The 116,106-nt window shown below is 37.3% G+C and overlaps 1 protein-coding gene and 1 pseudogene across 3 annotated transcripts; both read left to right on the forward strand.

Moving 5' to 3' along the window:
- Window positions 1–6,662: 6,662 nt before the first annotated feature.
- Window positions 6,663–17,845, forward strand: LOC112322591 (U6 snRNA-associated Sm-like protein LSm3 pseudogene; annotated as a pseudogene).
- A 14,096-nt stretch (window positions 17,846–31,941) lies between these two features.
- On the forward strand, window positions 31,942–103,361 carry YES1 (YES proto-oncogene 1, Src family tyrosine kinase). 3 transcript variants are annotated; one of them, XM_053912770.2, is made up of 13 exons: window positions 31,942–32,181; window positions 66,245–66,345; window positions 76,017–76,289; window positions 79,462–79,561; window positions 85,699–85,797; window positions 87,055–87,158; window positions 87,260–87,409; window positions 88,817–88,972; window positions 89,149–89,328; window positions 95,351–95,427; window positions 96,212–96,365; window positions 99,188–99,319; window positions 100,365–103,361. In XM_053912770.2, the coding sequence occupies exons 2-13, from the start codon at window positions 66,276–66,278 to the stop codon at window positions 100,571–100,573; spliced, it is 1,704 nt and encodes a 567-aa protein (XP_053768745.1). In that variant the 5' UTR covers window positions 31,942–32,181; window positions 66,245–66,275; the 3' UTR covers window positions 100,574–103,361. The 3 variants fall into 3 exon arrangements, with proteins under 3 accessions (XP_053768745.1, XP_053768746.1, XP_053768747.1); XM_053912771.2 differs by lacking the exon at window positions 66,245–66,345 and adding an exon at window positions 73,076–73,215; XM_053912772.1 differs by lacking the exon at window positions 66,245–66,345.
- Window positions 103,362–116,106: the final 12,745 nt, after the last annotated feature.

Genomic DNA, 116,106 nt, shown 5'->3' on the forward strand with positions numbered 1-116,106 from the left:
TACTCCCAACAGTGGAATCGCTGGGTCAAAAGGCAGTTCTATTTTTAATTTTTTAAGGAAATTTCATACAGTTTTCCACAGTGGCTACACCAGTCTGCATTCCCACCAACTGTACACTAGGGTTCCCTTTTCTCCACATCTTCGCCAACACTTGTTGTTTATTGATTTACTATGATGGCCATTCTGACAGGTGAGAGGTGATATCTCATTGTGGTTTTAATTTGCATCTCTCTGATAGCTAGTTGAGCATCTTTTCATTTGTTTGTGGGCCATCTTGATGTCCTCTTTGGAGACATGTCTATTCAGGTCCTTTGCTCATTTTTTTTTAAAGATCATCAGTGTGTGGTTGCTTCTCACATACCCTCTACTGGGGACCTGCCCCACAACTCAGGCATGTGCCCTGACTGGGAATTGAACTGGCGACCCTTTGGTTCACAGGCCGGCACTCAGTCCACTGAGCCACACCAGCCAGGGCCTTTGCCCATTTTTTACTTGGATTGTTTGTTTTCCTGGTGTTGAGTCATATGAGTTCTTTATATAGTTTGGAAATCAAACTCTTGTCCAATGTATCATTGGCAAATGTTCTCCCATATGATTGGTTCCCTTTCCATTTTGATAATGGTTTCTTTAGCCATGCAGAAACTTCTAGGTTTGTATAGTCCCATTGGTTTATATTTTCCTTTATTTCCTTTGCCCTGGGACAATGATCAGCAAATATATTGCTACATGGGATATCTGAAATTTTCCTGCCTATGTTTTCCTCCAGGACTTGTATAGTGTCACAACTTCTATTTAAGTCTTTTATCCACTTTGAGTTTATTCTGGTATATAGTGTAAGTTGGTGGTCTAGTTTCATTTTTTTTTTTTTCATCTCCCAGTCCAGTTCTCTCAACACCTTTTATTAAAGAGGCTATTTTTGCTCCATTTTATGTTTCTGTCCCCTTTGTCAAATATTAACTGACTGTATTGACATAGGTTTATTTCTTGACTCTCTATGCTGTTCCATTTATCTATGTGTCTGTTCTTATACCAATACCAGACTGTTTTGATTACAGTGGCCTTGTAGTATAGTTTGATATCAGGTGTTGTGATCCCTTCAACTTTGTTCTTCTTTCTTAAGATTGCTGAGGCTATTTGGGGTCATTTTGGTTCCATATAAATTTTTGAAATATTTGTTCTAGATCCGTGAAATATGCCATTGGTATTTTAATTGGAATTGCATTGAATCTGTAGATGGCTTTGGGTATTATGAACATTTTAATGATGTTAAATCTTCCAATTTGTGAACACAATATACACTTCCATTTATTTGTATCTTCATCAATTTCTTCTTCAGTGCTCTATAGTTTTCCGAGTACAGGTCTTTTACCTCTTCGGTTAAATTTATTCCTAGGTACTTTATTTCTCTTGTGGCTATATTAAATGGGATTTTTTCCTGATTTCTGTTTCTGATATTCCATTGTTAGTGTACAAAATGCCATCAATTTCTGAATAATGACTTTGTATCCTACTGGTTTGCCAAATTCACTTTTTAGGTTGAGTAGTTTTTTGGTGAAGATTATAGGATTTTCTATGTATGCTATCATGTCCTCTGCTAATAATGACATTTTTCCTTTCTCCCTTCCAATCTGGATGCCTTTTATTTCTTTTTCTTGCCTGATGGTTGTCGCTAGAACTTCCAGTTCTATGTTGAATACAAGTGGTGAAAGTGGACATCCTTGTCTTGTTCCTGAATTTAAAGGGAAAGCTTTTAGTTTTTACCCATTGAGCATAATATTGGCTGCAGGTTTCTCGTATATGGCTTTGATTATGTTGAGGTATGTTCCTTCTATTCCCACTTTGCTGAGTTACACATGCATATTTTTTGACAGTAGAAGAAACCTTTTACAGATAACTTACAAGCTATCTTCCATGTGGTATAATGTTGACTGTTCTCAATTAATGTCTCAATTTGATCACTATCAACTTCAACTCTGGAGCATCGTACAGCGAGAAATACCCAGCATGAAACTTCACAAACCACTTTTGACACATTCTATCAGTCACAGCACCTTTTCCATACACTGCACAAGTCTTTTTTGTGTGTTTCAGTTATGCTTTTATCGTTCTTTAAATAATAAAGCATAATACACTGGAAATGTTTGCATATTTTCTTCCATCTTCAATATTAAAATGACTACCAAAAATTTAACTATTTTGATAAATTTTTAAGTGCACACAGATATGACAGCTGTCACAACACAACCTAACAAAATTGTTTCAAATGAAGTTAAAGATAATTAAACAGTACTGTAGTCATCTTACAGAAAAAAAAAATGATCTTTTTGGCCAACCCAATACATATGCTGACATTTCTCTTTTTTCCTCCAGTTTTACTGAGATATAATTGACATATGAAATTAAAATTTTGTTGAGGGTAAGTCTCATATTAGGTTTTCTTTCCACAAATAAGAAAAAAAGACTTTGAACAAGTTGGGATTGAGGGACCTGTGGAAAACAGATTTAGATGTGCCCAGGGGACAGTGATTTATGTGGAGTGACAGTGCACAAAGTGACTTCACATGTGTGAGCACAAAAATAGTCACTGACTCCCAGATGGGAATGATACTCCCTGGGGAAAGGAAGAGAACTGTGGACAGTGCCTTCAGGCATGTTAAACTTCAAGAAGCGTTGTAAAGAAGAAGGACTGCACAGCAGAAGAGCTTGACCTCTGAAGACAGATGACCCTGGGTGTGAATCTGTTACTCAAGAGAGTTACTAACCTCTATGAGTTTTCAGTTCCTCGTATAAAATGAAGATTAAAAGCACCTACCTTAGAAGGTTGTTCTAAAGATTAAATGAGATAACACGTGCAAATTATTACTGTGTCTGGCACTTTGAAGATACTCAATCAATTTCACACACACACACATGCGTCCCTAAAAAGGAAACTAAAAAGGAATTTCTAAAGCAGACATAGAAAAGTCTGGGAGAGTGGTGTCAACTAAGCCAATTGAGGAGACATTTAAAAGATGAAAGTAACCCTGACAGGTGTGGCTCAGCTGGTGGAGCGTCATTCACAAAGCTAAAGGTCACCAGTCTGACTCCCTGGCAGGGCACATGCCTGGGTTGCAGGTTCAGTTCCATGTCAAGGCACGTTTGAGAGGCAACCAATCAACATTTCTCTCTCACATCGATGTCTCTGTCCCTCCCTTTCTCCCTCCCTTCCCCTCTCTCTAAATATAAATAAATAAAATCTTTTTTTTTTTAAGATGAAGGTAGCCCTGACTGGTATGACTCAGTTGGTTGGGTGTAATGCTGCCTAGTCAGGGTACATGCCTGGGTTGCGGGTTCAGCTCTTGGTCTGGGTGCGTCTGAAAGGCAACCAATCTATGTTTCTGTCTCTTTAACATCAATGTTTCTCTCCTCTTTCTTCCTCCCTTCCCCTCTCTCTAAAATCAACAAGCATGTCCTTGGTTGAGGATAAAAATAAAAAAAGATAAATAAAAGATGAACGTAGTCTGTGGTGTTAAATGCCACAAAGAGGTTTTTGTGGGGTTGTTCTTTTATAAGCTAAATTTTACATTTTGACATCTAGCGCAGTAATTAAGATTTGACTTTCTGACCTTCATTAATGTGATGTCATTAGAGATATCAAATTAGCCCTTTGAGACATGTAATTAGTAGAGAGACTGAGCTCTGTGTTGTTCGGGAAAGGAAATCACAACATGAGGGTCTGGTTGTTCCAGCATCATTACACCGAGTAAGTATGAGAGGCCTGAAAAGTGTCCATTGAATCTGGCAGTGGTGACTCTGGAGGAGCACTTTCAGTGGCATGGTTGATGTGGGAGCCTTATTGCTATCATTTGAGAATTATGAGATTTGGGAATGGAGATACAGAACACACCTCCTCTGTTAGAGGGTTGGCTCGGACCAAAAGAGGACACCCAAAACAGTAACTAAAGTGGGGCATGGGATCAAGTTTGCTTCTTTGTTTAAAGAGGCAAAACACACATGACTATATGCTTAGGAGGAAAAGTTGGAAATAAGAAAAGAATGATAGTTGGTGTATAAGGGAAGAGGTTGTAGGATCCAGAACACAAGTGGAGGGTGCACCCCTTTTGCTGTGAAATGAGAAAGAAATATGAATGAGTATAAATGCCACAAACTTTTAAGAATGGGGGTAGAGAGTTTAAATTTCTCATGATGTACTGTACTATATTTGCCCTGAGCAGTTACAGCTGAGATTGAAGGGTGAGACGTTCAAGGGAAGGAGTATGAGATTGACCTATAGAATTAGAAAAGTGGGTGATCAGTTTGATATCAGCCAAAATAAATTTTGAAGGCTATAGCTTTAAATCCACAAATCTCATCATAGAGTAAATAAAATGACTAAGTATAAAAGAGGAGCTCTTCTGAGCAATTTTTGAAACTAGCTCTTTGGAGGGTAAAATTTTAGTCTGAAGCTTTGCTGGGGAGAAAAAAGACAAGTGAGGTTTAACCTACAGAGTGAGTATATACGGGGCGGGGGGCAAAATAAACAGAATTATCTTCTGGAGGTCTAGACTCTAGTAATACAGGCCTCCCCCACTAGGTGAGTGTTCCAGGAACCCATCTGTATTAGTGTACCAGCTGGTGCTGTTTTGAAAGGTTGTGTTCGGCTTCAGTGAATTTTTTTTTAAGACTTTCAGAGCTTTTGCCCATTTCATGATGGGTAATTTACGAGTGCACTTACCCACACCACACGAGTGTTCAGCAGTTTTTGACCAAAAACAGCCTGATCCCTGCTCCCCACCCTCCCTATTTGCCCCATCTCACCCCTAGCAACTTGTTTTGTTTCCCAAGATGAAAAAAGTCCTTAAAGGGAAACATTTTTCCAATGTGGAATAGGTGAAACAAAAAACAGCAAAGCTCTAAAAGGCATCAAACACTGTTTTAAGCAGTGGAAAAACATCTCGATGGGTGTATTGCATCAAATGGAGAGTATTGTACTTTGAAGATGACTGACGTTTAAACATGTAACGATAAATACACCATTTTTATGTTTAAATAAATTCCATTTTGGGGGGTCCCCCTTGTGTGGTCCAAAACTAATCATGGATCTCATTCCTCAAGGGCTTGGGGATTAGCACAATGACAGAAAAACTCCCTCTGACTGCTGCTCTATTATCATTTCACGGTATTTGCTCCCCAACAGCTTTGTTGCAGACACCCTCTCTGCTCATAGGTAGGAACTGCCTAGTCCAAGGCCACCCCCAGAAGCTTTTGTTCCAATAACCTTCTGAATTGTACCTGGATCTCCAGTATTACTAATCAGTTCGTTTAAAAAATACTTTAGGGACAAAGAAGCTGTTGTACCTCATTATGGAGTGACCCTGACTTTATTTGAGCTCGAAAGTGCAGTGACATAAACAGCACACACACAGAGCAGTTTTACCACTGCACTGGGAAACTCGTGCGATAGGCCTGAATATGAGGATGGAGTCGTTTTCAAGGTCACTGTTTCAATAAAGAAAAATTGAACTGAAGTAAGCAGATTTGCTAATGTTATCAGCCTTCTCTCTCCAACAAGCTGAGCATATCATAAATTATTCACGTGTTGATGAGTTATTCTGGTTGCCATAATGAGATGCTGGCTACTGCTCCATGTCTAGCTCATCCTCAATTTATTTTAACAAAAGAGCACTCTTACCCTGAGTAGGGCGGCCTGTCCCTGGAGAGAGATTTTTCTGTACATAAATTAAAGTCCGCCTAGAAAGTTGCCTTGACTCCCCGGGTTTTCAGTCTCCTCGAGCCTGTTGACAGCATTATCCGTTTTACCACAGGGTGGCGTATGCAAACCTCCAAAATTGCAGCGCGGCGGAGTCCCAGAGCTCGGCACCCGGAAAGAGGGGGTGTTAGCAGAAACCATCATCTAGTGCAGCCCACTCGTTTCACAAATGAGAAAACTGAGACTGAAGGAAAGTAAGCAAACCACAGGGCTGCTTTGGCTAGCACAGGGTCAAAGTCCGTATCTCCACCTTGTCGATCCCAAATTCATTCCACCAAAAGGCAGTGGTTTACAAACCAAAATAAACAAGCATGCAAACAACAGAAACGCCCTTTTTTTCCAGTGAAATTTTACAAAGAAACACATACTTCTTCCACCCCTCCACACCCTGTCCCTCCAACCCTTCCTTGTGTAGACACACTATAATGGAGTCTCTGGTGGAAAGAATTGTCCCTGAGGCATCTTTGCGGAATCACCAGGCTCCTCAGAGTTTGAAACCTGTTGATGGGGTGGAATCAACTTTGAAGCAGGAGGTGTAAAAAGTGATTGCCCTACTGAATTTTTCTCTCAACCCATAACTTTCTTTCCACTGCATTTCCACCTTTTTCACAGCCACAAACCTCTTGGACCTTCACCTTGCTGATTCCCTGCCTTTGCCTCTTGCTGCTGCTGAATTCCACCAAGGAATTCAGTGACTGATCTGAAACCCCTTTACAGCTCCACTTGGCATCTTTTTCCATTCCCCTCAGAGGTGCCCAGGCATCAAGCCCCATCTTCGCCTCCGTGGCTGTTAACAAACCTGAGTCCTTACTGTGTGCCAGGTGCTGGCTGAAGAACATTACTGTACTGTCATTTTAACTGTTACAACAGCCCTACAGAACAGAAAATAGTATTTAAAGATCCCCACTGACAGATGAAAAATCTGAAGCAAAAGATCGCAGAGCCAGAATCTGAGCCTCTCAATCTGGCCCCAGAGCTTGCATTCTTAATTCCTGAAGCTGTGGCCTCCCATGAGTGTGCTGGTAACTTTGCTTGGAAAATTGCAACTAGCAAGCATCCAGTCTCTCCATTTGCATTCCTTCTATTTCATAATTTATCTGCATCTCCACTCATCCTTGAATCCTTCCCCTTTCTATCCATAATTTTGACCCCGATTTCTGCAGTGTCCCAGAAGATCGCTCATCAATTATTCTTCCTTATCTTTCTACTGAAACAGCTCCACTGAAGCTTCTGATAAAAACTTGTTTGTCAAGCCTAGTGGCTGCTCCAGAGTGCTCTATGTCCTAACCCTCTCCTGAGGCACCTTTTCCCAGCTGGCCATTCCCCTGACCCTCAGCCTTGCCTCCATTACCTTGGGACACGATCCTCCTCTGTTCTTCTCCTTCCACGGCAGGTGTTTGCTCTTGGTTTTTTCAATGCAGAAGTTTGACCCCTACCTCAGACCGCATGACTCAGAATCTCTCATTCTGGGGCTCAGACATTTGTACTTTTTCAAAGCTCCTCCAGTGATTTGGCTGCACAGCCCGGGTAAGAACCGCTGCTCTCAATAAGCCAGACATGACAGGGAAATAGGCACAATCCACTTACATGCGGTATCCAAACAGTCACATTCAGGGAGATGAAAGTACAGCAGAGGTTACCAGGGACCACGCAGGCTCCATGCCATCACTATTTCCTTCATCAGAATTGTCTTTTCCTGCCTTCCTGCCTGACAAATCCCTACTCCTGCCTCGAGCTCAGCTCAGGGCTGGTGCTGGGCTAAGTGGGCCTTGCATTCTCTCTCTCTCCCTTGACAATCTCATTTGTTCCACAGCTGCAGCTCTTCCACACATATTATTCAGTTCCAACCCACCTCCAGCCCTGGCAGTGCTCCTGACTTCTGACTCAAGTTCACATTTCCCACCACTGTCTCCCACGAGATATCCTCTTTCCTCCAGCACCTCAAAGCCAGCATGTCCAAAACCTGAGTGATTTTTTTCCTTCTTTCTACCCTGCTTTTTCTCCTGTGTTTTCTACTTCAAAAACTAGCCTCATCATGTATTATGTGTATCAAGTACTTAGAACCTAGTACCTATCATTATTATGTGAAGGTTAATAACATTATTAGCGATAAAAATATACTAGAAATATGAAAAAAACTTTTAGGAACGTAAAACTGATGATGAAGTGCCTACCACTGCACAGCATCTCCATATTTGAAATAACTTATTTAAAAAATCAGTCTTTTAGGATATCAAGGTTGAAAAGGGAAATCTTAGTAATGTAACTGGAAGCCAAATACTGTAATTGATTATTCCCAGAGCATCACTAGGCACAATGAAGAAAACTTCCTTTGAAAAATGGAGCTTTGCCAGATGTAATGAAAAGTAAGCATAGTAAGCTACATCAGATCTATAGACCAAGAGGACACAGACTATATGGGTTGAACACTTGATGTCTCTCTAATCAAGATGTGCTATAAATCATAGAGGAGTGGGAGTTAGTGTTTAATGGATACTGAGTTTTATTTCAGGCAGGATTAAAAGAAGTTTCAGAGATGGACAATGGTGATGATTGCACAACGATGTGAATGTGTTTAATGCCACTGAACTACAGAGTTAAAAATGGTTAAGGTGGGCCCTGGCTGGCTGGCTCAGCTGGATGGAACACCGTCCCGTACTCCAAAAGGTTGCAGGTTTAACCCTCTGTCAGGGCACATACCTAGGTCACGGGTTTGATCCCCAGTCAGAGCATATACAGGAAACACACAATTGATGTTTCTCTATCACACAATGTTTGTCTCTCTCCCTTCCTCTGTCTAAAATCAACAAACACATCCTCAGGTGAGGATTTTTAAGAAATGGTTAAGGTGGCAAATTTTATGTTATGTATATTTTACCATAATGAAAAAAATCACAATAAGATCCACTAAGCTCAATAATTAAAAAACAACTATAGTTTCCTTAAGTATATACAGGGTGGGGCAGAAATAGGTTTCCACTTGTAAAACAGTCTATTCTTATATTATTATTTATTAATTCTTGTATTATTTTCCATATGAATAATTGTAAACCTACTTTTGACCCACCCTGTATTTCTCTACTAATATATATAATTTATAAACTTTCATAAATATATGTAATATACTTCTCAAGGATAGAATATCAGTAAGGAGAACAGTTTGGGGAATAGCTTTCAAATATATCCAAATTAAGTTAGAAAGAAATATTTAAAAATAAAATTACAACACATCTAAGGAATAGATGCAGAGGAGGAAGATAGTTTTCTTAAATAACAGGGACATAAGAGATACTTTATTTTAACACAAAAGTCAATCAGAACAGAAATTCTGATATAAATATCTATCCCTACACTTCTGCTATTATACAAACAAGATATTTAATTTTGAGTGTCACATGGAAAAATGAAGAATTATGAATATTAAATTTGGGGCTCTTTTAGACTGACTACCTTCCTACAGGAAAACTTCAAATCAAAAATATTTCCCAAAATAATAAATTTAGAATATCTAATATGTTCTTCCCCGGCTGCTCTTGTAGAAGCTTTAGCAGAGGCCGTTAGTGTTCCCAGAACATCCGTGTGCTTCTCCACGTTCTCATGCTTAGTTCTAGCCGGTAGGAAGCAACAGGGTTGTGACATGTGTCACTTCCTGGCTGAAGCAGTTAAAAGCCAGTGTGCCTTATCCATCTCTCTATTTCCCTGTCCTGTGACTTTGGCAGGTGAGAAGGTGATAAGAGATCACAAGATACAGGAAGTCTAGAGCCCCAAGAGGTTGCTTGTACAGAGATCCAATCAGCCTGCACTGGACCTTCTGAGAAATAGTTTTGTTTCTTAAGCCACTGAGATTAGGGGGCTTATTTGTTACTATAACAAAACCACATGCTTAAACTTACATACAGTGGTTAGCCTTCAGATGATAAAGTGGGTGCATAATTAGTTTCCCTACTCATTAGAAGTCAGTTTTTAACTCCAAAGTAGCCTTCATTAAATGCTATGAACACTAGAGGGCACAATTGCGCCGTGAGAAACCTTGGCCTACGTTGTAAATGAAGCAAGGTATGGAATCTGTAAGTCTATTAGCGCCATTTCATCATTTGAGATCATTAAATTCAAAGAGAATTTATAACACTTTATTTAACACAAAGACAGTAAATTCCAAAAACACATAAAGCATGTGTGTACATTAACAAATTTGAATACCTACATCCGAAAACTAGCAGGAGTTTTCTTGAGGTAACTGTTTTCTATCTGTATTTTTTTTTTCTTTCTTTCTTCATATAGGCCTGTCTACTAGCAATGACTGTTAGGCCACGCAATCCATGCATATTCTAATCTGATCACTTGGGAAAGCTGAAGTTTCTAAGGTCTCATTATACAAGGTGACCAGATGTTCCAAACATCAAGCTGTGACAGGAAGCTCCCCACCCACTGCAAATGTCATGCTGAGTTTTGAGTAGACTTCCTTTTCCCGTTTCCTTTTTCCCCTCTCTCTAATTTTTTTTCTTCAAAGTCTATTCAAAAGCTGCTGCCAAAACTGTCTTCCTCTATTGTTGTTCTGATGACATCATTCCCTTCCCCAGCTCACCCTTGTCTCATGGTCAAAGTTTGCGTTCATTTCCTTGGACTGCCTCTGTGCCTGCCTCTCTATTATTTCTACTGCATACCACACTCCTTTAAAAAAATCTTTTTGAGTGAATTTAAGACAATATAGTAAATAGCGTAATATCAACAGGAAAATGTATTATACTACCATAGAAAATGGTGGTTGAGAAAAGCTCTCATCTAGAGTATATGATATTACTTAGTGAACCAAACTCGAGTATAAAATTAGTTACTGTGATTATAATCTCCCAGTATTGATGTGTTACATACAAGGTCCATTTTGCATTCCTATTAATATAAAAATTGGAGATTTTTAACATAGAATAAATACTGCCCAATAATCACATGTATTGAAAGAAAATCACTTCTTAACAAACCTGCCAAGATTTTTTACCTTGGAGTTTTGAATTTAGTCCATTTAGATTTGGTGCATTAGAACGTACACTAAGTTAGAAGTTTCCAGCTTAGTCATTCATTTGATACTGGGCACTGGGCATACTAGTTTGAATCTCTCATTCCTCAGTTTGCTCACTTGTAAAGTGGGGATAGTGACATCTACTTACCCACTCTTTAAGACTGTTGTAAGCATCATACGTGATAGCATGTTCAAGTAATTTGAACATTATAAAGTGTTATTCAATGTAAGGCATTATTATCATTTATGCCACTGAGATTTAAAGATTCAATACAAAAAAATTGATTATTGATTGGATTAACCAGAAGTTTACATCATTTAGTTGTTTAGGGGAACTGTTTAGGTTTACAGGCTTACAAGGCAACAAAATTAACAAATATTAAGTTAATGAAATTATCTGCCTCTGTTATTACAACTTCTCCAAATGTTGCATTTCAAGTCAAGTTAATATTTGTGCAAAAGAAACCAGTTATTCTCAAATTTTTTATTTTTAAGAATAAAAAATATTTTTTAATATTTTTAATATATTTAGGGTTATAGAATTCAAATACCCTACATTATATTTTTTCCTGAATCAATAATATTAAGTATTCTTAAATGTTTATCATGTGCTTACTACGTATCAGGCATTAAACTAAGAATTAAAAGGTAGAAATATAAATAAAATAAAAGGCATCTGCCTTGGAAGAGTATTATTATTTTACTTGAGTGTTTAAAATTAAAAATATAACTTGGTATTTTAAATGAATATTTATTTGACCGAATCAAAGAAATAGTAATGGCATGCCACATTTATTAAATTTTTATCAACATTTCTTATTAGATATGATAACCTAAAAATAACCCAAAGTGAGAGGCAACAGGCATTTATTTGAGATCAAAAAAACATGAAGAAGAAGAAGAGGTAGAGGAAAAAGGAGAGAAATAAGGAGGAGGAGGAAGAGAAGGAGAAGCTGAGGAAGAAGAGGAAAGGGGAGGGGACAAGCTCTTTAAGAAGCACATTCAGGCAAGAACCCACAAGTGTTCTGATCAGGAAACCAAGGCAAGGGGTGTTCATGAGAAAGGGAAGGGGAACGATGACATCAGTAGAAGGAAGGCATTCCTGTGGGTACAGATAAGCTGACATAATGGCATTAATCCTAAACAGTGTTTTTTAATTTTTAGTCCCATTGTCATCAGTCCAGTAGTCATAATACCTGCTTTCCTGTTATCCTTGCAAACAGTTCGTTGGGACACGGTGCTGCTTTAGGCCCAGTCTAGAGGTTTGAGGCATAAGATGTGCACATCAGTTCTTCTGGGATAGCAGCTCAGACTCCATAGTGGCTTTATTTATTTTCTTACTTATTTATAAATAGTAGTCAATTTTTATTCCCAATTTATACATCAAGAAACTGACACTAAGAGAAGTAACCTGTCAGATTCATACACCTGGTAACTGGCATTTGAACTGGAGCAGAGGTGTTCTTCACCACCATGCTGTAGTATCTCAACAAAAGGAACTTGTACAAATACATGTTTAGAATTATATAGAGCATGATGTTTTCATGGAGTACATTTGGTCACATTAGTTGTGAGTGGTAAAGGTTTGTGGTGGTTAATTTTATGTGTCAATTTACCTGGGCCATGGATGCCAAGATATTGGTCAAACATTATTATGGGTGAGTCTGTGAGTGTTTCCTGGTGAGATTAACATTTAAATGACTAGACTGAGTAAAGCAGATTACCCTCCCTAACGTTAGGTGGGCGCTATCCACTCAGTTGAAGACCTGAATAGAACATAAAACTTGACCCTCCCCCAAGTAAAGAAGAATTCCTCCTGCCTGACTGCGAACAAGCTGGGAGTTTGGCTTTCTTCTCTGAACTAGAACTGAAACATCAGCTCTCCCTGGTTTTCAGGCCTTCAGACTCATCCTGGAACTACACCATTGGCTGTTTTGTCTCTGGTTCACTGACTCACCCTGTGGATCTTGGGACCTGTTAGCCTCCACATCTACATGAGCCAATTCCTTATAATCTCCCCTCACCGCCCCCCCCCAACCACCACCACACACACACATCCTATTGATTCCATTTCTCTGGAGAACCCTAATAAATACAAACTTCTTAAGGCCCACCCAAAGGATAAGGAGAATGGAGAAATAATGATTCTGTAATGTTTTATACTTCATATCTGAATAGGGTAAAAACAATGAGTTATTCCAGTCATAACTAACACTAGTTGTTTGATCTTGAGTAATTCACTTAACGAACAAATGAGACTCATTTATTCATTCAGCAAATATTTATAGAGTGCCTTTTCTGTGCCAGGCAGGAAAGTACTGATGCAGGTATTCCAGAGGTCTGGGGACCCAAAGGTCCATGACCCACAGTGGGTTCTTAGCTTTGCCCAGGAAATAATTTAAAATTGAGCCAGCAGAGAGTTTAAAGTGAAAGGCAGTTTATTAGTGAAGCAGTGAAACAGAAAGTAGCTACTCTAGAGAGCAGCCCCTCCCTAGTGGGATTTACTTCTTTACTGAGTTTCATTTAATTGAGGAGTAAAGCATTCAATAAGGGGGAGGAGTATTCAGGAATTTTCCGAGAAGCAAGTGGAGACTCCTTGGAAGAGCGCTGTTAGCGGCGTTGTGTCCTTACATGGGCTTTCTGTTTCCAATCACAGCAGCATGGGCCACGTCCTTTACTATGCTATTGTGCAGTAAGGAGTGTATCATGAGGGTAGGGGTGACCACAAGGTGAAATTAGATCAAGATGGTCTCCTGCAAATTCTAAGCCATAATGTGTTTTGGGTTACTATCTCCTTGCTAGTCCCTGTAGCCTTTATTGGTTACAGTCATTTGGCCACGTACCCTATCTCAGTACTCTGTGAGGCACTGAAAATACCAGAGCAGATGAGATAAAGGCCCCCACCCATAAAAGTTCAGCAGAATGAGAGCTAGAGGCATTTGATAGAAAAACTTGTGTTTTCAAAAGTTATAAATGTTGAATTATCAGGCACCTTTATCTCCTGCTCTACCCCAGCACAAACCCTCTACTTCTGGCCTTGTTTAGCACTCCATTATCAGGGACATTTTGGACCCCGAAACTGCCTAAGCCATCACTTTCTCTTTGGGGAACGCTTTTATGAAATTGTCTTTCCCAGTTAAGTCCCGCAAACTGTAACTGGGTACTGGGCAGCATGGGGTCCAGCTGTGTACACACATAACACAAAGATTTGTGCGGGAGGAAATCGATTTCTATTAATAAGGTTTCCAATTTCAGGGGAGGTGTTGCTGGGAGCATTCCTGCTCCGAACCCTTTTGTTCTGCAAGACACAGAACCTTCCTTGCTCCCAAAATGATTGCAAATCAAAGCCACACCCAGAAGTTCCCCATTATTGCTTATCTATCCTTTTGGAGCTTAAACTAGCCATGCAATCAAGTTTCCATCCTTCCTGGAGTGGGTAATTGTGGGTTTCAGAGTCACCATCATATCTCGCCCCCCTCTCTTCCCCTCTCTATCCCTCTCCCTCTCTTCCCCTCTCTCCACACTCTCTCCCCCCTCTTCCCCTCTCTCTCTCCCCTTCTCTCTCTTTCAGGGTCAGGAGTGCACTGCCATGTCACTCCTGATGGTCCTGCAAGGAAATATCCATCCGTGAGGAACTTCCCACCTCCTACCTCCCCACCCCCCCAGGGGATGCTCTCAGTCTCTGAGTGCTGCTGTCAGGGTGAGGGAGAGGAAGTAATCCAGGACCCATGTGCCTTGCTGCACTGGGTCATAGTGTTCCAAAGGCTAGAAGGCAGGGAGGCACGAACTCCAGTGTGGGACCCTCCCCTGGGCAGCTGACTTCCAACCTTGTGGGGCCTAAGCCCCAGGTGGGCCTGGCATGAGTGCTCCCATTGTGTCCAGTGAAGCAAGAGTTCAAGGAGCCAAGAGAGCCAGAGCCCCCAAGCCAAAAGAGTGAGCTTCTGCCTGCCTTCTGTTTAAAAATCCTCTTCCATAATTTCATACACTCCAGAAGCCTTGTGAGTGTCCAGCTCTTCAACCGGTGAGGGCCACTGTCAGCCGCATTTGCCTTTGCCCCTCTTCTGGCCACCATGCTGCAAAAGGGGGCAAAGTTGCCACTCACGCAGGCTCTGTACAAGCTCCCTGCTGCCCAGCCACGAGCTGTCTGGCTGCCCCAGGCAATTTCCATCCTTTGCTGGGAGGACAAGCTGCTTCCGATCTTCAATTCCACCTCAGGGTTTTCTCCCTGCCCCACGCCTTCTCCAGTGATTTGGCCTGACCACTCCATTACATAACTTTTCAAAGTTCTTTTCAACTGCTTCAACCTACTAAGATCTCCCTCTCATCTAAATTTCTAAAGATTTTATTTTCTAAGCTTTTTATTAGCATGTATCAAAGATGAGTTCTTATTTATGTTTAAGTATAATCTTCTAGCTGTTAAGCTTCTAAAAGTAGGATATATTCTTTTATTTCTTTGTCTCACTCAGTACCGTAAGCATTACTTTAGTAACAATATGATTTACTACTGTTGACTCAGTAAGAAAAACTGGAAAATCACTTCATTTTGCTGAGAGAAAATGAATCAAGAGGATTCCTTAGAATTAAATAACAAAGTTATATTGAAGGGTCTTAAGATTTGCAAATCTGTTAACACTACCAGGTAACACCCAGAGTGTTCAAAGGAAAAAGTAGAGACTTCTTATAGTAAAAAGTACATTCTTCAGAAGAATCAGTCCTGCATTCTTAGACTCTGGAATGGTCTGAGATGGTGCTCTGCATACATGAACATTCTTTCCCAAGTTCTTCAGAGGGCTATCTGTAGGATTTATAAATATCTCCAAGCGTTAATGCACAACTGGAAAGTTCAAAATATTTAGTCCTCAGGCTACTTAAGGTAAAATGAAATCTATTCTTCATGTTCCAGCCCATTCTAATCTAAGTAATTTTGTTAGCTCAGGTATTGCACCTCCATTTTGTTTCTTCATTCTTTCCTCAGTTTCATTGTTTTGATTTTTCATGACCTGCACAATGAAGAAAATACTGCATAATGGACATTCTGTATAAAATATTTTTGGTTCCTAAGTGGTAAACTAAGACCAAATAAGTTGCAAATATAATGGTTATAATGTTACAATGAGAGAGACAGGCATTTTTTGTTTATAATGTCATTATAAGGAAATTAATCAACATCCATTATAAGCACTTTCTGTTCATGAAAAGTATGCAGAGGTATTCCATTATGTAATGTGGAAGAAGAGGCCACACACTAAATCTGCCAAATGTAGAAAAGGCCTGCGTGATGAGCCTTACAAACTCGGAGACTGAAAGTAACCACATAATATGGTCTAAACAAAATTCCTAACTAAAAGTGAGTTGGGCAGATGGCTTATATCCGGAGGCCTGTCGTTTCCTTGACAAAGGTAATCATTACCAGAAGTGAGACTGTCTATTATCTTTTTGCATCTAAGATAACACACCTTTGAAATGTCAGAGTAATCGCCTTTCCCAGACCCCTCAGGGCACAACCAGAGTAAAAGACCACAAAACCTCTCCTTGCTATCTTTTCCGCCCCCCATACCATTCTATGTGCAGTTCCTGTCAATTATTAACTAACCTGCACCCGCCAATGTAAAATAAGTGTGTGTGTGACTCCATTTGACTTTTATCCAATCCCAGAAATGTATCTACTTTGCTTTCTCCTGCCGCCTTAATCTACCACCAATGGATTTTATATAACCCTCTTTACGCCTCCTCCTTTGATTGTACAGTGTAAAATAATCTGCAAAACTGTTATTCCCCAGAGCATTTTCTCAATCCACTGAGATTTTGCTTCTCAGCAACTGTCGACAGTTTGGCTCAAATAAAATTATGAAAATTCCTCTACAGGTTGGGACATTTCTTATAATCTATAGTCAATAATTAAATTCTAACATTGGAAAAATGCCTAAGCCATATACAGTTTGCAGTTGAAATTTATTTCTATGTGGTTGAGGAACTGAGCTATCTAAAAAGAAGGCAGGGCTGGGAGTACCTTTTTAATTTGCGGAGGCAGAGGAGGACAGTAATTATGAATGAGACTCAGATTAAAATCTCGATGCCACCTGCTATAACTGCACAAACTTGGACACATTAGTCTTGTTAAGTCTCAATTTTCTCATCTTGAAAATTCGTAAGTTAGAACTTTATTCTTTATCTTTTTATTTGGTATAACTTGAAAAAGATACTCATCATAAAAGAGTATTTCTGATTTTCAGGAGATTCTCCCTTCATTAATACCTAAATCTATAGGCTTGTTGTGAGAGATTAAATGAGTTATGATGATGTAAAGTACTGGTAATTTGCCTGGCATGTAGTAATAGTGAAGCAAATGGTACCTTAGAAATTAAATGGCCAGAAAGCTTATATGTGGCCAGTCACACTAAGTTCATCACACTGGTTCTGCACTATTCTCACTTGGCTAAAATCTCTGTTAAATGTGCTCTTCATGTGCCTTTAAGAAGTTTATAATCTGATTTTTCCAAAATAGGTTTTATACTTTAGAAATTTCATGTTACTTTTTGCTTCATACAAATGCTTTTTCTTGCTATCACTTACATTTTTGTGGAGATCATTATCTTAAGCGTTGCCCTAAGAATAGGATTATAGTTGTTTAAAAAACAAAACATCAACCATGAGTCTCTATTCCTCTTTAAATTCCACAATGAATTTGCAAAATTCTATCTAAATAGCTACATTGTTCTTGGCCCATTAGGTATTATCAGCAGGATTTAAATTTAACAATTCAAAGCACAGGATTTGAAACAGGCACACTACTTGGACCAGGAACAAACGGCCAACCACAGAAGAGTCCCTGGATCTCATCAGGATCAGCCTGGATGAGCGAATTTATGTGAAAATGAGAAATGACAGAGAGCTTCGAGGCAGATTGCATGCTTATGATCAATATTTAAATATGATATTTGGAGACGTGGAAGAAACTGTAACTATTATAAAAACTGATAAAGAAACATATGAAGACATAATCAACAGAACAATATTCTGACAATCTTTGTTCGGGGAGATGGTATTTACTAATTACCCCTCCATTGAGAGTTGGTTGAAACAAATAATTTATTTTCTATTGGATGACTGTATGATTGTGTCTTTATATACAGAAGGTATTCAACAGAGAACCCTGTGTAAATTCTGATATTAAGAAATGACCAAGGATTCTTCCACTCCTGAAATGGGCTGATTTGCAGATAGCTCACAAATTCTTAAGCTAATTGGCATTTTTTTTCTCCAACCCTTCCAATAAATGTGATCACCAAGACAAAAAAAATAATTTAATAAATTCATAGTACAGCATTAAAAAGCAAATGTGAAATATTTGTATGTGACTTAAATATAGAGAAAATAGTCAAGATTTGAACTGAATCAAAGGAAAAATAAAAACCAGTCCCTGTGGTTAAACTATATCTTCTAAATGTTGTGTAATAGTAAAATATAGATACCAGAACAGATGGAGTTAAAGAATGGAAATGTCTGGGTAGATATATTTCATTTATTTCAAATAATCGCCACACTGGAAAACATACTAAATACATGTTGCCTGTGTACAGGGGTGCATTTGAAGAAAAAGTAACACTTTACAGCCATACAGTGGGAAAAATTACAGTCTTGGCTCAAAGAAACTAGGGCTTAACTCAAGCTGGATCTCTTAATACCAAATTATTTTAATTGAGTTTTAGTGTACTCATAGTAAAAAAATATTTTTAAAGATGGGGGATAACTTCAGAGATTTTGGTGAAGAGGAATTTAAGTTAATTAGCATATAAGCCAGGTCAAGTACCCAGCAAAGAACAAACACTCAAAATTATATATGTATGTGTGTGTGTATATATATATATATTTTTTTTTTAACTGCCAAGAGATTGGAAGTTCCATGAGAAGCAGGGACCACGTCAAAACAATTTCTGTGTTTGTCGAATTAGTAGAACCGTCAGTATGTGTGTATGCCACAGAACACAGCTATCATCAAAAGAAAAAAGATAGGAAGACAGAGATTTTGGCATTTTTTGTTGTGCTTTTAATTGCATTGACTTTAACCATTCCTCTAAATTCTGTTTCTTATTATCTCATGCATCTTAGTGTCATTTGTCTTCATTGGAAGCTAATTAGAACAATTCTGATATGATGAAAAACAATAGACATTTCTGTAGCCAAATGCAAATGAACTGAAGTTGAAGAAACCTTTACATTAATAGAATGGAACAAAGGAATTATAGGAGTTTCTTTTTTTTCCCTAGGTAAGATTCTTTATTGCAGACTTTTCTTTCTTTCTTTTCTTTCTTTCTTTTTTTTTTTTTTTAAATGAACAGCTTCTGTTACTGGGCCATAACCTTGAGATCTACAGAGGGCACTGGGAGAAAAGCTCCTGGTCTGAACTGATGTGTTTAGTCTATCCCCCACCCTATTTAATGCTTTTGCAAATGTGGTTTATTTACTATCAAGGAAATTCTTATTTTTTTAACCAATATTCACCATCAAAGTACATGATTTCATAATATTACAACTGGAGAAGGGCTATGAGATTGTAGGTTGACTTAAAACTTTTTAAAATGTATGGCCAGAATTCTAGAGAGAATGAAATAGTGGTTAAGAGTGATGGCTCAATCTCTGACTGGGTGGCTCAGCTGATTGTGGAGTGTTGTCCCATGCACCAGATGGTTGCACGTTTGATTCCTGGAGGAGGCGTGTGTGGGAGAAAATCAATCCATGTTTTTCTCTCACATTGATGTTCCCTCTCTTTCTCCTTCTCCCTTCCTCTCTCTCTAAAATCAATGAATATATCCTTGGGTAAGGATTTAAAAAAAAAAGTGATGCTTCTAAAATTAAACTATTTGTGTTTAATTTTCAGCTCCATCGCTTCTAGCTATATGTTTTGTCTTAGTTATTAACTTCCCTTTCCCTCATTTTCTTTGCCTATAAAATGGGAAGGATTATAATAGTTGTACCGTTTCAGAGTTTTTGGTGAGGAATAAGTTAATATGTAAAGAGTTCAGAACAGCCTCTGACAAAGAGTAAATGTTCAGAGACTGTTACCTGCAACAATTACAAAATCAAATGGAGATTTTGCTACTGCCAAACTGAATAGTGTAAATTGACAAAATTTTATACAAGGAGGAACATTACAGATCAGGTAATACAGTGAGTTTCAAACTTTTCTATTGTAACACACAAAAAAATATATTTCATATCGTGACTCAGATGTACACATATATGAGGAAAACAAAAGTTTGGCAAAATGATACTTATTATATGCAGTATGCTCTAATAGTTCTTTGTTCCATTTTTTTAAAAGATGTGGGTTGCCATCCACTAAATTAATTTTGCTACTCACTAGGGAATTGCAACCCACAGTGTAAAAACATTGGTCTAATAAAATCCCCTCACTTTACAGTGGAGAAAACTGAAGTCTTGAGAACTGGGAAACTTACTTAAAAGTACATAGCTAAAAAACATGGTACACCACATTAATAGAATGAAGGATAAAAATTATATAATCCTCTCAATAGATGCAGAAAAGCATTTGTCAAAATTCAATACCCTTTCATGATAAAAGCTCTCAGCAAGTTGAGTATACAAGGAACATACCTCAAAATAATAAAAGCTATGTATGACAAACCACAGCTAGCATCATAATCAATGGTGTAAAACTGAAAGCTTTTCCTCTAAAATCAGGAACAAGACAAGAGTGCCTACTTTCAAAATTCATATTCAACATAGTACTGAAAGTCCCAGTCAGAGCAATTAGGCGAGAAAAGGAAATAAAAGGCATCCATGTCAGAAAAAAGTAGAATTGTCTCTGTTTGCAGATGACATGATCTTTTACATAGAAAACCATAAAGACTATGAAAAAAACTGTTAGAACTAATATATAAATTCAATTAAGTTGCAGGATACAAAAATCAACATAAAATTTACTTGCATTTCTACACTAACAACAAAATATCTGAAAGAGATACAAAGAAAACAATCCCCTTTACAATAGCATAAAAACAATAAAATACTAAGGAATAACTTTAACCAAGGGGATAAAACTTCTATACATTGAAAATGATAAGGCATGGATTAAAGAAATTGAAAATGAAAATAAATGGGAAAATATTTTATGTTCATAGATCAGAAGAATTAATATCGTTAAAATGTTTATACTATTCAATGCCTCTATAGATTCAATGCAATCATTATCAACATTTCAATGGCATTTTTCATAGAAATAGAAAAAATAATCATAAAATTTATATGGAACCACATAGCCAAAACAATCTTGAGAAAGGACAAAACTGGAGGCATCATACTTCCTGATTTCAAACTATATTGCAAAGCTACAATAATCAAAAAAGTATGGTATTGGCATAAAAACAGACATAAAGACAAGTGGATAGAATAGAGAGTTCAGAAATAAACTCATGCAAATAAAGTCTACTAATATTTGGGCCAAGAATACTCAATGGGGAAAAGATAGTCTTTTCAATCAATAGTGTTGGGAAAATTGAACATTTACATGTAAGAGAATGAACTTGGACTCCTATCTTACACCACTCAAAAGTTAACTTGAAATGGATTAAAGACTTAAATGTAAGACCTAAAACCATAAAACTCATAGAAGAAAGCATAGGGAAAAACCTCCTTGACACTGGTGTTCGCAATGATTTCTGAATACGACACATAGGAAAGGCAACAGAAGCAAAAATTTAAAAATGGGACTAAATCAAACTAAAAAGCTTTTGCACAATAAAACAAACAAAATGAACCTATGGAATAGGAGAAAATATTTGCAAACCATGTATTGTATAAGGGATTAATATTCAAAATATAAAAAAAGAACTCATAGAACTCAATAGCAAAATAATAACTATAATTATAATAATTTGATTTTAAAATGGGCAGAGGAAACAAAAATGTATATTTCCAAAGAAGACATATAGGTACCTGAAAAGAGGCACAACGTCACTAATCATCAGAGATATGAAAATCAAAACCCCAATGAGATACTACCTCACATCTATTAGAATAAATAGGATGAAGAAGACAAGAGACAACAATGTTGGCAAGGATGTGAAGAAAAGGGAACTCTTCCGCACTGTTAGTGGGAATGTAAACTGGTATAGCCATTACAGGAAACAGTATTGGAGGTTCATCAAAAAAATTAAAAATAGAGCTATCAGGTATGGCTGGTAAGCTCAGTTGGTTGGAGCGTCGTCCCAAAATGCCAAGGTTGATGATTCAATCCCCGGTCAAAGCACATACAAGAATCAACCAATGAATGCATGAATAAGTGGAACAACAAATCTCTCTCCCCCTTCCCCAAATCTCTCTAAAAATAAATCAATAAATAAAACACAGAGCTATCACACAATCCAGCAATCTCACTGGACATATATCTGAGGGAAATGAAATCACTCTCTTTAAGAGGTATCTGTACTGAGAATAAGTAGCATAGATGATAGGTGGAAAATAGACAGGGAGAGGGTAAAAATAGTGTAGGAAATGTAGAAGCCAAAGAACTTAGAAGTATGACCCATGGACATGAACTATGGGGGGGGAATGTGGGAGGGAGGGGGGTGGGCAGGATGGAGTGGAGTGTGGGGGGAAATGGGACAACTGTAATAGCATAATCAATAAATATATTTAAAAAAAAAAGAGGTATCTGTACCTTCATATTCATTGTGTCATTATTAACAATAGCCAAAACATTGAAACACACTAAGTGTCTACTGATAGATGGATGGATAAAGAAAATGTGATGTGCATACATCTACATAAAATTATTCAGCCGTAACAAGAAGGAAATCCTGTCACTTGAGACAACATGGATGGATCTCGAGGGCATTATGCTAAGTGAAATAAGTCAGGGAAAGAAAAATATTGTATGATTTCATTCATTATGTGGAATCTAAAAAAAAAAAAAAAAAGCCAAACTCGGTAACTGCCAGGGGCTGGAGGGTGGGAAAAAATAAGGAAATGTTGGCTGAAGGGTACAAAGTTCCAGTTATAGGATGAATATGTTCTGAGGATCTAATATTCAGCACAGTTAATGATACTGTACTAGTTACCTGAAAGTAGCCAAAAGAGATCTTAAATGTTCTTACTACACACACAAAAAAAATTATAATTATGTGAGGTGATGGGTATGCTAACTAACTTTATTGTGGTAATCATTTCACAATATATACATGTATCAATCCATCACCTTAACTTCCACAATGTTGCATGGCAATTATATCTCAAAGAAGATAGAAAGAAAAGGATACATAGCTACTTAAGTGGATGAAATTGTGGAACCAGAATTTTCTTTCAATTGAGATATAATTTACCTACCAAAAAATTCAACCTTTAACGTGTATAATTCAGTGGTTTTTAGTATACTTACAAAGTCATACAACCATACCACTAATTACAGAATCCTTTCATCACCCCCAAAAGAAATCCAATATCCACTAGTAGAAGGATCAGAACTAATATTAACTATCAAGCCAAAGATCTTTCCCCTGTCATAGTTTTACATGGACTTTCAATCTGATTATCCTAAGGTAAATTAAGTTTACTAAGTGTTTCTATGTCTAAATGATCAAATTTATCAAGTACTTGCTAGAACTTTGCATAATTCTGTGCCATTAACCATCTCAAGAATTTATACAAATTTCTATATTCTTTGTTTTTGTTTTTTAATGTCTACCAGATTCTTGAGAGCACATGGCAAACACTTAGGTACAGATCTTAGGTTCTTTCAATAGACTCAGGAAATACTTTGTTCTTTGGATGTATAGCTCATCATCTCAGAGGAAATGAGACTGGTAATTTTTACAGAGAATATGTGAGACTTTAGAGAAGAGTTTAAAGAAGTGATTTATTTTGGAGCCTTTACAAAAGGAAATATTTTTCTTCTATTTCAGGGTTTTCAAATAAAATCCACAACTAGACAATAGGTCCTTAAGACATCTAAGGAGAACCTAAATATTTTCCTGAACAGAAGTTCAGATAAATTTTAAAAGTTCATCACCATAACATAAACCAAATTTTCCAGTCTGTGGTTTTCAACACATCCATTCCTTGGTTTCTAGCTTTGTTTTGATTTTAACTTGTTGGAATTAATTTCACATAAAATGAACCTTAGTGGCAATTTTTTATTTTATGCCAAAATTACCAAGTCTCCAGAAGAAAAATCTCTAAGGTTATTCACATTTGGATTATTTAAATAATATCCTCTAAAATGTCAGTATGTATACACTAGGTTCTTCAGTGAATAGTTGTTGAAACATGGTTTCAAGTATTCATAAGAATATGTCTATGCAAATTAATGACCAGAACTCAGGGTTCAAGTCACTTGAAATGGTTGTAGACTAGTTAAACAATGAAATAAATGAAAATGATAGTAGTAATGACAATAAAACTGAAAGTTAAGTTTTTTTTCAAAGTGGCTAGTTCTGAGCCCTGGCAAGGAGCTCAGTTGGTTGGAGCGTTGTCCCACACACCAAAAAGTTGCAGGTTCGATTGCCAGTCAAGGCACATGCCCAGGTTGCAGGTTAGATCCCTGGTCAGGGTGTGTACTGGAGGCAACTGATCAATGTTTCTCTCTCACATAGATATGTCTCTCTTCCTCTCTCTCTCTTGCTTCTTCTCTAAAATTAATGGACATATCTTCGGGAGAGATTTGGGGGGAAAAGTGTCCACTTCTGTTAAGCAAAACAAAACAACAAAAAATAAATAAATTAGGTATAAACTGTAAAAATTGATTATATATTACTATCTAATTAAAATGTCCAAAAGAAAACTATACACAGGATGGGGCAAAAGTAGGTTTACTGTTGTTCATATGGGAAATAATACAATAATTAATAAATAATTTAATTCGAGAATAAAGTCTGTGTTTCACATACTCACAACTGTACACCTATGTTTGCCTAACCCTGCATTTTAACATTAATTTGGTAGGATATTAATTCCTTTACCTCTAAAAAAAATCCCAATAAAATTTTTGAAAATCTATTAATGTTTACATTCTTTGGATTTCAATAGAGTATCCTGCCATTAATTTCCAGCTTTTTAGTTAATAAAGTCATAAGATCCCTTTTAATACAATATAAACTAAAACATATAGAATTTATCAGGACATAGTCCACAGATGTTTTATGAATGAACACATAAGCTGATTTTAAAAATATTGAACAACCATCACATGACCCCCAGTGCAGCCAGCGAGTCACAGCAGCTCAGCTTTTGGTCTAGGATTACCCAGTTTGAAATTTAATCTTCTGGAGGAGCTCATGGTCTTTTAAGCGTTCACCACTATCAACACAGGAGTTAAAGAACTGAATCCTAGAAGTTGAGTCTCTGACAAATATTGCTAAGAATGGATTTAGACCTCAGAACCTCATTTCTTTTTGAAACACGCAGGAATGACTGTGGTTCAGAAAAATATGGACTTTAAACCTAGCCAAAGATCTGCTCTCTGAAAAGAATGGGGGTGTCTCTGGGTTCCAGAACACTCAGCTCAGCTTATTTCAAAACAGCAATAAGTTGTGGGCAGGCAGGAACTGCAAAGACTCTATAAGTCATTTTACTCGTGGCTGCAGCCAGAAAAACACAGCAAGAATGAAATCATTTTTCAAGTGGTCTTGGAACAGTTTATGATCAATAGGCACCATGGTGACAGGCCCACATTGAAGGAGCAACGGGAATCAAGTGGCAGAAACCTGGAGACATTCATGGAAAACCTGAGTGATAATTGCATAAAGCCCCCTGGCTTAGTCCACATCCACATGCAGGGACAGGAAGCCCTTTTTTGTTTTTTTTTTCTTGGTATCTATTTAATTTTTAAATTATATATCATTGATTATACTACTACAGTTGTCCAAATTTTGCTCCCCTCCACCCAGCACCCCCTATCCCCCAAGCAATCCCCCCAACCATTGTTCATGTCCATATAAGTTCTTCCATATAAGTTCTTTGGCTACTCCATTTCCTATACTGTACTTCGCATCCCCATGGTTATTCTGTAACTACCTATTTGTACTTCTTAATCCCCTCACCTCTTCACCCATTCCCCCACACACACCTCGCTTGTGGCAACCACTGAAACGCTCTCTGTATCCATGATTCTGTCCCTGTTCTTTTTTGCTTAGTTTGGTTTGTAGATTAAATTGTTGATAGATTTCTATTATTGCCCTTTTATTATTCTTAGTTTAAATAAATAAAAATATTAAACCACCTTACCCAGTTTTGTGTTAACTGTTTATTGAATCTAATCACTGATTTATGGTTACCATGGAAAGCTTAACTGTGGTTACCTAGCTGACTTAACCTAGATATTTTTTATTGGGAGAGGTATTTATGTTGTACATATACATAGTCACTTCTCAGATATTTGGTTCTTTGTCTAAAGACCATGTTTTAGGGAAGGTATCATTGAAAAACTGACTTGATAGATGCCAAATTCTAATCTCCAGAGTGTTTTATTTAATACTTACTGTTTTTTTCTGAATTAATTCCTTTTAGTCTAGTCTTATACATCTTTTTAAGTTTGCTGCAACTCTTTTTCAGGAATATGGATTGTAAAATAAAGAATTTTCTATAAAGTTTTAGGATTTCACATTTCTTATTTAAATAATGTTTTTAAGTTAATAAATTTCCTGATTATAAAGGCAATTGATTAATTTTAATTATTCCAGAACTTAGACAAATAAATGCTACTCCACATGGCCACTGAAATTACATTTAAAAATCATTTTTTTTCAGCAATCACAATGACTTTCAGTACTTAACCTCTCCAAGCCTTGAGGAATCCAATCTGTCAATGAAGATAGTCTTACTAACCCCAGGATTATTATGAGGATTCACTGAATGATTCAGGTGAAACACCTGGTATATGGTGAGGGCTCAAGAAAAGATAGCCATCGTGGTTATCAAGCCTAGTTCTGTACTGCCAACCTTATTAGTTCATTCAGATGACCTAAAATGTTTCATCAAGGCAAGGATCTTATGTTAAATATTTGTTGTTATGTTATTTCCTTAGAATGAAGAAAAATTAGGCAGCTATTTCAAGTAATCAAAAGACCTGTTGATACATAGATCAAAGAAACAAGTACATGTTGCTGAAGGATTAAATGTATTATAGTTTACACCATATAATAAGATCTGGTCAGATTTTAATTTGCTTAGACACGAATGTGATCTATACCACCGAATAATAATAATGATCTATATAAAAATAATGATCTATATCAGTGAAAATATATAAAGATTTAGCTTGAAAGAATAAAATGGGTTTTCAAACACATAGATTCACTCTAAGCACATTTCTTTAAATCCCAAACTCAATGTTAGCTTACAAAATATCTAATAAAAAGTTCTTTATGCGAATTGTTTATATTTCATGATCTAATGTCAGTTAACTTAAAAGATAAGTGCATGACTGATTTATAGTTTCTTTTCTAAACCTATGATGTAGGCAAACATTCTAACTTTAATTTCTTGCCTTCAAGCAAAGTTATGTTCTACTTTTCATAACCCAGTTGTAAAGATTTCTAGGAAGTAGCAATCTGGTAACAATTTTAGTGGTGTTTAAACTCAGTGTCAGAGACACTGATGTTTTATGGACATGTATCAGTTTAATATATCAGAAAAGTAAAGGCCAAAAACTTATAATGGCTACAGGAATTGCAAATATGTCTTGGGTGGAAATTATTGTACAAAGCTATAGGGCAGAGATATCAAATGGGTTTCACCATATAAGACCAGTTTTGGGTATTTGCTGCCTGACTTATTGTACTGAGAATTTTGACAATTAAGTTAGTACTCTGTGAGAAAGAGCATGTGCTATGCTGTGATCTAAAAGCAATGACTACCTGGGGAGGCAGGAGGTGTCAGATAGGACAAGGGTCTCCAGGTCTGGGCAGTTCTTACTAAATGCTACTTTTGCTAAATGTTAAAATGTAGTACAGTGTTTTGCAGATGAAGCTGTAAACAGAATGAACTTGATAGGAACTCAACAGGTTAAGTGTAGCCAACTGCAAAGAAGAAATCAAAGTGTAATAACTAAGTAGCGTACATAAGCAGTGGCTAAACCTCCAATCAGAAAGACAGAGCTTTGGATGTGAATTCTCAGTCTCCTTCACTTGCTGCAAGTATATAAAACTACTTTGTGACAACCATGTCTCGTTCTTGAATAACACCCCAAGTAGAGAAATCCTTGGGTTCAGTAACAGAGGGACTGACTTGTCAGCTCTGTTCTAGGTTTGAGATCTTACAGGTAGCTCAAGGCAACTGGAGTCTCAGCATTGGGGTCCTACTGTATCATATCCTTGCTTCTTGCTGTGCATATGCTTCATCCTCTCTGTGAAAACTTGTTCCTCCCACCTCATACTTACCCCAACTCTGTTTACAAGGCAGGAGATGCTGCCCTCATATCACTTGAGTTTAATGTCAGTACAAGTAAGAAGCAGAAACTAAATTGTATTCGCATTTGCAAAGAGACAGTCTCTACTAAATTCAAACTGAAAAAGAATTTAATGGAAGGAGTTCAGAGAATTGAGAGGCAGATTGGTCGAACAGGCTCAGGCAGGAACCAAGGAAGACGAGGCAGAGTCCAGATTCTGCCACAGGGATCATCTGCTTAGACACAGGCACCATCAACACAGAACACTTGTTGCTTACTGCTATTGGACTCCCTGACCCTGGACACTCATCTTCTGCCGCTGGTCTCTCAACTCCACCCTAGCCACCATGAATAATCAGTCACCTTTGTGTCACTCCCACAAAATTTGAAATTCCTGGGGGTAGCAGTACACAGATCATAGGCCACAATCCAGCTATTGGTAGAGAGTCACTTCTCCAAGAAGAGGAACTTGGGTAAAATAGACACCCTCAAAAGGTGTTCATTGCATGCTATGTTCTGCTAGACAGAGGGCATGTGAGAAAATGCCAAATACCATCCAGCTTAGAAACTGCTGTCCCAGAACAGAGTGAGGAACCAAGCTGAGTGTATGAAAGTTTGAATTTATAGGTAAGGTTACCTAGGAGTAGGCAAATAGATACCAGGAAGAGCTAGAACTGAAATCAAGGACTTTGCTAGATAAAACAGGCCTGGGACTAAATTGCAGAACTAGAAAGAACTGAAGAGATGACCCTAAAGTAGATTCCAACAGCAGAGACCAGACTTCCAAAAAATAGCAGGGCACAGCAGGCACCGGTGAAATTCTAAGGTTGTAAACCAGATAACCATGAAGTTAGAAGCTAGAGTACAACAAAAAAGAGCAAAAAGATGGGCTGGAATTGCTAAAGCTTGTGTAAGATTGCCATTTGTTACGTATATTCATCTCAGGATGTATTCTTATACATCCAATGAACTGATTCTAAAACTATAATACACAAGCACCAGCCCTTGAGGCAATGAAGGCATCAGGAACATTCAGAAACTGATGGGTTACTGCACTTCTCCACTAAGTTTGGTACAATGAGTCTGACATACAAGGGTGAATACCTTACTTTTGCCTGATCCTCTAAATCTTTGCTTAGTGTTCCTCGTATTCTTCCTAACAGGCCTACCAGCAGTTTTGGTCAGGTGGAAGGGGCAAGGCTACTGTGGTGCAGGTAACTTTAGGCACTGAGTGAAGTGAGGAGATCCAGGCTTTGAGCTGTTAGCACAAATCCAGTGGAGGGCGTGTTGGGGATGGGGTCGGGTAGTGGAGTAGATATTAGAGACCTGGGACCAGTGCGTGAACTCTATGTAGTACCACAGGCTTTCTAGTTACCAGGAACAGAAAAATCACCACCACTGCCTCAGTGATGAAGGCAGCAGCAGCAGGTTACTGACAGCAGGTAGCAGAGGTTCACCCTACACACAAACATTTCCTGGCAAAAAGCACACGTCCAGCATTAGAGCAAGTATGCCCCAGCTAAATTCCAACTGTTTTAAACTTTTTTTTTTAACTTAAGCATTAAAATGATGCATTTCACTTTTGTAGGTGTAACATATTTCATTCATTTTTGTTTCAAGATCTCCTCCCGCTTTTTCAACTAGCTGATATTCCCAGGTATTCCAAGACCTAGGTCCCTTATCACTCTTTAACACACATCCCATGGGACAGACATGGCTGTGCTGCTTTTGTCTATTTTATGAATGAACAGATTTTCACTTAAAAGCAATTTCTATTCTACCAAACTCAGCAAGACTTTAAAAGACTCTCTGGTTTTTTGTTTGTTTATTTGTGTTTTGGTGTTTTAAGTATCACTGGAAATAATGGAGCCATTGAGTCTAAGATTGACAAGTATCCAGGTTATTTAAATACTGAGGCTTGGAATTGCAGTGACCATTCAAAAAAAAAAAAAAAAAAACGAAAGAAAGAGAGAGAGAGAGAGAGAAAGGAAGGAAGGAAGGAAGGAAGGAAGGAAGGAAGGAAGGGAAGGAGGGAGGGAGGGAGGAAGGAAGAAAACAGGGAATGAGGGTGATGAGGGTAATAAAAAGAATCAAAATGAGAGTGGAGAGAAAAAACTTGATGAAATAATATAACCTATAACATGTAGGAGAGATTTTGACACCTCCCACGTTTAAAACTAGGTACAGAACTTTTCCAAAGTTACTTTGCCCCTAGTCTACTGGGGTAGACTAGGGTTAACTAGTATTGTAGAGTTGATTTTGAGGCTGAGAGTTTAGAACAAAATCATTATCTCTAGTTTATTAGTTTAGAAAAGGAACAGCCCAAGGAATTTGTTTTCTAGTTTAAAAAAAAACACCTCAATATAAACCTACATGAAAATTTTAATGCCAAAGACAGTCAATGGCAAATGAAGTTTTAGGAGGTAAATCAAATAAAGCATCTTTCCATGTTATGTGTACCTTTTTATTAATGTGAAAGCTTGTACCTACCTTTGGTTCATTTAGTGAGCTGAAGAAAAAAATTTTCAAACCTTTATATGCAATTCCTGAGGTGCTAGAACACCAGAATACTGACACATATGATTGTACTATTTATCTCTGGAAGATGATTGAATTTCGCTAAAAACCACAGACAAAGGAAACCAACAGTCCCACATAGTCCTGATAACCCCACCAAAGAGAAAATACAAAAAGGAAGTTAATCTAAGACTGTGACAGAGCAGAAGTGATTTCAACAACAAAAAAGCCTCAATATTCAGCTCGTTCCCATCTTGTAAAACCCTCATCTTTATCCCATTTCCTTCTGGATTCTCTCCCTTTCTAGAGACTGGAAACAAGACCAAAAAAAAAAAAAAGTCTTGGATTCAGATGAGCAGAATTCTAGTACTTTCAGGGTCGCAGCCTGTTTCCATAGCTGTCAAACGGGGTAGTAATACCTGTCCCAGTTCCCTCCTTTGTAAATTGCCAGGATCGTTTACAAAATACGCTGATCCAGATTAGCCAAAACTACCATCGTTGGGATAGTCGCCAACAAAACTCAGCTTCGGTTCCCTCTCCGGACAAGGCGGGATCGACCTACAGTCAACAGGAAGCTCCTGGGGTTGGGATAGACTTGGCAGTAGGCCAGACGAGAGTGTTCTTGCGGTACGATCAGGGTTGTGATTAGGCTGTTACTAACGTGGCCGCCAGTCCCCCACCCCCAGCCGCCCTCCGACTCGCCGGGCCCAGCTGAGACTTTACTATCAACTACAATGGGTGCGGAAGCATAGAACTGAGAAGCAAACTGCCAACCAAAAAGACCTCAACCCCGTCCTCCCCCCAAATACAAACAAAACCCCAACGCCCTCGGCACTATAGAGAGCGGGACCAAGGGAAATGAGAAAGGGAGAGGGGGTGGGATCTGCGGTCCCAGCTCCATCTCCGGAGGCAGCCGAGTCGGCGGCCGCAGGGTCCGCGAGTGGGGAGGGGCATTGTGGGTCGGCTCTCCGCGTGCAGACGAGCCACCACTTCACGCCCCCTCTGCCCGCGCCGCCTCGGGAACCCGCCCGGCCCCCGCCGCCATGTTGGGTCGGGATAAGGGAGTCGGACTCGCCACCTAGGATGACCTCGGCGGGAGAGGTCTGGAGCACGCGGCGGCGCCCGCTAGCGCCGGAAGGCGGGGGGCGCTGAAGCCCGAGTGGGCGCGGCGCGAGTTCCGGTGAGCGGGCCTGCGGCGCTAGCAGGTAGCTGCAGCCCCCGCCCCGCCCCCGCGCGGAGGGGCGGAGTCGGGAGTGAGGGCGGTCGCCGACCGGAGAGGAGGTGGAGAGTGAGGACTTAGGGTGGAGGAGCCCGGGAATTCCCTCCTCCTGAAGTAAAGAGTTGAGTTGACTGTGCGGTCCTTGCTGCAGCCGGGCGCCCGGGACCAGGCGGTGGAAGGAGGGAGAGGGCTCCGCGGGCCTCCCCTCCGCCCGCGGCCCCCTCCCCGCCCCCCGAGCCTCAGCAGCGGTGACCCATGTGAGCGCGATTGGAGGACAGGTAAGGACCCGACGAGGCCCCGCGGGCGCAGGCAGCCGACACGAGCGGGGCAGCGCTAGGCCCCGGCGCCCGCCCGCGCCCGGAGGCGCTGCGGCTCCCTGCCCCCGCCGGCTCTCAGTCGGGAAGTTGCGGAGAAAGTTCTCCCCTCCCCCGACCCGGCGCGCTCGGCGGGCGTGTCTCCTTCCCTGCGCTACCTGCTAGCCCCCGGACTCGGTCCCGCCCCGTCCAGTCCTACCCGGTCCCGCCCAAGTCCGACTACAGGTCCCGGGAGCGTTGGGACACCCCGCCACCCGCGTTCTTGAGGCCGTGTGGGCCACCGCGGGGCGGGGGCGAGGTTTATTTTGGCTCGCACCCCCAAGCGAGCGGCGAGGGCCGCGGCCCCTTTCTGTCCAGGAGGTTGGGGGTCTAAGTGTTGACTTACGCCGGGTGGCAGCTGTGTCGGGAGAGCGGGCAAGGGTGTGTGTAGGGGGCAAGTTGGTGAGCCTCTCGCTTCACTTGGTTTGATTGAAAACCACAACATGTTAAAGTTTTCCTTTGTTTTGTGTTGGGGGTTGGGAAAGAAGCTACTCAGCATCCACTTTTACAGTATTATGCCACTTCGCCTCCCAATTGGTTCGGTCCTCTGTCCACGTGTGTTACAGAAAAATTTGTTTTAAAGTGTATTTTTCATATTAATTGCTTCCAGCTTTTGCTTTATTGGGCACGGGTGAGCGTTGTTTAGGAAGCTCTTCGAAAATCAAGTCTGATGTAGGGACTGCTTTAATTTTTTCTAGTGAGTGGGACACAACACCGTTTGGTTGAATTATTTTCTGCGCAGTTAATTGAAACAGGCTTGGAATAATCCACCAACAGTTTATAAATTATTAAAGAAATGAAAAATCTCTAGTGGAATCACAACTTTATGTTCATGCCGTTTTTTAGGTATATTATGTTCCACCGGTGTGTTTTCACATAAATGTTTACATATATATATATATATATCACATATATATATATGATTGTGGCATATTTGTGCATTGTAACTGTAGGATTACAGTGCTAACGGTATCTTGACATTTCTAAGTGTATTTAAACTATCTTGTTAAATTATTAATGTTAAATTATACACTAAGGGAAATATTACTAAATGTGTACACTTGATTATATGCATTTAAGACGAAGTAATGTGGTGAATCTAGTTATCTTAACTAGCACAGTGTTTGGCACACAATGGACAGGAAACATTTTGAATGGACAGGTAGTAAAGGAGGGTCTTGTATTAGAAACCAAGGATCTTGTATACATCATATATGATTTTTATGAATCGTTCTGTAAGAAAGTTGTTGTTCACGAAATCATACATTTGTTTTACTAATATATGAGACCCCTGTCATAGTTGACATTTAAGAAAAGAAAGTTTAATTATATTTAGCTTTTAGACATTAGCTAAGCCTCAGTGGAAATTTTGAATGCTTGTTGACAATTCATAGGGTGCTAAATTTGAAAAAACAGTTGCCTTTTATCTGAATCTGAATATAAGACAGTTTATGTCCATGTTTCCAGAATAAAAGATAAAAGGGCTCTTAAAATATGTACTCTGCTGTAACCACCATAAGGTTATATTAGCTTTAATTTTGCAGTATGTTTCTGCTGACTTCATAAACCACAAAATTGACTCCTTCCTGTTGAACCAAAAGTGAAGTTACAGCGTTGACCTGTCTTCCTGGGATAGGTGGAATTGGTCTTATGGCTGAAGTATAATATTAATACATGGTTTAAGTTGTTTATTTTTTTAATTCAGGAAATTCTCAAGCCACAAAGTCAGTATCCATTCAAATAAATTTCCTTTATGGTCTGTAATGTTAGAAGAATAAATATTCTAAAAGAATAGTAATTACCCAGTATAAGAGAACTATTACTGACCCATGGTGTAATACTTGTTTATATAAAGTTTAACTTTACATCTTTTTAGGCAGTAAATAAATTATTTATGTGAGTAATGGTTCTTTATAAATATATGTAATTCTCAATCTCGTGTTCACTGTAGACATTTATTAGTTCCTACTAGCATTATACTAAAAAGAAGCCTAATATTTAAATAATTGAAAAGAACAACACTAAACTCTGTCTAGGAATGCACACTTGGGTGATAAAACTATATGTATTTTTAAAAACCTACAAGGAAGTGATTCTACAAAAGTAATGATATGGGAGGAGGAAGGAAGTTGTGATTTGGACACAGCATCTTAATTGGTGGTAAAGTTCTTTTAACCTGGTGGTGGTTGCAAGGGTGTTGGCCTTAGTATAACACCCTTTAAATCATTAAGCCATACATTTGTTCTGTGTGCTTTTCTGTATGTGTTGTAGTTTACATAAAACTTTTCTTTCTTTTTTAAAGAAGCCTGTGTGTAATGTACTATATAAGATAAATAAAGAACTTAATATTCGGTGACTGATTTTAGAGTACTGCTTGGATTATCCTTTGCAAACAGGGTTAGACTTATTAAATAATAATTATCATAAACCAGCTAGTGCATGTAACTACTTTGACATGTAAATAACATGTTGATATTTTGAGGGAAGACACCAGGTTTTTACTAACTTTAAATCCTCTTCAGCTTTTATATTGTGACACTTAGTAGGTAATCAAAATATGTTTATTAAACTAATGGGTACTCTTTGGTCATTAAGTATAAAATATAATATATTTTACAGGGAATTATGTAACAGGACTGTTAAAACTCTTAACTATGGCATTGAGGTAAAATGTTTACTTTTATCCATTTTTAGTTTTCTGGAACAGTAATTCTTTAGATGGGTAATTTCATCCTTAGTTTTGATATCCTTAAGAACGTCTTGAAATTCTGAGTGTTAATATATGTTTCTGTTTACGTAAGTTTTTTGAACATGTGTCGTATAGCACCTAAAGGAAGAGTATGTTTTGTTTCAAAAGTAAGCAGATGACCATATGGCGCTGGAGTTTAAAAAATGCTGAAAATCATTGCATCGTGCTACTTTTCTTGCTTTAAGTAATAATGGCCTGCTGTTTTAGTTTTGGTAGCTTTTTAGTTGGTCGCTTTGCATTTTGTAATGCAGAGTTGAAGAAGAGATCGCATCTGTGCCAAATTCTTATATCACAGGAACTTTCAGTCATGTTATAAAGGTGATGTTTGTGGTGCTGGTTTTGTTATATGAATATTTACAGGAAGTTTTAGTTAAGATCTTCCATTGTTCAAAACCCTACAGGGCTTAAGTCACCTTCAGTTTACATTTAAATAGGTCTATAATACAAATACAAGTTCCTCTAGCGAGGTACTTGCCTTTCATTAAAGGAGATAATCTGTTCGTATTAAAGGATCTTCGTATCTTATTGGTAGTGTATACGTCAGTTTGTGTGTGGCTATGGCAGGGTATGTATTATCTTTTTTCTTCCTCTCGGCTGCTTCAGCGACACAATTAGCCTGAATATTGCTCAGCTGCAGCTGCTGGGTAATTATGAACCATCCAGCGCCTGTATAAACTCAGAGGCAGATTTAGCAAAAGGAGCTATAGTAACAGCACAGGGTGGGAGAGAAGATCTGATGCTACTGCCAACATAATTTTAACATGTCTGTGTGCTAAGGAATCGTTGGCTGCAGCAGCACTACTGTTGTCTTCGAACTAGCAGACTTGATGGCAACATATCCTGGTCTGGATTGGGTTCACTTGGTGTTACTCTTTAAGATCTTGAAGCTCACTCCAGGAAAGAGTAATGTCAGAGTATAGGATGATGTATCAATGAGGTACTGCTTCACTGAGTTATAAGCCTTTGTACCAGGATAGCAGTGCCCTTTAGTTTCCCCTTACTTGAGTGTATATACGAAGCATATTCCATATACTACATGCTGCTTTAAGCTGTGCCTCTTACAAGTGCTGCTGTTGTTACTGTTGTTTGGGGGTGGCAGGAGAGCTTATAAAGCAGGTTCTTTGGACTTCCCACTTTTTCCTAGGAAATGGATGGAAAACCTTCAAGAGATCTAGAAGTAGCTGCACATGGCATATCCCCTCTGGCTGTCTGAATTTTGCCTGTAGCAACCCTAGATTCTTTTTTCTGTTGCTCTTCCTTTGTTCCTGGGGTATGAGAAGATGGACATTACTAAACACAGATATAGAATCATTTAAATATGGCAAGCCCCAGACTGAAAGATGCCATCGGCAATTTTTTCTGTTTCTGAAATGTTGCTAAGTTGATAAACATGTCAAGCTAAGAGCCTCAGTATCTTGTCCTCTCTTTTACCAGTACTGTTGGAAAATCTACAGAGACAATTTCTTATACTAATCCTGACTTTGAAACTTGGTGATTCAGTGTTTGGCTAATTTTGGATGGGGGATAGAGGTTATTGGGAGAAGCAGCATTCAAACTTGTATGGCCAGAAGAAATGTAACCAAAAGAGATACAGAAGACTGTGTACTCTTGAACATTAACAGATACACATTGTCATTATGGCACATACTTAGCAAGACATGGATGTATTGACCCCTTCTTTGTGTTCCCACAAAACTCCTATGTAAAAGCACATTTCACCTTGCATTATAATTTTTTCTTTACATGACTGATATACTTGATCTGGTGCTCACTGTGGCAAGGAACTCTTTATGAATCTTTGAACAGTCCCTAGTAGAATAAATACTTAATAAACTTTTAATTGTATTCAGAGATATGGTTGTGCATATGACTTTATATATAGACTTCTTCCACACACAACACCTCTACTCAAATTTTCTAAAACAATCTTAATGCTTTTTTATAAGCTAATGTTAAATTTTTAAAATTTTTTACCCTCAAAGTTTTGTTCTAGAAAATGATTTTATAGAACTGTTTAAACACTTGCACATGTGACATTAAAGGTCATCTTGATGAAATTTATTTTTCAAAATGTTTTCACTATTTTAGTGAATATAGAAAGCCTAGCTATGCACGCGCGCACACACACACAAATCATCCTAAATTTTTCTAAAATACATTTGGCATCCTGTCATGTTACTAGTGACAACCAGTGTTATAACTTTTATGTTCATATCTTCCAAGGACAAAAGAAAAAGAAGTTCTGATTTTCTTGATGTAATGTAAAGAATGCATAGTTCATAGAATATGTCTGCTGGGTACAGACAGGAAAGGCCTGACCACTGAAATTTAAAGATTGCCTGGTTTCAGCCTCTGTTCCTAGCAGTATGTAAACTCCAGGTTTCCTAAACCCAATTATGGAGGCTAATCACTTAATTAGTTTAATGTAACTTTCAGTTTTTTAGCGTTAAGTAGAAATTGGGGTGCTTTAAAGAAAGTGTGGTGGCTTTTGCTGCATAAGTTAATACGTATAATTGTTCCATGGCATATTTCTAACTTTTATTCTGATGCAGTTAGTATTTTACAAATAAAGGTACTTTAAAAATAATAGGCATTTGAAAAGGAGCAGAGAATGCAACTGTAGTGTAATAAGGAAAAGACTAAAAGGTAGAAGATCATCTGTATTTTAATTCCAGGTTTTTTTATCCTCACCCGAAGATGTCGTTTTCATTGCTTTTAGAGAGAGAGAGCATGAGAGGGAGAGAGACATTGATGTGAGAGAGAAACATCAGTTGGTTGCCTTTCTTGTTTAAAAAATTTTATTTATTTACTTTTAGAGAGGGGAAGGGAGGAAGAGAGGGAGAGAAACATCAGTGTGTAGTTGCCTCTCGCACGCCCCCTACTGGGGACCTGGCCCACAACCCAGGCATGTGCCCCTACTAGGAATCGAACCAAGGACCCTTTGGTTCACAGGCCAGCACTCAGTCCACTGAGCCACAGCAGCCAGGGCCAGTGGGTTGCCTTCTTATACCTTACCCGACCGGGTATCAAACCTGCAGCCTGGGTATGTGCCCTGACCAGGAATCGAACCTGTGACTTTTTGGTCTGTGGGACAACGCCCCAACCAACTGAGCCCACCAGTAAGGCTTAATTCCACTTCTGACAATGAAGAGCTATGTGGCCTTGATCAATTCAGTAAACTCCCTAGGCCGTAGTTTCACTATTTGAAACAGGAGGCAATTGGGCCAGATGGTTTCTAATATCTTTTAAGCCTTATATAAATGTGCGATTCTACTACAAGTTTAGTTTTTGTATTGATAAAAATTTAAGGAAATGTTTTAGAATCTAGAATTTGAAATAAAATTAGGTGAGAGGTAAGTAAAGGTAAGAAACTGACACATAGATTTGGCATTGATTGGACTTTCTCAGGCAAATGCAGTGTTAACCATGTGGTATGACAAATACTGTGCTAGTTTTAATGTTATGAAAATAATCACACCACCATGGCTGATGTGGCTCAGTTTGCTGGGCATCGTTCTGCAAACCGAAGGATCTCTCTCATGTTCAGTTCCCAGTCAGGACACACGCCTAGGTTGCGGGTTTGGTCCCAGGTATGGGCTTGCACATGAGGCAACCGATTGATGGTTTTTTCCCTCCATTCTCCTCTCTCTAAAATCAGTAAGCATGTCCTAAGGTGAGAATTAAAAACTGCTGTCTTTTAGGAATTCACATTGCGTAGAACTGGCTATGATTATGAGGCTGTTACAGTTTTTGTAAATTGGTAGCTTTTTCTAGGGTAAGTCCCTTACAGTACTTCTTTGGTTTTTAATATTAGTTGGTGCTACCTCCGAAACTTCAGTAAATCCGTAGGCACTAGATATGTTTAGCCTCAAGTAAACTTATTTAATTCTTTAGGAAGGAAGACTTGATTTGTTTTTCTAGATATTAGTGTATTACATGCATTTGTGGCTCACGTACACAGGTTTCACAACACCTATATAGAAGTTTTACTATAAGAAAACACATTTGGGAGAACCAAGATGACAGTGTAGGTGGACACACTGCGCCTCCTCGCACAACCAGAACTGACAGAAAATTGAACAGCAAGGAAGTCCGACACCAAGGAAATAAGAAATGAACATTCATCCACACCGGTAGGAGGGGCGGAGACGGGCACCGGGGTGGAGAGGACTCGCGTTGCCGTGGCAGGACCGAGACTGGCGGAGTGTGGGACCAACAGGGCAGGCAGTCAGACCACTGGCAGACCATGCGGCCCCACATTCGCGCACAGATAAACCGAGAGGGCCGGACTCAGAGTGGCGGAGAACGGGGCAGGCAGAGCGGCGGGTAGTACCCTGTGGCCCCACATTCGCTCACAGATAAACCAGACAAACGGCGGGGATCAAAGCAGATCGCGCAACCCAGGGCTCCAGCTCAAGGAAATAAAGCCTCAAAACTCTGATTGAAAACGCCCGAAGGGGTTGGGGCGGCAGCAGGAGAGACTCCCAGCCTCACAGGAGAGGTCGTTGGAGAGACCCACAGGGGACTAGGGCGTGCACAAGCCCACCCACTCGGGAATCAGCACCAGAGGGGCCCAGTTTGATTGTGGGTAGCGGAGTGAAAGATTGAGATCCGGTGGAGAGTGGAGTGGGCGCCATTGCTCCCTCTCAGCCCCTCCCCCACGTACAGCGACCAGCATCACCCCGCCCTGGTGAACACCTAAGGCTCCTCCCCTTTATGTAACAGGTGCACCGAGACAAAAAAAAATGGCCCAAATGACAGAACACTTCAAAGCTCCAGAAAAAATACAACTAAGCGAGGAAGAGATAGCCAACCTATCACATGCACAGTTCAAAACACTGGTTATCAAGACGCTCACAGAATTGGTTGAATCTGTTCAAAAACCAGATGAAAAAATGAAGCCTATGCTAAGAGAGACAAAGGAAAATGTACAGGGAACCAATAGTGATGGGAAGGAAACTGGGACTCAAATCAATGGTGTGGACCAGAAGGAAGAAAGAACATCCAACCAGAAAACAATGAAGAAACAAGAATTCGGAAAAATGAGAGGCTTAGGAACCTCCAGGACATCTCGAAACGTTCCAACATCCGAATTATAGGGGTGCCAGAAGGAGAAGAGGAAGAACAAAAAATTGAAAACTTATTTGAACAAATAATGAAGAAGAACTTCCCCAGTCTGGCAAAGGAAATAGACTTCCAGGAAGTCCAGGAAGCTCAGAGAGTCCCAAAGAAGCTGGACCCAAGGAGGAACACACCAAGGCACATCATAATTCCATTCCCCAAGATGAAACAGCAGGAGAGAATCTTAGAAGCAGCAAGAGAAAAGGAGACAGTTACCTACAAAGGGGTTCCCATAAGACTGTCAGCTGATTTCTCCAAAGAGACCTTACACGCAAGAAGGGACTGGCAAGAAGTATTCCAAGTCATGAAGGGCAAGGACCTACATCCAAGATTGCTGTATCCAGCAAAGCTATCATTTAGAATGGAAGGGAAGATAAAGTGCTTCTCAGATAAGGTCAAGTTCAAGAGTTCATCATCACCAAGCCCTTATTATATGAAATGTTAAAGGGACTTACCTAAGGAAAAGAAGATCAAAAATAGGAACAGTAAAAATGACAGCAAACTCACAGTTATTAACGACCACACCTAAAACAAAAACAAGAGCAAACTAGGCAAACAACTAGAACAGGAACAGAACCATAGAGATGGAGATCACATGGAGGGGAGGGGGAGGGGGAGGGGGGAAAGGTACAGAGAATAAGTAGCATAGTTGACAGGTGGAAAATAGACAGGGGGAGGGTAAGAATAGTGTAGGAAATGTAAAAGCCAAAAAACTTATAAGTATGACCCATGGACATGAACTATAGGGGGGGAATGTGGGAGGGAGGGGGTGGCAGGATGGAGTGGAGTGGGGGGGGGGAATGGGACAACTGTAATAGCATAATCAATAAATATATTAAAAAAACATTTGAAAGCAAGATTTTAAAAAATAATTTCAAATCAATTTTGCAGTAATATTGGAAAATGAAGGACTTACTTGTTCATTGAAGCAGATACTTGTGATGTCATTTAACAGTAATCATGAGTGTTAGGATGACAGCTTTGCCACATTGTATCAGGAAAATAGCCACATTAAAACATTTAATTGTTTTATTCACAAATCAATAAATATAATAATCACATCAACAAAAAAGACAAAAATTGCATGATCATATCAATAGATGGAGAAAAAGCATTTGATATGGTATAGCACCCATTTATAAGAAAAACACTCAGCAAAGTGGGAAGAGAGGGACCATTCCTCCACATAATAAAGGCCATATACAAGAGACCTACAGCCAACATCATACTGAATGGGCAAAAACGAAAATCTTTCCCACTAAGATCAGGAACAAGACAAGGATGTCCACATTCACCACTTCTATTCAACATAGTATTGGAAGTCCTAGACACAGCACTCAGACAAGAAAAAGAAATAAAAGGCATCCACATTGGAAAGGAGAAAGCAAAATTCTCATTGTTTGCAGATGAAATGATAGTGTGCATAGAAAATCCTGTAGACTCCACGAAAAAACTACTCAATCTAATAAGAGAATTTGGCAAAACAGTAGGATACAAAGTCAATATTCAGAAATCAAAGGCATTTTTGTACCCCAACAATGAAACATCAGAAACAGAAATCAGGAAAAAAATTCCCATTTGATATAGCAACAAGAAAAATAAAGTACCTGGGAATAAACCTAACCAAGGATGTGAAAGACCTGTACTCAGAAAACTAGACAACACTAGAGAAAGAAATTAAGGAAGACACAAACAAGTGGAGGCATATACTATGTTCATGGGTTGGAAGAATTAACATGATCAAAATGTCCACACTACCCAAAGCAATTTATAGATTCAACACAATCCCTGTTAAAATACCAATGACATATTTCACAGATATAGAACAAACATTTCAAAAATTTATATGGAACCATAAACGACCCCAAATAGCCTCAGCAATTTTGAGGAAGAAGAACAAAGTAGGAGGGATCACAATACCTGATATCAAAGTATATCACAAGGCTACTGTAATCAAAACAGCCTGGTACTGGCATAAGAACAGACACACAGATCAGTGGAACAGAATAGAGAGCCCAGAAATAAACCCAAGTCTCTACGGTCCGTTAATATTTCACAAAGGGGGCAAAAGCATAAAATGGAGTAAAACTAGCCTCATCAACAAATGGTATTGGGAAAGCTGGACACCTACATGCAAAAAAAAAAAAATGAAACTAGACCACCAATTTACAGCATACACCAAAATAAATTCAAGATGGATTAAAGACTTAAATATAAGCTGTGACACCATAAAAGTCCTAGAGGAGAACGTAAGGATGAAAATCTCAGGTATTCCATGCAGCAATATTTTCACAGATGTATCCCCTAGAGCAGGGGACATAAAGGAAAAAATAAATGGGTCCTCATCAAAATAAAAAGCTTCTGCATGGCTAAAGAAAACATCAGCAAAATGAAAAGGGAACCAACTGTATGGGAAAATATATTTGCAAATGATACCTCAGACAAGGGTTTGATCTCCACATTATATAAAGAACTCACACACGACTCTACTCCAGGAAGACAAACAATCCAATTAAAAAATGGGCAAAGGACTTGAACAAACATTTCTCCAAGGAGGACATACAGGGGTCCCAGAGATACATGAAAGGATGCTCAGCCTCACTAGCCATCAGAGCGATGCAAATTAAAACCACAATGAGATACCACTTCACATTGATCAGAATGGCCATCATAACAAAATCAACAAACAATAAGTAGCAAGTGCTGGCGAGGTTGTGGAGAAAGGGGAACCCTAGTGCAGTGTTGGTGGGAATGCAGACTGGGGCAGCCACTGTGGAAAATGGTATGGAATTTCCTCAGAAAACTAAAAATGGAACTGTCTTCCGATTTAGCGATCCCACTGCTGGAACTCTACCCCAAGAGTCCTAAATCACCAATTGAGAAAAACTTAAGCACCCCAATGTTCATTACATTGTTATTTATAGTAGCTAAGTTCCATAAACAGATTAAGTGCCCATCAGTAAATGAGTGGATCAAGAAACTATGGTACATTTACATAATGGAATACTACGCAGCAGAGAGAAAGAAAGGAGCTCCTACCCTTTGCAACAACATGGATGGATCTGGAGAGCATTATGTTAAGTTAAATAAGCCAGGTGACGAAAGACAAATACCATATGATCTCACCTATAAGTGGAATCCAGTCAAGTAAACAAACAAGCAAGCAAAATATAACCAGAGACATTGAAATTAAGAACAAACTGACAGTAAACAGAGGGGAGGGAGGAGAGGGATAATGGGGGTAAAGGTGGAAGTGTTGTCAGGAACATGTATAAAGGACACATGAATAAAGCCAAAGGGGGGTAGGATCAAGGGTGGGAAGTGGGGTTGCTGGGGTGAGGGGCGAGTGGTGGGTATGAAATGGAGACAATTATACTTGAACAATAAAAAATGTGCAAAAAAAATAAATTCCACAAAATAAAAACATTTAATTGTTTGAATCGACAAAAGTGCAGGGTAATTGTTCTGGATGTTTTTAACATATATAGTTAATATTTAGAACAAAATAAATGTGGACACTTGAAAATGGTTACCTTTTTTAAGGTTTGCAAAATAATTTTGTAGAAACAAACTAAAATTATAAGTAGATTGTATTCCCAAAGTTTGTCATTTAAAAATCAAAATCTTTTCCAAGAGAAAGTCTTTTCTTTAGGATTAGCCTTTTGAGTTAGATTTCTAGCAGCCTATTACATTTATCTATAAAAACCTAACAGATATAGCAGTGTTGCATTGGTAAAGGTGTTCTAATTAATTTTTCAGGTTTGGTTTTGTTTCTTTTTTAAAGTTTGCTGAGATATTGAACAAGTGAAATATTTGGCCTACAAGATAGATGCTTTGATTACATAGTGGGTGAATCCATTGCCTTTCCAGTCACCATCCCTCCCCACCTTCCTGACTCCTCACTCTAAAAATCATTCTGTTATGAGTTCCATATTGGGATGCTAGGACTCTCCCAATGAGGCCTTACTGTTAAACTGAATTTAAGTACAGAAGCTTCCCTAGTTTCTCTCACCTGCTTGCTGGGCACTTTGAAGCCTTCTTCCTACTCTAACCCTATAGGACAGTGTGAGGAATGGGAAAGTTTCAAAAGATTAGGAATGAGAACTGAAAATGAGGACAATACAGAAGGACTTGGGAAAAGAGGAGTGGACATAATGTGAGTTTGTAATTTTTTCTTTTGTGTCCTTTTTTGTATTTCTCACCCAATTCATTCTTTCTTTTAGATTCTGATTATGGAAAAAAAGCCTATTCTGTGACAGGTGCTATGGTACACATTCATGTGCATTATCAAGTTAACTTAAATCTTTGAAATACCTTTCCAAAATTCACAGAAAAATTATGGCTGAGATAGGTGTTTATTATACATGAATAGACTGAGGATCAAAAAGTATATATAATTTACCAAGGTTATATGACCAAATGATTAGGTGGAACTGAATTTGAACCTAAGGCTAGCTGACAGCAAGCCTCTTCTCTGTAAGACAACTTTGGTAGGAATAAGGAGCAGTGATGGAAAGGGGAATTTCTTATATTTTCCTTCTTCCTTAAACTGTACATTTGTATTGGGGATAAGAATTTTTAGCCACTTAAACTTTTCTTTTTAATGGAAGTAACTTTCTGGTTAGATGTCAAGGTCAGATAGTATATGAACTGAAAAAGATGGATTATTACACAAACTAAACAGTAGTAAATGCTTTCTTTTTGTAGGTTTGGGTTTGTAATAGAAAATTGATACACAAATTCCGAAGTATTCTTTGTCTTTTTATAAAATAAGATGTCAATCCCAGATTAACAGAGACAGTGTTCGGATCTTTTTCCAGTCAGGTTTCTTTTTTTCTGTCCAAATTTAGTTCATCAAAAGAACAAAGGAACAACACACAAGAGATGGGTTATTACACTAACTGTAGCAAATTACAGTAAGTTTGGGTTTGTAAAGTGTACATATAGGCTGCATGTATATAGTCAGTCCCCCAACACCCATGCTCAAATTTGAGTCTTCTAGCTCAAAGGCTGGCTCAAACTTCTGTACAGTATTTATTTCACTTCTACTAATTATATGACTTATTACTGTATGAGTTAATAGAAATAGATGGAAAGTTTGCATTGGCTAAATGGTCCTCTATCACATTTCAGATACATGCTGCAGAAAGAGAGCATACTTTCTAATTTGCCCTTTCAGTAGGATGGAATTTCCTATACCTTGGTAGAGACACAGCAACCATTCATAGCTTCTCTTCCTTCTGGGGGAAACAGGAGGATTCTTCCATATTGGCATGTTCCTATAAATCTTATCATTATGTGAAATTCTCACTCTATGAAGAGCCTCATCTAAAGCTCCAAATGGAGATTTTGTTGGCTACTTTTGTCACTGTGTAACGTTCCATTAACAATAATTTGCTTCATCACCTTGGAAGCTTTTTCTTCTTGGCTTCCTTTTTTTTCTCCCCCTCCCCCAGTTATATCTAAGAATGTACCCTTTGTACTCTAATAAGCTGGATCATTGTTTTCTAGTGGGAATATTAGCTTGATTTTGTAGCATTATTATCCCACATAGAATATCTATAGTACAACTCCTTCACACATAGCTCCAATAGTTCTGTCATTGCTTACGTTTATTGAACCTACAAAAGGGTTCGCAGATCCTTTAAAACTGTTGTGCCAAGTCTGAATGATGGGAGTGGCTGCTGCTTGAATGTAAGGTCCATGAGGGCAGGAGTCTTTGGTTTGGTTAGGGGAGTAATTCCAAGCATCTAGAATAATAGCTTGAAAACGGGCCTACTATGCAGGAAAATGCAACAGTTGGTTGGTAATGTTTGCTTACCATGGGCATGAAAGAAAGGAATGTCAACAAATAAATAACTAGCTTCTCACTAAAAACTCATGCAGTAACCACAGATGTTTTTTCCTCAAGGCGCCGTGGAGTGGCAGGCCTAGTGCTAAACTGGCGGCATTAACACTCCGGATGAAATTACATAAAATTTCCACTTTAATATGATAGAGATACTGAGGTTTGATTTGGCAGTGACTTGTAAATGTTAAGGAGCACAAAGAAAAGTATGTGCTTATGGCAAGGGGGTTCCTTTTCTTTATATATTATTCTCTAAATATATCTCTAGTAACCATATTTCCTTAAAACTGGGGCACACATCAGTTTTCCTTATATTACATGGATGTAAACAAGTCATGAATATAGCTGATTGTAAGTAGAGCTGGGAAAATAGCCCTTAGCAGGGCAACTGCCTTCCAGTGACAACTATAGAAGGGGAGGATGACTTTTTAGTGGAGAGGTAGCTGTCTGTGCCACAGAAGGGGAGAGGAAGTCACCTAATAAAGAAGTTAGACATTTATTGTATATGGAAATACACTATTTGGTTGTATAAACGTGGTTAGACTGTGTGGACATTGATGGTATCTTCTTAATTTAAGGCAACAATATCTGTCCATAGGCAAACTAGTTATAATGGAAAATGTCCCATATCCCACCACCTTCTGGAAGTTTGTTTTTTATAAACAGAGTATCTGGAAAAATTTAATTTCATGTTTTAAGCAGTAAAGGAAGCTATAGAGATATTTGCCATAAACAGACATTTCTCCAAAGAAGACATACAAATGGCCAAAGACACATGAAAAGATGGTCAGCATCATTAATCATCAGGGAAATGCAAATCAAAACCACAGTGAGATAACACCTTACACTTGCCAGAATGGCTATTATCAAAAAGACAAGAAGTCAACTAGTGTTAGTGAGGATGTGGAATAAAGGGAACCCTGATACATCATTACAATCTTAATGATAAGATTGTAAATTGGTACAATTGCTATGAAAAACAATGTAGAGGTTCCTCAAAAATTCAAAATAGAATTTCCATGCAACCAGCAATTCTGCTTGTGGGTATTTATCCATGGAAATAAACACTAATTCAAAAAGATATATGCACCTCAGCAGCATTATTTATAATAGTCAAAATAGGGAAGCAACCTAGGTGTCCATCAACAGATGAATGGATTAAGAAGATGTGGCATATGTGTGTATTCATATGTACAATTGAATATTACTCAGCCATAAAAAGAATGAAACTTTGCCATTTACGACAACATGGATGGATCTAGAGGGTATTATGCTAAGTGAAATAACTCAGAGAAAGACAAATATTGTATGATTTCACTTACATGTGGAATCTGAAGAACAAAGCAAACAAGCAAAGCAAAACAGTCAGATTTATAGAAACAGAACAAACTGATAGTTGCCAGTGGATGGGGTGGAGGGGATTGGCCAAATAAGGTAAAGAGGATTAAAGAGGATCAGATTTCCAGTTACAAAATAAATAAGTCACAGGGATGTAATGTACACTATCGGGAATATAGTCTATATTCTCGGTTCTATTCCCAGTAAGGGCACATATCTGGGTTGCAGGCCAGGTCCCCGACTGGGGTCCTTGTGAGAGGCATCCACTATCTTTCACACACTTGATGTTTCTCTCCCTCTCTTTCTCTCTCTAAAGGTAAATAAAATATTTTTTTAAGATTTTATTTACTTATTTTCAGAAAGGGAGAGGGTGGAGGAGGATGGGGGAGGAGAGAAAGGCAGAGAGAGAGAGAAAGATACATCAATGTGTGAGAGATACCTTGATGAGTTGCCTCTCACACGCCCCCTACTAGGGACCTGGCCTGCAACCCAGGCACGTGCTCTGACTGGGAATCTAACCAGTGACCTTTCTGTTCACAGGCTAGTGCTTAGTCCACTGAGCCACACCAGCCAGGAAAATCTTAAAAAAAAAAAATTTTGGTGGGAATAGTAGAGGTGGAAATTATGATGGCACTAAAGCCCCTCCCCCTTCTATGTCATTTCACACCTCCCTTTCCCCATACCCCCTTAGCCACTCCTACTAGGGCTTAGTTTTTGTTTTTTATTTTTGTTGTTGTTGTTAATGAATAGAACTTGAATTAGAAGGAGGAATGTGTAGTAAAAGTCAAGTAAAAGAGAGCATCAAGAAGCTCTTTGGATACTGTCAGAGAATGAATGGGATTTTTAGAATGATTGATGCTTACAAGTGGGAAGAACTAATGATATCATAGATGATTTGTAGAGCTAAGTTGATATCTAGAAGTGAGAAAGAAGTCCCAGGTCGATCCACAGCTTAGGAAAGTTGAAATAATAGATAACAGGGAACACATAGGATGTCTTTTTTATCTCCTAACTTCTATACAAGAGGATGCTCTTTAAGTTCGAAAATTTATAAAACAAATAAGGAAGTAGATACTAGATTATAAGATTATACTAGATTATAAGTAGATACTAGATTATAATTAGTGAAAGCATCTAGCTTTCACTAATTTTAAACATCTTGGTCTAGAAGAATTCTATCTGAAGGTTCTGTAAGACTTTCTGATACTCCTGGGCCCCACCAGTAATCATGGAGAGAGATAGACACCTCAAAATAAGAAAATTGATTAAATGATGCCTTAGAACAACAATTTTCAATGACTGTACTACAAGAATTTTTTAAAACATGCAATTTCTGACTATTTAGTCAGGGTCAATGACCTCTTGTCCCTTAGATTGTCAAATTAAAGAAGTAACAATAGTCAACACAAAAGTTGTCTGGTGTAAATGAATCAGTATTATACCTATTTTTTTTTGTCAGATCAGTAAATAAATGTATTTTTTTGGTGTGTCATAGAATTTTAGTAATTAGTTGATGTGTGACATGAGATGAAAAAGGTTGAAAATCGCTGCCTTAGAAGATAAATTTTAAGAAATGCAGACACTGAAAGTTGTCTTTGATTCCTGACAAAATCCCATAACAGTTTATTAATCGGTTACCATTTATAAATAATTGGAAGCTTATAAAAAAGTAATTTTTAATAGTCCAATGTGCTTTATTGAATCATTGAGCCCCCTTCTCCCTTCTGTGGTGTTTGGGTACATGCTGGATTAAGATGATCTGTCAGTGTTACTTTCCTGTGGGTGAATGGTCGGACCTGATAAGCTTAGTTTTCTTCCAACAGTAAGGGTGAGTGATTCCTTTTTCTACCTTCTTTTTTGGTCTGTTTTATTTTCCCATTTCTGTAATTGTCTTTTAATGTCATGGTAGACATTGCTTTATCTTTTTGATGATATTCAGAGCCAGGGATTTTTAACAGGTTCAAAGTTCTCCTTATGTATTTTCAGATTTTTTAAAAGGAAGGTTGAACTGGGAAATATATAAACATGCTTGTTTAGCCCATAATATATGCAGACATTGTTTTATTTTTGTTAATCATATAGGTGAAGAAAGACATCTTAAAGTTACTTCAATTTGCTTTTTGATTGAAGGCTACTATGCATTTTTCCATGTGGTGAACTGCTTATCCTTAACCTTTGCCAATTCGCTATTAGGTTATTTGTCTTATAGATTTGTAGGGATCCTTTGTATAGTATAGATATTAATCCTTTGTCTTTATGTTACACATATTTTCTCCATATGTTTGTCTGTATTTTGTCTAATATTTTCCTTTTATCTTAAAGTATTAAAATAATTTTCTTTTTATAACTGCTGCATAGTATTCCATTGTGTGAATGTACCACCGTTTTTTAATCCACTCATTTACTGATGGGCACTTAGGCTGTTTCTAGCATTTGGCTATTGTAAATAACACTGCTATGAATATAGGGGTACATAGGTTCTTTTGAATTGGTGATTCAGGCTTGGGGTATAGTTCCAGCAGTGGGATCGCTGAATCGAAAGGCAGTTTCATATTTAATTTTGTGGGTAGATGCCATAATGTTTTCCACAGTGACCTGCCCCAGTCTGCATTCCCACCAACAGTGCCCTTAGGGTATCCCTTTCTCCACATCCTCGCCAGCACTTGTTTGTTGATTTATTAATGATGGCCATTCTGACAGGTGTGAGGTCATCTCTCTTTTGGCTAGTGATGTTGAGCATCTTTTTACATGTCTATGGGCCATCTGTATGTCCTCCTTGGATAAGTGTCTATTCAGGTCTTTCACCTATTTTTTAATTGGATTTCTTGTCTTCCTGGTTTACGTTGTACAAGTTCTTTATATATTTTAGATATTAAACCCTTGTCCGATACATCATTTGGCAAGTATGTTCTCCCATACAGTCAGTTCCCTTTTCATTTTGATGTTTTCTTTAGCCGTGCAGGAGCTTTTTAATTTGATGTAGTCCCATTTGTTTATTTTATCCTTTATTTCCCTTGCCCTAGGAGATGTATCAGTAAATATACTACTATGTGGGATATCTGAAACTTTACTGCCTGTGTTTTCCTCGAGGATTTTTATGATATCACAACTTATATTTGTCTTTTATCCCTTTTGAGTTTATTATGGTATACGGTGTAAGTTGGTAGTCTTGTTTCACTTTTTTGCATGTATCAGTACAGTTCTACCAACACCATTTTTTAAAGAGGCTATTTTTTACTCCATTTTATGTTCTTGCCCTCTTTGTCAAATATTAACTGGCCATATAGACATGGGTTTATTTCTGGGCTCTCTATTCTGTTCCATTGATCTATGTGTTTGTTCTTATGTCAGTACCAGACTGTTTTGATTATAGTGGTCTTGTAATATAGTTTGCTATCAGGCATTGTGATTCCTCCTATTTGTTCTCCTTTCTCAAAATTGCTGAGGCTATTCGGGGTTGTTTATGGGTCCATAAAAATTTTTGAAGTATGTATACTGTATCTGTGATATATGCCACAGGTGTTTTGGTAGGGATTGCGTTGAATCCAGAGATTGTTTTTGGTAGTACGGACATTTTAATGATGTTAATTATGCCAATCCATGAACACAGTATATGCTTCCTTTTATTTATGTCTTTTTTAATTTCTTCAGTGTTGTGTAGTTCTCTGAGTACAGGTCTTTTACCTCCTTGGTTAAAGTTTATTCCTAAGTATTTTATTTTTCTTGTTGCTGTAGTAAATTGTTGGGTATTTTCTTCCATCTTCAATGTTAAAATGGCTGAACAAAAATTCACCAATTTTGATTTTTTTTTAATGTATGCTGATATAACAGCTTCCACAATACAGTCTAACACAGAATCGTTTCAGATGAAGTTAAAGACAAATGAGCACTACTCGAGCTATCGTACAGAAAAAAACTAAAAACTTTTTGGCTAATCCAATAGATCATTCGTGGGAAGGATATTTGTTTACAGTATGAGAGCCTTGTTTGACCTGAGCTTGGGGAAGTGTATACCTACCAACTCAAATTTTTCACAGCTTTGGGCAAATGACCATAAAAGTGCCATGAGCATTGGTTTGGCAGTGGGAGGAGGGATTTGCAAATAAATCTCAGCAAGCAGGCTAATTTTTAAATATGGAATCATTTAATGAAGATTTAATAATGATATTCTTATGTAGTGGATGTTGCAGAATGTCTTCCAGGCTAACTATGAAAAGAACATGGTGCATATGAGGAGGGGTCAGACCCCTACTGGTCCTGGACTTTTAGGAATTGGCCCTGCATAGCAGGAGGTGAGCTTGAATGTAATGCTCTTGAATCATCCCGAAACCATCCCCTTGGCCCGCTCCCCTCCTCCATCTGTGGAAAAATTGTCTTCCACGAAACTGGTCCTTGGTGCTAAAAAGGTCGGGGACCGCTGCTGAGGATCTCAAAGTAATTCATTATGCAGGGAGCATAGAATGCAAAAAGATGAATGGAAAGAGTCCAGCCAAGAGATGGAAATAAAGCAAGTCATGCAGGGCCTTCTATTTCATATTAAAGAGTTTGGACTTCATATTGGGAGCAGAAGGGGGTGGGACATTGAAGGCTCCTAATCAGATTTTCTTTTTAGAAAACAAACATTCTTCACACTATACCCAGAAAAGACTGGAGAAACTGTGACAGTAGGGCCATAGAGATCAGTTAAGAAAGCCTTTTCAATAAATTAGACAATAAATGATTAGTAGTCAAGGGAAGTAGTAATTAGTTGACAGAAGTGGAAGAATTTTGGAAATAACAGGGTAGTATGATCAGGTCTTGGTGACTGACTAGATATATGGGGCATGGGAGGGGTTTGAGTTAAGGATGATTCTCAGGTTTCTGACTAAGGCAGCAAGGTGGATGGGAGCACTGTACTTACCTTTCACTGAGACATGGGTGCCAGAGAAGGAAGAGTGGATTTTGATGGTGGTTCTGTATTTTAGTTGTAATTTTGATATGGCTGCAAGGAGGGGAGCCGTGTTTATCTATGCCGCCATCTTAAAGTGATTTTAAACATAATACTTACAAGCTACAGTTAAATCCTTGGATACCAGTAATAACTTATTTAAATTTTGTTTCTTACTCCTCTTACTAGAGGATACCGCTTCTGATAATTCCTGAGAAAAGGCTAGTAATATAATACAATACCTGCACCAAAAGGTATCAAAAATCAGAAAGTTTCCTAGTCTCTGAGAGCTTTAACAGATTAAACTGATTTACTTCTTGCCTTGCTTCCATAAACTCCTCTCCAGCATCATGTGGCTTATTTTAGTTTCTGAAACACACCTAATTCCTTGCTTGTTGCTCGTATTGCCAAATTCTCCTTCTACCCAGATGTTCTGCATTAATTTCATGTTTATAGTTATGTATTTGATTTATATAACAATTAAGTTTTTAAGTTTTAAATCTATTGACTAAAACATATTTAAACTGAAGATATTGTTACAGAAAAGTATGGTGGAAATAATGTATTTATCACAGGAATTTGAGAAAAAGAGCTTTGGGTAAATTTATAAACTGGTATTTCTAAAAATGTGTGGATCTTATTTTTTCTGCTCTTTAGTATTAAAGAAATTAAAAAACAGAAGGGATATATACATCATTATAGAAATAGCTGCAGGGTATGTTTTTAAGGTTTAAAACTAAAAAAGAATCCATACAGTGTCAGAGGAGCATTTAATAGACATAAGGACTTGAAAGAATCTAATTGTTTACTGTAATTTGCAGGTCAAAAATCTTGATAAAGGAAAATAGGTAATTTGAAAATCTTGAGAGGATAAAAATTCTTGAGATAGGTATAAAATCAGTTTATTTTTTCAAGTGTCAACTAAATTTGCCGAGGCAATGATGCTTAAGTATTTTACAGGTGCCTTTCTACAAACAAAAAGTTTTTAATAATTGCCTATTGTGGCCAAAGGTAATTAACTTTTACCTGGGAATCTTCATAATTCAGATGTTATATGTTGAATTTAGTAATTTTATTTTTAAAATTGTGGTCTTTTTTGCCCTGGTTGGTGTGGCTCAGTTGGTTGCATGTCCTCCTGCAAACTGAAAGGTCTCAGCTTTTAATTCCTGGTCAGGGCACATACCTAAGTTATGGGTTTGGTTCCTGGTCTCAGGGCCACTGATCGATATTTCTCTCCCTCTTTTTCTCCCTCCCTTCACCTCTCTCTTTAATAAAAAGGGGGGTGGTGTTGATTTGTAAGTGATTTTTTAAATATAATTCTTAACAATAAATTTTAGGTATTCTTTACAATTCTTTACATTTTTACATTAGGTATTGTACTTGGTATGGCTGAGTCTATGCCAGGTTTCATTGAAGAAACTGTGAGGAACCCCGAGGAATTTAGAATGAATTGACTTACCTTTTGTTTAGGATCAACTGTTTATATAAAATGAAAAAGAGAAAGAAAGGAAGAAAAAATGATGGTAGAAAATCACTATCAGTGAGCCCTGCAAGCTCAGTTTTCCATTGCTCACATTTTCTGTACTCCTTTGACTCTTGGAAAATTAAGTTCTTTGTTTGCTTATACAAGACAAAGTGCACACCGCCCTTTAGTACTGTTATTTCCTCCTCTTTGCTTTGTGTTTTCTACTCTTTAATGGCTCAGCATGTCCTGTGTGCTTTATGCTAAAGAGATTTAAAAATGAAAGTTAGAGAAAAATCATTGGCTGTGTTTATGGCCTGTAGAGCACTGTGACCTATGGAGAGTGATCATTTTGTCTTATGAATTGTCTGTAAATCTATTATTTCTCTAGAATCTCTTAAAGATGTAACATTTTTAGTTGTAAATTGGATCCATCTGGGCAAAATGCCTAACTAAGGCCTTTTCTCCCCTGTTGGATATAGCATATAAAGTCACAGTTAGTATGATAGAGTTAATTTATAGAAATAATGTACATTTAAGTGCTTTTTTAAGAGTTCAAAAGTATGTTAAATCATTTGGGAATTTTTGATCACTGTTACTACTTAAAAGGCAACATGGTCAGGGTGGAGAGAGGCAGGATGATGTTTTCAGTTAGATTTGTGTTGTGCCAATAATGTTATCATGTTGTAACATTTTCTGAAGGGCTAATATTTAACAACTTATCAAAGAACAGAAAATATTATACGCAAGGCTTCCCTAAAGGCTGTGTGGGAATAATGCAGCATAGAACTCAGAAAACCCAGTTTCCCCGTTGTGCTCAATTTTAAGCCTCATCTCCTTGAGCAAGTGACTTAACCTCCCCCAGGCTTTAGGTTCTTTATTAAATATAATAGGTAGAGATTACCTCTATTTAAAGTACTTCGGCAGCAAAGCACTGTTAAAGTGTAAAATATTTCTAAAACAAATTACAATACTTTTAACACACCATACAGTATAGAATAATACCAGCTAATGATTGAGCCAGATGCATTTAAAAAATTACTTCAAACTTGTCCCAGCTCTACTAAATATACTGTCACAAAGTATCCTATACTGCTACAGTATAAGAAATTTTAATATGACCACTGATATAAAGTTGAAAGACTTTCATTTGACCTACAGAATTGAAAATTTAGGAAATGGTTGCAAAACCTACAAGTATTTCTAGAAATCTCTCTATGTTTTGCCTTTTGGGGGAGAAACAAATGTTAACTAAGCAGGTTGTTGGAAGGAATTAGAATCAGGTTACAACTCAGTGATTTGTTATTTCAACAAAATTTAAACAAGTGTCCATATATATAAAGGAGAAAGAAATATAAGACCTTGTGGCATAGGCTCTGTTCCCTGTTGCTATCTATGTATTCTGGCCTCATCTTTTCCTTCTTACACTTTCATGTTGTACTTGAACACTGAACTACTTATGGTTTAAAAGCCCACTTTGTTCTCTCTGGTCTATGGCTTTTGAAGATCCTGTTATGTCTGCTTGAAAGATAATCTCTGCCCTCTGATTTGCATAGTTAATATCTAATTGGCCTTTTTGTCTTCCCCAACCACAAATCTGTGTTTTGGAAAATAAGCAGGTGATAGGGAAAGTAGGTTGGGAAATAAAATGGGGAAGTTAACTTGAAATATACTAGGTTAAGGAGCTGGGATTTTATTCTGTAGGTAGTTGGAAACTGTTGAAAGATTTATCTTAGTGTTATAGACCAAAGATTATTGGGCAGTCAGCATGTTAGAACCTCCTTGGTTTGGATTAGAGGTTGAAAATCACCATATAGTGTCAGATTATGAGACAGAGTTGTAGAAACAGGGATGATTAGGATCTGAAGAAAACTAGATCAAGCGTTCATTTATTTTAAAAATATTTCTTGATATTTATTATATTCCAAGCTCTGTTCTAGGTTCTGGGGATAGAGGAATGAAGGGGATAAAAATCCTACTCCTCTGATATTTATCAAGTATAGAGAGCCTTAGAAAATCAGTAAGAAAAAGACAACCTTATGAAAAGTTAATGTGTCTTCAGCATCTTACAAAAGAGAGTGGCCAATAAACATATGTAAAGATGTTCACTTCATTAGTAATTATGAACATAAAATTAAAATCACAATGTGACACAACCACGTGTTCACCAGAACAGATAAGTTTTAAAAGATTAAAAATGCCAAGTATTGGTGAAGAGGTGAAACAGTGGTAACTCTCATGTTCTGCTGATGGGAGTATAAACTGGCGCATCCTCCCTGGAAAATGGTTTAGTGGTGCATACTGTATGAGCCAGCAATCTCCTGCAAGGTATATTTCCAGTAGAATGGTTGCTGGCAGTAGTGCGTTTCTTGAACTGGATGGTGAGTAGTAAAATGGTGTTCATTTTGTGCTAATTCATTGAGCTGTATGTTTGTTTGGTTTCCTTCTCTACCTATACGTTGTACTTCAGTAGAATGAAAAAAATAAAAGTTGCCCCTTCTTATATTTTGCAAAGGAGAGCCATCATTATCATCAAAGTCATCACCATCATTACAAACATTAGTGATTAACATATGCTAGGTACTGTTTTGGGTGCATTATATATATTAACTCATTTAATCTTCTCAATTCTTGAATCCTTTTTACAGATGAGAAACAGGCACAGAAAGGTTCAGTAAGTTGAGCAAGCTCACACAGCTACTGAGTGGTAGACTCAGATTTTAAATCCAGACATCTAAGTCTGTGTGTTCTTAACCACTATGCTGTATATCCAATAAACGAGTAACAAAAACAGCCTGTACTCTCAAGCCTTATGTTGCATATAGTGATAAATGTATCAAGAGCAATAAAGCACATTAAAGGGGAATAGGCAGCAGTCTAGGAATGTTGTGTGCTGCTTTATATAGGATGGTCAGAGAAGGTCTCATTGAGGACGTGATAATAGCACAGGGTCCTAAAGAAGCTGTGGGGATAGGCCATACTGGTATCTGGCAGAATAGCCTTTCAGGAAGAGAGAAGAAAGTGCAGTGGCCTGAGACAGGAGTGTGCTGGGCCTGTCTGAAGGATAGTAAGAAGGGCCATGTGGCAGAAGTGGGGCAAGTAGGCACAGTAGTAGGAGATGAGGTTAGAGAAGTAATGGATCTTGAAGGCCATTGTAAGAATTGTGGCTTTTACTGTAAGCCTAGTGGGAAGTCTTTGGACACATTGTGGCAGAAGAATGCTATGAAATGATCTTTGTTTTAAAAGGATAACTCCGATACTTTGAAAAGAGCATATAAGGGTGCAAAAGCAAGAACAGGGAGACCTTTGAGGCTAATTGCAGTAATTCAATATTGAATTAGTGAGAGATGATGTGACTTAGACCAGGGTAGCAGTGGAGGTGTAGAGTTTTCAGATTCTGGATATATAATATTTTGAAAAGAGAACTAAGGTGTTTGCTGAGAAACTGGATGCAGGATGTGAAATAAAGAGATTATAAGGATGACTTAAGTGTTTTTGGCCTCACCAACTGGAAGAATGGGGAAGGTTATAGAACCTGGTTTGGGGAGGAAGATTAGTAGTCTTGGAAATGTGAAATTTGGGATGCAATTAGACATCCAAGTGAGGATATTTAAAAAACTAATCAGGAGTTTAAGTGAGAAGACCAGAAATCCATAAAAATATAAATTTGGTAATCATCAATGTATAAGTGATATTTAAAGATATGAGTGGATGATAAAGGAATGACTGTACATACAGAAGTCCTTTCAGTAGCATTCTGTGTTTAGATGTCAGGGAGGTGAGGAGGAACCAGCAGAAGAGACTAAAAGGGGAAAAATTAATAGTGTGTATCCTAGAAACCAGGTGGAGAAAGTATTTTAAGGAAAGAGCGACGATCCCTGCATTGAATGTGGCTGACAGGTCAAGTAAGATGCGGGCTGAAAATTGACTATTGGATTTAGCAGTGTGGCATTAGTTGAGGATCATAATGGGCACTTCTAATGTAGTGGAAGCAGGGAAGCAAGGTGAAAAATCAAGAATTTCACATTGTATTTTAAGTGAGTTTGAGAAACATAAGGAAGTTGGAAAAAATTTTTCTAATGTAAGTAGGTTATGTGAAAAGAAAAGAAGCGGGGTCCTGACTGGTGTGGCTCAGTGGGTTGAACTTTGTCCTGCAAACCGAAAGGTCGCCAGTTCAATTCCTGGTCAGGGCACATACCTGGGTTGTAGGCCAGGTCCCCAGTTGGGGGCATCCAAGAGGCAACCAAGCAATGTTTCTGTCACACATAGGTGTTTCTCTTCCTTTCTTTCTCCCTCACTTCCCCCCTCTCTAAAAATAAATAAATAAAATCTTAAAAAAGGAGAAGAAGAAGAAAGAAAACAAGTGGGAAAATCGAAATGGACTGGATTATGGAAAGGCCAGAGGTCTGAAAAGAGAATGCCTGACACTCTTAAATACCTGGTAGCATTTCTTCTTGTCATCAGTACCTTATTAATCCTTGATTTCCTATAGGATTTTGAAAGAAATGTAAACATAGTAGTCTAGGTTTTCTTCTATTTTTTCAATTACAGTTTACTTTCAGTGTTATTTTTGCATTGGTTTGGGTGTACAGCATAGTGGTTATGCAGTCATGTACTTTACAAGTGTTCCCCCAGATATTTCTAGTACTGACCTGGCATCACACATAGTTATTAGCAATATTATTGACTATAGTGGTCTAATTTTTCAAGTATAATAATTTATGTTCTCTTCGGGGATGGTAAGACAGCTACATAGGAAGTACGAAAGGGGCCATTTTATTTCTTGTCCCTGAGAACTTGCCCCATCAGCAAAGCTCTGTTGATATTTTTAGTTCCACTCTACCTTCTCTTGCCCATTATCCAGGGAAGATGAGAAAGTAGTTCAGATGTGTTGAGGGATCAAGGGTAAAACTTTGCTTGTATTAACCTGACTTTACTTTCTGGTAATGGCAGGTAACTTAGTGGGGCTAGATCAGCATTAAACATTAATCTTCCAGATCTCTGACTTATCCATTGAAGAAGAAAAATCTAGTGCAGAAATTTGTTTCAATTAGAAATATTTTTACTTTTACTACATGTTCCAAAAATGTGTATCTATACTAGCTATTGAAGCAACAGCTTTTGCTAACCAGGCCCGTCATTATGGTACCTTCTAGGCCTACAGTCTCTTAAGGAGACCATAGGGTAGTACCTAATGGCTAAACCATAACTGATGGCAATTGGTTAGGGCAATTATAATTGATAGCATTTTATATTCTGTTGCTTTTACTCTTGTTAATGCCAGTGCAAACTCAGAAAAAGGCAAATCAGACAGTAGCTGAGGGAGATTGAGGGAACCTGGAATAGACCACAAGTAAATCAAAATTGTAAGTAAGTCGGCGTTACCAGGATGGAAAGTAGTAGGTTAAAGCATCTGCAACACAGAAGTAGAGATACTGAATCCATGTTATGGTAGGGAAGCAGTAAACTCCTAATAATAAAGCAACACCTGCATTCAAACTTAAACACCAGCCTTTCGGGATTAATCTATATGATCAGTGTGTTCTGTAGATTCTGATTTTTATATTTTTCCTCTTCCCTATTACCATTTTTATCTCAAGAATAAAACTTCTTGAGTCCAAAAAAGCTTAACTGACATTAAGCTGAGTATAAATTTTAGACTTAACAAGCGGGAAATGATGCTTAATTTATGTTTTTATTTATTTTTATTCCTACCTTTGGCCCCTCCCCTTTGGCAACTGCCAGCTTGTTCTTTATATCTATGGATCTTTCTGCTGTTTTGTATTTTTATTTGTCAATTGCAGTTGGCATTTGATATTATTTTATATTAGTTTCAGGTGTACTGCACCATGTGTTAGACATTTATGTAATTTATAACGTGAGTGAGTCTAGTACCCACCTGGCAACATACATAGTTATTATAGTATTATTGACTATATTCCTTATTCTGTAATTTACATCCCCATGACTATTTCATAACTACCAATTTGTATTTCTTAATGCCATCACCTTTTTTACCTGGCATCCCCATTCCCCCTTCCATCTGGCAACCATCAGTCTACTCTCCGTATTTATGACTCTGTTTCTGTTTGTTTATTTTGATCTTTAGATTATACATGTAAGTGAAATTATATGGTAAATTTCTTTCTCTGACTTATTTCACATAGCATAATACCCTCTGTTGTCCGTCCATGTTGTTGCAAATGGTAAGTTTTTGTGTTTTTTTTTATGGCTGAGTAACATTCCATTGTGTATATATACCATATTATCTGGGAACTTAGATTGCTTCCATATTTTGGCTATTATAAATAACACTGCAATGAACATAGGGGTACATATATCTTTTTGAATTAGTATTTTGGATTTCTTTGAAATAATGCCTAGGAGTGGAATTGTTGGTTCATAAGGTAAGTTCTGTTTTAAATTTTTTGAGGAACCTCCATACTGTTTTCCATAGTTTCTGCACCAATTTGCAATCCCACCAACAGTGCTCAAGGATTCTCTTTTATCTGCATCCTTAACCAACACATGTTTTTTGTTGATTTATTGATGATAGCCATTTTGACAGGTGTGAGATGATACCTCATTGTAGTTCTGATTTACATTTGTCTGATTTGTGGTGTTGAGCATCTTTTCATATGTCTATTGGCCATCTGTATGTCCTGTTTGGAAAAAATATCTATTCAGATTCTCTGCTCATTTTTTTATTGGGTTGTTTGGGGTTTTTATTAGTTTTAAGTTGTATGTGCTCTTTATAAATTTTGGATATTAACCCCTCATCAGAGGTATCATTGACAAATATCTTCTCCCATTCAGTAGGTTGTCTCTTCATTTTGTTGGTGGTTTCCTTTGTTATGATAAGCCTTCTTAGTTTGATATAGTCCCAGTTGTTTATTTTTTTGTTTCCCTTGCCTAAGGAGGTGTATCAGAAAAATTATTACTAAAAGTTTACTGCCAATGTTTTCTTCTAGGATTTTTTATGGTTTCTGTTTTCTGACATTTAACTCTTTACCATTTTCAGTTTATTCTTGAATATGGTGTAAGAAGGTGGCTTAGTTTTATATTTTTGCACGTATCTGTACAGTTTTTCCGGCACCATTTATTGAATAGACCATGTTATTCCACTGTATATTCTTTTTTTTTTTTAATTTAAGCTTTTATTTATTTATTTTTAGACAGAGGGGAAGAGAGGGAGAGAAACATCAATGTGTGGTTGTCTCTCACATACCCCCTATTGGGGACCTGGCCCGCAACCCAGGCATGTACCCTGACTGGGAATCAAACCAGAGACCTTTTGGTTTGCAGGCTGGTGCTTAATCCACCAAGCCACACCAGCCAGGGCCCATTGTATATTCTTGCCTCCTTTGTCATAGACTAATTGACCATATACATGGGTTTATTTCTGGGTTCTCTGTTTTATTCCATGTGTCTGTTTTTTGCCGGTATCATGCTGATTTGATTACTATAGCCTTTAGTATACTTTGATAACAGGTAGCATGATACCTCCAATTTTTTTTTCCCCCTCAAGATTGCTGTGGTTATTCTGGGTCTTGTGGTTCCATATACACTTCTGGATTACTCATTCTACTTCTGTGAAACGTGTCATTGGTATTTTGATAGGTATTGTATTGAATCTGTAGATTGCTTTGGGTACTATGGACATTTTAATGATGTTAATTCTTCCTATCCATGAACATGGTATATGCTTCCATTTATTAATATCTTCAGTTTCTTTATTCATTGACTTACAATTTTCTGAGCACAGGTCTTTTGCCTCCTTGATTAAATTTATTCCTAGATATTTTTTTATTGATGCAATTGTAAATGGGATTATTTTCTTAATTTATTTTTGATAGTTTATTATTGGTGTATAAAAATGCAACCAATTTCTGAATATTTATTGTGTATTCTGCTAATTTACTGAGTTCATTTATCAGTTCTAGTAATTTCTGGTGGAATCTTTAGTATTCTCTCTATATAGTATTGTCTCATCTATAAAGAATGACAGTTTTACATCTTTCTTTCCAATTTAAATGCCTTTTATTTCTTGTTTGATTGCTGTGCCTAGGACTTCAAATACTGTGTGGAATAAAAGTGGTGAAAGTGTACATGCATATCTACTTTCTGATCTTAAGGAAAATGGTTTTAGCATTTTTCCATTGAGTATGATGTTAGCTGTGGGTTCATCGCATATGGCCTTTATTATGTTGAGGTATATTCCCTCTATTCCCACTTTGCTGAGTTTTTATCAAACAGGTGCTGGATTTTGTCAAATGCTTTTTCTGCATCTAATGATATGATCACACGATTTTGTTTATGTGGTATATCATTGTAATTGACTTTCTAATGTTGAACCAATTTTGCTTCCCAGGAATAAATCTCACTTGAGCATGGTATATGATATTTTTAATATATTGCTAAATCCTGTTTGCTAATATTTTTGCATCTATGTTCTTCGGGAATATTGGCCATAATTTTCTTTGTTTGTAATAATGTCTTTGTCTTACTTTGGAATCAGGGTGGTGGTTGCCTCATGAAAAATGAATTTGGCAGCTTTCCCTCCTCTTGAATTTTTTAAAATAGTTCAAATGTAGGTGTTAATTCTTTGGCCATTTTGTAAAACTCTCCTGTGAAGCCATCTGATCTAGGATGATTATTGAGAATTTTTAGATTATTGTTTTGGTTTTATTGGTAGTAATTGGTCTGGCAGATTTTGTTTCCTTTTCTTTTTTTAAGATTTTATTTATTTTCAGAGAGAGGGGAAGGGAGGGAGAGAGGGAGAGAAGCATCAATGTGTGGTTGCCTCTCGCACACCCTTCACCCCACTGCGGGGGATCCGGCCTGTAACCCAGGCATGTGCCCTGACTGGGAATCGAACCAGCAACCCCGTGGTTCACAGTCCATCACCCAGTCCAGTGAGCCACACTAGCCAGGGCTTGTTTCTTTGTTATTTAGTCTTGGAAAAGTATATGTTTCTAGGAGTTTATTCATTTCTTACAGGTTGTCTCATTTTGTGGCATATTACTGCCTGTAGTATTTTCTTACAATCCTTACTATTTCTGTGCTGTCAGTTGTCACTTCTCTTTCATTTCCAATTTTATTTATTTGAGTCCCCTCTCACTCTCGTGGTCTCTCTCATGAGTCTGGTGAAAGGTATATCAGTTTTATATATTTTTTCAAAGAACCAGGTCCTGGTTTCATTCATCTTTTGTATTGTTCTTTTAGACTCTTATTTTGTTTATTTGTGCTCAGATCTTTATTATTCCTTCCTTCTATTGACTTTGGGCTTTGTTTCTTGTTCTTTTCTAGTTCTTTAGGTGTAAGGTTAGATTGTTTATTTGACATTTTTCTTTTTTCTTGAGGTAGGCATGTATTACAATGAATTTCCCTCTTAGTAGCCTTCGCTATGTTCCATAGGTTTTGGGTTGCTGCATCTTCATTTGCATTTGTCTCAAGGTACATTTTGATTTCTTCCTTGATCTTCATTGTTAACCCAGTTGTTTAGTACAATGTTATTTTGCCTCTACACATTTGTGTTTTTCACGTTGTTTTTTTATAGTTGATTTCCAGTTTCATACCATTGTGGTTGGAGAAGATGCTTGTTATGATTTAAGTCTTCTTAAATTTATTGAGACTTCTTTTGTGTCCTAACATGTAGTTTATAGTAGAAAATGTTCTATGTGCACTTGAAAGGACTGTATCTTCTGCTGCTTTGGAATGAAATGATTTGAAAATACCAAGTAAATACATCTTTTATAGTGTATCGTTAAAGGCTGTTGTTTTCTTTTTGATTTTCTGTCTGGAAGATTCATGCATTGATGACAGTGGGGTGTTAAAGTCCCCATCTATGACTGTATTTACTGCCCATCTCTCCCTTTGTGTTTATTAATATTTTATCTTTCCAGGTGTTCCTGTGTTGGGTACATAAATGTTTACAAGGCTTATATCTTTTCATTGGCTCAACCCCTTTATCATTGTGTCATGTCCTTTTTTGTCTTTTATTACAGCCTTTGTTTTAAAGTCTTTTTAATCTCATATAAGTATTGCTATCCTAGCTCATTTTTTTTCATTTTCATTTGCATGAAATATCTTTTTATTCCTTCACTTAGGTCTGTGTGTGTCCTTTGATCTGAAGTCATCTCTTGTCGTCAGTATATGTATGGATCTTGTATTTTTATCCATTCAGCTACCCTGTGTCTTTTGATTGGAGTATTTATTCAGATTTAAAGTGATTATTGGTGGGTACGTTATTGCCATTTTATTATATTTTTGTTCTCCCCCCCAGCTGCCTTTATTCCTAAAGAAGTCTCTAACATTTCTTACAATATTTCTTATAATATAATTAAGGTTTATAATATAACATTATATTATAATAATATTATTCTTATAATAATAAGGTTTGGTGGTGATGAACTCCTTTAACTTTTTCTAGTCTGGGCAGCTCTTTCTCTGTCCTTCATGATAGCCTTGCAGGGTAAAGTAGTCTTGGTTGTACATCCTTGCTTTAACTACTTTGAATGTTTCATGCCCGTCTTTTCTGGGCCATACAGTTTCTGTTGAGAAATCAGCTGACAGTCTTACAATAACTCCCTTGTAGGTAACTAAGTGCCTTTCTCTTGCTACTCCTAAGAGTCCCTCTTGCCCTGGCTGGTGTAGCTCAATAGACTGAGCATGGACCTATGAACCAAAGGGTTGCCGGTTTGATTCCCAGTCAGGGCACATGCCTGGGTTGCAGGCCAGGTCCCTGGTGGGGAGTGTGCAAGAGGCAACCACACATTGGTGTTTCTCTCCCTATCTTTCTCCTTCTCTCCCTCTCTCTCTAAAAGTAAATAAATAAGTTCTTTTAAAAAGAAAGAGTCCCTCTTTGTCTTTAACCCTTGGCATTTTAATTATGAAGTATCTGGGTATGGGCCTCTTTGGATTCATCTTGTTTGGGACTCTCTGCTTCCTGGACTTATATGTCTATTTCCTTCATCTGCTTAGGGAAGTTTTCATTATTATCTTTTCAGATAGGTTCTCAGTCCCTTGCCGTTCCTCTTCTTCTGGTGTTCCTACGATGCAAATGTTGTTATGCTTTATGTAGTCCCAGAGGTCCCTTAAACTATCCTCATTTTTTTAAATGTTTATTTTGCTCTTCTGATTATTTTGCTACCTTGACTTCCAAGTCTCTGGTTCAACCTGGTAGGAACTACAGAGAGATCTTTGGTTGGTAGCTGTGTGTTCTGGGTCTGGAGCCAGGTGGCAGATGCCACACTGAACTGAGGCCTATCTGTTACAAGTACCAGACCTGGGGCCACTCAGCAATGTCTTACAGTTTTCAGAGTACAGGTCTTTCACCACTTCACAAGTATTTGTGGGAATTTTATGGGGGGGGTTTGTGTGTGTGTACAATTGTAAATGGGATTATTTTTTAAATTTTTTCTTCTGATTGTTTGCTGTTGGTGTATAGAAAAAGCAGATTTCTGTATATTGATTCTATATCCTGCAACTTTAAGAAGTCATTTATTAGTTTTATTTATTTATTTTTTTGGTAGTCTTTAGGATTTTTTTATATACACAGTATCTTGTTCACTGCAAATAATGTTTTACTTTTTTTTTCTTTCTGACTTTGATGTCCTTTATTTATTTTTCTTGTCTGTTTGCTGTGGCTCGGACTTTAAATACTATGCTGAATAGAAATGGTGATAGTGTGCATCCTTGATGTGTTCCTAATCTTAGAGGACAAGCTTTCAGCTTTTCAACATTGACTGGAGTATTAGCTGTGGGTTTGTCATATTCAATATATAGCATTTATTACGTTGAAGTATGTTTCTTGGTATATTCATTTTGTTGTGAGGTTTTTAATCATTAGAGGATGTTGAATTTTATCAAATGCTTTTTCTGCATCTGCTGAGATGGTCATACGGTTTTTATCCCTTATTTATTTACTTATTTTTTTAAATTTTATGTATTTTTAGACAGAGGGGAAGGGAGGGAGAATGAGAGGGAGAAAAATATCAGTGTGTGGTTGCCTCTCCCATGCCCCCAACTGGGACCTGGGCCCGCAACACCTACGTGTTCCATGATTCAAATACATTGAATCTATGCTCATCAAGGATATTGGCCTGTAATTTTCTTTCCTTGTAATGTTTTTTCTGGTTTGGGTATCAGGATAATGATGGCTTTGTAGAATGAGTTTTGGTAGTGTTTCATCCTCTTCCATTACTTGAAATAATTCTGTATTTCTTCCTGAGTCAATCTTGGATGGTTGTATATTTCTAGAAATTTAAACATTTCTTCTAGATCATTGAATTTATTGGCATATAATTTTTGCATTCTTTAATGATTTTTTAAATTTATGTGGTGGTAATTGTAACTTCTTTCAGTTATGACTTTATTTGGGCTCTTTTTTAATTGATGAGTTTGGCTAAAGGTTTGACAATTTTATCTTTTCAGAAAAACAGCTGTTAATTAATACTATATTTTGTTTTTTTTATTTTCGTTTTTCCTTTTTTTTTTTTAATCCTCACCTGAGGACTTTTTTTTTTTCCCCATTGCTTTTAGAGAGGAAAAGGGAGAGAGAAAAAAAACATCGATGCAGGAAAGAAGCATCGATTGGTTGCCTCCCATATGCACCCAGACTGGGGATGGAACCCACAACCTAGGTATGTGCCCTGACTGGGAATTAAAAACCTGCAATCGTTTGGCTACAGGATGATGTTCCAACCAACTGAGCCACACCAACCAGGGCTCTAAAGTTTTCTTAATTTCTGTATTATTTTTGCTTTTATGTTGACTGTCTCCTGTTTACTTTTGGTTTTGTTTGTTCTTTTTCTGGTCCCTTTAGGTATAAAGTTAGATTGCTTAATTGATTTTTCCTGTTTTTTGAGGTAGTTCTGTATAGCTATGAACTTTCCTTTTTGAACTGTTTTTGCTGCATCCCATATTTTGAAAAGTTGAGTTTACGTTTTCATTTGTCTCTAGATGATTTTTTAATTTCCTGTTTCATTTCTTCTTTGATCCATTGGTGGTTTAGTACCATGTTTAGTCTTCACACATTTCTGTTTTTCCTGTAGTTGATTTATTTTTTTTTAAGATTTTATTTATTTTTACAGAGAGGGGAAAGGACGGGGAAAAAAACATCAATGTGTGAGAGACACATTGATCAGTTGCCTCTCGCATGCATGCCAACCATAGACCGAGTGGACCAGGCCTGCAACCCAGGCATGTGCCTTGACCAGTAACCTTGCGCTTTGCGGATGACACCCAACCAACTGTGACATCAGTCAGAGCTGTAGTTGATTTCTAATTTCATGCATTGTGGTCAGAAAAAATGCCTTGGTATGATTTCAGTCTTCTTGAATTTATTGTGACCTAATGTGTGATTTATCTTGGATGTTCCATTTGCACTTGAAGGAAAAAAAAAATGTATCTGCAGTTTTGGCCTGCAGAGTTGATGCTGAGAAATCAGTTGATAGCCTTTTAGGGTTCTTTTGTATGTAATTTGTTGTCTTCTCCTTGCTTCCTTCAAGGTTGTTTATTGAACTTTGGCCATTTTAATTACATATCTTGGTGTGGGTCTCTGGGTTCATAGGGGGTGATGGAACTGTTCTTTATTCTCATTGAGGAGGTGTGTCACGGAGCTTTATGTCTGAGCCCCGAGTCCGCCACGGATGAAGAGTAGTGTATCAAGACCTGATCGGCTTGGGGAGGAAAGGTGGCTGATCTCTCAAAGGAGAAGGGCCCCGAGCCTTTTCCTCTGTGGGCTTTTATTAGGTTCATTCGCATAGGAATACAGATAAAGCTCATCAATCATTGTCAAGCAGTAAGGGTTAAACAATATATAACTTACAGAGAACTTTGAGGGTTTATTCTGAGTTATGGTCAATTAGTTAAAGGGCTATAAAACCTTAGGCACCAGACTCATCTCAAGTCTGGACCCTTATCTTTTAAGCTGAGGGTATAAATTAAGTAGGTTTCACAGGATCGAATGCATTCTTTCTTAGGCCTGATTCCCCAGGGAATCCGCCCCTCCCAGCACAGGACTGCACTGCCCTCTGTTATTGCTTCAAGCTTAAGTCAGGCAAGGGAAGTAAGGCAGCCAAGAGATTAGGAGACTTCTTGCAGACAGAATGAGGACTCAGGCTATTTCAAAGACCCCCTTTTTCTATAGCCCCCTGAGTCCTTCCCTGTGGGCCTCTTCGGTGACCATGCCTCTTGGGTTGATCCTCCCTTGAGAATTCTTACCCGTCATTGGCTAACTGGTCAAGCTCAGGGCCAAGCAGAGTGAAGTGGGCAGAGATGGCACACCTGCCAGGGAGATATGCTTTGTCTCCTTAATCGCCTATGGTCCCAGTTCTGACTCAGCCTTAACCATGGGGGGTTACAGCTTCTGAAACCAGGCAGGGCGGTTCCCAACAGAGGTGGTTGCACAAGTGTATGCATTTGTCAAAATTTGCAGACCTGTTTAGTAAGAGTGAATTTTGCATGTTTAGCTTTAATTTTTTTAAGTGGAATTTTAAAAGAGTGAGAAACCAACTCATTGAAGCATTGCAGATGTGAAAGAATCATCATGGTGTCTTAGTAACTGTGGTCTTACTTAGATTGCCCTTGAATCTAACCTATTCTAAGTATAGAAATAATTTAGACTATAGAGTACAAATTTGGTGTTGAAATGCTCTTGATAACTTTTTGCAAATTAAATGGTGATAAAGGTGTTTGGGAGTTAACTAGGTTCTAACCATTATTTCAATCAGTAAACTATCAGTAGTTAATTTGCAATTCTAATGAGTTTGATAAGATTCATGTTATAAATGTGTGTAACATCAGTTCAGCTATATCATTTTATATTGTGAGCTACCTTTTGATATCAATAGGTTGTAATTGTTAAAGCTTTTTAGATAGAATAAAATGTAAAAACAGTTATATAGAATATTTGGATTATATCCAAGCACAAGTAAACATATGATGGGTTTCTCTGAGGGGAAACGAATGACCTAGAAGTGTTGTGGAGAATGTGGAGCAACGGGAGTTCACATTTATTGCTGGTAGAGATGCAAAATGGCACAGCCACTATGAATAACTGTTTAATAGCTTCTTAGGGTAAGGTATGCTTAACTTCATATGATCAAGCAATTTCATTCCTAGATATATGGCAGGGAGATGCATATCTGCTCACTCAAAGACTTGTGCAGGAATGTTTATAGCTACTTTATATGTAATAGCTCAAAACTGGAACAATTCAAATATCCATCAACAACTGAATGGATAAACAAATTGTAGTAAATCATATGATTGAATTCTACTAAGCAATAAAAGTTAGTGAACTACCAATGTATGTAACAACATAGAAGTATCTCAGATACACAATGCTTAGCAAAAAAAAGGTCAGACAATATATAATATGAATTCTATTTACATGAAATTCTAGAAAAGATAAATTTTTAGTTTGAAGAAACAAATCAATGGTTGCATAGGTCTGGGTTTGGGTATTGATTGGGAAAACGGTACAACAGAACCTTTTGAGGGCGATCAAAACATTCTGTATTAGAATTGTAGTATTGGTTGCACAGTAATAAATATTTGCCAAAACTCATTGAACTATATACTGTAAATGGTTACATTTTGTTTTAAGTAAATTATACCTCAAAGTTCATTTTTTTAAAAAGAACATTTTAGGAAAGTATTTCTGAAAGTGTCTTAGAAAAGAAGTTTTCTTAATTTTAAACAAGTTCATATTTCTCAAAAAATTTTGAAGTAGCAGTAATACTCAAATTGAGTTAAAACCCTCATTTTTTTCAGCAAATGGTCATGCACATTATATTCTACCAAGTATCAGTATGAAATAGTTCTTTATAGGTGGCAAATTTTACAATCTTAAGGGTATCTCAGATTTTTGTATATACTTTGAGGAAAGTTTGGTTCTGTAGTCATGTGTCACTTAATGGAAGGTATGTGTTCTGAGAAATTCATCATTAGGTGATTTTGTAGTTGTGTGAACATGTAGAATGACGTAAACCTGGATGGTATAGCTTACTGCACACCTAGGCTATTTGGTATAGTCCTTTGCTCCTAGACTACAGGTTTATACAGTATGTTCCTGTACAAAACAGCACAAGATTAAATCAGGCACGAGAGAAAATGATGCATTCAAGAGAGACACCGTAAGCACCAGATGTATGAGGCTGCTGCTGGTGTAACATGGTATATTGTTTTACAGCAAACTTTTTCTAAGTAGAAAGAGTACACTCTAAAAACAACTACTAAAAGTATAGCATAGTATATGTATAAGCCAGTAACATAAGTCTTTTATCATCATTATCAAGTATTATGTACAGTATGTAATTATATGTGCTGAATTTTAAATGACTGGCAGTAGATTTGTTTACACCAGCATTACCACAAACACATGGGTAAATGCATTGGCTACAACATTAGGACATCACTAGGATTTTTTAGCACCGTTATAATCTTTTAATACCATTGTGTTATATGCAGTCCTGTATTGATCAAAACATTATGTAGTTGCATGGCTGTATTTTTGTTAAACTATTGAATCCTGATATTAACTAGTTTACTATTTAAGATCCTTTCAGCTGCAAGTAACAGAACCAAACTGAAACTGGCTTATGTACAATAGATATTTGTTATCCCACATAATAAGATTTCTGGAGCAAAGTGTGTTCTAAGGTTATATAACTTAATACCTGAATATCATCATCAAGGATCCAAGTTCCTTTCATCTTTCTTCCCTACCATTCTTACTATGTTGCTGTTCTTCTTTCAGATGGGTGCTTTGTCATCTTTAGATGACTGCCTCAGATTTGGGTATCTTTGGTGAATAACATCCGGAGGGGGGGAAATGGAACATTCCTGTCTTGGATTCCTTTTTACATGTGAGGAAAACTTCCTAGAAGCCCATGCTCATAGATTACACAGTTAGTTGGCAAAAGGAGTAAGACCACATGAGTGGCTTAAATCAACCATTATTTACTACCTAGAGCTCAACAGGTGAAGGACTTGGCAAATGGAAGGAAGGTGAACAAAATCGGGGTTCTTTTATCAAAGCAGGGGGAGAATGGTTATTGAGTAAACTAAGTGTGTGCTGTAATAGATTAACCTAAGACTGTGAAGGAAAAGGTCAGTGAAGTAGATAAATCGTAGAAAAGGTCTTGGTAAAAGGGATATATTTCCAACTTAGAAGATGTTGCATTCTAAAAATTATCCGTATTTTCATGAACTAGTCATTAATTTATTATTCAACTTAATGTGATCTAGCTTTTATCTTCAGGATGCTAAGAAATGCTCTTGCCAAAGTTGCCAGTGAGCTCCTGATTACTGGTATTTGGCTTTTTAAAATCAGTTTAAATGCCACTTGCCTTTGTTTTAGTATCAGCATTATTAGCCATTTTTCTCCTGAAAGTCTGTCTCTTTATTCCTACTCTACTGTTCTAAAAATGTATTAAATTATAAAATACTTCAAGCACACCAAAAAATTATATCATTACCCACATTTAACACATTAATATTTTTTCTATTTGCTTTATGTTCCTTTTAAGAAAAAAACGATGCGCCCTGGCTGGTGTGGCTCAGCGGATTGAGTGCCAGCCTACATAAACCAAAGGGTTGCTGATTCGATTCCCTGTCAGGCACATGCGTGGGTTGAAGGCCAGGTCCCCAGGTGGGGGTGTACTAGAGGCAACCACACATTGATATTTCTCTACCTCTCGTTCTCCCTACCTTCCCCTCTCTCTAAAAATAAATAAAATTCCAAAAGAAAAAAAAAACAATGCCACAGATATAGTTGGAACTCTTCCCCAACCCATTCTGCTGTCTTTAAATTGATGATTCTCTTTTCCAACCATGTATTTATATTTATGAAAGTACTCCCAACTCGAACTGCTACTTCCTAATTCTTTGCCTGTCTATTCCTTATATGTAGATGTCCTACAGAGTCACACCCTTCTGAATCTGTACCTTGGGTGAGTTTTATTATCTCCAAAAGGTGGGGTTAAACTGTGAGAATATTTTTGTTTAATCTTTCTCTGTTTTGTGCCTTTCTCTGAGCTTTAGACTTATTATCAACCCCTTACTAGACTTCTCAACAACATGTCTCACAGGCACCTATAAGTAACATCTGAAACTGAACTCATTGGTCCAGAAAAACCTATTTGTCTCTTCTCTTCCTCAATTATGGTATTTCTTCTTTTTCAATTAAACTAGAAACTTTCTGGTTATCCAGCCCTTAACACACATAGTTACTACTTTTAAAGTGTTCAGTAATAGACTGGAGAGTGAATAAATGACTCCTTTTTCTTCGTATCTCCTCTACTCTTATTTAACTGATCACCCAAACATATTATTCTACTTATTATGTACCCCTTACTTCCCCCTCATGTTTGTCCCTACAGTGTTCCTAACTTTTGTCCTTTCTCACATGGGTCATTGAGTGGTTTTATAACTTTGCTGCTGCTATTTTTTCCAGTCTATAATTTATACTCTGCCATAGTTATAAAATTCCTGTCTTTTGCTATTCAGCTTTTAAAAAATCTTAAGTAACTTTCTGTTGCTATCTAGATGAGGTCTAAAAGTTGTTGCACAGCACATAATCCTCTTTATGTGGAAATTGTTCACTTACTCTAGCCATCTGTCCCACCATCTCAAAACACCCCCTGTCACAGAGAAGTTTTCTGTTCCCCTGGTGCATCATCCTTTTTGAAGCATCTGAGCCATTCTGCATACTTTTTATTCTTCCTGAAATATCCTATTTCCTCTTTCCTAAATCTCCATGTTTTCAACGCCTAGCTAATATGCCACTGTCTTTGCAAAATTTTGTTTCCCAAGCACTCAAGGCAGAGCTGGTGACTTATGTTGTATTCCCATGGTGTTCTGTATATACCTCCAATCTGGTTTTTTTTTACTTTTTCTTTTACTCTAGCATTTTCCACATTTTACAAGACTATATTTGTTTCCTACACTTACTTGAAACTTTATTTAAAGGAAAGGGACCGTTTCTTGCAATCCCCAGCTCCCTTTATAGTGTCTAATAAATGTGGTTTTTTTTATATCTATATAATATCTATACAAAGGTATAGATATATCTGTCAGTAGTTTGGAGCTTTCCCATTGTTTTAAATGATAATTATGTTTCTAAGACAATTAATAAAGATTTGTTTAACTCATTACACCTGAAATTTACTTTAAAATGTAAATCATATCCTATGTTTATAATAATGTTTCTTTTTTTTTTAATTTTATTTTTTATTTTTAGACAGAGGGAAAGGGAGGGAAAGAGACTTCATTGTATAGTTGCCTCTTGTGCACGCCCCCTACTGGGGACCTGACCCAGGCATGTACCCTGATCTGGAATTGAACCCAGGACCGTTTGGTTCACAGGCCAGCACTCAATCCACTGAGCCACACCAGCCAGGCCTGTAATAATGTTTCTAAAGGAGATGGGCAACAGTGATGGCTTGATACTGGGGCTAATGGAACTGGACTGAAAATTATGGTTTATCCTGGAGCTATTAGAAAGGGTAAGTGGGTGGTGTGAAAAGTTGGACTAAGATTAAGAAACTGGGTTGGGGGTGTTAAGCGTAGTAATGGAAGACTGGTAGGGTGAGGGGAGGAGGTGTGACTTGAAATTAGGAGTGAAGAGAAGTTAGGAGTGATTTCTTGCAAAGAAAAAGGCCTAAGCAAAGATCCTGAGTGGACGAAAAGGAGTGATTATGGAAGCTGGGACTGGATATGGGGGTTGGGTAAATAATTATAGTAACTTCTGTTATGAATTGATGTATTTCAATCAACCAGTTAACAAATTTAAAATAATTAGCAGTCACTGTTTTCATAACTTTTTCTCCATGTAACTGCTGTTTTTTCAAAGGCTAATTCATGTAATTGTTAATAATGTTCTGTTAATATTTAGACTTTAGATATAGGTAACTTTGAAAATTCTTCGTATAGATTTTTAAATATTTTTTCAATTAACATGTATTGATTGTTGGTTAAAATACACCCTTCAATCTTCAGTATTGAGTCAAGAGTTGTCAGTCTGGTATCTTTTAAAGTTTGCATTTATTGGAAGACTGGAAAGGTTGGCCGTATATCTTCATATGCTAATTGGCCTTTTGTATTTCATTTGTGAATTGCCTATTGATAGTCTTTACTGTTTTTCTGAGGGATTATCTTTTTTTTTTCATGTTTAAGAAGAGTTGCCTATGTTAAGAATGTCAGTTTCATGTATGAACATTTGTGTGTGTGTTGAGAGAACAAGTAAAAGCATGAGCAAGTACAAAGATACTTTTCCTATTTCTCATATCTTTAGCTTCACTTAAGAGTGTGTGTCTCTCATGGACAACAGTGTGGTGCTTGCTTGGGGGGAAGGGGTATAAAGGGACTAAATGGTAATGGGGAAAAAAATACAATAAAGAGTAAATTTTTTTTTTAAGTGTTTGTCCCTACCCCTGCTTCTCACATGGAAGTTCAATAATCATATGTCTATTAGCCTTTTCTTTTAAGGTTTCTACTCTTAATTATGCTTTAATAGACTTTTCCAACACTAGGTTATTATATGACTTAGCTTTCGTTTCTTCTTAGAAGTGCAACTGCCTATTATATGTTTAGCTTATAATTCTCTCATAGTGTTCTCGGTAGATACATAGGTTTCCAGTCCAAGTCATGTTTCAGTGCTGCGCTTTACGGTCACACCCTCTGAGTATACCCATTTAAGGTGGTGAGCTGAAAACCTTCCAGCTCTGAGATTCTGAGGCTGTTTCTATGGTAGTATTTATAGACACATTTTAAATTAACGTTATATAGCTAAGGTTGTCTGTCAGAATTTAGGAGGCAGTCATCTTATCACTCACCTATTTTCTTTTGATATGTATTGCCAGTAATTTGGGGGTAGGGTGAGAATTAGGCCAGTAAGCACAAAAGGATTCATGTGAGAATTCAGAGAGTTCATACAGAAATCTTCCCAAAGGTACATTGGAAGTATTAAGAAAATATCTATTTTACCAATTATGGGGAGAGCCTAAATGGAAAAGTAACATTTTGTGACACTTATCAGAGAATGGATAAATTTTAGCAGGTAAGAAGAGTATTATGGACAGAGGCATTTTGGGGAGGAAAAAAACCATAAAACTGGGAAAACACAGGGCATAGGTATTGGGAAAATAGGATTTTTTTTCTTTTGTAGACATAAGATAAGTATGAGGAAAAAAAATAGATGAAGTTGGAAGGCTAGATTGAGGTCAAATTTGTAAACACTTGGGGGAGTGTCTGTTGATACCGAAGGGGAAAGATGGGGAGCTACATACATTGTCCTCTATGGTAGCTACTAGCTACATACAGCTATTGAACATTTGAAATGTGCCTGGTACAAATTGAGTTGTTCTCTAAGTTTAAAATACTTGCCAGATTTCTAAGATTTAGTACCAAAAAAGAACATAAAACATCTCATTAAAAACTGCATATTGAGCCCGGCTAGTGTGGCCCAGTGGGTTGAGTGCCGGCCTGCGAACCAAAGGGTCACTGGTTAGATTCCCAGTCAGGGCACAAGCCTGGGTTGCAAGCCAGGTCCTCAGTAGGGGACACATGAGAAGCAACCACACATGGATGTTTTTGTCCATACTCCTTCCTTTTCCCTCTCTCTAAAAATAAATAAAATCTTTTTTTAAAACTGTATATTGATATGTTGAAATAATTATATTTTAGATGTGTTGAATTAAGTAAAATATATTACTGAAATTAATTTTACCTATTTCTTTTTTATTTTTTTATGTGGCTCCTAGAAAATTTAAAACTATATTGTAGCTCAGGTTGTATTTCTGTTACACAGTGCTGGTATAGATAGAAGGAATATAACCAGTATTTGCTAATACTTACTATGTGCAAGATATTATCTAGAACTTGTAATAAACTTTACTCCTCATAGAAAACCTTATGAAGTAGGTGATAATATCCTTCCTTTTCAAACAACTGAGGTTCAGAGAGGTTAAGCAATGTACCTAAATCACTCTGCTAGTAAGTAGAAAGCCAGGATTCAAACAGGTCTCTCTGGCTTCAGAGCCCATCATTTTCCCTATACACTCTGGCTTGTTGTCATTGGACCATTAACAGTAGTTGAGTTGGTGAAGACATCATTGGAATGATGCTTTTGCACATAAGGGAAGAGAGTTCATTTTCAGCTGTCTGGTTTTTATTTTTGTTTGTTTTGTTAATGTTACTTTTTGCAGGAGAAAAATGCCTTGTTTAAATTTAACTTTTGAATTGCATCATTTTGAAGTATCCTTTATGATAACTGCTTCTCAAAGTATTTACCTTACTATTTTTGTAGATTTGATAATGGGCTGCATTAAAAGTAAAGAGAACAAAAGTCCAGCAATTAAATATAGAACAGAAAACTCTCCAGAACCTGTCAGCACAAGTGTCAGCCATTATGGAGCAGAACACACTGCAGCGACACCATCCTCTTCAGCAAAGGGAACATCTGTTAATTTTAGCAATCTTTCCATGACACCATTTGGAGGATCCTCAGGGGTGACACCTTTTGGAGGAGCATCTTCCTCATTCTCAGTGGTGCCAAGTTCATATCCTGCTGGTTTAACAGGTGAGATTTAAATGGACAATTCTGTTGTAAGTTTGAGAACGTGACCTTGGGCAATACATACATAAGGTTTGCCTGCTGAAGGAAAATAACTTACTGGGGGACTTTTAAAATAAGTTGATGTGAAAATTAAAGTCTCTAACATAAAAATCAAAGTCTCATTGTATACATGGGTATTTTTCTGGGAAATCTGGTGATAATTTGATGGTGATTAAATACTGGGTTAGTATTTCATTAATTGATTTTTCAAGTAATTATTGAGAGCCTACTGTGTGGCTGGCACTGGGAAATATAAAGATTTAAAGCATAGTATAAGGTACAGCATAGGGAATATAGTCTTAATAATGTATGGTGTCAGATGGATACTAGACATTGAAGTGATCACTTTATGAGGTATATAAATGTTTAATCACTATGTTGTATACTTAAAACTAGTGTAATATTGTATGTCACCTGTAATTTAAAAATACATTTAAAAAACATACTTCTCTCTCAAGGATTTTACAATTTCTCAGGATTGTAAAATGCTATCCACTATTGAAGTATTAATAGTAATTAATAATGTTAATTACATGCAAAGTAGTAATGATACTAAAATTTTTCTATAGGTACTAATGATTTAAGAGTAATTCTGAGGCTCAGAGTTTGAATGATTTTTTTTTTTCAGAGTCACCAATAATAAGCAGGAGAGCCCAGATTTAATGTCCTGTTCCAGAGCTCCATTTATTATTTATAGCATAATATCCTTTCAGAGAATAGCAAGAAGTGAGAGCTGACAACCTTTAATGGAACCAGAAATGCTCTAAAAAAAGTAGTCAGAAACTTTTAAAAGAGACGGAGTTCTGTTATAAAGGGTCCCATAGCAAGATGCTTTTCCCTTGAGCAACAAAACACAGCTGGCTTAAACGGTAGGATGAGCTCCAGGATTCCTTGATTTAGCAGTTCCTTGATGCCATCAACAACTCAAGTTTCTTTTCTCTCTCTTCTGCAGCCCTTGGAGTGTCCACTTTATCTTTAGACGTGACAAAACAGTTGCCAGCATCAAATTAAGTAACATGAATCCTTACTATCAGCCAGTGGGGACAAAAGAGGAGTCTCTTCTACAAGCATGGACTATAAATTTGTCCCTTCTGTCTGCTTGCCTCTGTAATAATAATAGTGGCCGGAGGAATGCCATACACTAATTCTAATACACTGTTCACGTGGGGAGTTATGGATCTGAAGAGTCAATTATAATATAATTCCAACCCCTTAACTCTAAATTCTTCACTGATAGATGGTCATGATGGTGGTTCTCAGCCATCAACAAAAGTTTAAATTGTCTTCAGGATTTTATGTTTGGGAAAGATAGTAATCCCAAATGATTAAATATTGATACTTAAAAACATACTCTAGTTACTTAATTCAGTTATTTATGTGAAATAGTCTGTTCACGGATATTAATTTATTAATAAATATGGGGCGTCTTTGTGCCAGGTAGAGAGAGTTGTAAGCAAGAGAAAAAGGGTTTCTGCTCTAATGGAATTGACATTGTAGTGAAGGTTGGACAATAATTATAAACAACTGAACAGTATGATTAGTAGTTCTTAAATGCTAAGAAAGAACTAACCAGAGCATTGGTGAAGGCCTTTTAGATGATCACCAATCTAAAAATCAACGAAAGGCATCTTGAGAAGAAATCATTTGAGCTGAGGTTTGATTAATGAGAATAACCTACACATATGCAACACTAGGAAAAGAGCCTTCTGGGGAGAGAGAATAACAAATGCAAAGTTTAAGGTATACCCATGAATCTGCAGTTTTTGAGGACTAGTGAGGAAGCCCATATGGGCAGAGGGTAGAACTGTATGATTTGGGATTAAAGAAGTCAGGATTACTCAGGACCTCATAGACTCTGGTAAGAAGTTTTGGTTTTATTCAAAGCCAGAAACAAGCTATTGAAGACATTTAAGAATTTTCATAATTGAATTACTTTTTTTTAAGGAACTCTTTCTGGCAGTTGTATGGAGAATGGATGTAGGGAAGCAGATACAGAAGTGAGTTAGGAGACTACTACTCTCAGTAGTAGCCTTGGACTTGGATTAGGGTGGCAGCAGTAGAAATGGAAAAGAAAGTAGATGTTTTAGAGTTAGAACTGACAGGCTGGTGATGGGCTTGGCCTGCAATACCTGCTTGGTTAGTAATACCATTTTTTGCTTAGGTAGGGAAGACTTGGGTAACAGGTTAGAGGAGAAAAATCAGCACCTTTGTTTTGTACCTAATAAGTTTTATATGCTTGTTAGACATTCAAGTAGAGATGTCAGACAGGTAGTAATATATGACTGGAAGCCAGATAAATGAGATAATCTTTTATTCTTTCTTTCAGTTTGCAGATAATGGTTTGGCTGTTTAAGTGTGCTAATCTATTAAGCTGTACACAATGCTATATATGATACAATTATTCTTGTTTGTTTGTTTGTTTGTTTTTAGGGAGGGAGGGAGAGAGGGAGTAAAATATCAATGTGCAAGAGAAACATTAATGAGTTGCGCTTGCCACGTCCCCAAATGGGGACCTGGTCCGCAACCCAGGCATGTGCCCTGACTGGGAATCAAATAGCAACCTTTCTGTTTGCAGGAGGATACCCAACCTGCTGAACCACACTAGTCAGGCCTATTTATGGAATTTATCATTCATATTAGCCATACCATTTAATTGCTAAGAAAAATATACCATTTTTATATTTGAGTGTTAAATATAATAAATTATCTTAGTATAATTCTAGTTATTACCATTAGTGATTAGTTTTAAGGCTCAAAATGTCCACTCACTGTTTATAAGAAATTTAGACAATGCCAGTAGTTTATAGTACTCATTAATGCTTTTTCTGCTAAAGAAGTGATTTGAAATTTGACTCTATGTCAAGCCAGAGATATTACTACTAGGACTCAAAATTAAAATTGTTTCTCTGGGTCTGTAGCATTTTAGAATTTGTAGAGTATATTACTTTCATAGAAGGTCTTGAGAGTATCTTACTAACTTAAAAATGCCGGCTACCCAAATCACAAACTTTTAAAGTAGATTCTGGAGACCAGGGAAAAAACTGCTTAAGCTTTTTTGCTGGTGGTATTTCTTTTTTATTTCTCTTTTGTTAACTTACCTATATAATTTATGTCAATCTTTTTTTCCCTCCAATAGGTGGTGTTACTATATTTGTGGCCTTATATGATTATGAAGCTAGGACTACAGAAGACCTTTCATTTAAGAAGGGTGAAAGATTTCAAATAATCAATAATACGTAAGTGTTATGAATGAGAAATACTGTGTTGGTCTCTGCCCATTGGGTTGGGCAATGCATTTGTTTTCTTTAAACATGTGGCAGAGTACTACTGATGTAGCCAGAAGTTAATACTTTTACAAATGTCTGCTGGTTCTGCCATAAACAATAGAGATTTAAGAATGAAGAGTGAGGGAGTATATGTAAGTACATTACTTGGAAAAACTCTATAAAGAGAATTCTGTATCCCTATTTATCTAAGTAGTAGATGATTTAAAGATCTTATCTGTTTCTCAGACTTCCAGCCAAGATGGAGACACAGGTAGATACTTCGCCTCCTTGCACAACCAATCTAAAAACAAAAAACAACCAGAACTGCCAGAAATCAACCTGCAGGGAAGTCTGAGAACCAAGTAGTTAAGAAACATCCACAATAGTAGGAGGGGCAGAGAGGACATGCAGCTGGCAGACTGGGGGGTTCCACATTCATGTTCGGATAAAAACTGTGAGGGACAACTGGGAGCAAGCCATCACAGCTCAGGACAGACCACAAGGCTCATGGTTCTGGTGCCAGAAAAATAAAGCCTCGTAACCTCTGGCTGTACAAACCTGTGGGAGTTGCAGCAGCAGAAGAAACTACCAGTCTCTGACAAGAGTCCATTTGAGGGGTCCATGGGGTGCTAGAATGTGAGATAAGCCCACCCAATTGGAAATCAGCACCAGGGCAGCACCTAGAAGGGCGCCATTTGCTTCCAGGAAGAGGGGGAAGTGACTGAAAATGGGTCAAGAGCCAAGCAAGTGGCATTGTTTGCTCTCTGAGCCCTCCACATAATTTTGGCTGTAAAAACCTCTGGTGGTTGCAGTAACAGAGGTCTCATGTGGAAATGCACCAGGGAAGCAACTGGAAGGGTGCCAGTCGCTTGCGGGAAGCAGGGAAGGTTACTGAAAGATGGGCAAGAGCCACCAAGCAGCATTGTTCCCTCCCTGACCCCTCCCCCACATACAGTGCCACAATGAAGCGATGTGGGTCACCCTACCCTGGTGAATACCTAAGGCTCCACTCCCTTATAATGTAACAGGCACACTGATAAAATGAGGAGACAAAGACTTATGGCCCAAATGAAAGAACTGATCAAAACTCCAGAAAAAGAACTAAGCGATAAAAGGATAACCAACCAATCAGATGCAGAGTTCAACACTGGTAATCAGGACGCTCACAGAAATGATTGAGTATGGCCACAAAATAAAGGAAGAAGTGAAAGCTATGCAAAGTGAAATGAAAAATCTACAGGGAACCAACAGTGAAGGGAAGGAAGCTGGGACTCAACGATTCAGAATAAAAGGAAGAAATAAATAGTCAACCAGAATAGAAAGAAGAAATAAGAATTCAAAAAAATGAGAGGCTTAGGATCTCTGGGACAACTTTACACATACCAACATCTGAATCATAGGGGTGCCAGAAGGAGAAGAGGAAGAGCAAGAAACTGAAAACTTATTTGAAAAAACAATGAAGGAGAACTTCCCCAGTCTGGCAAAGGAAATAGACCTCCAGGAAGTCCAGGAAGCCCAGAGAGTCCCAAACAAGTTGGATCCAAAGAGGGCCATTGCACCAAGACACATGATAATTAAAATGGCCAAAGGTTAAAGATAAAGAAAGAATATTAAAAATAGCAAGAGAAGAGAGTTACCTACAAAGGAGTTACTGTAAGACTATTGGCTGATTTCTCAAAAGAAACCTTGCAGGCAGGAAGGGGCTGGAAAGAAGTATTCCAGGTCATGAAAGGCAAGGACCTACATCCAAGATTACTCTACCCAGCAAAGCTATCATTTAGAATGGAAGGGCAGATAAAGTGCTTCCCAGACAAGGTAAAATTAACCAAGTTCATCATCACCAAGCCCCTTTAAAATGTTAAAGGGAATTATCTAAGAAAAAGAAGATCAAAACTATGAACACTTAAATGACAACAAACTCACAACTATCAACAACTGAACCTAAACAACAACAACAAAAATACAAACTAAGCAAACAACAAGAAAAGGAACAGAATCATAGAAATGGAGATCACATGGAGGGTTAGCAGGGAGCAGGAAGGGGAAGAATGGGGCAAAAGGTACAGGGAATGAGAAACATAATTGGAAGGTACGAAACAGGAGGTGGTTAAGAATAGTATAGGAAATGGAGAAGCCAAAGAATTTATATATATGACCCATGGACATGAACTAAGGGGGGGGAGATTGTTAGAGGGAATGGGGATACCCAGCAGAAGGGGGCAAAGGGGAGGGGAAAAATGGGACAACTGTAATAGCATAATGAATAAAATATACTTTTTAAAAAATCTGATCTGTTTCTCTTTTAAGAAAAAGAAAGAAAAAAGGCTAGGTAAGAAACCCTTGCAATCCCAAACTGACCAACTTAAGTTACTTTTACCTATTGTGATCCTTAGACTTTTTGTTATTAATTGGCCCACTATAGAAATCCAATGGTAATTACGGAAAAGAGATTACATGATTGCTTATTTATGGTCTTTTGCTTCCAGTCATGTTTCCTTCCATTCTTATTCCCATTTTCAGCCAGTTACTATTCCAGAACATAGCTTATGTGTATGTCTTTCTGCTTTAAAATCTTTCAATAGTTCCAGTTGCCATCAAGATAAAAGAAAAATAACAATAATAGTAGGCATTATTCATTGTGCTTCTTCCCCCTTTTCATTCTACTGCCTAACCCTGTTAAATTACTTGCAATTTTCTGAATGTACTGTGGTTTCTCACCTTCTCCATGCCTTCGCATATATGATTTCTTTTTTCTGGAATGTAACTTTTCTCTCCATTTTTTCTCTTTATCTAGCCAACCCAACTAATCCTTCAAAATGTGTCTTCCTATGTCCTTTCTCGAGGAAGTCTTTTTTTGACATTCTTTCTCCTGCCTGTCCAGGTCCCTACCTTTTTCTGGATCAAGTATCTTTCTTACATGTTCACATAGCATCGTATGCAAACCTCAATCATAGCTGCCGTTGCAATTTTGAATTTAATTTGTCACATGCTTATCATTCTTTCAGACCAGTGGTTCTCAGCCTGGGGCAGAGTCATCCAGGGAACATTTGACAATGTCTGGAGGTATTTTTGGTTGTTAACAGTCAGGTTGCTGCTACTGTCATCTGGTGAGTAGAGGCCAGGGATATTGCTCAGCATCCTGCCATGCACAGGACATGCCCCCCTGACTAAGAGTTATCTAGCCCGAAGTGTCACTAATGCTGAGGTTGAGAAATTTTACTCTAGACTGTGAGTTTCTTGAGGGTGAGGACTATCTTTTCTTTTTTTTAAACTTTTTTACTCAATTTATTGGGGAAACATTGGTTAATAAAATTAGTGAGTACAATTCTATAGTACATCATCTGTATATTGTACTTTGTTCACCACCCCAAGTCAGGTCTCTTCTTCCATCACCATTTATCCCCTCTTTACCCTCTTCTACTCCCCCACCCCCCTCAGGATGGTCTTTTACTCCTGTTTTTAGCATACACTATCATAAAGTCTGTCACTTAAAAGGTATTCAGTAAATGCATGAATGAAACAATGAATGATTCACAGGATCAGATGCAGACTTTTCAGTTTGTGTATCTGAAAGTATAAGACTTCATATATACTAGGAGACTACAAACCAAGCGTATGAATGTGTAAATACTCAAATTACCAAGGATTTTCCATTTCATTTTCTAGAAAGCAGATGCACCTTAAGCATTTATAATATTCCAATTTAGATTAAATATTTTCAGTACTTCTCTATGGTAAAGCAAAATATGCATTTAATCTTTAGTAGTGGAATCTGTATACAAGGTCTTTCTGAAGAATCCAGCCATTGTTAATATAATGAGAATGGTTTGCATGACATCGATGTAACTTGGCATCCAAGGAGAGTGGACTGGAATGCACATGCATAAACAATGATAACTTCACTGTGCTAGTCAGTGGGGGCAGTAGATGCTGCTGAGTGAGCATGTGTACTGTGTGGCTGTTGCATTCAAAATGACTGACCGAGTAGAGCAATGAATCTGTATCAAATTTTGCGTTAAGCTTGAACATTCCTCCACAAAAACTATTCACATGATTCAGGAGGCTTTCAGGGATGATGGAATGAGTGCAATGGAAATAAAAGTGTGGCACAAATGCTTCAAAGATGGTTGAGAATCTGTTGGAAGTGTCCATGTTCTGGAAGGCCTGCTACAAGCAGAACACCTGAGAAAGTTGAACGTGTATGGGCTGCAGTTAACAAAGATTGGTGACTGACAGTGCGAGCAATAGAAACTGATCTGTGGATTTCAAAAAGTAGTCCGAGATTTTTGATGCAAGATCTTGGCATAAAATGTATCATGGCAAAATTCATTCACTGGCTTCTGCTGCCAGAGCAGAAGGAACACCATGCTGCAGTTGCTAATGACTTGATTCAAACCACTACCAGTGAACCAGATTTCCTTGAGAAGGTCATCACCAGAGATGAATCGTGGGTCTATGGCTATATGAGTATGATCCGGAAAGGAAGTCCCAGTCATCCCAATGAAAGTTGCTGTTCTCCATGCCCGAAGAGGGTGTAGCAAAGTTGTAGAAAGATCAAGACCATGTTAACTGTGTTTTTTGATTGAAAAGGTGTTGTCCCTCATGAGAACACGCCTCCAGGCCAAACAATTAGTAAGTACTATGTAAATGTTGCTCATAGGTTGAGAGCTGCAATACAATGAAAACAGCCACAGCTATGGGCAGCTGGTGATTGGCAGCTTTATCACATCAACGTGCCCGCTCATGCATGACATCTTATGCAGAGTTTTTTGGCAAAATATCAAATCACCCAGTTGACTCAGCCCCTCAACAACCCAGACTTGGCACCCTATTACTTCTGGCTTTTCCCAAAACTAAAATCACCTTTGAAGGGGAAGAGATTTCAGACTGTCAGTGAGATTCAGGAAAATAGAACTGGGCAACTAATGGAGATTCTAACAAAGGATTTTGCAGTGTTTTAAACAGTGGAAGATACACTGGGAGAACTGTGTGAGGTCCCAAGGTGCCTACTTTCAAGGGGACTGTGGTGTCATTGTGCTGTGTGTAATGTTTCTTGTATCTTCTTCAATAAATGTCTATTTTTCATAGCACTTGGGTGGATACTTTCTGGACAAACCTCGTGTGTATGTTCCTCATTAGAGACTGATAATATTTGCTCCTTTCACATTAATTTTGGAAAAGTCAAGGCTTACGCATTACAAATTACATATAGTTTTTGTGTTCTCAATTGCTTTTAGTCTTATTTGGATATTTATGGATAACATTTTTGTATATATTTTATTCTAAGAATTAAAATTTTTATTATTGCTCATTGATAATATTTTGGCTACAGGAGTTCTAAAGCATCCTGATTTTCTTCCTAAAGTGACTAAAAAGAAAGCATAATTTTATTCACTGTTAAAAAGAAATTAAAAAATAACACATGCTACAACATATATGAACTTTGAAAAAATTATGCTACATGAAAGAAGCCAGTCTGAAAGACCCACATATTGAATTACTACATTTATATGATATGCCCACAGTAAATATATCCATAGAAACAGAAAGCAGATTATTGGTTGGCAAGGTTGGGAATGGGAGAGAAGGGTATTAGGGAGTGGTTCTTAATGGGTGTAGGGTTTCTTTTGGAGGTAATGAAAATGTTTTCAAATTCATTGTGGTATAGTTGCACAACTCTGAACAAATTAAAATCCACTAAATTGTACATCTTAAATGGGGAAATTTTATGGTATGCGAATTATATCTCAGTAAAGCTTTTAAAACTGAGTGATTTGAAAGCTTTACCTCCCAAATTGTTTTATTTAGTACAGTTTATTGTTTTAGGTTGAATCATGTAAGAAGGTGATCTTTTAATTAAAATTGTAATTTGGGGGGGTGTGGTTTGGAGCAGAAATGCAGTTGTGCTTTTGGTTAGCTTTATTCCCTTAATTCATATAACCTGTTTTTTTTTTAATATTCTTTGAGTTAATTCTTGGTCTAACTAATGCATAATTGAAAAATGGAAGTAATATCTCTTGTCTACTTCAGATACAAGACAGCACTGCAGTGGATCCTGCCTTGAGCAGTAGTCTACCTTGTAGTAACTGTTGTTTTATGTGTTGCAGGGAAGGAGACTGGTGGGAAGCAAGATCAATTGCTACAGGAAAGAATGGCTATATCCCTAGCAATTATGTAGCCCCTGCAGATTCCATTCAGGCAGAAGAGTATGGTGTTACTTCATATTTTATTAATTGTTTTGAGTTTAAAATGTTTTAATGCACATTCTACTTTAACCACAACTTTACACACACAGTTACACATCAGTCTTAATACAGCTAATGTATCATATTAATAGGGGATGTTACTTGAAAATTAATAATTAATGCCACTATACTTTCTTACAGTAGGATCATAAATGAATCTGCATTAATAACTGTATTGCTATACCTTTATTTTTTCACTTAAAAATTACATTAACCTTTTTTTATTCTGAGCACTCCAAAAATTTACCCTCAGTTTGTTGTATTATATCAGTGTTAATTTGTTGACTTAAGTGCTTGCTCCTCCTATGTAGGAGAGTATCCTTGTCTTCTAGGAAGTACACACTGAGAGATTTAGGGATAATGATTCAGCATGTTTGCAACTTTCACTCAGTTCAGAAAAACATACACACATGGAAAGAGAGAATATAACAAAACAAAATGTTGAGTTGGGAAACCTCAACATTTGGGTATATGGGAGTACCTACTACTCTTGGGACTTTTAAAAAGTTCACCTTCACTGACATTACTTTTAGGTCTAACCAAGTTTACCTGGGATCCATAAATGCTACTTCATTTTTATATCACAACACTTAACACAGTGCCTTGTACATAGTAGGTATTTTATCAGTGTTTGATTTTATTAACAATATTTCATTTGTCTCCATAACTCCCTGATCTGATTTGGAGCTTGTTACTTTCTTTTGTTCTTTTGTCTTTTTTTCTACTACCCTGAGATCTTCCATGGCAGAGGCTGTCATTTTTTTATTCATAAAACCGCATTAAATCAAGCCTACACAAAGTTTGTGATTTGGATATGGTTTACTTGCATCTTGCTGAATACAGATGATCACACTGTTGCCAGAGAACCACTTTTATTCTTTTACTGTAGTCATAGTATTTCCATCTATCACTGATTGAAAAGCTGTGTCTGTTACTGTATTTCCTTCTCCATTTACTGTTCCTGTGACTGCCAGGTAGAGTTTAAGAGACATGTTGAGTAGTCAATACATGGAAATACTATCACAGATTTTATTCTGAGAGTAATATTTGTAACAGCTCTATTTAATAAAGGTCTTTTATTGTGTTTTACTATGTGTTTTAAGCTGTGTTCTATATCTGCTTTTTTGGTCATCCACCCTATCCACTTCATTCTTATTAATACTTACGTATATTTTTTTAACCTACACCTTTCTAACTCTGAACACTTTTTTTTTCCAGATGGTATTTTGGCAAAATGGGGAGAAAAGATGCTGAAAGATTACTTCTGAATCCTGGGAATCAACGAGGTATTTTCTTAGTAAGAGAGAGTGAAACTACTAAAGGTATGAATATTATAATGTTAATATAAGTATAATTTTCTTAGGCAGTATTTTGAGAAAGATATAGTAAAAGGTTTCATTTCTTCCTGCCCCCCCACCCCCAGGTGCTTATTCTCTCTCTATTCGTGATTGGGATGAAGTAAGGGGTGACAATGTGAAACACTACAAAATTAGGAAACTTGACAATGGTGGATACTATATCACAACTAGAGCACAATTTGATACTCTACAGAAATTGGTAAAACACTACACAGGTATGTGAATATTTCAAAGATGAAAATTACTTCCTCATGTTGTATTTTATGAGGACAGAATCCATGTCTTCATGTCCCTTAAGGTTTAGCATGCTGCTTTACACACAGCATCTGCTCACTGGATGTCTGTTATATTCTAGTTTTAAAATGAGAAACAGGTAATACTTATTACCTAAGTTGAGTTCTTGGATGACGTGCTAAAATCAGATTATCATCATTTGAGTCTTTATATCTTACTGGTTTAGTGTTTACATTGGAGTTCTGTTTCATGACAGCTAAATACAAAAATAGATTGTGACAATAAATAAAAGGCAAAACAAATATTTGACCTACAGACATTTATTAAGAAGGTAAAGCTAAACACTTAAAAAGCTGTATCACGTGTCCTTTTGGTTTATTTTCCTCTTCATGGACTGGACTACATAAGACTTCCAGAAAGTATAAATGCAGTGAGATTTATTTCTTAAAATAAATACAATGAAGATGCATTTTTCTTTTCCTGGAAAATTAACCTGTAGCAACTATAGATATTCTTCAGATTTTCCAAGGCTTTGAAAGGTATTTTATGTTAGATTCTTCTGTCTTAAAAAGTTTTATTGCTAATTTGATACTTGAATGCTTCTGAAAATCTTGAGATGATTAATGCTAGGGGAGAGGTTTCCATGGCAGTTTATTCAGTGACAGTTAAGAGTCCATCAAGTCAGCCTCCAGTGTTAACATTAATCAAATATGTTCCCAAGCAGTGGCATCAGTTGTAATTCCATTTGTTTGTTAGAATTGGGTTTGCATGGTTGGTTACTTGTTGAGAAGGGGAGGGAACATGTCTTACTTACAATGAGAAAGATTGTATTAGCAGGATTCACAAATCAAAGTATTATGAATTTGGGATTCCCTGTTTTTGTGTTTCCTTTATTTAAAAATTAGCTCCTTAAAAGAAGGTTTTCCTTGATTTTTTGTGTGACTCTTATATTAGTGGTTATTAAACATAACAATGTTAGCATTCTTGTTGGAAACAAATAAAGCATATTAGCCACAAGCAGAGCTTTTGAGGCAGCCAGACCTAGGGTTTGAATCCCATCTTCATCACTTACTAACTGGGTGACCTTGAGAAAGTTGCTTAATTTTCCAAGACTCATTTATATGAGATACCTGTAAAGTACTAAATTAGTGCAATGGCTGGGACATAAGTATTCAACAAATAATAACTTGTACATGTAATTAACAAAATGTTTCATTTCTTGTGTGTTTTGTTTCTTACATACAATTCTCTTTGTGTTTGTGCTTTTATTTTAAAAAATTGATAGAACATATGTTTTTTCTATAATATAAAATTTTAAAACATTGATACACTACACGTACCTTAATTTTTGTAATTCATTTTACAGTATAGTTTATTCATTTATTTAGAGCATGCTGATGGTTTATGCCATAAGTTAACAACTGTATGTCCAACTGTGAAACCTCAGACTCAAGGTCTAGCAAAAGATGCTTGGGAGATCCCTCGGGAATCTTTGCGACTAGAAGTTAAGCTAGGACAAGGATGTTTTGGTGAAGTATGGATGGGTAAGAACCCTGAATGGGGTTTTTTTGTGGGGGTTTTTTTTGTCATTTTTTAACCATAGATCAAAATGCTACAATTTATAAAATATGTTGAAATATTTGAGGTAATGCTGCTCATTGAAATTTGGTGTGAACTTTTTAAAATGCAGATCAAAATAGTCAAAGTGTTGTTTCTCTAGGAACGTGGAATGGAACCACAAAAGTAGCAATCAAAACACTAAAACCAGGTACAATGATGCCAGAAGCTTTTCTTCAAGAGGCTCAAATAATGAAAAAATTAAGACATGATAAACTTGTTCCACTATACGCTGTTGTTTCTGAAGAGCCAATTTACATTGTCACTGAATTTATGTCAAAAGGTATGTGTGTATTACGTATCTCTTATGGTGTCCATGTTAATGAATTTTTTAAAAACAAGTCTTTTATGCATATAGATTTCTGTTGTATAGTGTTTTCTAATTTTAAGATTTTTATGTAGATATTTGAAAAGAGAAAACCTGACATTTTGTTTAGTGGAATAGTTGGTGATTAGCTCCAGTTATTCCAAAGGATATTACAAAGTTTAAAAGGAAAATAAGCAAACTGAATTTATTTTGAAAGGAAATAGTCCTTTATTCCACTTGACTAAAGGAAACAGAATAGCTAAGAAGACAAAGTCTTCGTAAAGTTGAATTAAAATAATGCAATCAGATATTTATATCTTTGGTACTAAAGCAAAGAAATCAGGTAAAGTTCATTTTTATGTCATTTTAATATAAACATAATCTTCATACTCAGGGCTCCTAGAAACTTTGTTTTTTACTAATTTCAACTGAAATGGCTTCATTACTCCGGACCCCAAGGTGGGATCTTTAGTTACAGGATTAGTTAGGGCCAGGGTAAAGGGTAGGCAAAGTTGTTGCTCCTCCCTCTTTCTCTCCTTTGCCGATGTGCTGTAGAAGAGGAACCAGTCATAAAATATGACATTAGGCTCGCTTTTTACCCTCTTAAATTTCAGCTACATTTTTTCCTCTTAATAAGTCACTTGTCCATAGCTGGCACTGATCTTGTTATCGGTTTCCAGTAGTCCGTCTTGGCCAACTGCATAGTTCCATCTAGTGGTGACAGGTTCAACTACAAGCTACCCATTTGCCATAGGAAATGTTCCCCCTAAAGGGGACAGAGGAACCAAAAGGTTAAAAGAACTGAGGTAGCCTACTAATTGATGGCCAAAACATATCTAAGTCCCCAAAGTACATGGCACATTTTTGGAAGGAAACTCCTACAAACCACTGCCAAATATCCCATTTCAGAGTGCATTTGATGAACTAGAAAAGGAAGAAAAGAGACAACAAAGAGGAAGTTTTTAAATCAAGATATTGATAACATAACAATATAATGGAGGTAAAGCTAATGGTCCATTAGCTTTGTATATTGATTTCAAGAGTTTTTTTATTGGGGGTACATGGTAGAAGTCTGTATTGTCAGGTTGCTGGGTTAGGATTATTTCTAGATGGGAGATTCAGGATGTAAGATTACAAATGTCCCTTCTAGCTTTTAAAACTCTCATTACCCATCATGCTATTTAGGTGCTTAGCAGTTGGCCCTCTATAAAACATCCGAACTTATTGTTTCAAGTGTGTCCCCATAAATCCACTTTTCTGGCCACATGGGTCTTCTTGTTGCTTCTTATTTTCACAAATTTATTCATGTTATTTCCTTCACCTGGAATTTGGTTCCCTATTTCTTGACCAGTCCATCAACTCTACTTCCTTCAGGTTGTACTTAAATCAGGTATTGAAGCCCTCTACTAATCTATCAATGTGTCATGATCATTATATCCTCTGAAATCTTTGTAGTCAACTACTCTACAAATTACTAAAAACCAAAATGTGAATGCTTCATATATATATATGACACTTTGTTACTTATTATATCAAAGAAATAAAGACACCCAAATAACTAGATTAAATTTGAAAACACCTAAACTTGTGAAGAGTTAATTTTTAGTATAAAAGTAAATGAGTTTATTATAAACAAAGGCCAAAGTATAATAAATTTCAGTAAGTATAATGGAAATTGAGGAAGAGATCACATGTACTAGAATAAATTGAGGGAAAAAAGTAGAAAAGACAAGTCTTGAACTTCCCTTTAAGGTTATGAAGAATATGGATGTGTAAAGAGAAGAGCTGAGAGGACTAAGGAAATGGGAAACAACCATAGCTAGTAGAAAGACAAAAGTAGTAGAAGAAACTAGTTGGGAATAAGGCTTAGAGGGGTTTTAATGAAACAAGCTTAAGGATTACTTCAAATCGACTTCACTATTATTTATTGATTCACTGCCAGGCTCTTGAATGAGCTTCAGAGGGTACAGGAACTTCCTCTGAAGTTGTGTGTCAATTTTTGCATACTTACGTGTTTTCTGGAAAGAGTTCATAGTTTTCATCAGATTCTCAAATAACTTATGAACCAAAAAAAGTTAAGGATCACTGATAAGATCCAAAATGCTGTATGATAAATGGATATAAGAAACATTTGAAGAGGGGTGGGTTTTTTTTTGTGATTGGGCAAAGGTTGGAGAAGAATTATCAAAATGATACAATTTCTAACCTTGGATTTCTTTTTTTAATATATTTATACGTCATATATAGAAAGCTTCCTAAGATTTTATTTATTTTTTTTTAGGGAGAGGGAAAGGAGGGAGACGAAAAGGGAGAGAAACATCGTTGTAGATGGGGGAGATACATCAATTGGTTGCCTCTCACATGCCCCCACCCAGGGACCTGGCCCACAGCCCAGGCATGTGCCCTGACCAGGAATCAAACCAGTGATCTTTCGGTTCACAGGCCAGCACTCAGTCCACTGAGCCACATCAACCAGGGCCATTTCTGGATTTCTATGCTCTGTATCTTTCACATTATTTTAGCACTTATCTATTGTTACACTGAATGATGTTCCACTTAGTGTATTGATCAAAGAATTGTATTTTCTGTTTCTTTCTATATACTCTGCATTATCATGTATTTGTATGACATCAGTCTGTCCTGCAGTATCCCTTCCTTTGTTTAAGGACAGTTCCTTTACTGCATCCTTGATGCTTCTTGATCCTTATATTAAAAAACAAAACCCTCCCTTTGTCTCCAATATCTGCTTTTCACCTACTACTCTACTTTTTTGCTTCCCTCACAGCCAAGATTTTTTATAGAACAGACTGTACTCCACTCTCCACTTCCTAACCAGCCATTTACTCTTTCTAAAGCTATTCTAGATTATTTAATGTCAATAGTTTTCATAGTATTTTGTTTTTAATTATGGAGTGTTTCAAGCATATAAAGAATACTATATAACTCCCAGGTCCCTACCATCCATATTTAATGAATGTCTACATTTTTCCATATTTGCTTCAGATCTTTCTACTAAGGAAACATCACATTAATGATCTAATTGAATCCTTGTTTTTAACCCTTCTTGAGACCTATTCTCCTGTTAGCCCTTCTTTTTAGCCCGTTTAGACACATTTCCCTTCAAAGGTAGCCTCGGTTTTAAAGTTGGTGCTTACCCTTCCCATCTGTGTTATCCATGTTGATACATGGGGTTGGCCAAAATGTCCGTAGGGTTTTTCCCATAAAATAAAAGACATTTTTCATGTTTGCTGATAACTTTATTAATTTGGATATTTTGAATATGTTGGCTATCTCCAGTATGGTATAACCTTGATTGTTCTCAATTCATGTCTTGATTTGATCACTATCAACTTCATCTGGTCTACCTGCCTGTGGAGCATCGTCCAGCGAGAAATCTCCAACATGAAACTTTTGCAAACCACTTAACACATTTGATGAATCACAGCACATTCTCCATATACTGCACAAAAATCTTTTTGTGTGTTTCAGTTTCACGTCTATCTTTATTGAAATAATAAAACATAATAGGCTGGAAATGTTGCGTATTTTCTTCCATCTTTAACATTAAAATGGCTACACAAAAAAATCACCAATTTCGGTTATTTTTTAAATGAACACTGATATGACAGCTGTTACAATACAATCTAACAAAATTGTTTCAAATGAAGTTAAAGACAACTAAGCGTTACTAGAGCCATCTTATGGAAAAAACCAAATGAGCTTCTTGGCCAACTCAATACTTTTACTAATATATTTACCTACTGACAGTTTTTTAATGTTTTTAACTTACATCAATGCAGCTTTGTTTTCATTCAGCATACGTTCCTAAGATTTATTCATGTGGATAAGAGAAAATCCAGTTCGTATACTTATAACTATTGTGTAAGATTCTGTATGAATATACCATTGTTTATTCTATTCATTCCTTTCCCAGTGAACGTTAATTAGGCTGTTTTTAGTTTGTCACTGGTATATACAATGCTGCAGGGAATATCCTTGTACTTGCCTCCTTTTGCACATATGCCAGTGTCTGTAGTGCATTGGATGGCAACAGCATTAAAGTCACCTGGAAACTAGTTAGAAATGCAATCTTCAATTTCCCACCCCCTGTGTAATAGTCCATTGACTGCTGTCCATCCCATTTATTAAATCTCTCTGATAACTTTTCCCTTCTTGCCATTTCCACTTTCATCATTAGATTTTAACATAATAATCTCTGCTAGACTATTGCAGGAAATACAAACTTACTCCTTTTATGCACTTTGGCCCAATTTCATTCTTTATATTACTGTTGGAGTTACTGCTTTTTCAACATAAATCTGATCTTACTGCTTCTCAGCATAAAATTTCATATAAAAAGTATAAAGTGTGTTTATGCATTGCCTTCTGTGTTTGACTCTTTCCTTTTGCGGCCTCATTCCCATCTTTGGGCCCTCTGTTCTTGCATACATAGGATTGTTATCAGTTTCCTGAACTTACTGTGCTGCTTTATGCATTACAGACTTTGTATTTGTTATTCCCTCTTGGAGGTCCCTGTTTACTCCCATTTTTCCATGAAGATGCATCTTCTCTGTGAAGCCTTTTCTGATTTGTCCATAGAATTAACCATATCCATTGTATCTCTACTATAGTATTTACAGTAACTTTTATAATACCTACTGAACACTATTGTTTGCATATATTACAGATACATATACTATACTTTGCATATATTATAGGTACATATACTATAATACCTACTGAACACTATTGTTTGCATATATTATAGATACATATACTACACATATACATAGATACATATAAATCAAATCTTTTCAAGGGCAGGGACCATGACTTACCTCTGTACCCTTTTACAATGTCTCACATATAGTAGATCCTCAGTAAATACTTGAATGGGCAGATAAATGGACAAACACAGTAACGTTCTCCTTGTTTTATTTTACTTGCATTTGGAAATACTTTTAAACTTTTAGAAAAGTTACAAAAATAATCCAAAGAATTCCTGTATATATTTCAGCCAGATTTGTCAATTGTTAACTAGCTATATTATCAATATATAAAATATAAGGGTTTTCTTCTGAAACATTTCAGAGTACATTGCAGACATTAAGCTCCCTTTACCTCTAAATATGTCAGTATTTGTTTCCTACAGACAAATACAGCATTTTACATAACCACAGTATAATGATCAAAGTCAGGAAGTACAACATGGATACAGTTTTGTTATACCAGTCCGTTTTCAGATTTCACCACTCATCCCAGTAATGTCCCTAATTATAGCATTATTTTCCTGATCCAGTATCCTATCTGTGGTCAGGAATTTCTTTCAGTTGTAATTGGGTCTACTTTAATCCGGAGAAGTCCCTCAGCCTTTTTTGTCTTTCATAATATTGTTACTTTTAAGACAATAGTACCATTGTTTTATAAAATGTGTCTTAATTTGAGTTTATCTGATATTTTCTCCTGATTCAAGTGAGGTAGTGGTAAATTTATAACCAGTAATAGAGGAATAGCAGCTAGGTGTTTCCTTTCTAGCCTTTTTCTCTGCTGTTATTCATAGTACTTTGCTTGTTCCATGAAATCTTCTGCTAAAATTGAGTGGAGTGAGCTGGATTAACACTTCCGTGTCAGCTCAGTCACCTAGGTTTAGTTTTAAGTAACCCGAGATATTCATGGTTGTCTGAACTCTGGATTCAGATTGTCTTAAAAACATGTAAAAATTTAATACTACCTTTTGAATCAAAATTAGAACTGTTGATCAAGGTGGGGAATGAATGAATGCCTCTAATTGGTAAGATTATCGCATTTTCCCTTTTTTCAAATGTTATCAAGAGAAGTTCATAAAATTTCAGTTTAGGGACCTCTTCTAGAATCTTAAAGATAGTTATTCAGAAATTCCAAAACTGTAAAAAAATATTAAAAAATGAAAAGCTGAAGTTTTATATCATGATGTGATTTATTTTCTTATTTTCCATGAATGTTTTGCTGTCTCTTATAGGGAGCTTACTAGATTTCCTGAAGGAGGGAGATGGAAAGTATTTGAAGCTCCCACAGTTGGTTGATATGGCTGCTCAGGTACTTGTATATCTATACATGTATCGTCATCAGTTTGAATTGAAAGTGTGCATTAAAAATGAAAAATAATTTTATTAGAATATTACTGTTTATATAATGAAATCATGGAATTTTTGAGTTGGAAGAGACAGATAATCCAGTCTGATCTCCTTATTATAGATAATGTAGTATCTGAAGACTAGAGGTATCTGAAATTCAGGTAACATTAGTATTAGAACCAGGTATATAACTACCATTACACTGCTGTCCTGAATCATATGGCCTTTCAGAAACATACTGCATCCACAAACATAAAATCTATATGTATTTGTATTTTAACAGATAAATTTTAAGACAGTGAATGATTGCTATTCCAAAGGAAATAGTTGTTTTGGAAATCTAAGTATATGATGAAATTTAGAGAAACTTTATACTAAGAAACTGTACACGTAAGACTTCAGCATGCCAAGCCTAGTCCACACTCCTGAGTTCAGGGCTCATAGACACTCTATAGTAGAGGCTGGCAAACTGTTTTTGTAAAACACCAGAAATTCAGGCTTCGTGGACTACGTATATCTCTATTGTTTCTCCTCCCTTTCTTCCTTCTCTCCTGTCCTCTTCCTCCCCTTCCCTCTCATTCACCCTCCCTATCTTCCTCAATTATAGTGTTTTCTATTTTTTTTCCTATTATCTGCTAGATTATGCCCTGTAGCCATTATCTCCTTTAGAGATACTTGATTTTTTAGTGATCTTTTTAACATAAACCAAAATTATTTTCTCTCTCCTTCCCTTGTTTTCCCCCAAGATTGCTGACGGTATGGCATATATTGAAAGAATGAACTATATTCATCGAGATCTTCGAGCTGCTAATATTCTTGTAGGAGAAAATCTTGTGTGCAAAATAGCAGATTTTGGTTTAGCAAGGTTAATTGAAGACAATGAATATACTGCAAGACAAGGTAAAATTACTATATTTTTAATAGGACTTATTAGGGTGACATTGGTTAATAAAATTACATAGGTTTCAGGGATACAGTTCTATAATACATCATCTGTGTATTGTATTGTGTGTTCACCACCCCCAGTCAAGTTTCCTACAATTACTATTATTTAAAAAAAATTTTCCTTCTGACCCCCTGGTAGGAGCTGCCCTGGTCCCCCTCCATGTAGGGGAACACTCAAGCCTGATGCGTCCACTAATAATTTTTACACCCCCCCCCCAAAAAAACATGGGGAATTCTTCAACCTCGTGCTTCATTTTTGAATATTTAGGGAAACATTTTGAGGATGGTAAACTTTTCCCAGCTACCATCTACAGTTCCCAAGTTTAACCCAAATAGTGTCTTGTTAATGCAGCTTCTTCCCAGCTCTGTACTAATTGCAGAACCAACTGCCATCAAACATCTCAGTGTTCAGGCAATCACGGTAGAAGGCTGCCAGGCAGGCTAAAATTATTTTTTAATAAATGCTTGTAACCTAACGTTCAGCAGATTTTCTTAGTTACCATTCTTTTGAACATACAGGGTTTTACAGAATAAGAATAGCTCTAGATCCCTCAGGCGTGTCAAACACTGCTTTTTAATTGGTTTTAAATTATATATAGTATGTGATACCATGGCTTTCTGGTAGTTACTTCCCTGAGGAAGAACTTGACTGGGTATTCTTTGCATTATAAATATAGCTCCCTTTACACTGTCTTTACACTTGTTTTTACACTTCTTTTGGCTCACCAACAAATAAACATTTTAAAATTCTTTTGTAACAACCTCAGACTCATCCAGATTTTACTATACCAAGGACCGGAAAAGGTCTATTTGAAGCTAATATATTAAATAACATAATTTTATAAAGGCTTTGGAAACCACTTCTATGCCAGATTTACAGTAAGTCTTTATTGTATATAACATTGTGATAAAAAGCATTTGAAAATTAACACTGTAAAAGGGTGAGGGAAGGAAACTGGTGGAAGTTAACATAAGTTGATTCTTCTCTTTGGCATCTGCCTCTCTCAACTCTCATTCAGCGCACATTAATGAACACACATATAATAATGTGCATGTGGAAAGAAAATCGGTTTTTTAATTCCAATTCCATCTCTCACTAGCCCAGGGATTTCAAACAAGTTATTGAACCTTTTTGACTGAGCCTCAGTCTCCTCACATATAAAGATTAGATGGTAATGTTTACATTTCAAGATTGTCGTGAAGCTTTAATGAAGTAATAGGTGTATAGTGCCTGGCATTATCTAACATAACAGATGCTCAGTAAATACTTGAACTTAGATTTTAATGTGGAAGGTAGATCTATATATAAATAGCTATAAAGCAAATACTCCATAATCTAATGTCAAAGGAGTATATAGAAAACACTTTTCCGTAAGAAGTTCTCTGGCAAAGCAGAGAACCAGAAAGCCGTCACAGAGGGGATGGCTTGAGAGCAGGGCCTCGCAGAGTTTAAGTTAGGCAGAGATTAAGTAAGATCCAGTGCCCGTCACCACAGAGGTTGTCCATCCTACATGAAACCTTCAGTGATGCTTCATACCTGCAACAAAGATGCCTTGTTATTCACGATAATCTCAGAATAAAGGACATACCTATAAATTAACAATTTTAGCCTTTTTGAATTGATATATAATCCTCTCTTTTTTTTTTCATCAAACTGTGACCTTTTGTCAGTGACTATATTGGTACACAAACTATGGGGAACTATTCTTAAATTATAGGTTCTCAACCGGTGATTTTTGCCCTGTAGGGAACATTTGGCAGTGTCACTATCTTGAGACATTTTGGCGTCGTAACAACCAGGAGGCTGCTACTGGCATCTAGTGGGGAGAAGCCAGGCATACTGCTAAACACCCTACGGTGCGGAAGCTAGGCCCCACCAAAGAATTACCCAGCCCAAAATGCCAGTAATGCCAGGTTGAGAAACCTGCCTTCAGCACAGTGCTTTCTTTTCAACCTCCATACCTCTGTGCAGGTCCCTCCAGCTGAGTATCTTCCTATTCCTCTGTAGTCTTTACCTATAAAATTCTAACCATTCTCTAAAGCTTAACTTAGTTGTCCCCTTTCTAATTAAACCTCTTTTGTGACTGTGCTAGTGAAAATTGATCTTCTGTTTGACATCTAAAGAACTGTCTTAACACTAACTATATACATACATACAGAAATAACCTGAAGTATGTAAGAGTCCTAATGTTGCCACTGTAAGTATTAAAACTGCACAAAGTCTGTTTTTCTTTCCCATAACAATTATCATAATGCTGTGTACATAAAAAGCATACAATAAAAATTTGAGTAAATTAATATAGGCTTCTAAAAATGATAGTACAATAAAATTTTCCAGAGAAATATCATAAAATTAAAAAGAGATTATGGTTGAAAACTAATAAATAGTAGAACCCAACAGAATACGCCCTCTTCAACAATGGTTAGCTATAACTACTAGGCGATAGACTGACTTAAAAGTTATAGGTCCTGTAATGCACGTTTCTGATTGCTGCTTATTGGCATTTCTACGTCCGTTTTCTAGAATAGTATTTGTACCCACCAACAGTACTCCTTTTATGTCATTGAATATCTTATCAGGAAGAAATATGACTTATTTTAATATCAATTTAAATATTAAAAAATGTTTCCCACGTATCTTGTGCTTTTGAAGAATTTAACACTGATGACACATACAATGAGAATATTGACAAAAAATTAGTCCTCCTTATTCCATATTTATACAAATAGATTTTTAAAAACAGTTTGCTTAAGCAAAATTGTCAATACTGTTTTAGGTGCAAAATTTCCAATCAAATGGACAGCTCCTGAGGCCGCACTATATGGTCGATTTACAATAAAGTCGGATGTATGGTCATTTGGAATTCTACAGACAGAACTGGTAACAAAGGGCAGAGTGCCATATCCAGGTAAGCTTGCATTTTATTCCCTCTTGGTTATCCCATCAGTGACTTTAACTGAAATTTGTTAGGATCAGAAATGTAAGGGGGAAGGCCTTTTTTCCTCTCTTTGTCTTTCTCTTTTCTTCCCTCCCTTCCTCTTGTTGTTCTGGCACTGGATGGACAGCAAACTGATAGGGCAAGCATGAGGTGTGCCCCTCATTCAGCTAAGCCTTCTCCCTTAGGGCATTTTCCAAAAGGACCATTTACCTCTACTATTCTCTCAGATTAAATAGATACATCTTCGGTATTCCGGGTCATCTATCCCACACCCACAACCCCCCTCTTCCAGGCCCTATCTTACAAGTTGTGATAACACAAGGTGAGCTGTAGATGAGGGTGGGGGAATTACAAAGGAATACAGTAAAAGAACTTTGTAATAACTGGAAGAAGCTCAAACAGGTGACACTAGATAAAGAAAGTGTTTGAGGAAAGTGACTTGATATAAAGTCACAGTAAGTATATTTGACAAAACCAGGACTATACATCTTTCTTCTGAATTCCTATCTGAAAGTCCTTTCAGACATTATCTTGCCACTGTTCCTCATTAGCCCAAGTTTGGTAATAAGAAACTGTTAATATCAGAACTTTGAATTAGCACCCTAAATTTTCATTAATCAATTGGGATTGGCTTTTTGAAGGCCTTTAGTGTTGAAAGTAAGGTTTTAGGTGTAATGAAAAAAAAAAACAGGAATTCTGAAACAGTCCAGCATTTTCTAAGCTTTTCTTGATATACTTTGACATTGAAAATTTATTTCTTTGTTAAAATAATCATTTCACTAAGTAAACTTACTATACTTTGAATCAGTTTGTGGTTAGAGAATTTGTTCTGTTCTTCCTTTTTCCCTAGTTTTATTGAGAAATGATGGTGTGTATCACTGTATAAATTTAAGGCATACAGCATGATGATTTGAACTACATATATTATAGAATGATTACCACAGTAGGTTCATTGTATGCTAGTGGTGTTTGGCATCATTGTTTTTTACTGTTGAATGTTTTTTTAATGTGTTAGGTATGGTAAACCGTGAAGTACTGGAACAGGTAGAACGAGGATATAGGATGCCTTGTCCTCAGGGCTGTCCAGAATCCCTACACGAATTGATGAATCTTTGTTGGAAGAAGGACCCTGATGAAAGACCAACATTTGAATATATCCAGTCCTTCTTGGAAGACTACTTCACTGCTACAGAGCCACAGTACCAACCAGGAGAAAATTTATAATCCAAGTAGCCTAATATTTTATATGCACAAATCTGCCAAAATGTAAAGAACTTGTGTAGACTTCCTCACTTATGTACAGGAATCAAAAGAAGAAACTCTTCACTCTGCATGTTTTTTAATGGTAAACTGGAATTCCAGATATGGTTGCACAAAACCACTTTTTTGTTGTTGTTCCAAGTGTTAAACTCTAAAGTACCAATGATGGATTTTTCCAACTTATTTCAGGGTCCAGAGAAAGTATAGCTAAGATATCGATGACAGTGTGAGTAATAGCGTGACAATGCAGATCGACAAGGCTACTGTTCATGAGTCACTTTCTTTATTTTATTCCCCAAACTCCGAATTGCTAAGAGAAAATTGTTTATCATTGTAGACAAAACTTGGGAAGAATGAAGTTATACCATCACGAAATCTAAAATCAAGGAACTTCATGGGACCAAATGATTCCATTCCATTTTAAAATTTTTCTTGCATTCATTCTTCTCAAAAGTTTTTTCTAAGTTGAAATTAATAAGAAGTTTTAATGTATGCCTCCCTTTCATGAATATGAGCAAGATTTTTAGAAGAAAAAAGGAATATAAACAACACCTAAAGCTTGATAAAAGGTTAGCTAACAACAGTGGGATGTGAAAGTATAATGCACTATGTTAATACTCAAACTCATGGGACTGGAAAATGGAACTTTTACACTTTATTTTCTGAAAAGCTCAGTTTAGAATAATGAAGGTAACTAGAAAGTGAGTTCATCTTTTATAAGTGCATTGATTTTTTTTAAGGCAATATATAATTGAAATTATACTATCCAGTCCAAGGGAAAATCTTTTAATCTTTAGAATAGCATGAAAAAAATAAGTCCCAACATTTAAATAGGTATTGTGAGATATTGCTAAATATGTATTTATGGTAATGGGTGCCACAAATGTAAAATATCACTAGATCAGGGACTTGAATGCACTTTTGCTCTTGTTGCATATAGACTAACAGAGAGGAAAATGTATTTAAAAGAAATATGAGAAAAGAAAAACATTAAAGTTTTACAGGTAGAGGAGATGGAATCTTATGTTTAATATTGATTTATGGAGTGACAAAATGGCTTTGCTGGCACTCAAAGCTTCTCACTTATATCTATTTTTTAAAATTTTAAGAATTATAAGGTATGATTTAAGACTATCTAACCATAAACACTAAGTGACTGGTACAGCCTCAAAATAACTAAGTTAAGGCTTCCCACTAATTCCAATGATACAGCTTTTATGCAAAATATTTTTTAAAATCCAGTTTTCAAATTTGTGTTTGAATCTGCATTCACTTTTTAAATATACTTAATGGTGATGCATTTTTTCTCTTTTAGAATTAGTTGATTTATAGAGGAAAGCTTATTCAGAATAATAACAGTGGTGAAAAGAGGGGACAGTTTTTGCCCATTTAAAGTACACAAGTAATACATATAAAATAAGACTGATTTTTATGACTAACAAATTCCAAAATATGAATTTGAATAGCAGGATTACTAGCTTAAGGATCTAGCAAAGGAACTGAATCTGACAAATAAAAGTCTGGTATTTATGTTTTAAAGTACTCTTATAGTCACACTACAGAAAGCAATACATTTGGTCCCCGTATTTCAGGAATATAATTTTTAACTACCATCACTTACCTGATCATTAAATTTAACATCCTGTGCTGTGGTATCTGTGTTGAAATTCAGACCATTTTAAAATGTGCCAGTTGAACTTCATGCAAATTGGCAACAGTTCTGGTACTACAAACAGTTCTTGTTTCTTACGTTTACGTAACCTGCTTAGTATTGAATCCCTCTCCAAGAGTATCATCCTATGAAAACTGCCCTTAATGTCTGCAGCCTGTGACATCAGATTTTTAAAGGGCTTCATGTGAACTGCGGTTTAATTTTTCTAGCATTAAAAAAGTATAATAAAATGATATGTTTATGTACTAATTCTGTTCAGAAAAATAAGCCAGGAAAAGTTGTATTCATTAGGTTTTCGTTAGGTTTTAACTGAATGGAGCTGTTCCTTATAATATCAGTTGTATAGTAAGGAAATAACACTAACTCAATGTGTATTCGGTTTAAATGGTTATGTATTTTTAAATTGCCAAGAAAAACAAAACAGCTTTGTACATTTGAAGATTTTTTTCAACACCTTTTCACCTTCAATATCTTAATGTGGAACCTGACCCTTACCAAAAAAAAAAAAAAAAAAAAAAAAGTTGGTAAAAACAACCTTTTAGCACAAACACTTTTTTAAATGAGTAATGGTAGCCTAAAACTTAATATTTTTATAAAGTATTATAATACTGTTTTATGGATAATTGAAATAAAAATTCTCATTGAATATACCCATTTATCTGTTTTGCCACTATTCATACTTTCTCATCATATTTTTTTTAATCAGGTATTTAAAGCAAAGTATATTCTGAATTTTTTTCCGTTAGAAAAAGAAATGTTCTGTTATAACTCTTGAGCAGAATTAAGTTAATTCTTTATTAAGTTCAGAACATTATTGAGCTCATTCTCTGTGGTTAGTTTTCCATGTCAGGTGAGTGACTTTTTTTTTTAAGTTAAACCAGCAACTACAGGTAATGTACAGAGAACCTTAAGTGATTTAAGCTATTCATAGAGAATCTGTGTTGAAGGATAAAAATTAGAAAAACAACTTTTGATCATAAGGAATTTAATTTTTTTTAAATGGGAACACATGAGCCTTGTTTCTGTGTGTGTTTTAATTTCTATATATGTAATGAAAATAAAGTTATACTAAATTATGAATGGGCAATCAAAAGCATTTGTTATTTTCAATAAGGTGTTAATTAGTATTACCTTTTATTATATGTTATCTAAAATCATTAGCTTTGCTTTTCCCTAATGATTTCAGAAGAGTAACATTTAATTAAACACATAATTTAGTAGACATTTATTAAATTTTTTTATAGTATAGTAGTAGCCCCTTAATACTTTCCTAGTTTGCTAGTTACCTTTTAATTTTGCAAGTAACTTTTTGACATTTCAGTTGTACATTTGTATGTTCTTTTTTTTATGCTTAGAAAGTCTTTTGCCTCCCCAGAGTACATATTTATCGTATTAAATTCATGCTTTTCTTTTTTACATTTCTCTCTCATTCATTCGGAAGTTACATGGGTATAAAATGTGACTTAAGGCCCTAGCATGCTATTTTTCCTACAGTTAATTTTCCTAGCACCATTTATTGGTTAATTCATTCCCACCCATTGGTTTGGATTCTTTCCTTTATTTATGCATATATCTCTACACATCTGTTTTGTCCAATTAATTTGCCATTCTTCCAGCAGTACAACACTTTTAATTACTAATCACTTGATAATGCATTTTAATAATTAAGAAGCAAGTTGCATTTGATATTTCTTTTTTTATTTTAGATCTTGGTATTCATGCAGATTCTTAAAGCTTAGACTTTATTTTTCATATTCCCAAAAATTTCAAGTGAGATTTGATTAGGATTACATTATGTTTATAAATTAACTTGGTAAGAATTAACATTTTTCAAAGCAGTCTCCCCACCCAATTTATGCAAATCTTCATTTACATTTCTTGGTAAAGATCATCTTCAAGACTTTTCTGTGTGGAGTTAGAAGATGAGCCTTATTTCTTGTCTGATAATTCTGCTCTAAAGATGTTCCAGTGCTGTTGGAAACCAGGTCCCCACTTTGTTAAAAAAGAAAACAACATGCAGAGATGAGGAAGAGGGTTTGCCCCAATAAATAGCATTATTTCCTTAAACTCAGCTCCTGCCCTTCCCTTCCTCCAGTTTTTCCCTTTTTTTTTTTTGGTTTAAGTGACATCAAGCTGAGTTTCTGTCACCACAACTGGAGTCCTGATCAACAGTAAAATTGTCAATACCAAAAGGAATACTACTAACTAAAATAAGCAGTACATGCTGTTGTCATCCTTTCGCCCCTCCACATCCACACTCTGCTAGAAGGCCGTCCTGTTCTTGTCTGTGAGTTCCTCTCACTCTCTGGATTCTTGTTGGGTTAGGCCGTTGAGGAGCTCTAGCAGAAGAACAGAGAAACCTGAAAAAGCAATCAAGGTACTTATCCCCCTGGTTGGTTCTTCTCCTTGTAAAGTTGGGCTAACTGTTCTTTACCCAAAGGTTCTTTTCAGTATGGCTTCCTCTTGCCTTTTGGGACATAACAGCTCTTATCCCTTATCTTTTCTGCCTTAGGGATGCTTCTACCAAATGGTTGCTGTATTAATTCTTGTGGCTCCCCTATCCTGCCAGCCCCTTTGTAAATATCCTTGGTTTATTTTAAATTGAGTTTGCCATCTGTTTCCAGTTGGGACCCTGACTGATATTTCTCATACTACCAATAGCTGCATCAGTAGAAAATAGGAGACTTACATCATTATGTCAAAGTGACAGTTTGTACAGCACAGTAATCTTTGGTAAAATAACATACAATATTATATTAAATGTAAAATTGCCATAAGAGCTTATTCACTGTGGAGAGAACATAGCAAATTTTAATATTCAAAACTCCAATTTCAAAACTGGAATCTTAAGAGTTTTTCAATTAAATTTGTTTTTCAAAAATTGGTTTAACCATATGTGCTATAACTTTAAACAGAATGATTATTTGTAACACCCCAGTTCAAAAATTCAATGAACCATTCAGTTCATGAATTGGATTAAAAAAGGAATAGCAATGAGGGGATGAGGATGCAGAGCTATGAAAAAGAAGAAATAGAAGAAAATGAAGTATCCAGGAACATAGTAAAACAATGGCAACTAAGTTAAAGAGACAATATGAAAATTCCCTAGTAGCAGGAATGGCCCACAAACTTTTAAGAAACATGTCTAATACTCACTTGTAAGGATGCTTGCCCAGCTCTGTTACCACTAACCTTCAAATCTGCTACACACAGGCTTGGGTCAGTGGCATATAGGGAAGTAAAGAGATTTAGGGTAATGTCCAGAAGGGTTGGCAAGATACAAATAGAGGAATGCATTTCATACAACAACTTAAATGCAGTAATTAAAATAAGCTGAATTGGGTGAGTGGAAGGAAAAGTACCACATATTTACAAAGATAGTGGGAGGGACACCAGATTTCTCACATTAAAAAAAAAGGGATTGCTAACATCTTAAAAGGTTAACATGAGCAAGCTGGAGGTTGAGAATCTAAAGTAAAAAATTGCCTCCAGTGTTAAGTGGTAATAGGGATGAATGAAATAAAAAGCAAAACTTTGCAGCTGACCAAAAGGATTAACCAGTGATCCTAAAAGAAAACTGAGTTAGTTAAGGTGGTGTGTCCCTTCAAGGCTATCAAATTCCTACTCACTTTCCCAGGAATAAAACCTATTCCACTCTTCACACAAGAAAGATCCTATTGATTTGGGATTATGAGGGAAATTGTTGGGGTCCCAGTTGTTGCTGTTGCACAGTGTTATGTCCAGTGCACCTGCTTGCAGATTGGGAATAGGGTTTCAGAGCCAGTTCAAGAGAAAACCCCAACCCACCAGTGCAACAAAAAGAAGGGGGAATGTCATGTTCAGGTGGGGCTTTCACAAGCAGCATTTTCATCCCTCATGACATCTGAGCTCCAATCTCTAAAACCAACCTGTATTGTAGTTGCAAGTTATCTTTATTTGCAGTTGTGTTTGGTATTGTATTCAGTCCCCTTTCCATGTGATTTGCATTTGAAATGTAAACATGACTTAGTATTTCTATTAAAATATCAGGGCCAAAAAAAATGGGACTATTTTCAGGGGAAGCTTTGGTCTTCTATACAACATCGAGAGACTATCCTGTGGAATTAGCAAGCTAAATGCATGCTTTTATGTCTTCTATCCCAATGTCCCTGAAAAGAGCTTTTGTCTGTTTTTGTACTCCTTATCATTGTTAGAAAATTAGAAAGTGTGGCATCAGTCTAGCAAAAATTCTTGGAGCCTGAAGAAACCCAGTCCAAAACACATACAAAAGAAAATTCCTGGAAGTTGTCAGTGCTATTTCAGAGAATTGAAACTCAAATACAAAGAGGAGGGATATCCAAAGCCACAGTTTTGTTTCATTATTTACATACAATAAAACTCACCATTAAGTGCACAATTAGATGAGTTTTGACACATGTATGCAGTCATGAACCCACTACCAAAATCATGATAGAGAACTGACGAGAAAATGCTCCGAGATGTCCTAAATTTTGGTAGGCTGGAGGTTGGGAGGAAGAGACAAGGGAAGTTAACTGCAGCCATGAGCTGAAACCAAAAAAGATTGCCCACATTTCTGAATGTATGTTGAGATTTAGAATTAATTCACAGGCAGCTGTTTCAACAGTTCTCTAGAAAGAACAGCTGACCATCCGATGCCACCACACCCTTACGCGTGAACTTTCCGTACTGTTGCCCACAACCACTCCAGCAGCAGTACTTCTTCCTTACAGACTATTCACATATTCCAGAACTTTCCCTAATTCACATCTCTACCCCACCTGCCACTTATAGCCAATGTAAATTCTTTCAAAACAATTTACATCTTTTTTCTTAAAAAAACAAACAAACTTCGTTGTACGAACAAGCCCTGTTAACCCCAGGACCCAGGATGGTGGACACATTAGTTTTCATCTAGCCCTGCTGCTGGTTTAGACTGCATGCCCCAGGACCTGGTTGGTCTTTTCTCTGGCTATCATATGGCTCAATAAGCACTTCCTTTCAGGGCAACTATCAGTCTCAGGTTTTTGTTTAACAGAACTTTTCCATCATTCCAAGAAGTTTCCTCATGCCTCTTTAAAGTCAGTCCCTTCCATTCATTTCTGATGCTGGCAAACAGTGCTTTCTGTTACTACAGTTTTACATGTCTAGAATTTCACATGAATCATACAGTATGTAGCCACTTGTGTCTGGCATCTTTTACTAAGCACAATGCTTTTGAGATTTATGTTTTTATGGCTCAGAAATATTCCATTGTATGGATGTACCACAATCTGGTTTTGTCCATTTACCACTTGGTGGACATTTGGGTGGTTTTCCCAAATGTCACGAACAAAAGCTGCAATGAACGTTCACGTACAAGTAAACACAGGCTTTAAATTTTCTTGGAAAGGTACCTAGGAGTAGGATTAATGAGTTATGTGGGATATGAATATTTAACTTGCTAAGAAAATGACAACCTATTTTCCAAAGAAGCTGTATCATTTCATACTCCCACCAGCAACGTATGAGAGCTCCAGGGGCTTCACATCCTTGCAATACTTGTTATACCCAGTTATTTTTTAATATATTTATTGATTATGCTATTACAGTTGCCCCATTTCCCCCCCTTCACTCCACTCCATCCTGCACACCCCCTCCCTCCTACATTCCCCCCCTATAGTTCATGTCCATGGGTCATACTTATAAGTTCTTTGGCTTCTACATTTCCTATACTATTCTTACCCTCCCCCTGTCTATTTTCTAACTACCATTTATCCTACTTATTCTCTGTACCTTTCCCCTCTCCCTCCCCCACTCACTCCCATATTGATAACCCTTCATGTGATCTCCATTTCTGTGGTTCTGTTCCTGTTCTAGTAGTTTGCTTAGTTTGCTTTTGTTTTTGTTTTAGGTATGGTGGTTAATAACTGTGAGTTTGCTGTCATTTTTACCGTTCATGTTTTTTATCTTCTTTTTCTTAGATAAATCATTTAACATTTCATATAATAAGGGCTTGGTGATGAACTCCTTTAACTTGACCTTACCTGGGAAGCACTTTATCTGCCCTTCTATTATAAACGATAGCTTTGCTGGATAGAGCAATCTTGGATGTAGGTCCTTGCCTTTCATGACTTGGAATACTTCTTTCTAGCCCCTTCTTGCCTGTAAGGTCTCTTTTCAGAAATCAGCTGACAGTCTTAGGGGAACTCCTTTGTAGGTAACTGTGTCCTTTTCTCTTGCTGCTTCTAAGATTCTCCCCTTCTGTTTAGTCTTGGCTAATGTAATTATGATGTGCCTTGGTGTGTTTCTCCTTGGGTCCAGCTTCTTTGGGACTCTCTGAGCTTCCTGGACTTCCTGGAAGTCTATTTCCTTTGCCAGATGAGGGAAGTTCTCCTTCATTATTTGTTCAAATAAGTTTTCAATTTGTTGCTCTTCCTGTTCTCCTTCTGGCACCCCTATAATTTGGATGTTGGAATGTTTAAAGATGTCCTGGAGGTTCCTAAGCCTCTCCTCATTTTTTTGAGTTCTTGTTTCTTCATTGTTTTCTGGTTGGATGTTTCTTTCTTCCTTCTGGTCCACACTGTTGATTTGAGTCCCAGTTTCCTTCCCATCACTACTGGTTCCCTGTACATTTTCCTTTGTTTCTCTTAGCATAGCCTTCATTTTTTTCATCTAATTTGTGACCAAATTCAACCAATTCTGTGAGCTTCCTGATTACCAGTGTTTTGAACTGTGCATCTGATAGGTTGGCTATCTCTTCGTTGCTTAGCTGTATTATTTCTGGAGCTTTGATCTGTTCTTTCATTTGGGCCATTTTTTTTGTCTTGGTGCGCCTGTTACATAAAGGGGAGGAGCCTTAGGTGTTCACCAGGGCGAGGTAACGCTGGTTGCTGAGCTGTGACACGGTATGTGGGGGAGGGGCCGAGAGGGAGTAATGGCGCTTGCTCCACTCTGCCAGATTTCAGTCACTCCCTCTGCTACCCACAATCAAATTGGGCCCCTCTGGTGCTGATTCCCGAGTGGGTGGGCTTGTGCACGCTCTAGGCCCCTGTGGGTCTCTCCAACGAACTGTCCTGTGAGGCTGAGAGTTTCTCCTGCTGCCGCCCCAACCCCCACGGGTGTTTTCAATCAGTGGTTTGAGGCTTTATTTCCCTGCGCTGTAGCCCTGGGTTGAGCAGTCTGTCTCACTCCTCAGTTGTTCCTCCCGGTTTATCCGCACGCAAATGAGGGACCACCCGTTCCACCAGCCACCGCCCCACTGGATCTGCCAGCCTCGGCCTTGCCGAGAGTCCTGTCCACCCAGCTGCCTGTCTCTGCCCCTCCTACCGGTCTGGATGAATGTTTCTTTCACTCCTTGCTTGTGACACTTCCATACAGTTCGATTTTCTGTCAGTTCTGGTTGTTTTTTGTTTTTAAATTTGTTGTCCTTCTTGTGGTTGTGCAAGGAGGCACAGTGTGTCTACCTGCACCTCCATCTTGGCCAGAAGTCCTTTTTCTAGCTTCTTTTTCTAGTTTCTTTTAAGGGTGAGGTTAGATTGTTTAATTGAGATTTTTCTGGTTTCTTGAGATAGGCCTGTAGTGCTATATATTTCCCTTTTTGGACTGCTTTTGCTGTGTCCTATAGGTTTTGTGTTGTCATTTTCACTTATTTCAAGGTATCTTTTGATTTCTTTCTTGATTTCATTGTTAATCCATTCATTGTTTAATTAACATGTCATATAGCCTCCATGCCTATGTGTGTTTTTCAGTTTCTTATTGTGATTGATTTCTAGTTTCATACCATTATGATCAGAGAAGATGCTTTATATTTCAGTCTTCTTAAACTTATTGAGACTTGCTTTGTGTCCTAACATGTGGTCTATCCTAGAAATGTTCCATGTGCTCTTAAAAAGATATTCTATTGCTGTGGGGTGAAATGCTCTGAATATATCAGTTAAAATTAAATCCATTTGATCTAGTGTGTCATTTAAGGCTGCTCTTTCCTTGTTTATTTTGTGACTGGAAGATGTTTCTATTGCTGTAAATGGGGTGTTAAAAGCCAATACTATGACTCTATTACTGTCATACTCTCCCTTTTTGTCCATCAAAATTTGCTGTACATATTTAGGTGTTCCTCTGTTGGGTGCATAAATGTTTACAAGGGTTACATCCCTTTGTTGGATTGCTTCCTTTATTATTCTGTAGCATCCTTCTTTGCCTCTTACTATAGCCTTGGTTTTGAAGTCTATTTTGTCAGATATAACTATTGCTACCCCATGTTTTTTCATTTCTATTGCATGAAATATCTTTTTCCATCCCTTTATTTTTAGTCTGTTTGTATCTTTTGTTTTGAGGTGGGTCTCTTGTAGACAGCATGTATCTGGGTCTTGTTTTGTTATCCATTCAGCTACCTTATATCTTTTGATTGGAGCACTTAAGTCATTTACATTTAAAGTGATTATTGATAAGTACATCTTTATTGCCATTTTATTTTCTGAACTATGTTCCTATGTCATTGTCTCCTCCTCCTCCTTCTGTTTTTCTTTCTTCTTGCAAGCCCTTGAACATTTCTTATAATACTGGTTTGGTGGCAACTCCTTTAGCTTTTTCTTGTCTCAGAAACTCTTTATTTCTCCTTCAATTTTAAATAATAGCCTTGCTGGGTAAGGTAGTCTGTGTTCTAATTCCTTGCTTTTTATCACTTTGAATATTTCATGCCAGTCCCTTCTGGCCTGAAATGTTTGTGTTGAGAAATCAGCTGTCAGTCTTACAAGAGCTCCCTTGTAAATAACTGTCTTTCTGTTGTTGCTTTAAAGATTCTTTCTCTGTCTTTAAACTTTGCCATTTTAATTATGATGTGTCTTGGTGTGTACTTCTTTGGGTTCATCTTGTTTGAAACTCTGCAATTCCTGGACTTGTGTACCTTTTTCTATCACCAGGTTATGGACGTTTTCAATCATTATTTCTTCAAATAGTTTCTTGATTCCTTGCTCTCTCTTCTCCTTCTGGTACCATTGTGATGCATGTTGTCCCAAGGTTCCCTTAAACTATCCTCATTTTTAATTTTTTTTCTTTTTGCTGTCTGATTGGGTATTTTCTGCCACCTTGTCTTTCAAATCACTGATTTGACCCTCTGCTTTATCCGACTTACTGTTTGTTCCTTCTAGTGTATTCTTCATCTCAAACATTGTATTCTTCATTTCTGACTGGTTCTTTTTTATAGTTTCTAAGTCCTTTTTCATGCCGTTGTAGTTTTCAGTAAGTTCCTTGAGCACCCTTATAACCATTTTTTTGAACTCTATATCTGATAAATTGCTTTCCTCAATTTCATTTAGCTCTTTTTCTAGAGATTTCTCTTGTATTTCATTTGTGACATGTTTCATTGTCTCCCAATTTTGACTGCCTCTTTGTGTTTGTTTCTGTGTATTAGGTAGATCTGCTATGACTTTCAGTCTTGGTAGGGTGGACTTACGTAGTAAGTGTCCTGGGGGACCCAGTGGTGCAGTCTCCTTGATCACCTGAGATGGGTGCTTCAGAAATTTCCCTTATGTGGATTATGTGGGCCTTCCTGTTGTAACTGAGTCTTGATTTCTACCGGCCATTTCATGCATGGGGTTGATTCTCAAGCTGACTGACTGAAGATCAACTCATACCTCAGTATATGAGCTGCTCTGCAGATGCCGACCACATGAAGCAGAATATACCTCAGGCAGGGTGTGGTGCCTGCTGAGTTCTCCCTTTAGATAAGTTGCTTGTTAAGCCACTTGCATCCTGCTCTGATGTTGTTTGAAGCTGGTCACTGGGTATGTTGGTTCAGGGGCCTTTTGGGAAGGACTCTCAGGCAAGGGAGTGTCAGACATTCCCTGTGACTGGCCCTCGACAACTTGTTTGCAGTTACAAAGTGATCCATAGTTGGTCGCTGCCTCTGCTGGAGCTCAGTGTGCACAGAAATGAACAAGCTGTGCACCAAGGATGGCTTTTACCAGCACCATCCTACCCATTTACTAGGAGCAGGTCTGCAAAAGTCTCAAGGCACCCGAGATCTGCCTCCACCTGCACGCTGCCTGTTTGGCGCAGTCACTGAAAGAGCCTCTGGCAGTACTCAAATTGCATGAGGTAGGTTCTCAGTCACTGGGCAGGGGTGGGTGGTGTTCACCAGGTTGGTAGAGGTTCAAATTTGGTTTCAGTGGGTCTTAGGCCACTCAGCAAATGTCGCAGGTCATACAATGCCTAGTTGCCACCTGCTGGGTGCTCATACACCTTTGTGGTTGGGTGGGGTCTCATGGAGTAGCCAGGGTGAGGCCAGCAGTTTTTCAGGTCCAAAGAGACCAAGATTTGGTCCTGTGAAAGGAGGATGTACCAGGGAAATAAAGTCCTCTGTGTTAGAGCTACATTACTCAGTCTGTCCCAGATTCTTTCTGGAGCCTATTCTCTGCAAGGTAGGTTGCTGGGAGTCCAGAAGGTGGTGCTAGTGGATCTCCCATGAAGGGGAGTTGCTGGTCAAGCTTGGGGGAAAGAAGCGAGTGGCCCCCATCCCAGAGTAATACAACTCAGTCTGTCCCAGATTCTGCCCAAACCTCATCAGTGTGGATCCACCAGGAGTCGAGAGGGTGGGGCCACCAGAAGCCCAGAGAGTGGGGCTAGTGGATCTCCCATGATGGGGAGGTGCCTCTCGGGTTCACAGGAAAGTGAGGGGATGGTCCCCACTCCAAAGCCACATAGTTCAGTCACTGACATCCCTGAAGTCTGCCCAGACTTCTACCCCAGTCCAGACATCTTGACTCCTCAGCAGAGCACAAGCTCTGCACAGTGGGACAAGAGGGAATCTACGTGTTGGGGCTATTGCATTCCCCCAGGCTAGTGCTGTATGGAGGGGAGTGCTCAAGAATGATGGGGTCTGTGGTGCAGGAGAGGACTCAGCTCAGGGATCTTGGCTGCTGTCCCTGTAGCTCTCCCCCCAGTGCCACAAACGCCAGTCTCTCCTCACACAACTCTAAGTCAGCTCCACCCTCCCTCCACCATAGCTCAGGGTTAATGGTGCACTGGCCCTTTAAGAGGCTGTGTGTGTGTCTCTAGCAGACTCCTGTCTCTACCTGATAGACACAATCTCTGCTGATTTTCACAGCCAGGTGTTATGTGTGTGCCTCTTCCAGCTCTAGTGCTCTGGGCTAGGGAGCCCTGCTTGGGGTTGAGAGCCCATGCTTCTCAGGGGGGAACCTTCTCTGGAGGGAATATCCCTCCAGAACCTCAGCTGCCACCCATCGGAGCAGGGCTAGCCCTTTTCACTTCTCGGTCCTTCCTACCAGTCCCAGTGTGGCTTCTGTAAATCCTTGGTTATGAGACTTCTCAGCCAGTCTTCAGTTGGTTACCCAGGTTGATTACTCTTAGTTGTCATTCGTTTGGTCCTGGAGGTGGTGAATGTAACACCCACCCTACTATTCTGTCATCTTGGATCCCTCCTCTCTTTGATCTTTGCCTGTCTCTTACCCTTACTCCATTCAGGTCTCTGATCAAATTATACCTCTTTCCCTGACCACTCTTCCTAGACTGTTTTCCATCTATTTTTTTAAAGTGTTTAAAGATTTTACTTATTTATTTATTTTTAGAGACAGGAAAGAAGGGAGAAAGGGAAAGAAACATCATTGATCAATTGCCTCTCACATGTCCCTAACCAGGAACCCGGCCTGCAGCCCAGGCATGGGCCCTGACATGGAATTGAACCAGTGACCTTTCGGTTTCCTGGCTGGTGCTCAATCCACTGAGCCACACCAGCCAGTGCTGGTTTCCATCTTTAACTTCAAAACTCTCTCCCTGTGTCTTGATTAATTTTTCTACCTAGGAGTTACTTCTTCAAATGAAACAGGGAAATGCTGAGGGAGTTTTCCCTATTGCTATTTTGCTAAGAGTTTTTTTATTTTTTAAATCGTGAATCAGTGTTGAATTTTGTCAAATGCTTTTTCAGCCTGTATAAAAATGATCAAATAGTTTCTCTTTTTAAAGTTCATTATTAATAGGAAGAATTGCATTGATCAATTTTTCTAAATATTAAACTAACCTTGTGTTACTGGGATAAATTCCACTCAGTCACGATGTATTGTCCTTTTTATACAGTGCTGGTGTCAGATTTGTTCATTTTTATAAGGGATTTTTGTGTCTATGTTCATGAGGAATATTGGTCTGCATTTTTTTTTCCTTGTAAGATCTTTGTTTTGGCAGTAATGCTAACTAACCTCCTTTAAAAACCTGGGAAATATCCCCTCATCTTATATTTTCTGGAGGAGTTTACTTAGAATTGCTATTGTTTCTTATTGTTTGGTAAATAGTTCTCATTGTTTGGTCTTTGGTGAAGCTGAAATGGCTTGGAATTTAACTTATATTATTAAATTTCTTCATAGCTATAGAACTATTTCTTTTTTCTCTTATTCAGCTATAATTAACATATAACATTATATTAGTTTCAGGTACAACATAATGGTTTGGTGTTTGTATATATGGCAAAATGATCACCAGTATAAGTCTAGTTAACTTCCATTACTACATATAGTTACAAAACTTTTTTCTTGTGATGAGAACTTTTAAGATTTACTCTCTTAGCAACTTTCAAACATGCAATACAGTATTATAAACTATAGTCACCATGCTGTACATTAAATCCCCATGATTTATTTTATAACTCAAAGCTTTAACTTTTTGACCACCTTCAGCCATTCTCTTCTCCCCACTACTCCTCCCTGCCCCGCCCTGCCCTACCTCTACCTCTGGCAACCATCAATCTATTCTCTGTATCTATGAGCTCAGGGTTGCTGTGGGTTTTTTTGGTTATATATATATATATATACATATATATATATATATATATATAAATGAGGTGTGGTATTTGTCTTTTAACGTCTGACTTTTTTTACTTAGCATAATACCCCCATGGTCCAACCATGTCATGGCAAATGGCAAGGTTTTATTTCTTTTTATGGCTGATTATCCACTGCAGATATGTACCATGACGTCTTTATTCATTCATCCATCGATGGACATTTCGGTTTTTTCCATATCTTGGCTATTGTAAATCATGCCGCAGTGAACATTGGGGTATATATATCTTTAAGTTAGTGTTACCATTTTCTTATGACAAATACCCAGAAGTGGAATTACTGGACCATATGGTAGTTTTATTTTCAACTTTTTGAGAAACCTCCAAACTGTTTTCTGTAGTGGCTGCACCAATTTACACTTCCACAAACTGTGACAAGGGTTCCCTTTTTTCTGCATCCTCACCAACATTTGTTGTTGCTGCTGTTTTGTCTTTTTGATAGTAGCCATTCTGACAGGTATGAGGTGATATCTCATTGTGATTTTGACTTGTATTCCTTGAGGTTTAGTGATATTGAATACTTTCCTCTAATTCATGTGTACATCAGTACTCGGTCAAAGATTAGGAGGGATCCTTCTGTTCTCTGCTTCTCAAACTATGGCCACATTGGCCTCCTCTAATATATATAAACACTAATATTTATCTCTTCAATTCAGCAAAACTGCTGGGCTCTGTTTGGGTCACCTCTTTTGCACTGTGGCCTGCAAAAGTTGGGGCCCTAGGAAAGTTGGGGCCATTGAGGGTCCTTTGTTTCCTCTCTGATCACAGTCCCACTGTCTGTATGGTCCAGTGTCTGAAGTCCTTCCAAATATTTTAGCTGGTTTTCTAGCTGTATAACATGGGAGCATAAATCCTGTCCCTGTTACTTTAGGTTTCCTAGAAATAATGGTGCTATTAATTGTAGTTTTTAAAAAAATTAATTAAACAACAGTATTTGGAATAGCTAGGTAGCCAGGCCTGCTGCTATTAGTAAGCTAATGACATTAGTAACAATTTTCC

This window comes from Desmodus rotundus, chromosome 10, assembly GCF_022682495.2.
Source record: "Desmodus rotundus isolate HL8 chromosome 10, HLdesRot8A.1, whole genome shotgun sequence".
NCBI classification, from domain to species: Eukaryota; Metazoa; Chordata; class Mammalia; order Chiroptera; family Phyllostomidae; genus Desmodus; species Desmodus rotundus.

Excerpts from the sequence above, each read along its gene's own strand:
- YES1 (XM_053912770.2), top strand. The coding sequence starts at position 66,276 with ATGCAGGAAAGAAGCATCGATTGGTTGCCTCCCATATGCACCCAGACT. Across the intron at positions 85,798-87,054 it reads GATTCCATTCAGGCAGAAGA|ATGGTATTTTGGCAAAATGG; the intron begins GTATGGTGTTAC and ends TTTTTTTTCCAG. Across the intron at positions 87,159-87,259 it reads AGAGAGTGAAACTACTAAAG|GTGCTTATTCTCTCTCTATT; the intron begins GTATGAATATTA and ends CCCCACCCCCAG.